The sequence below is a fragment of the Dendrobates tinctorius genome, unplaced genomic scaffold, assembly GCF_039654945.1.
Source record: "Dendrobates tinctorius isolate UK_male_01 unplaced genomic scaffold, ASM3965494v1 ptg000144l, whole genome shotgun sequence".
NCBI lineage: Eukaryota > Metazoa > Chordata > Amphibia > Anura > Dendrobatidae > Dendrobates > Dendrobates tinctorius.
The window spans coordinates 4,244,457-4,388,635 of NW_027361811.1; the positions used below are offsets into that span (position 1 = coordinate 4,244,457).

The 144,179-nt window shown below is 45.3% G+C and overlaps 2 protein-coding genes across 4 annotated transcripts in view; one reads left to right on the forward strand and one right to left on the reverse strand.

Annotated features, from left to right (window-relative positions):
* The first annotated feature begins 26,087 nt into the window (after positions 1-26,087).
* Positions 26,088-88,991, forward strand: LOC141049459 (fructose-1,6-bisphosphatase isozyme 2). The gene is made up of 7 exons (XM_073545935.1): positions 26,088-26,358; positions 40,997-41,159; positions 48,502-48,594; positions 52,147-52,287; positions 52,381-52,518; positions 72,557-72,676; positions 88,729-88,991. The coding sequence occupies exons 1-7, from the start codon at positions 26,189-26,191 to the stop codon at positions 88,921-88,923; spliced, it is 1,020 nt and encodes a 339-aa protein (XP_073402036.1). The 5' UTR covers positions 26,088-26,188; the 3' UTR covers positions 88,924-88,991.
* Positions 88,992-139,520: 50,529 nt separating this feature from the next.
* Positions 139,521-144,179, reverse strand: part of CTSL (cathepsin L) — an 8,511-nt gene continuing 3,852 nt past the window's right edge. For all 3 annotated transcript variants that reach the window (XM_073545983.1, XM_073545984.1, XM_073545985.1), the window contains exons 5-8: positions 143,924-144,148; positions 143,675-143,843; positions 140,872-140,989; positions 139,521-139,806 (exon numbers count right to left, since the gene is read on the reverse strand). In XM_073545983.1, coding sequence (XP_073402084.1) covers positions 139,707-139,806; positions 140,872-140,989; positions 143,675-143,843; positions 143,924-144,148 — 612 coding nt within the window. In that variant the 3' untranslated portion in view covers positions 139,521-139,706. The remainder of the gene's footprint in view (positions 139,807-140,871; positions 140,990-143,674; positions 143,844-143,923; positions 144,149-144,179) is intronic.

Genomic DNA, 144,179 nt, shown 5'->3' on the forward strand with positions numbered 1-144,179 from the left:
CCGATGGTGTTGGCTGGCCAGGACCACAAGCTCCACAGATTAATAAAGGAGACTTCTGTTCAAACATGGGGTCTCTACGGAGCTTGATAAGGGTTATGTGAAAAGGAATGGCTGGTACAGTCTTAAAGGGAACCTGTTGCTTCCCTCCCCAGGCGTTAAGTAAAAGAGCTACCTTGTGCAGCACTAATGCTGCATTCTGTCAAGGTGGCTCTTTTATTTGGCATCCCTTCCACCACATATATAAGCGTTATTTAAAATTCGTCTGACATACCAGAAGTTTAACCGGGGGGGCAGGTCTTTCCCCCTCGGACACAGACTCCTCACATCCAGCAGTCATGTCCTCCTATTGAATTTGGTGCCGCCTCCTCAGTGTTCATTTCAATTCCTTTGGCCTGTGCTGTAATATCTTTTCTTGGGCATGCGCAGTTAGCGCTGCCCGTCCTCTGACACCATATGATGTCTGAGCTATCGTGCCTGCGTGGCCAGAGATCCCGCCCCCGCAGTCGCTTCTGATTTATTCACACTGCGGGGCTGGGAATCTTGGACATGCGCAGTAGTTCTCTGCGGCTCGCCCTCAAATCCCTCCGCCTCTCTCCTACTGTGCAGCGTCATAGGAGGAATCGTCAGCTTATCCCTAATTCAAAAGGAGGCGCCAAATTCAAAAGGAGGACATGACTGATAGATGTGAGGCGTCTGTGTCCGAGGGGGAAAGACCTACCCCCCCGGTCAAACTTCTGGTATGTCAGACAAACTTTAAAAACGCTTATTTATGTGGTGGAAGGGACGCCAAATAAAAGAGCCACCTTGACAGAATGCAGGATTAGTGCTGCACAAGGTGGCTCTTTTACTTTAAAAACACCTCTTTAAGCATGTTTCCTTCACAGTAAGAAGCCTTTTCAGTTTCCTACTGTAACTTTTTCCTCTTTAGGCCACTCCAGGGCCCTGCAGCGTATCTTTTGTCCACAACCCAGCTTCTATGCCACAGTTCTAATCAGCGTGGCTCTGCATCCTATCGTTATGTATGCCCTGGCTCCACCACACAGGACTCCCACTAGTTCCACACTGTCCTGTTTAGGTCTGTTACCTTCAGCACTAGCAAGATTTCTTGTTTCTAGGGATTCTATGTCTTATCCGATAACTGCTCACGGAAGGTCACTCTGCCTAATCACTAATTCTCTCCAGGATCTCGTCATTCCTGTCCATATGTCTGTGCTGATCTGGTCATCAGCCAGTATCTGTCTAGCTACAGTTCACAAGTGTTATTGGGTGCAAGGATGATGTGGACACAGATGAATAGGAGGGCGCAGACTATGAGTAACATTTCTAAAGCATGAACAGAGGAAAGCAAGTGCAGGTTAGCGAAGCCTGTCTAAAGAGATGTTCGGTTTTTTTTGTTTGTGGTGTTTTTTTTCATTTTTTTTTTTTTTTAAGCATGCTTGGGGCTAGGTTTTAGTCAGATTTTCTTGGGTAGTTCATTCTGGAAAACTGATGCAGCACGAGAGTCTAGGATACAGAATTGGGCAGTTTTGATTATGGAGGATTTTTATCTTATCAGTTGCAGAACAGCAAGCACAGGTAGGGTGAAAAACAGATGAGGGAGAAGATGTAGGGTGGTGCAAAACTGTGGAGAGCTTTGTGGGTGAGAGATGTATTTATTGTGTTCTGTAGTGAATGGGCATCGGTGGAGTGGATGGACAAATTTGATTGCCTCAGTCAGGGTGGATTGGAGAGGAGAAAGTTTGACTAGAGGGACACTGATCAGTGGAGTTGCAGTACAAGGATCCAAGTAATAAGAAAGGTTCCCTAGTGTCTTGATGCTAGAAAAAAATGAATACTCCCCTACCAGCACCCACCTGGCTCCATCACAGGTAGTCTGCACTGGCACAATAAGGAGATGTCACTGTTCTACTAGGCACGGGACTGCTAAAAGGTACTGTCACACTTAGCGATGCACCAGCGATCCCGACCAGCGATATGACGCGGTCAGGGTTGCTGGTGCATCGCTAAGTGGTCGCTAGTGAGCTGCCAAACAGGCAGATCTCCCCAGCGACATCGCAGGGGTCGGGGGTTGCTACTTGCCTGTCAGACGAGGCGATCCTGACGTCCTCCCGCCTGTGTCCACGCGTCACTCGTCTCCACAGCAGGAAGCTGACGACGAGAAACGGTCCAGGACGTTCTCGCGCGATCAGCGATAACCAGCAGGGGAGCGGTCGGAGGTAAGTATCAGACATAGCGATATCACTAGCAATATCGCTATAACGTCACAAAAACCAGTGACGTTATAGCGATATTGCTAGCGATATCGCTTAGTGTGACAGGCCCTAAAGCCTGGTGACTTAAAGGAGATCTGTCACTCATTTTTAGTGATATCATGTAAAGATATTCAATTAGGACTTTTGATGCCTAGATACATTCCATACATCTCAACCAAGATAAAAAAGGTATTTGCATTCCCCCCCCCCCCTCGGCTTGCTGAACGTAATCTTCATCTGTGAATATCACAGATGGTGTAGTTTTACGCGCTTGCGTATTGAAAAGGCCTCTGGCGCTTGCACAGTATGCTTTGCCCAAGTGTGGGCAAAGCATATAATCGGTACTGCACATGCGCCAGTATTTTTCAGCGCGGTCTCTGCCCCAGAAGTCTTCACATGCATGACACACCTCCTGGATGCCGGATGCATACTGAAAAATACTGGCGCATGCGCCGTACCGATTATATACTTTGCCCACAGTTGGGCAAAGCATACTGCGCAAGTGCCGGAGGCCTTTTCAATGCGCAAGCGTGGAAAAACTGCAGCATCTGTGATATTAACAGATGAAGATTATGTTCAGCAAGCCGGGGGGGGGGCGAATAAGCCCCACCTACCGGACCGTGGCGATTTCCATACATCTCAACCAAGATGAAGGTATTTATGCATCAAAGGTGCAGGGTCAGGGGGAATCAAAAGTCCTAATAGAATCCTTATGTGTCACAATTGAATATCTTTACATGTTATCACTAAAAAATGGGTGACAGATTCCCTTTAAACTGGTCATCAACAGACAAACGAGACTGCTTAAGTCACTTGAACATTGCTGCAAGCCTGTAGGATGCAGGTGGATAAGTGACAATGTCAAAGCCTGTATTTAGTGTTAACATAGATTTACAGGGTGGGCCATTTATATGGATACACCTAAATAAAATTGGAGTAGTTGGTGACCCAGATCGGCGCACTGAATTTTCAGAATGGGCATAACAGAAATTTGAACAGGACCCTCAGTTTACAGAGAACATTATGTTCAGTGATGAGCCAAGCTTTTTTAGGTGGGCCATTGATATGGGTGCACCTAAATAAAATGGGAATGACAGTTTTCTTGCGTAGGGTGTCCTGCAATGACCTGGGTACTGCGGTCACCAGACATCAACACAATTTCTATCTGCTGCTCACGTGTTAACCTATGCGACATGTCAATGGCTGTAAACAAAGAGACACTTGTAAATAACTCATGAAAGAATAAAGTTATGTTAAAACCAAGCACACCATTGTTGTTCTTGTAAAATTCTCAAGTTTGTGTCACATGACCCTCTTCCCATTGGAAAAAATAAAGTTGGATTCAAAATGGCCGACTTCAAAATGGTCACCACCCATTATAAATTTTTCCCCCTCCCACATACTAATATGCCACAAAGAGGAAGTTGATATCACCAACCATTCCCATTTTATATAGATGTATCCATATAAATGGCCCGCCCTGTACTATTACCTGAGACCAAGGAAAATTCCCAAATTCTAAGGCAATATGAAAAATAGCAAATGTAAGTTAAAGGTCTCTTCAGCTGGATGTGTTCTGAACAGGGACAATGGTCTCACAATGTCAATAACTCAGTTTCTGAATACATGGTCGCAGAAGGTGGATCCCGGGGCTCCATGTCTTGCAGGTATGATTTCTGAGAGTGCCGCCCTCTTGTCCTGTACTGCAGCTTGCACATGTTCTCTTTGCTTGTACACAGTCTCACTTTATCTGGTCTGTGCTTAGCAGCCTTTTCCTATGAGCAGTCTGTCTCCAGCTTCTACTGCTCCCTGACAATGCTGGGGTGGCTTGCTGGGGCATACATAGAAATCACAGGGCCCCCATCAGAAAAAATACATATAGCAGAGTAGGTGGGATCGTTTCTCCCAACTTTCATAAATCTGTAGAGAACATCTACTGAAGCATGTACAGAGTAAATATGACCATATTAAAGCCTGTTACTGTTCTCACCCACAATACCCCTATCAAGGCCATTAGAAGAGTATGATGCTCCTAAAAATGCCTTCACCTCACCCACACACAAGTATAATATCCCTAAACATATAGTATTTCACCCCCACATCATGATGCCCATAACATGCCCCCTCCCCACAGTATATCCCTCATAGTTACCAAATGCACAGTATCTTGGCACCTACATTGTGTGATGCTGTTGTAAGGAGGTCGGCAAGATTGCGGGTACCTGCAAGCTGGGTCCAGAACCAAAAAGGCTGCATCATCTGTTCCCGGGGGAAGCCTGAGTGGGGTGGATTTTCCCCTGCTGTCTGGGGGAAGCCTGAGTGAAATGAAGCTTCCTGCTGTTTCAGGAGGGAGAGCTGGAAAAGGGTGTGCAGCGTCGGCGGCATAAGATGAAAACGCGCGAAGCACAGCAGTCTGGCGCCAGCACAGAGCTGTACAGAGGGCAGCGCGGTGAGCGGCACGCTCTGCTTCCCCATCCTGAGAGGACTGACTTGGCGACGGGTGGTATAGAAAGAGCCCTCATTGCCTGCTGAGAGAGCAGAGCCCTGCCAGCAGAGAGCCACGCCATGCACCCAGAGCGGATCCTAGCCGGGTATCACAGCAGTCAGAGAATAGTGCTCTGGCCGGGAGTACCAGCGCCAAGCAGACCAGTGTCGCCCACCGCCAGCAGCGGGGATCAGGGACAGCGGGATGTGCGTTGTGTGTCCAGTGACAGCCAGAGAGTACCAGGTGCCATACATGACGTGACTGTGAGTACCGCACATACGCTGCCCAAGAGAGACCACATATAGGATTGACACTCGCACCCTGACTGGACACACAATAGTTGTCCTAACCCTTGTGACGTCAGTTAATGCTGGTTTCACATTAGAGTTTTTTTGCGCAGCGCTTCGTGCACGTCCATGCGCATGCGTCATGCGCACCTATGTTTAACATGGCGTGCACATGGTCTTGCGTTTGCACGTGTTCGTATGCGTTTTCATGCTCATACGTTTTTTCACAGTGTGCGCCTAGGCACGCCAGACGCAATGTGTTGCATTTTTTGGTGCGCTGAAAGGCGTAAAAAAGCATGCGCACGGAATGCGACAAAATAACGCATTACAGTCTATGGGAACGCAGGCGTGCGCTTGGACATGCGTACACCTGCGTTTGCAAATGCATGCGTTTTAAGAGTTAACATGGAAAGAAAAGGGTTAAAATGCATGCGCCTAAAAAACAAACGCATGCAAAAAGCATAATGCGTTATTGCATGCGTTTTTATTGCACACAAAGTGCTGCGCAAAAAAAGCTAATGTGAAAGTAGCCTAAGACAGTTTAGGAGCCATGTTGGGCTCGTACAGGTCTGTGGCCCGTGCCTTTAATAGCCACATCAGTATATGGACAAGGGGCAGTGGAAGGTACCGGAGATCGACCACTGCCGCCGGAAGACAGACCAGCGACTACAGTACTATCCAGGAGGAGGCGCTGCACCCGCCCGTCGTTGCCGGCGCTCTTGAGTGCGCAGCAGGAGCTGCAGTGTTAGGACTTCTTGATACTCTTGCTACCTAATTGTCGTGATTTAAACCGTTGTATTGTACTGTGCCTTTAATACTGTTTAACTCTTTACCTCCCAGCGTGGAGTATTTCCCCTGTAAATAAACCTGTTAACCCTTGCTCTGCTTCCTGCGTGTTGCTGCATCCTGCGTTCCTGTGATTGCTACACTGTCAGCATGATGCCCCCATTCTGTATGATGGCCTCCAACACAGTATCATGGCCCCCACATAGTATGATGTTCATATAGCTTCTATTGAGTATGATGGCCCTCACAGCCCCCACAACCATCCACCCCATTTGATGACTTCCCACTACTCCCACTCAATATCATGGTTCCCACAGCCCCTTATTCAGATTGATGGCACCACATTCCCCCCGCTCAGGATGAATTCCTCCACAGTCCCCCATTCAGTATGATGGACCCCAATAACATGCCCCATAGCAGCCCAATTGTCTGCTGCTATTGGTACTATACCCTAGGTGCCCTGATGTCCCCTTCAGTGACTGTGATGCAGCCCACTACTATTGCTGTCTGTCCTTCTGGGTAGACAGTTTGACCTGTGCACCTTAAAAAATCTTCCCTTACTGTTTCCAAAATTAAAGTTCCTACAATCACTGTATAGAGGTTGGATTCAGCCAACAGTTTAAGGCTGGAGACACCATCGTTTAAAAAAAAAAAAAATTGTTCCGATGTTGTTTCTGAAAAGTCAGACGAGTGCCATGCGATTTGTATCGCCCAACGTCCAAATGACATGCGAATGCAATCCCTATGCAATGTGATTTTTAACATGAGTTTGTTACTAAGGTGAGTATATTTTATTATTTTTTTCGCTTAATTTAAAATAAAGGTGTCAATGTCTTTATTTATATTAAAGAACTTTAATCTGGGTGTTTATTTACAATAGGACTATGGGGTTAGTAATGGAGGCGTCTTATAGACACCTCTCCATTACTAACCCTTGGGCTTGATGTCAGCTGTGAATACTATAGCCCCACTTAGAATCAAAGAATCATAGAATCGTAGAGTTGGAAGGGACCTCCTGGGCCATCTGGTCCAACCCCCTGCTCAAAGCAGGATTCGCTAAATCATCCCAGTTAGATGTCTGTCCAGCCTCTGTCACCAAGACACCACGCACCAAGGCAAGTGGAAAAAGTAAGGCTAAGTGTCAGAATTGGCACATCTTCTGGATGCTCCTTTCCTGAGGTGACAGAGAACTGATGTTCTTTTGTGCGTTCCAACTATAGAATCTGTGGATATTGACTGAAATAATCTGTCTGGCAGTTGAGCAGGCACCATAGGAATAGAGGTGTGGGGGAGGAAAGCATGGCTATGGAAACAAATGTCCACTTCCTGTGCGTGTAACGCCTGCATTGCTAGCCCTGATATGCATGCACCGATCATCCATCAATACCATCAGTGGAATGCATACCGGAGCGCACGTCCATGTTACATCCTGTATCATCCCTTCTGGAAGCAGCATGGCACCTATTGGTAATGTGACTTGAGCCTAGTCCCGCCCACAGCTGTTATAAACATGAGAACGGTGTTATATCTCTTCTGGTGACTAGCGGTGGATACCGTGTTGCGGCGAGACCCAGCATCCCTCATCATACAGGTAGGCACTGTACCCTAAATTGACTAGTCTGATTTGTGTCCAGTCACTAACAAACTATACACCGGTTTATAGGAAAACTTATGAATCGGAACCACTGATGATATTGCACCCATAGGATCAGCAACGTTACCATCCATCCTACGGGCATGCAGTAAGTTATTGGATAACCATGAGTGCTCTACGACTCTCTACTTAAACATTCTGTATTTTTCTGTCAGGTCATTACCAGTTGGACACTGTGTCCTAAAATACTCCTGCATACTTTTAATCCACTATCCACATAGCAGTCGGGTAGGTCTCCATTCCCTTTTCATTTTCTACCCTCCTCCGAATTAGAATGGCTACATTCTTTACTATAATTGTTGCTCAAACTTGTTTAATGAAATTTGTTATACTGTGATGGATAATGTTGGATAAACCTCTGGCTAATTACAGGTGCATCTCACAAAATTAGAATATCTTCAAAAAGTTTATTTCAGTTCTTCAATACAAAAAGTGAAACTCATATTATGTAGAGTCATTACAAGCAGAGTATTTCAAGTGTTTATTTCTGTTAATGTTGATGATTATGGCTTACAGCCAATGAAAACCCAAAAGTCATTATCTCAGTAAATTGGAATACTTTATAACCCTAGCTTGAAAAAATTATTTTAAAATCCGAAATGTTGGCCTACTGAAATGTGCACTGCTCGAAAAAAATAAAGGGAACACTTAAAATTTAAGAAGGGTCTGGATGCCTTTCTTGAAAAGTATAAAATTACAGGTTATATACATTAGTTTCCTTGATATTGCGTTGATCCAGGGAGCTAGTCTGATTGCCTTATGTGGAGTCAGGAAGGAATTTTTTTCCCCAATGTGAAGCTTACTGTTTGCCACATGGGGTTTTTTGCCTTCCTCTGGATCAACATGTTAGGGCAAGTTAGGATAGGATATGGGTTGAACTAGGTGGACTTAAAGTCTGCCTTCAACCTTAATAACTATGTTACTATGTTAAACAACAGAATATAACTCCAAGTAAATCAAACTTCTGTGAAATCAAACTGTCAATTTAGGAAGCAACACTGATTGACAATCAATTTCACATGCTGTGTGCAAATGGAATAGACAACAGATGGAAAATTATTAGCAATTATCAAGACACCCTCAATAAAGGAGTGGTTCTGCAGGTGGGGACCACAGACCACATCTCAGTACCAATGCTTTCTGGCTGATGTTTTGGTGACTTTTGAATGTTGGTTGTGCTTTCACACTCGTGGTAGCATGAGACGGACTCCTCAACCCACACAAGTGGCTCAGGTAGTGCAGCTCATCCAGGATGGCACATCAATGCGAGCTGTTGCAAGAAGGTTTGCTATGTCTGTCAGCGTAGTGTCCAGAGGCTGGAGGCGCTACCAGGAGACAGGCCAGTACACCAGGAGACATGGAGGGGCCCGTAGAATGGCAACAACCCAGCAGCAGGACCGCTACCTCAGCCTTTTTGCAAGGAGGAACAGGAGGAGCACTGCCAGAGCCCTGCAAAATAACATCCAGCAGGCCACAAATGTGCATGTGTCTGCACATACGGTTAGAAACCGACTCCATGAGGATGGTCTGAGTGCCCGACGTCCACAGATAGGGGTTGTGCTCACAGCACCAAGCCCCAACATAAGGGTAGTCCCCAGCTTGTGAACCAGACCATTGATGACTTTGATCCCGTGGGGCATCATTCCCCACATTCCGATGCTCCACACGTCGCATCGACCTATAACTCAAGTGTTCTTCCCTATGCGGTTCATTGGACGAATTCTCTGACAAAGATGGGGAACGCCATCGTGACGACCTAGAGCGCCGACTATGACGGCTAGATCTATGAGAACAGCGTCGATTACGGCATCTCTCGTGACGCCTGCCGCCTCCTATAATACTCCTCTGAGGAGGAAGAAGGAATGCTGCGTGCGGAGTGGCTACCCACACCCTGTTCGGTAGCTTGAGCTGGGGTACCAGCACCCTGTAGAGGGAGACTAACACCGGCACCCAGCAATGATAGTACTGCCTGGGTATCCTGGTGCTCTCCTGTTGCTAGGTGTGTTGCCGCTATCTGTCCCCCAATCATTTGGAGTTGTGCTGTGTCAAATATGGCAGGATAAGGCGGAAAGGGGAGCCCCCCTCCCTCCCTAGTTGGCTTCTGGCAGTCGGGTTAACAGGCTGAATGGATTACGGTACAGCCCCCTAGATGCGGCTGTGCTGTCATGCCACCATGCAACTTTCTCCCCATGTTCCCAGATGCATCCCCTAACTGCTGGAGAGCCAAGGGGTGAACCCCTTGTAAACTCGGTTCCCCCAATACTGCAGCTCCTGCTACTTGTGAAGAAGAGGATGAGCCATGTGCCCCCGCATCCCGTATGGTCCTCTCTAACCAGCCCCTTGTGTCTTCTCAGGTGGTGGTTGCTGAACTACAGTGACTCTGGCGGCTGGGGCCGGAGAATGTGAAGAACTAAAGTGACACAAACCAGCGAAGCACTTCCCCCCCCCCTTTAGGCTGACTGTCTCCCACAGCCGAGGTAAGATGGCGGGTGGCTTCAGCCTGTCTAGGAGCGAACGCAGTTGATCTGCACATGCTCCGCTTTGAATTCATTTGGCGGGCTCAAACGCGCCGGAAGCCAGGTTGCTCTAGCAAGGTGCCGGGCGCTGATGTTTGAGTCTCAGCAGGGATGGAGCAACTTCCCGCTAAAGGCGCTGTTAGCCAAGCGCTAACTTCCCTGCTGATTCTGTCTCTCACCGCAGCTTGGAGTGGGTCCATGGAGCCGGCTACCCAACAGGTCTGGGTGTCTTGGAGATACCGGATGTGCCGCCAGTCACAGAGTTAAGCATCACAGCGGGACAGGGACAGCCCCTTGAGGTGGGATCATTCTTCCATCAGCGTCACTACATGGGAGATCCCATTACAGTACGAAAAGGGGCCCAGTAGTCAGGGGACAGCGGCCAAACGTGCCGCAATGTCACTCATCAAGCACAGTGATACTGTTTTTTTAAACCAGGTATTGGTACTTTTAGCAGTGTGGATAGGTGCTAAGTCCTGCTGGAGAAAGAAATTTCCATCTCAAAAAAGCTTGTCGGCAGAGGGACGCGTGCTCTAAAATTTCCTGGTAGATGGCTGCGCTGACTTTGGTCTTGATAAAACACAGTGGACCTACAACAGCTGATGACATAGCTCCCGAAGCCATCATTGATTGTGGATACTTCACACTTCTGAATTGCTCAGTATATGTACGGTGTATGTTGTGAAGGTGTTAATACTATTGGAGTTGGCTTTGGCATATTGGCTTCACCGCAAGCACTCTACACGAATGTGAATAAGCTCCTGGCCGCAACATAAAAAATGTACGAACTACAACTTCCAGCAGATATTTAAAGCACAACTCTATTGGGTTTCTTTTTTTTTTTTACTCTGGATTTGTATGACTACTGCATTTTATTTTGCCTGTATTAGAATACTTACCAGCTGATGTCTTCTGCTATTCTTGGCACCGCTCAGGTCATCTCCTAGTTTGCGACTAGTCCCATTGCTCCAGTCAGGGCCGGCTCCAGGTTTTCGTGGACCCTGGGTGAAAGAGTCTCAGTTGGCCCCTTTAACACAAACAACAATTCATGATGCACAGACATGGCAGAGAAATATAGGTATAGTACAATGCCAAATATTTCACTTCTTACTGTTAGGAGTCAGATTTCTGCCCCTACTATGCAGGAATCTAGACCCTCACATTCTGCAGTCTCCTGCTCATTTTCTACTACAGAAGAGACTGCAGAGGAGAGTGCTTTGCAGCAACACTCGCCGGAGGCTAAGTCCTTCTTTCTGTCTTCAAAGCATGCTCGTGGGACGATCTCACATTGATGTTCGGGAGTCAGATGCTCAGGTCCTGCTCCTAATTCCATTGGTCCAGCTCAGAGTTCTGGAGACTTCCAGAAGGTCCCGTTTGCTATAAAAAAGCGCGCATGGCGGTTCCGCTAGTATAGTCATACTTGCTGCTGTGTGTATGTTGATGGATGCATGTTCTGGTGAATGACTCATTTGAAACCCCATTCCTTTGATATTACGATTGTGTGAGGGTTTGAGTTTAACCAGAACCAGCGCCAGCGCTCTATTGCTCCACAGCACACCTGCTAGCGTCTAACATCGCGCCTGCGTTATTGCGGTGTTACTCTGCAGCACCCTACATGCCGCGCTGCTATAGCAGCTGTATTGTGCGTTCGCAGTTGCAACGCTATGTACAGACACAACTACGGTAGGTCTAGTCAGAAGTAGTGCCACCAGCTAGGGCACTCCTGTGACCTGTTACCGCTTGTCTGTCGCTGAGTCCCTGTGTCTGTAACAGGCTCAGCGTTATTGTATTTTCCTTTTGTGTTTTCAGCTCTGTGAGTTCAACAGAGATTGCTGGTGCACTTGGGTGACTTCTAACCCTGTGCACACTACCGCCAGATTGCTCTGCGACCATCTAGCAGCGGTTTTAACACCTACTGCATGGTGGACCCCGAGTGGCGAACGCACTTTATTTATATTTTTTATTTAGTGCATTCCGCCACTCCTAACATTATACTAGCGCCAAGGTCTGGCTAGTGATGACAGAACAGCAGCAACTCCTACAGTGCATTCGCCAGCTAGAGGGCAGCATGGCCACTCTTGAGAGAGCTCTCTCTGCTGCGCAGTCCACTGAAGCTGCTGTCAAGGCACTTACAGATGCGGTTGGTCGCATGTCCTCCGCCGCACCGACAGTTACCCGCCTCCCGTTGCCCGATAAATTTTCTGGTGATGGCACCTCCTGTAGGGGTTTCATCAGCCAGTGTTCTATCCAGTTGGAGCTGCTGGCTGAGCAGTTCCCTACGGAACGGGCCAAGGTGGCATTTATTGTTTCCCTACTCTCGGGCAAGGCGTTGGAATGGGCTACACCTTTATGGGAGCGTGGTGACCCCGAGATTCGGACCGCAGCTCACCTGCTAACAGCCTTCAAGCAGGTTTTCCTCGGTCCACTGGTCACTCACGACACCTCTCTGCAGCTGCTTGCTCTGACTCAGGGATCCCTCTCGGGTAGCCAGTACGCCGTCTGTTTTCAGACACTGGCGTCCGAGCTGGGGTGGTCCGATAGGGCACTTATCCCTGTTTTTTGGAGAGGTTTAGCCGAGCACGTAAAGGATGCTCTCTCTACTAGAGAGATTCCTACCAGTTTGGAAGAGTTAATTTCTATTTCCACCAGTATTGACCTCCGTTTTTCGGAGCGCAGTATGGAGCGTGCTCACTCCAAACGGAGAGTTACTCCGGCTCCCAATTTTTTCGAGCCTCTAGAGCTGCCCGAGCCAGAGGTTCCATCCCCTGAGCCTTCCCAGATGAAGTGTGGCGACGGCAGCCGAGACACGGCGGCGTTCCACTGTAACTCCCGCTCCCATTGTCTCCCGGGTGTCCCTTCTGAAACCTGGCGATCTTGCCTCCTCTGATGCCTTCCGTGTGTCCCGGTTTACTGTGTCACCTACCAGGACACCAGGCTCGCCTTCGGACGAGTCTGAGGCCTATACCACAGTTGGGCATAGGTTGGTGGGTCGGAAGGGTCAGGGAGGAAGGGGCCCTAGGAGGGGGGGTAATGTTAGGAGTCAGATTTCTGTCCCTACTATGCAGGAATCTAGACCCTCACATTCTGTAGTCTCCTGCTCATTTTCTACTACAGAAGAGACTGCAGAGGAGAGTGCTTTGCAGCAACTCTCTCCGGAGGCTAAGTCCTTCTTTCTGTCTTCTGAGCATGCTCGTGGGACGATCTCACATTGATGTTCGGGAGTCAGATGCTCAGGTCCTGCTCCTAATTCCATTGGTCCAGCTCAGAGTTCTGGAGACTTCCGGAACGTCCCGTTTGCTATAAAAAAACGCGCATGGCGGTTCCGCCATGCGCTAGTATAGTCATACTTGCTGCTGTGTGTATGTTGATGGATGCATGTTCTGGTGAATGACTCATTTGAAACCCCATTCCTTTGATATTACGATTGTGTGAGGGATTGAGTTTAACCAGTACCAGCGCCAGCGCTCTATTGCTCCACAGCACACCTGCTAGCGTCTAACATCGCGCCTGCGTTATTGCGGTGTTACTCTGCAGCACCCTACATGCCGCGCTGCTATAGCAGCTGTATTGTGCATTCGCAGTTGCAACGCTATGTACAGACACAACTACGGTAGGTCTAGTCAGAAGTAGTGCCACCAGCTAGGGCACTCCTGTGACCTGTTACCGCTTGTCTGTCGCTGAGTCCCTGTGTCTGTAACAGGCTCAGCGTTATTGTATTTTCCTTTTGTGTTTTCAGCTCTGTGAGTTCAACAGAGATTGCTGGTGCACTTGGGTGACTTCTAACCCTGTGCACACTACCGCCAGATTGCTCTGCGACCATCTAGCAGCGGTTTTAACACCTACTGCATGGTGGACCCCGAGTGGCGAACGCACTTTATTTATATTTTTTATTTAGTGCATTCTGCCACTCCTAACATTATACTAGCGCCAGGGTCTGGCTAGTGATGGCAGAACAGCAGCAACTCCTACAGTGCATTCGCCAGCTAGAGGGCAGCATGGCCACTCTTGAGAGAGCTCTCTCTGCTGCGCAGTCCACTGAAGCTGCTGTCAAGGCACTTACAGATGCGGTTGGTCGCATGTCCATGTCCTCCGCCGCACCGACAGTTACCCGCCTCCCATTGCCCGATAAATTTTCTGGTGATGGCACCTCCTGTAGGGGTTTCATCAGCCAGTGTTCTATCCAGTTGGAGCTGCAGGCTGAGCAGTTCCCTACGGAACGGGCCAAGGTGGCATTTATTGTTTCCCTACTGTCGGGCAAGGCGTTGGAATGTGCTACACCTTTATGGGAGCGTGGTGACCCCGAGATTCGGACCGCAGCTCACCTGCTAACAGACTTCAAGCAGGTTTTCCTCGGTCCACTGGTCACTCACGACACCTCTCTGCAGCTGCTTGCTCTGACTCAGGGATCCCTCTCGGGTAGCCAGTACGCCGTCTGTTTTCAGACATTGGCGTCCGAGCTGGGGTGGTCCGATAGGGCACTTATCCCTGTTTTTTGGAGAGGTTTAGCCGAGCACGTAAAGGATGCTCTCTCTACTAGAGAGATTCCTACCAGTTTGGAAGAGTTAATTTCTATTTCCACCAGTATTGACCTCCGTTTTTCGGAGCACGGTATGGAGCGTGCTCACTCCAAACGGAGAGTTACTCCGGCTCCCAATTTTTTCGAGCCTCTAGAGCTGCCCGAGCCAGAGGTTCCATCCCCTAAGCCTTCCCAGATGAAGTGTGGCGACGGCAGCCGAGACACGGCGGCGTTCCACTGTAACTCCCGCTCCCATTGTCTCCCGGGTGTCCCTTCTGAAACCTGGTGATCTTGCCTCCTCTGATGCCTTCCGTGTGTCCCGGTTTACTGTGTCACCTACCAGGACACCAGGCTCGCCTTCGGACGAGTCTGAGGCCTATGCCACAGTTGGGCATAGGTTGGTGGGTCGGAAGGGTCAGGGAGGAGGGGGCCCTAGGAGGGGGGTAATGTTAGGAGTCAGATTTCTGTCCCTACTATGCAGGAATCTAGACCCTCACATTCTGCAGTCTCCTGCTCATTTTCTGCTACAGAAGAGACTGCAGAGGAGAGTGCTTTGCAGCAACTCTCTCCGGAGGCTAAGTCCTTCTTTCTGTCTTCTGAGCATGCTCGTGGGACGATCTCACATTGGTGTTCGGGAGTCAGGTGCTCAGGTCCTGCTCCTAATTCCATTGGTCCAGCTCAGAGTTCTGGAGACTTCCGGAAGGTCCCGTTTGCTATAAAAAGCGCGCATGGCGGTTCCGCCATGCGCTAGTATAGTCATGCTTGCTGTTGTGTGTATGTTGATGGATGCATGTTCTGGTGAATGACTCATTTGAAACCCCATTCCTTTGATATTACGATTGTGTGAGGGATTGAGTTTAACCAGTACCAGCGCGCTATTGCTCCACAGGCACACCTGCTAGCGAATAACATCTCGCCTGCGTTATTGCGGTGTTACTCTGCAGCACCCTACATGCCGCGCTGCTATCTATAGCAGCTGTATTGTGTGTTCGCAGTTGCAACGCTATGTACAGACACAACTACGGTAGGTCTAGTCAGAAGTAGTGCCCCCAGCTAGGGCACTCCTGTGACCTGTTACCGCTTGTCTGTCGCTGAGTCCCTGTGTCTGTAACAGGCTCAGCGTTATTGTATTTTCCTTTTGCGTTTTCAGCTCTGTGCGTTCAACAGAGATTGCTAGTGCACTTAGGTGACTTCTAACCCTGTGCACACTACCGCCAGATTGCTCTGCCACCATCTAGCAGCGGTTTTAACACCTACTGCACGGTAGACCCCGAGTGGCGAACGCACTTTATTTATATTTTTTATTTAGTGCATTCTGCCACTCCTAACACTTACATTATATAAGCGATATCTATTGGACATTCTGCAATAGGTAAGAAACCAGATAGTATAGTCCTCCATACAGTATTATGGACACCACCTTGTCCTTCCTACAGTGTAATGGACCCATATATTGCTCCATACAGAATAGGCCCCATAAAATGCTCCATACAAAATAATGGGTCCCATATATTGCTCCATACGAAATAATGGGCCCCATATATTGCTCCATACAGAATAATGGGCCCCATATAATGCTCCATATACTCATAGAATGGGTCCCATATAATGCTCCATACATAAAAAATAATCAAATACTCGCATCTCTGACTGCAGTTGTGTTCTCAGCATCTTCTGACTCACTGCACTGCTCAGCGCAGAGGGCACACTGTTGTGACATCACCGCGCCCTGAGACATTACAGAGTCAAAAAACACTGAAGAGGGAGAGGTACAGGTGCTTCTCACAAAATTAGAAAATCATGAAAAGTTAATTTATTTCAGTTATTCAATACAAAAAGTGAAACTCATATAGTCATTACAAATAGAGTGATCTATTTCAAGTGTTTATTTATATTAATGTTGATGATTATGGCTTACAGCCAATGAAAATCCAAAAGTTATTATCTCAGTAAATTAGAATAATTTACAAAAAACACCTGCAAAGGCTTCTGTTTAAAAAGGTCCCTTAGTATGTTTCAGTAGGCTCCACAATCATGGGGAAGACTGCTGACTTTACAGATATCCAGAAGGCAGTCATTGACACTCTCTACAAGGAGGATAAGCCACAAAAGGTCATTGCTAAAGAAGCTGGCTGTTCAGAGTGCTGTATCCAAGCATATTAATGGAAAGTTCAGAGGAAGGAAAAAGTGTGGTAGAAAAAGGTGCTCAAGCAACTGGTATAACTTCAGCCTTGAAGGGATTGTTAAGAAAAGGCCATTCAAAATTTTGGGGGAGATTCACAAGGAGTGGTCATTGCTTCAGGAGCCACCACACACAGATGTATCCAGGACATGGGCTACAAGTGCGCCATTCCTTGTGTCAAGCCAATCATGACCTATAGACTACACCAGAAGCGTCTTACCTGGGTCAAGGTGTGGTACTCGCCGGTGCGCAAGATGCAGTGACGGGTCATGAGACAAGTAGGTGCTTTCTGTATTAACATTTATAGGGCCAGAGGAAACTTTCCTCAGTCCCGGCCTGATCACCAAAAACAGGGGTAACAAGGGTTGCCCTCGCAGGGGCTCTATACAGGCACACACAAAACGGTAGAACACGACTACTTCCGGCAACAGCCGGTCAATATAAGGCCGCGGTATGGCCGACTACGGGTCCTTAATTATATAGTCAACTTAGCCGTTCAGATGTCCCTCGCCTTTCGGGTTGGTGGTCTTTTGGCGTAGTAGTTGCTGGGCCCAGTTGCTGAGACAATGACGAAGTCTTCGAGCACTCCGGCGCGCTGATGACACTGGAGCCCCACAGGCTCCGGCGGGGCCCTTGGATGGTTGGGCCACAGCCCCTGGCCTGGGGCAAGCGGCAGCGATGTGTGGTGGCGAAGGGCAGGCCACCTGCGCAGCTAACGGCTGCGACGGGGGGTCCGCGGTCAGCGGAGGCCCGGCCTCTGCTGCGGACCGGAGCGGGACAGTGATGGCCGCCGGCGATGCTGTACTTGCCGCGGCCACTCGTGAGAACAGGGCGGCTGCTGGCGGCGGGGAACATGCCACTGCCGCGGGCTCGGGTGGGACAGCAGCGGCCGTGGGTGACCGTGAGCAGGCCGCAGCCGCGGGCTGAGGGGAAGCGCCAGCGGCCGCAGGTTGAACTGGGGCTGCAAGTCCCGGATAGTCGCCTCGGTACCGTCCTTCTGGAGTCCTCGGTGAGCGTCCTCCCTGGCACTGGTGAGTCGCTCTCCCTTGCAGCCGCTCCCACTGCTGCTCTCTGTGTTGGTCTGCTGACTCATCGCCCCGGGAATTCCCCGCCTTCTTTATATTGGTCCCTCCCCCAGCCCATCTGTCTGTCACAGAGGTCCGTCCCTGAACCCTGTCCCCCGGGGACAGTTTCCCCCGGAACCTAGATGACGGCTCCCATGGTTCCGGCCCGGGCACTCGACGGGGGCCGTTCCTCCCACAAAGGAGAAAAAGAACTGGACTGTTGCTCAGTTGTCCAAGGTCTTGTTTTCAGATGAAAGTAAATTTTGCATTTCATTTGGTAACAGAGTCTGGAGGAAGAGTGGAGAGGTACACAATCTGCTTGAGGTATAGTGTGAAGCTTCCACAATCAGTGATGGTTTGGGGAGCCATGTCATCTGCTGATGTAGGTCCACTGTGTTTTATCAAGACCAAAGTCAGTGCAGCCATCTAATTTTAGAGCACTTCATTCTTCCCTCTGCTGACAAGCTTTTGTAGATGGAAATTTCATTCTCCAGCAGGACTTGGCACCTGTCCACACTGCCAAAAGTACTAATACCTAGTTTAAAAACATCAGTATCACTGTGCTTGATTGGCCAGCAAACTAACCTTACCTTAACCCCATAGAGAATCTATGGAGTATTTGTCATGATTCAGGTTGGATATGACAAGTTTTGACTAAGTAACCTTTTTTTCCCTTTGAGCTGGTTGCTTAGAGTTAGTTTTGCCTCCGGTGGCCATTAGGGTTATTATACAGTGGTGTCTTTTGTTCTAGTTTGCCCCCGGTGGTGGTGAGCCTTATTGCACGGGAAACTCTAACAGGTGTGAGACTCTGGCTCCTAACTATAAAGGTGTGTCAGGTGTTCTCACTCACTGTTGGTGATATTGGTCTTTTCCAACCATCCTTGGTGAAGGAAGGAACTTGAGAAGTGTCCCGGGCAGCTCAGTCAGCGAGGAGTTCTTGCAAAGCTTGGAGGAGTGGCAGCTATGGTGTCAGTGAGGAGTTTTTGCAAAGCTTGGTGGAGTGGCAGCTATGGCGAAAGCTGCACTCAGATGCTGGACTCTGTTGCTGGAAGAGAGCTGCACTCGGATGTTGGACTCTGTTGCTGGAAAGCTGCACTCGAATGCTGGACTCTGTTGCTGTAAAGCTGCACTCAGATGCGGGACTCTGTTGCTGGAAAGCTGCACTCAGGTGTTGGATCCGGTTGGAGGAAAAGATGCACTCTGGTGTCGGACTCTGTTGCTTGGAGCATTAGCAGCAGAGCAAAGCTAAGTGGTGTTTCCCTGTTTGTTTGTCACTTTCCTCAATGTGTGTTTTAGTGCAGTGGTGGGATTAGTTTCTGCACCATCCACTTCACTAGTAAGGGTGTTATGATTGAGTCACCGTAGGAGGCAAAAATAGAAATGCTAGCTAAGTCCAGAAAACCAGAGAAGTTGGCAGCTATCAGATTGCAGACCCCTGAACCTATCAACACAACTAGCAGTAGCCGTGGGGGGCTCCTACGATGCCCTAGGCCCCTCGATCACAGCCGGAGGACTACATAGCCTAAAGACAGAAAGGGAAATCTAAACTGCCCCAGAGCAGACCCCAAAGCAAAAGGCAGCCCCCCACATATAATGACGGTGAAGCAAGAAGAAAGAACAAAACACAGACAGAAAGATAGACTGAGCAAAGATGGGGCCCAAGCTAGCTTAGATAGGAAAGGACAGGAAGGCTGCTGTCTGCAATCCGTGAAAAACCCTATGAAAATAAGAGCCAACAAACTGACAGTAAAAAAGGCCCTGAAAACGCTAGGCTTCAAAAAAGGCTATGTCAGTACTCAGGAATATTCTGAAGACAGAGCAACAGGCAAAAGGAGATTCAGCTCACCCCAGCAGGGAATGGCAGAATCCAGAAAAGCAAGGAAAACAAAACACTAATGCAAAAAGGCAAAGCAGAAATCTTAGCTTTAGATGAGCAGGAATCAGACTGGTTTCCTAGAAGTCCACAGAGAAATCACCCGCAGGCCAGAAGGGCGTCGGCAGCCTTATATCCAGTCATCAACTCCACTCAGCCAGTCATCATCATCAGCCTCAGGTGTTTGACAATCAGGCTCACTACCTTTCTTCACCAGAAGAGGGAGTTCCTCGGGCCTCAGTAGTGAAGGGGAAAATTAACTCACAACATAAGGGATTGGTTCAGGGCGAGCTAGGGATTTCAGGTATCCTGATCGGCGCCCGGTGCGGAACCGGCCTAGGGATCGTTAGGAGTGTAGAGACACTGACTCAGGGGAGTGCAGGAGGTCTCCACGTCCCCGTTCCCTATCGCAGGGCCACCATTGTAATTGTTTTCCTAGTTTTCCCATTTATTCTGAAATTCACCCTGCTGGAGGTGGTGTATCCAGACATACGTGTACTACTGAAATTCGCCTGCCGGAGGCGGTGTATCCGGCTGCATGTTCTATTATTTAAATTCGCCCTGCTGGAGGCGGTGTATCCAGGGTCACGTGTGTCAAATAAAGTCGCCCTGCTGGAGGCGGTGTGTCCAGTCACATGTGACCATGACAGTATTGTCAAGAGGAAGATGAGAGAAACCAGATCCAACAATGCAGACAAGCTGAAGGCTGCAATCAAAGCAACCTGGGCTTCCATAACACCTCAGCAGTGCCACAGGCTGATTGCCTCCATGCCACGCTACATTGATGCAGTAATTGATGCAAATGGAGCCCCAATGAAGTATTGAGTGCATTTACTGAACATACATTTTAGAAAGCCAACATTTCGGATTTTCAAATCATTTTTCAAGTTGGTGCTATAAACTATTCTAATTTACTGAGATAATGACTGTCATGCTCGCCATGTCTGTCATGCCCACCATGTCTGTTTTGCCTCATGACCCCTGGAGCGGTGTGCACGCGCATCTCATGTCTGCTATCCTGCATGTTCCCTAGAGCAGTGTGCACACTCACCTCATGACTGTTGGGCTGCAAGATGCCTGCGTTTCTGCTCTGCCTTCTGTGATCATCTCTGTGTTCCAAGAACCCCTGATCATGTGTCCTTCCTAGGTTCCAGCACTGTCTGGTTCTGCAATCTTCTCTGCATGTCTGGAACCCTTGATCATGTGACCTTTCCTAGGTTCCAGAACTGTCTGGTTCTGCAATCATCTCTGCATGTCTGGAATCCCTGGTCATGTGACTGCTCTCTGTGATCCTGGAGGATTTGAACTGGAAGTTCTCCCCTGGTCCTGACCTGGAAATGGAGGTGCTAATGCCCTATATCAGACCGCCCCTCCCTATGCTCAGGGCCTGAGTATTGTGTTGCTTTCCTGCATGGCTGCTTGGTCTGCTGGGTCATTCCCTCTATTCTGTGCCCCTGCACACTACCCTGTCGTGCGTCTCTGCACAGGCTCTGTGCTTGTACTCTGCCTCTTGTCTCGTGCCTGTTTCGCCATGTCTGGTCTTTGCCATTCTGAGCCTTGCAGTACTTCTCATGTTTCTTGTCTCTGCCTGGTTTTCGCACTCTGCCCTTTGGTGCTCTCTTGCACATTTCTATGTCTAGTCCCAAGGCCCTGCCTTGGCCCGGCTCTGGGCTTCGGCCTACGCTCCGCTGCTAGACTCTGTCCTATCGTGCTCTCTTACTGGAGTCTTGCCCGCCTGTTTGTGCTGCAGCCCGTCCAGCTAGCCCGTGCCCCAGCCGTGCTCTCTGTGCTTCCTTGCACTCACGATGTCTCTGCACTGTGCTCTCCGTGCTTCTCTTAGCACGTGCAGGCCCTCGCCTGCCCTGTGGCATACCTCCCCGTGCTTCTATAAAACTACGCGCAGGTCTTGCCATGCCCCCTGTCGTGCCCTCTCACACGCACAGGTCCTAGCCTGTACTCTGTCCTTGGTGGGTCCTCTGCACGTGCAGGACTCTGCTTTTAACCCTGACCCTGGCATGTCTCTCTGCACGCGCAGGTCTCTGCCTTGAACCTGACCCTGGTGTGTCTCTTTGCACACGCAGGACTCTCCATCTTGCATATCTTCCCTACCTGATCTATCTATCACAGTAAATGAAATCACACTTTCCCTTGTCCCAGAAATCCACCTCCTCTGAGTAACTTGACTCTACCCTGTGCTGCAAACCACACATCCAAGCTCTCACCACCTCCTGTCACCTCCAGCTCAAAAACATTTCCTGAATCCGTCCTTTCCTCATCCCTCACTCTACCAAAATGCTTGTGCATGCCCTATTCTTCTCCCACCTTGACTACTGCAACTGCTTCCCCACTTTGTAAATCCCTTCACCGGCTCCCAATTTCCCAGCGTATCCAGTTTAAACTACTAACACTGACCTACAAAGCTCTCCATAACCTTTCTCCTCTTCAAAAAAGCTTACAACCTGTAACAACCATGTGGCCACCTCAACATCATCGGAGCTACTGCAACCCCAACCTACTGTCTCCTTCTCCATAATTCTGTAGAATGTAAGACCGCAAGGGCAGGGTCCTCTTGCCTCTAAACCAGTCTGTCATTGTTAGTTTACTTACTGTAAGTGATATTTGTATTTTGAAGTAACCCCGTCTCAAGTACAGCACCATGGAATTAATGGTACTGTATAAATAAATAATAATAATAATAATGAGTTTCACTTTTTGTATTGAAGAACTGAAATAAATTAACTTTTTGATAATATTCTAATTTTGGGAGAAGCACCTGTAAGTATTTCAAACAGTTTAAAAGAACAATGTGGGAAGGGGCCCTGGTGGCAGCACCCACGCTGGCACTGAGCCTTCTGGACTCACAAGCCCCATAGCGTGCCGGTGTCCATGACGGCTCTAGTGTTTGCTGGATGGAAAAGAAGTTACTTCTCAATGTAAGTCTGTGAGAGCCAGGACAAAAATTTCATAGACTTAGACTGAAAACTTGTGACCGTTACCCCTGACTTCTGGTCAGTCAGAAGCTGTGGTCGCAAGATGACGGATTGGGACCAGAGCATCACCAGGAAGAACAAAAGACAGTAATTGATATTTTACTATGGGCAGGGAACAGACATTAGTGACACCACTCTTGGAGTATAAGAAAAAGAAACGCCTCAGTGGTGCTTTAACTTGCTTTATCTGCGTATGCATTATGCTCTCACAGTACAGTGTGTTCGCCTTACATTGGTCGTCTGAAAATGAATTAGCTTCAGAACTTGAGCGGTCACTGTACAGTGTCCAGCTGACTTCAGGAGTGGCGTCTCCTTCCAGTAAGACCTGATAATATTTTACACAAGGAGCTCCATAGACTGTAACCAATGACTGCCTTTGGGAGCTATAGTAAACTTTATTCACACAGTTTTGCACAAGGTGTAATTGGAGGCTGTTGCCCGACCTTTATCCAAATGTCACAGAGTATAAGTCCATAACACAGGGCTAAAAATATAACCGTGTCTTAAAAAAAGAAAAAGTGACAGAAGGTCAAGGCTGAGTTATATGTTCATCTTCAACATGCAGATACCTTCATATACTACTGCAGCTACATTAAATACTATAGTACTAAAGGCCAGAAAGACCATTCCATGCTTCTACATTAAAATCATCTTTCAAAAAATCTAACTTAGGCATTTTGCACATACATTTTTGAAGAGCCATACCAAACAAAAAGAGGGGTAGATTGGCTATAAACATCTGTGGAGTTAATGCTCATGAGGAGGGGAGAGAGATGAAATGTTCATGGTTTACAAAATTGGCTGTCGCCTCGATGCATTATTATAATGCAACACCATGTTGGAGAAGAATGTGGATCTGACGGAATAGTGGGTCTTATTCATGCATGGCAGAAATGATTGTTCGGTCATTTTGAACACTGTTTCTCAAACTGAATTCCACCATGCTATGCAAGGTTATTAAAGTGGGTAATAATGAATGTAAGGGAATCCAATGCTTTTATAGCTTGTGGCTTGACCGTAAACCAGGGTAAGAATGAAAGATGGTTTAAACCCCATTAGTTAGTTTTTAGATAAACCAATTGGACTTATTCTCAAAGGCCGGGGTCACACTTGCAAATGTAATGCGAGAAACTTGCGCGAGTCTCTCACCTCAATAACCGGTACTGCCGCCGGGACTGGGGCTCAGAGTGTGCAGCTGTATGTCTTTCTATGCAGCTGAACGCTCCGGTCCGAACCGCCGACGGCAGTGCCAGGTATTGAGACGAGAGACTCGCATTACACTCGCAAGTGTGACCGCAGCCAAAGGCTTGGTATCAGATCAGAGGCCTTTAGGGCTCATGAACACAACTGTATTTCAATACAAGTGCTATCCATTTAAAAATAAAAAAAAAAAAAAACAGACCGCACTCTGAGCAATGTTATTCTATGGGCTAGTGCAGATGAACGACTTTTTTCACTGACTGAATCTGCATGTGAAAAAGATCACAGCATTTACAATTCTCCTTCAGAATTCTCCTTCTGGATGCAACTCTGAACGACTTTTTATATTGTCATCTGATCCTAGCCTTACGCTGATTGCCTAATAAGTTCAGGTACCATATGTCTAATTTAAAGTGTTACTAGGAGCATTTTATACACCATAGATATCAGTTAGAAAAGCAATAATTAATTTAAAAAAAAAAGTTCCAAACCTAGAAATCATCTAAAGTGGCCTACATTTAGTGGGCTGATGGCTGAAACTTATTAGGCTAGCTGGAGACGTAGTTTTTTGAGCCGGTCAAAAACTGAGTTTTTCAAATGGAAATCACTTCAGGAAACTCCTACTTTGGGGAGATTTTCTTTTCCTAAAGCAGTTTTGAAGAGTTTGTATGCATTTGCGCCCTTTTGAGGTTTTTGCGCCCTTTGGATAGGACAGCACCTAGTTTGGAGCAGATTCCATGAGGAGCCTCTTCAAAGGAGTGACATGCAGTTTCTTTTTTTTTTTTCCACCAGGTGTTTTTAAAAACCTGAAGTAGAATAAACACTCAAAACACTGAACAAATGAGCAACAAAGTGGTTTTACACTAGAAATGAACATAAAGAATATTTCACGTGTTTTTTTTCTTTTTTTAAGGTACCATATTTTGCGGCTTATAAAATGCACCGGTTTATAAGACTACCCCAAGTGTTTTGGAGAGGAAAATTAGAAAAAAAAATGTTTTTTTTAAAAATAAAATGGTGCGTGTTATAATCTGCTTTTGCGGTGGTTGACCTGGGGGGCAGTGGTGGTGGAGTGGGGTCCCAGGTGGCAGGGTCGCTGCTGGCAGAGGCAGGAGATGCTGCAGGCTCGCAGGACGGGATGTTCGGTAGTGGCAAGAGTTGGGCCATGGATGCGTTCAGAGGTGCGGGGCTCCACCGTCATTTTGTGAAAGCCTGGAGCCTCACACCTTCCATGCTTTCTAATGCGGTGGACTCCAGGAAAATGGCTGTAGAAGGTGGCACATGTGCAATTGAGATCTTGAGAGATGAGATTTTGATGCCGACATACCAATTTGCGCATGCACTGCCACCGGCAGCCATTTTCCCAGAGTCCACCGCATAGAAGAGTATGGAAAGTGTGAGGCTCCAAGCTTTTACAAAATGTTGGCAGAGCTCCCGGACTGCCAAACATCTTATCACACCAGGTCTGGGGCCCGCAGCCATCGACCAACTCTTGTCTCTGCCAGCGCCAGAAGCTACTGGCGGCAGCGACCCTAAGACCCTGCTCCACCACAGCCGGAAAGCTCCATAGCAGCTACAATTTGGATTATAAGACCCACCCCCATTTCCCCCCCAAATTTTGGGGAAAAATGTGCATCTTATAATCCGAAAAATAGAGTCATTTTTCAGAGTTTTTTGACCGATTCAAGAAAAAAACTCTCTTCATCTAGACCAGCATTGGTCTTGATGAAGGGGGAGTGATGGAGTCCTGTTTCATGATAAGGTGCAAGCATCTTCATTAAACACGTCACCACTTCTGTATTTATCACCCACTCCTGATTTTGGCTTACAAATACTGATGTAAAATACTGACAAAATACTGAACATGTTCTTTGTCTAATTTCTTCAAGCTATAGATCACTTTTTACTCGCATAGTGTAGTAAATGTATAGAGTTGGTGTACTTCTAAGTAAAAATAGGATAATCATGCAACCAGACAAAGCAAAATAACTTAAGACTAAAAAATGCAATGATGTAAAGTTTCGTTTTCCACCAAATATACCCAAAAACGACCCACTTCTTATTTTTTGCTTACAAATAATGATGTAAAATAATGACCAAATACTGAACGTGGCCTTATATTGCTAATTTCTGATGAATATACACAATATATGATTTAGCTTATCCCTACCTAGCATGAATATTCCCTGTAGGCCATGCCTCGGCTCACAGACAGCCTGTGGGTGGCTGCTATGATATTTAATCCCACAGGGTCACATGTTCTTGAAGTCCAACTGGTGAAGTATTTCGAGTGCGGATAGTTGGAGCAGCTGCAGGAAGACAACAAGCACCATTCGAGTTTAGCAATTTATTTTGTGGACAAAGCACGCTAATTTTCAGCAAAATGTCGGACAGAAGCCCATTTGAAACAGACATGTTAACCCTTACTCGATTTGTCATGGAAAGGGGAAGACAAGCAAAGGGTACTGGAGAACTGACGCAACTTCTTAATTCCATGCTGACTGCTATAAAAGCCATTTCTTCTGCCGTGAGGAAAGCTGGCATTGCTCATATGTGAGTCTTTTCTAAATAGAAGTATGACCTTGTGTAACAACATGGGAATCTGTCTAAACTAAACTGCATTTTTTAATTGTGATGTCGGCTCTTGTTGTTTTGCTCCAAAGGACAGAATGCAACTAGAACATATATATATATATATATATATACACTCACTGGCCACTTTATTAGGTACACCTGTCCAACTGTGTGTTAAGACTTAATTTCTAATCAGCCAATCACATGGCGGCAACTCAGTGCATTTAGGCATGTAGACATGGTCAAGACAATCTCCTGCAGTTCAAACCGAGCATCAGTATGGGGAAGAAAGGTGATTTGAGTGCCTTTGAACGTGGCATGATTGTTGGTGCCAGAAGGGCTGGTCTGAGAATTTCAGAAACTGCTGATCTACTGGGATTTTCACGCACAACCATCTCTAGGGTTTACAGAGAATGGTCCGAAAAAGAAAAAAAATCCAGTGAGCGGCAGTTCTGTGGCCGGAAATGCCATGTTGATGCCAGAGGTCAGAGGAGAATGGGCAGACTGGTTCGAGCTGATAGAAAGGCAACAGTGACTCAAATTGCCACCCGTTACAACCAAGGTAGGCAGAAGAGCATCTCTGAACGCACAGTGCGTCGAACTTTGAGACAGATGGGCTACAGCAGCAGAAGACCACACTGGGTACCACTCCTCTCAGCTAAGAACAGGAAACTGAGGCTACGATTTGCACAAGCTCATCGAAATTGGACAGTAGAAGATTGGAAAAACGTTGCCTGGTCTGATGAGTCTCGATTTCTGCTGCGACATTCGGATGGTAGGGTCAGAATTTGGCGTAAACAACATGAAAGCATGGATCCATCCTGCCTTGTATCAACGGTTCAGGCTGGTGGTGGTGGTGTCATGGTGTGGGGAATTTTTTCTGGGCACTCTTTGGGCCCCTTGGTACCAATTGAGCATCGTTGCAACACCACAGCCTACCTGAGTATTGTTGCTGACCATGTCCATCCCTTTATGACCACAATGTACCCAACATCTGATGGCTACTTTCAGCAGGATAATGCGCCATGTCATAAAGCTCGAATCATCTCAGATTGATTTCTTGAACATGACAATGAGTTTACTGTACTCAAATGGCCTCCTCAGTCACCAGATCTCAATCCAATAGAGCATCTTTGGGATGTGGTGGAACGGGAGATTCGCATCAGGGATGTGCAGCCGACAAATCTGCGCCAACTGTGTGATGCCATCATGTCAATATGGTCCAAAATCTCTGAGGAATGCTTCCAGCACCTTGTTGAATCTCTGCCACGAAGAATTGAGGCAGTTCTGAAGGCAAAAGGGGGTCCAACCCCTTACTAGCATGGTGTACCTAATAAAGTGGCCAGTGAGTGTATATATATATATATGTTTATATCATCAAATGTAGATTTTTACAATGGAGAAGGTTTGTCTAAAGACTGAGCAGTCACTGCAGAAAGGCTGCTTCCAAAGAGCTGCCATTTCTTGATGATGTGCACATACCCTAAGGGTGTGTGCACACGGTGCGGATTCTGCTGCAGATCCGCAGCGGATTTGCCTCTGCGGATCCGCTGCAGTGCCGCAAGCATTGTACAGTACAATGCTAATCAATGGATTTTAAAAACCGCAGTGCACATGCTGCGGATTTTTCCGCGTGGATTTGCTGCGGTTTTAAATCCGCAGCATGTCCAGTCCATTCTTTCTGCGGATTCACCAGACACCTGTTCCATTGTACAAATCCGGGTGCAAATCCGAGCGGAAAAATCCGCAACTGAATCCGCACTGTGTGCACTTACCCTAAAATGACCCAGCAGATTCACTATAATTTACTGTATGCCAGAAAGTGACAAATTATAGTTGAAATTCATTCGAGCCCATGACTGGAGTGTATTTTCTGACTTTGGTGCATTTTTGGGAGCTGCCCCCTTGCCAAATTTATTAAGACGCATGTGTCTCTCTTTAATGAATAAGACACCTCTTAGGTCTCCATACACATTAGAACAGTGTTTCCCAAATTCCAGTCCTCCCAGCCCCAACACGTCATGATTTTAGGATTTCCTTAGTATTGCACAGGTAAGAGAATTATTATTGATGCATCAGAAACTGCCCAGGTTCTCTCACGTGATGTGTTGGGGGGAGCAGTGAGGATGAGCTGTAGGAAACATTGCATTAGGCCACATTCAGTATTTGGTCAGTATTTTTTATATCTGTACGTGTAAGCCAAAACCAGGAGTGGAACCATCAGGAGAAAAGTATAATAGAAATGTCACCACTTCTGTATTTATCACCCACTCCTCGTTTTGGATTTATATTGTCTACTTATTGTAATAGTTATAAAAATATTGAAAGAGGTGAAATATTGACTGTGGTCTGAGACTGTTGTGACACAAACATATATATAAAAAAAACTGCTCCATTCTCATCCAGGAAAGTGGGATTATTTTCTCCCTCTTGCCATCCATGTGCAGTAGGCGTGCAATCTTTTTTAATTTTTTTTTTTACTCAGCATCTATTAATCTCTTTACAGTTTCCCATCTTACAGAAATGTAATGTCATACTGGTGGTCCATGAGGCCTGCAATTTTTTTTTTTTAAATGTATTGATTTATTTTTCCCCCAGTAAAGCCAGTGCTCGTTTGTAAGAAAGAAGATAGAGAGAGTTGGATAGGTTGATTTGTTCCTTGTTACCCAATCGGCGATGAACAGATGAAATGAGGATGGTAGTATCTCCCTGTCTCATGTCTTCCTCCATCCCCACCTGATCCGCTTGTTTAATTATGAGCAGCAACTGTTTAAGTAGGCACAGAAGGATCGTTGCTCTGATTAAGGGGTCATCGCCCCTCACCATCTTTGTGGAGTCCTCAAAGTCTTAGAGAACTACGCAAATGCATCCACGCCCACTCTTCAGTTGTTATGTGCAAGGACTGACCAGAATACCAACAGGCGTGTTTAAGCTGGTAGTCAACAACTGACATTCAACTGGTCACAAAGCCTTGCCAGCCTGTACAGTGTGGAGGTCACGTTGCACACAAGTCGGGGAACTGACACTTGCATGCGCTGCTGCAGCACTGCCTGAGGAGCAGCAGCTGTAGCTGATTTGCGGAAATGGGCAGTGACGCAGCACATCTTTACCAGAAGCTCCGGCAAATCTGGGTAGGTTTTCAGAAACCACTGAACTACCATGAAGTACCAAGCAGCAGAACTTTGTTTGGACAGTCATTCTGTGCTGGCAGAGTCCCTTTAAATCCATTGTATTCATTACATTATCAGGCAAGCCTTTTGTTACGTGTCTGTTGGCAGCAGCAACATCATCAATAGCGGTGACTTTTACGAAGAACATCTTTAGTCCAAAAGACCTGCAGGGAAGCTGATCGATCAAGGGGTTTGCTCGAGAAAAATGATTAGTAGCAGGGAGTTCTTGCAACCAAACAACTGTTTTTAGAAAAATGCTCAGGCATATCTATGAACCCTCATCTACCTTGATTTATAAATGTGGATGCTGCTACAGTGAGAAAAATAAGTATTTGATACACTGCCAATTTTGCGCATTTTCCAATCTACAAAGAATGGAGAGGTCTGTAATTTCTAATTGTAGGTACACTTCAACTGTGAGAGACCAAATCTTAAAAAAAAGAAATAAAATACAGAAAATCACATTGTATAATTTTTACATGTTTAATTTGCATTTTATTGTATGAAATAAGTATTTGATACAATAGAAAAACACAACTTAATATTTGGTACAGAAACCTTTGTTTGCAAATACAGAGGTCAGACGTTTCCAGTAGTTCTTGACCAAGTTTGCACACACTGCAGCAGGGATTTTGACTCAGGCCGGGGTCACACTAACTGACGCAAAATACGGTCAGTATTTTACATGCGTAATACGGATGAATGGCCCCTAAACAGTGCGCCGTATGTCATCCGTAAGCAAGGTGTGGTCGCGTATTTTGTGCATGTCTGCATCCGTATGTAATCCGTATGGCATCCGTATGGTGAGATTTTCTCGCAGGCTTGCAAAATGGACATATAATGGAGCCCTATGACAGGTTTTATAACAACCAAAGAATAGATATAGACACATAGAATACATATATATATATATATATGTGTGTGTGTGTATATATGTATATGTGTATTCTATGTGTCTATATCTATTCTTTCGTTTCTTTATTAAAACTGTCAGTGTGAGTTTACTGTATAGTGCACTGAATTGCCTGCTTTGCTAAAAGACACCGGGTGCGTATTTCTCGAAAGTCACATGTGTGGTCCATGTGTAATCCGTATTTTTTGCGCACCCACAGACTTGCATTGGCGTACTACGACCGCGTACTACGACCGTAGTACGCTGACAATCGCAGCATGCTGCGATTGGCACGGAGCGTAGAATACGGATGAGCAATATACGGCTGGTGCGAGGGACCCATAGAGAATCATTGGTCCATGTCTAATGCGTGCTTTTAGCACCTCTCACTCGGCCATATTCCTCTCCAGTGTGACCCCGGCCTCACTCCTTCATACAGATCTTCTCCAGATCTTTCAGGTTTCGGGGCTGTCAATGGGCGACATTGAGTTTCAGCTCCCTCCAAAGATTTTCTATTGGGTTTAGGTCTGGAGACTGGCTAGGCCACTCCAGGGTGCAGAGTAGAAGGGCTTCTTAAGGAAAAACTAACATGTCTGTGAGAGACAGAATTCTTGCTTGTTGGTAGGTGATCAAATAACGTACAGTGGGGAAAAAAAGTATTTAGTCAGTCAGCAATAGTGCAAGTTCCACCACTTAAAAAGATGAGAGGCGTCTGTAATTTACATCATAGGTAGACCTCAACTATGGGAGACAAACTGAGAAAAAAAAATCCAGAAAATCACATTGTCTGTTTTTTTTTTTCATTTTATTTGCATATTATGGTGGAAAATAAGTATTTGGTCAGAAACAAGCAATCAAGATTTCTGGCTCTCACAGACCTGTAACTTCTTCTTTAAGAGTCTCCTCTTTCCTCCACTCATTACCTGTAGTAATGGCACCTGTTTAAACTTGTTATCAGTATAAAAAGACACCTGTGCACACCCTCAAACAGTCTGACTCCAAACTCCACTATGGTGAAGACCAAAGAGCTGTCAAAGGACACCAGAAACAAAATTGTAGCCCTGCAACAGGCTGGGAAGACTGAATCTGCAATAGCCAACCAGCTTGGAGTGAAGAAATCAACTGTGGGAGCAATAATTAGAAAATGGAAGACATACAAGACCACTGATAATCTCCCTCGATCTGGTGCTCCACGCAAAATCCCACCCCGTGGGGTCAGAATGATCACAAGAACGGTGAGCAAAAATCCCAGAACCACGCGGGGGGACCTAGTGAATGAACTGCAGAGAGCTGGGACCAATGTAACAAGGCCTACCATAAGTAACACACTACGCCACCATGGACTCAGATCCTGCAGTGCCAGACGTGTCCCACTGCTTAAGCCTGTACATGTCCCGGCCCGTCTGAAGTTTGCTAGAGAGCATTTGGATGATCCAGAGGAGTTTTGGGAGAATGTCCTATGGTCTGATGAAACCAAACTGGAACTGTTTGGTAGAAACACAACTTGTCATGTTTGGAGGAAAAAGAATACTGAGTTGCATCCATCAAACACCATACCTACTGTAAAGCATGGTGGTGGAAACATCATGCTTTGGGGCTGTTTCTCTGCAAAGGGGCCAGGACGACTGATCCGGGTACATGAAAGAATGAATGGGCCATGTATCGTGAGATTTTGAGTGCAAACCTCCTTCCATCAGCAAGGGCATTGAAGATGAAACGTGGCTGGGTCTTTCAACATGACAATGATACAAAGCACACCACCAGGGCAACGAAGGAGTGGCTTTGTAAGAAGCATTTCAAGGTCCTGGAGTGGCCTAGCCAGTCTCCAGATCTCAACCCTATAGAAAACCTTTGGAGGGAGTTGAAAGTCCGTGTTGCCAAGCAAAAAGCCAAAAACATCACTGCTCTAGAGGAGATCTGCATGGAGGAATGGGCCAACATACCAACAACAGTGTGTGGCAACCTTGTGAAGACTTACAGAAAACGTTTGACCTCTGTCATTGCCAACAAAGGATATATCACAAAGTATTGAGATGAAATTTTGTTTCTGACCAAATACTTATTTTCCACCATAATATGCAAATAAAATAAAAAAACAGACAATGTGATTTTCTGGATTTTTTTTCTCAGTTTGTCTCCCATAGTTGATGTCTACCTAAATTACAGACGCCTCTCATCTTTTTAAGTGGTGGAACTTGCACTATTGCTGACTGACTAAATACTTTTTTTCCCCACTGTACTTATTTCATGCAATAAAAAGCAAATCAACCCCTTCACCACCTTGGGTTTTTGAGTTTCCACTTTTTGCTCCCTTTCTTTGCAAAGCGATAACTTTATTATTCCGTCAATATGGCCATGTGCGGGCTTGCTTTTTTGCGGGACAAGTTGTACTTTTGAGGGACACCATTGCTTTTACCATATAGTGTACTGGAAAACAGGAAAACATTTCAAAGTGCAGTGAAATTGAAATAAAAAAGTGCAATTCCTCAATTGGTTTTTGTTTTCTTCTTGTTTTTTACTCTGTTCACTAAATGCTAAAACTGACATTCCATTATGGTTCTCCAGGTCATTACGAGTTCATAGATACCAAACATGTATAGGTTATTTTTTATTTAAGGGGTGAAAAATCCAAAGTTTCTCAAAAAAAAAAAATAAAGTCACCATTTTCCATGACCCGTAGCGTCTCCATTTTTCGTGATCTGGGGCTGGGTGAGGGCTTATTTTTTGCGCACCGAGTTGACTTTTCAATTGATAGCATTTTGGTGAAGATACAATATTTTCATCGCCCGGTATTGCATTTTAATGCAATGTTGCAGGGACCCAAAAAAGTACTGTATTTTTCGGACTATAAGACGCACCGGACCATAAGACGCACCTAGGTTTTAGAGGAGGAAATTAGGAAAGAAAATTGAAGCAAAAAATGTGGTCAATTCTGTACTTATCCCCTATTCTGGTATATATGGTCCCTTCATCCCCATCCTGATACACATGGACCCCTCATCCCTACCCTGGCATGCATGGCTCCCTCATCGCTATCCTGGCAGGAATGATCACCCTCATCTCTATCCTGGTATGCATGGCCCCATCCATATCCTGGCATGCAGGGCCCCCATCTTGTCCTAGTATGCATGGTCCCATCCCTATCCTGGTATGCAGGGCACCCGTCTCGTCCTAGTATGCATGGCCCCATCCCTATCCTGGTATGCAGGGCACTCGTCTCGTCCTAGTATGCATGGCCCCATCCCTATTCTGGTATCATTGGCCCCATCTCCATCCTGGTATGCATGGCCCCATTATTATATTTGGACCCCATCCTGGTATGAATGGTCCCATCAGAAAACTTAAAAAAAAAGTTACACTTACACTTACCTACCAGTCGCTCCCTCACAGCATCCTGCTCTGGTGCCAGCAATTGCTTTATGCTTGTAAGCATCGCATGGCAGGGACGTCATGCATTGCTCACAAGCAGAGCACAGCTGCCAGTATACTCGCCGGAACTGTGTGCGCACAGAGCAGTGAGTATTCATTGCTCTTCAGTAGTGCACAGTGTCAGCCACCGGCTTCCTGCTGCTGCCGGTGGTCACGTGTGCTGATACTTAAGAGAAATTCTCTTAAGTATCGGCACACGCTGCGGAAAAGTTGCGGGCTCAGTGCCAGAGTACGCAGGAAACGGGAAGGTGACCTTATACATACCTATACTTCTAAGGTTGGAAAGGGGTTAATTATGTAAAAATCATGCAATGTGATTTTTCCGTTTTTTTATTTTTAGATTTTGTCTCTCACAGTTGAAGTGTACCTACAATAAAAATTACAGACTAGAGTTGAGCGACTTTGTCGGATTGGGTTTCGTGAAACCCGAATGAAACAAAATTTGAGTCGGATGAAACTGGTCCGACTAGGGCAAAAAAAAAGTCGAACTTTTGCCCGAAACCCGACCCCAATGCAAGTCAATGGGAAATAAAAGTCGGCATTGAGCGGATGACATTCATCCACTCAATGCCGACTTTTATTCCCCATTGACTTGCATTGGGGTCGGGTTTCGGACGAAACTCCAACTTTTTTTGCCCTAATCGGACCAGTTTCATCCGACTCAAATTTTGTTTCATTCGGGTTTCACAAAACCAGATCCGACTAAAGTCGCTCAACTCTATTACAGACCTCTCCATTCTTTGTAGGTGGGAAAACTTGCAAAATCATCAGTGTATCAAATAATTATTATGCATACTGTATGTTACATACACATATGTATACACACATACACACGTACAGTATATACTGAGCACATACATACAGATAGAGCACCTTCCTACAGACACTTACCTATAGATTTGTGTATACACAGAGCATATATATACAGTTGTGGCCAAAAGTATTGACACCCCTGCAATTCTGTCAGATAATACTCAGTTTCTTCCTGAAAATGATTGCAAACACAAATTCTTTGGTATTATTATCTTCATTTAATTTGTCTTAAATGAAAAAACACAAAAAGAATTGTCCTAAAACCAAATTGGATATAATTCCCCACCAAACATAAAAAAGAGGGTGAACAAAAGTATTGGCACTGTTCGAAAAATCATGTGATGCTTCTCTAATTTGTGTAATTAACAGCACCTGTAACTTACCTGTGGCACCTAACAGGTGTTGGCAATAACTAAATCACACTTGCAGCCAGTTGACATGGATTAAAGTTGACTCTACCTCTGTCCTGTGTCCTTGTGTGTACCACATTGAGCATGGAGAAAAGAAAGAAGACCAAAGAACTGTCTGAGGACTTGAGAAACCAAATCGTGAGGAAGCATGAGCAATCTCAAGGCTACAAGTCCATCTCCAAAGACCTGAATGTTCCTGTGTCTACCATGCGCAGTGTCATCAAGAAGTTTAAAGCCCATGGCACTGTGGCTAACCTCCCTAGATGTGGACGGAAAAGAAAAATTGACAAGAGATTTCAACGCAAGATTGTGCGGATGTTGGATAAAGAACCTTGACTAACATCCAAACAAGTGCAAGCTGCCCTGCAGTCCGAGGGTACAACAGTGTCAACCCGTACTATCCATCGGCATCTGAATGAAAAGGGACTGTATGGTAGGAGACCCAGGAAGACCCCACTTCTTACCCCGAGACATAAAAAAGCCAGGCTGGAGTTTGCCAAAACTTACCTGAAAAAGCCTAAAACGTTTTGGAAGAATGTTCTCTGGTCAGATGAGACAAAAGTAGAGCTTTTTGGGCAAAGGCATCAACATAGAGTTTACAGGAGAAAAAAAGAGGCATTCAAAGAAAAGAACACGGTCCCTACAGTCAAACATGGTGGAGGTTCCCTGATGTTTTGGGGTTGCTTTGCTGCCTCTGGAACTGGACTGCTTGACCGTGTGCATGGCATTATGAAGTCTGAAGACTACCAACAAATTTTGCAGCATAATGTAGAGCCCAGTGTGAGAAAGCTGGGTCTCCCTCAGAGGTCATGGGTCTTCCAACAGGACAATGACCCAAAACGCACTTCAAAAAGCACTAGAAAATGGTTTGAGAGAAAGCACTGGAGACTTCTAAGGTGGCCAGCAATGAGTCCAGACCTGAATCCCATAGAACACCTGTGGAGAGATCTAAAAATGGCAGTTTGGAGAAGGCACCCTTCAAATATGAGGGACATGGAGCAGTTTGCCAAAGAAGAATGGTCTAAAATTCCAGCAGAGCATTGTAAGAAACTCATTTATGGTTACCGGAAGTGGTTGGTAGCAGTTATTTTGGCTAAAGGTTGTGCAACCAAGTATTAGGCTGAGGGTGCCAATACTTTTGTCTGGCCCATTTTTGGAGTTTTGTGTGAAATGATCAATGTTTTGCTTTTTGCTTCATTCTCTTTTTGTGTTTTTTCATTTAAGACAAATTAAATGAAGATAATAATACCAAAGAATTTGTGTTTGCAATCATTTTCAGGAAGAAACTGAGTATTAGGCCGGTTTCACATTAGCGCTTTTTCAGCGCACGCACGGCCGGGGGTAGCTCCGCCCCCGAGCCGGCTCTCTGCCCGGCGTGCCCGCCCCTTGCTTGTAGCGCCGCCTACTAGCGGACAGCGGCGCCTGCGATCGGCGCACCCTATCTTTAGCAAACTTTTCGGATTTTGGCGCGCACGGCGCACCGTCAAAAGTGCGCAGTGCAGGTCAAAGCGCAACTAGCGCACGGCCTGCGCACGATCTGCGCACCCTATGCTAAAGATAGGGTGCGCCGATCGCAGGCGCCGCTGTCCGCTAGTAGGCGGCGCTACAAGCAAGGGGCGGGCACGCCGGGCAGAGAGCCGGCTCGGGGGCGGAGCTACCCCCGGCCGTGCGCGCGCTGAAAAAGCGCTAATGTGAAACCGGCCTTATCTGACAGAATTGCAGGGGTGTCAATACTTTTTGCCACAACTGTACAGACACATTTATACAGGGTGGGCCTTTTATATGGATACTCCTAAATAAAATGGTAATGGTTGGTGATATCAACTTCCTGTGTATTGCACATTAGTACATGGGAGGGGGGAAACTTTTCAAAATGGGTGGTGGCCATGGCGGCCTTTTTGAAGACGGCCATTTTGGATCCAACTTCATTTTTTTCAATGGGAAGAGGGTCATGTGACACATCAAACTGATTGAGAATTTCACAAGAAAAACAATAGTGTGCTTGGTTTTAATGTAACTTTATTCTTTCATGAGTTATTTACAAGTTTATGACCACTTATAAAATGTGTTCAAAGTGCTGCCCATTGTGTTGGATTGTCAATGCAACCCTCTTATCCCACTCTTGACACACTGATAGCAACACCACAGAAGAAATGCTAGTCTAAGGGGGTCAGATTCCTTGTATGAATGCTCAGACCTGACACCCATAATGTGGTGGTGCATCATCTTGCTGAAAAAACTCAGGGAATGTGCCATCTTCAGTGCATAAAGAGGGCAACACATCATCATGTAGCAATTTCAGATATCCAGTAGCATTGAGGTTTCGATTGATGAAGAATAGCCCCATTATCTTTGTACCCCATATACCACACCATACCATCAATTATGGGTTTCAGGTCCGAGCATTCCTACATGAACAGTTTCCTGGAAAGTTGATTGGTTGTTGTGGGCCAGTTGAATGGCCACAAAGGTCTCCCGATCTGACCCCCTTAGACTTTTATCTTTGGGGTCATCTGAAGGCAATTGTCTATGCTGTGAAGATACGAGATGTGCAGCATTTCTTCTTCCCCTCCTATATACTAATGTGCCACAAACAGGATGTTACTATCACCGACCATTCCCATTTTATTTAGGTTTATCCATATAAATGGCCCACCCTGTACATAGAGCACATAAATCCAGGCACATGTATACACAGAGCACATACATACAGATAGAGCACTTTCTTACAAACACATACCTATAGATTTGTGTTTACACAGAGCGTATACATAGAGCACATACTTACAGATAGAGCACCTTCCTACAGACACATACACATAGATTTGTACAGTATACACAGAGCACATGCATACAGACACGTATGCACAGAGTACAGACGGTACATACAGACCCAATGTATGAACCCCAAACTCGGGTCTGATACATCCATAGTCTCTTCACACAAGTACTGTGATGGACAAAACTTTAGATACTTTAGATACTGTAAGTACAACAAACTCAGCTCTTCTACAACCATATAATCTCATCATACAAGTAATATGATGAGACATACCAACTGTGCTTTGCTCCATCTGTATGTATGTTCCATACGTTTTGCAACATCATCATGATCATACAAGTAACTGAAAGGAGACTTGGCTGTGCTACATCCATTCAGTCTAGCAATACAGGAAATATAGCAAAAATACTCAGCTCTGCTACTTCTGTATATCTTCTGTAGCTAACATTTACAGATGTAGCATAGCTGAGCAGTGATTCTGTCACTTCATCAGCAAGCAGATGGCAAAGTCCACTGTTACATCTGTGTAGTCTGAACACACACATGTCATCATTCTATCTTCTCTTCAGTTCTTCTGACTCCTGCAGAGTGCAGGACCTGTGGTGACATCACTGTCACATGATCGTCATGACACCAAAGGTCTTGGAGCAGTCTCCACAAGAGAAGCTTCACTGATAATGCTATTATCAGTGTAGCTCTTGCTGTAGACACTAAGGGCCCCTATGGGAGTAGGGGCCCTGGGTAATTGTCCAGTTGTCACTCCCCTAACGCTGGCCCTGCATAAAGTGTAGGATAAATTGAACCGAACCTTAGAAGTGATTAAAAAAAAGTTATGTACACCAAAATGGTACCAATGAAAACCTCAATGCATCCCACAAAAAACAGGCTCACACTCCAGGCTATCATTTTGTAAAAAAAAAAAAAGTGAGTTTCCACATTAACGGTAGTACAAATGTTCTAGTAAAGCGACATGTCTTCCACCCCTCTCAAGAAAACTCTTGCAAAATATGTCCCCAATCTTAAATATCCCCCTCTAATGAGCCTTATAGTGTGCCTAAGCCACAGTTAGGGGCCCACTTGTTTGCGATTATTGTAGATGAGAGAGCTTATTCTCTTATTTCCTGAAGCACAAGCCGGGCAGAATATATGCTTTTTATTTTTTCACAGGAATAAATGCAAAATTCCGGATTAAAGTCACTTGCAAAGTTTCATAACTTTCCATGCTTGCCAAAATTATTTAAAAAAAAGTTTAGTTAGGCTTTTATAGGGGTTTTACCATGAACAAAAGTTCATTTTAATCAATAGATTTTGGAATAATAATAATTTCCAGCATTGGATGTGTTTAAATATAATGTTCCTGTGCTGAGATAATCTTGTATGAACAGGTATGAACATGGTCTGATCCTACCAAAATCTCCTGGGCAGAGGAGGAAGGAAAAGTGAGTATACAGACATTACAGCACAGGATCACAGCTGGTTCTTATTGTGAGGTAAAACATTTCCCTGCCTGTTTTTAACCTCTCTAAGGTGGGCTCCCCCTGTTTGCTGCAGGCTCCAGTGGTGAGTTTCAATTTAGCTGACATGTGCCCCTAACAGCTGCGGGTAGATTCGCAATCTACCTGCGGCTGTTAACATGTTAAATGCCGCTGTCAATCTCTGACAGCGGCATTTAACATGCTCACGCCGGAAGCATGTCACTAATCCTTCCCATCGGCACCTGTGTCACATGACCGTGGGTCACTGATGGGTTGTCATGACAACCCGAGGTCTTCAGCAGAACCCTGTGGTTGTCATTGCTGGATAGCTATGTGCACCACCCAGCGGTGAGCATTTTAGCTACATAGAACAGGTCTGAGGCCCTGTTCTCTGTAGCACAAGGGATCAGAACATTGCAGCTTTTAGTCTCCCATGGAGACTACTGAAGCAAGTAAAAAGTAAAAAAATATTTTAAAAAATATTTATTAGAAAAAGGTAAAAAAAAAAAGTTAAAATCACCTCCCATTCAAAATAAAACAAGAAAGGAAAAAAAATACACATATTTGGTATCGCTGTGTTCAGAATCGCCCGATCTATCAAAATAATTAATCCAATCGCTAAACTGTGTAACAAGAAAAGAGTCAAAACGCCAGAATTACTTTTTTTTAGTTGTCGCAATATTGCATTACAATGTAATAATGGGCAATCAATCAAAAGATCGTATCTACACCACAATGGTATCAATAAAAACGTCAGACCTGCACGCAAAAAATAAGCCCTCTTACCCAACCCAAGATCATGAAAAATGGAGACGCATTGCATTTTTTTCACTACTTAAATAAAAAAGTAGCTAAACATGTTTGGTATCTACAAACTCGTAATGACCGGGGGAATTATAATGACAGGTCGATTTTAGCATTTGGTCAACATGGTACAATAGCTAAATAAAAAACAATTGTTGAATTGCACTTTTTTTGCAATTTCACTGCACTTGGAATTTTTTTTCCTTTTTCCCAGTACACTATATGGTAAAATCAATGATGTCGTTCAAAAGTACAACTTGTCCCGCAGAAAACAAGCCCTCACACAGCCATACTGATGGAAAAATAAAAAAGTTATGGCTCTGGGAAGAAGGGGAGGAAAAAAAATAAACTCAAAACTGGAAAAACCCAATGTGGTAAAGGGGTTAAACAATGTTTTACTTTAAAGAAAGAATCCGCTGTGATCCCCTGCTGTAATGTCTGCATACTTTTTCTTACTTTCTGTCCAGTAGCTGTGGCACGATCAGACCATGTTCCTGTATGGTCAGACGCGACCATTACACAGTACATAGCAGGGGCACATTTATAAGATTATCTCCGCACAGGAACATTTTATTTAATCATATCCAATTGTGGAAATTATTATTATTCCAAGATCTATTGATTAAAATAAAATTTTGTTCGTGGGAAAAACCCCTTTAAGATTTAACTTAGTGTTAACCTTTGTCATATCCTCATGATACATAGATGGGGGAATCACATCACAGATTTTCTACCTAATCCCTGAAAATTCAAGTTCTGTTTCTGCCTTTTTTCTATAAATGTATTTTTAAGACCAGGTTTTAATATCTTCTCTGACTTGCTTGATCTTATGTCACTTTCAGGTTTGGGATTGCTGGAAGCGTAAATGTAACTGGCGATGAAGTGAAGAAATTGGATGTTCTGTCTAATGACCTTGTGATTAACATGCTGAAATCCTCATATTCCACATGTGCTATGGTTTCTGAGGAAAACAAGGAAATCATCATTACACCAAAGGATATGAGGGTCCGTAATCATGGTATTGTGACTCCTTCCAGCATAAGATGTGTGTGGATGTATAAATATACAGTACATGTATGTATGTAGAGGTGTTGGCTGTAGACAACTTAAATTTTCTAAAGCTATATTCTCATAGCGATTGATCCTACACTCAGTGGCTATTTTGGGCACTTATGTCCAAATCCACAAGAACAGGATTTGGCTGTATGTGCTGATGGGGTGATTAACAGTAATGCTGCAGACAGTCACTGTTTGCTCTGTTGTACATCAATTCTGGCCATATACGCCAATTGGAGGCGGGCAACAAGACTCAAACTGTGAATAATGGCTCCACATTTCTGTTCTGTGATATATCTTCAGTGCTGCACACTCTGTCTGGCAGGACATGTGGACTCAGGTGGTGTGACTCTGATGACATCTTCACAGATTCTTCTGCACTTCTATGTTGCTGCCTGCTTATGATTGGTCAGCGTCATGCAGGAGGTATAAGTGTAGGGCGCCAGTGACCACTAACTAACACCATTTTACCTTAACAAATAGTAACTCATTAGGTGCCAGATATTTAAAAAAAAACTAAAAACTTTATAACGCTCTGCAGCCACTTTTACATCCTGTATCCAGTTCAACATGAGAAATTCGGTGAAAGATTCTTAAGTTCTCTTTAATTGTTTGTGAATCTCCTGGGAAGTACATAACTGTTTTTCTTATTTACTTTACCCTTTAATTTGCACTTTAAAATAGTATAGTGTCAAGGATGAATAGAATGACAGGATAATACATACTACACACATATACAGTATATAACATATGTGTGCTATGTTTTTTGTCATGCTGCTTTTATTCATTTTTTTTTAAAGTGGTGGTTTGAAGTCCAAATTTATTTTCCTCCTAAATCCTAGGCTAAAATCTAAACTATTTTTATAACTTACTTGAATTCAAAACTCCCTATCCTTCCCTAACTGCTCTTGTGGCGCCCCTCAGGAGTATGGTCGCCACAGTGGCATTGCCTTCCTCCAGGGAGGGTGATGTCAGGCTTGGAGGCAATGAAGGGTCTCTCTAACAGTTAACCATGTCATGCAACACAGTTCCCACTCCAGGCCAGCAGAGGGAGCTCTGAACCAGGATTTGGGGAGGAGTGCTCTCTGAGGGCCAGGAAGGGAAATCAAGAGTTAGTGTGAGGAGGGCAAAGAGTGTAGACGTGTGGAGAGAAGCTGGAGGTTGAGCTGAGGATAGAGAGCTCCCTCCCAGTGATAGCGTATGATCCTGGTCTCCACGGTTGTACGGATACTGAAGGTCCTGCAACAGAAACCAGAGGAATAGGAAGCTGTAAATGCTCGATTCCCAACTAAGACTCGGAGGCACAACAGCGACGGGTGTGCCAGGAGAGATAGAGGGCTACAGCTGTGTGCCATACGAGGTAGTTCTAAGAGAAGATAAGAAGGAGGAACTTCAGTGTAACACAGTACTGGATGTACCTCAAGTCAGCGCTAGGAAGGAGACTACACAACCCATCTGATAGAGAGATCCCTGAGTTGCTTCCAGGCTATCCTGCTCCTGTGCCATCTGTAACCAGGACCCTGGACTGCGTTTGCCAAGTAAAGGTAAAGAAACTGTACCCTGTTGTGTCCTTGCCTCCTTCCTGCAACATCCTCAGCACTGCTACATCTCTGTGCCAAACACTGCACCCTCTTCCTAAACATTCCGCTACACTGCCCTGGGACCAACAGCCCTTCCTGTGGAGGGCTACAACATCATTGCTGCACTACACCATCTGTCCCAGAGGATCTGTCTGCAGCGTCGGCTTAACACCTCCCTTGCAGAACACCACAGGTGGCGTCACAAATCACCCATAAACTTTATTTCCAACTCAACCCCTTTTACATGGGTGCTCAGGGCCACGGACCTGGTCACAGCTGCTGTGACAATCCGCTCTGAGAGACCGGCCCGGTACCGAGTACCCCACAGCCCTGGGAGGGTGACCCACTCTATCACTGTGCTGCCGTGGTGCTGGGATACTGAAATAAAGTGTCATCAGGGGGCAGAGGCTGTGGTCACTGTCACAGCCTCAGCTCCCTCTCTGAAATGAAGTCATGAGTGATGACAGTGCCCTCTCTGTTGCCAGCTCAGATCAGCAGTTACAAGTCAGCAACAGAGTGCGGAGACCAGCGCCGCCTCGCATGTGACGTCACTGGTCTCTGCATGCTGGATATTTTGACAATGCGCTCTTCTGCTGGCTCGTCACTGCTGATCTGAGCCAGCAACAGAGAGTGCTCTGTCTTGGTACACATTTCATGAAAGAAAAACGTATGTATACCAAGGTGATCACCAAAATATATATTTTTTTAAACACGACTACAGGAAAAAACACAAACAAAGATTTAAAAACCTTTAAAAAGCCCAAACATGTCCATAATACAAAAACACGGACCCAGTCTATTGCGAAACAAGGGTTCAAGCATAAACGTCCAAAATTGGGTATCTCTCTGTACGCTGAACTGTAGCTATACACATGTGAAATAAGAATGTCAAAATACAGATCAATATTTCAGTCTGGAACAATAACCCATTATCTACTCCTTTAATATACACAAATAACCACAATGCTCTTGTATAATGCACAAAGTGCATTTTATAGTGCAAAGATGAATTTGTGTAAAGTGCAAACAGATATACATATGGTTGTAGGAGACCGGCATAATAGTCAGTGAAAACAAGTAAATGTTTCCCCTAGTGAAGTTACAAGTGCTTCTCACAAAATTAGAATATCATCAAAAAGTTAATTTATTTCAGTTCTTCAACACAAAAAGTGAAACTCATATATTATATAATTACAAACAGAGTGATCTATTTCAGGTGTTTATTTCAGTTAATGTTGATGATTATGGCTTACGGCCAATGAAAACCCAAAAGTCATTATCTCAGTAAATTAGAATACTTTATAACACCAGCTTGAAAAATGATATTAAAATCCAAAATGTTGGCCTACAGAAATGTATGTTCAGGAAATGCAGTCAATACTTGGTCGGGGCTCCTTCTGCATCAATGCAGCGTGACATGGAGGCGATCAGCCTGTGGCTATATGAGGTGTTATGGAAGCCCAGGTTGCTTTGATAGCAGCCTGTGGCTAGTCTGCATTGTTGGTTCTGGTGTCTCATATCTTCCTCTTGACAATACCCCATAGATTCTCTATGGGGTTAAGGTCAGGCGAGTTTGCTGGCCAATCAAGCACAGTGATACTGTTGGCAGTGTGAATAGATGCCAAATCCTGCAGGAGAATGAAACTTCCATCTCCAAAACACTTGTCGGCAGAAGGAAGCATGATGTGCTCTAAAATTTCCAAGTAGACGGCTGCGCTGACTTTGGTCTTGATAAAACACCAGCAGATGACATGGCTCCCAAAATGACCACTGATTGTGGAAACTTCACACTAGACCTCAAGCAGCTTGGATTGTGTTCCTCTCCACTCTTCCTCCAGGCTCTGGGACCTTGATTTCCAAATAAAATACAAAATTTACTTTCATCTGAAAACAGCACCTTGGACCACTGAGCAACAGTCCAGTTCTTTTTCTCCTTGGCACAGGTAAGACGGTTCTGGCGTTGTCTATTGGTCATGAGTGGCTTGACACAAGGAATGCGACACTTGTAGCCCATGTCCTGGATAGGTCTGTGTGTGGTGGCTTTTGAAGCAATGACTCCAGCAGCAGTCCATTCCTTGTGAATCTCTCACAAAATTTTTGAATGGCCTTTTCTTAACAATCCTTTCAAGGCTGCTCTTATCCCGGGTGCTTGTGCACCTTTTTGTACCACACTTTTTCCTTCCACTCCATTAATATGCTTGGATACAGAACTCTGTGAACAGCCAGCTTCTTTAGCAATGACCTTTTGTGGCTTGCCCTCCTTGTGGAGTGTGTCAATGACTGCCTTCTGGACATCTGTCAAGTCAGCAGTCTTCCTCATGATTGTGGAGCCTACTGAAACAGACTAAGGGACCTTTTTAAGCGGTTAGGAAGCCTTGGAGCTGTTTTTTGTTAATCAATCTAATTTACTGAGATAATGACTTTTGGGTGTTCATTGGCTGTAAGCCATAATCATCAACATTAACAGAAATAAACACTTGAAATAGATTATTCTGTTTGTTATGACTCTATATAATTTATGAGTTTCACTTTTTGTATTGAAGTACTGAAATAAATTATTATTATTATTTATTTATATAGTGCCATTGCTTCCATGGTGCTGTACATGAGAAGGGGGGTTACATACAATTTACAGATATCACTTACAGTAAACAAACTAACAATCACAGACTGATACAGAGGAGAGAGGACTATGTTTTTGCGGGTTTACATTCTACAAGATGGTGGGGAAGGAGACAGTAGGTTGGAGGGTTGCATCAGCTCTGGTGGTGGTGAGGCAGTAACTCCTGTAGTGGTGAGGAGGCAGCGGGGTCATTGCAGGCTGTAGGCTTTCCTGAAGAGGTGGGTTTTCATGTTCTGTCTGAAGAATCCAAATGTGGTTGATAGCCGAATGTGTTGGGGAACAGAATTCCAGAGGATAGAGGATATTCGGGAGAAATCTTGAAGGCGATTAGGTGAGGAGCGAATAAGTGTGGAGGAGAGAAGGAGGTCTTGGGAGGACCGGAGATCACGTGAGGGAAGGTATCGGGAGATTAGTTCAGAGATATATGGAGGAGACGGGTTATAGATGGCCTTGTAGGTCAGTATTAGTAATTTGAACTGGATACGCTGAGGGAATGGGAGCCAGTGAAGAGATTTGCAGAGGGGAGAAGCAGAGGAGTAGCGAGGAGAGAGATGAATTAGTCGGGCAGCAGAGTTAAGGATGGACTGGAGAGATGCGAGGGTGTTAGCAGGGAGGCCACAGAAAAGGATGTTGCAGTAGTCGAGACGGGAGATGATGAGGGCATGCACAAGCATTTTTGTAGATTGAGGGTTGAGGAAAGGACAAATTCTGGAAATATTTTTGAGCTGGAGGCGACAGGAGGTGGAAAGAGCTTGGATGTGCGGTTTGAAGGAACTTCTTGATGAATTAACTTCTAGTTAATATTCTAAATTAGTGAGAAGCAGTTGTGCGTGTGTGTGTGTATATATATATATATATATATATATATATAAAATTTTTTTTACACTGACGCACAAATCTTACTGTGAGATATGTATTTCTAACTGTTGATTTAAAAGAAGTTGAATTGTTTTCAAATGCACCTAGCTCCGTAGTCCCTTTTGTTCTGTAATTTCTGAGCAAATAACACAGGACATTGGATGAAGAAGCCGGATTGTTATGAATCATTTACCTGTCATGTGATGGTAACATTGACATCATTGCAGTTACACACTGCATAAAGAGCAAGCACAATACTTTCTGCAAATAAAGCAAAGTACACCTTTCCAGGTTTAATTCATTACTCGACATTTTGGTTAATGATTTGTGTTTGTACGAAAAATTAAATGGCTTTGAGTAATTATCTACAAGAACATTGTTGGCTTATCATGATGATGGTCAGAAAGTCATGTTTATTGGCATGTAAATACACTATAAAATCATAAGGTTTAAATGTATGGGCATTTATTTTATAGCCATTTATATAAATTAGATAAAATTGTAAAATCTAGTAATAAAAAAAAGAGATCGACAGCACTTTATAAAATTATATATTTCTGTGTCTGGCGTTGAAAGTTAAAGGGAATCTGTCCTCAGGCTTTTGTGTATGATGTAGTGATAGAGACCCTAATTCCAGCAATGTGTCACTTACTGGGCTGCTTGCTGTAGTTTTTTTTTTTAATAAAATCACTGCTTTATCATCACTCGAGGACTAGTAAACATGTTTCAATATAGTTCACAATATTCATGAGCTCTGTATAATCCTGACCCCACCACTGATTGGCAGCTTTCTGCCAATTTACAGTTTACACTTATAGCTACCAATCAGTGGTGTGTGCGGGGTTATTCAGAGAACTGGTAGATCTGCAGCAGAGAAAACAGGGATTTTATTAAAACTACAGCATCCAGTAAAGTTAGTGATACATCGCTGGATTCAGGGTCTCTGCCTCTACATTATGCTGCTCTCAGATGGGTTAGCAAAAACCTTGTTACAGATTCCCTTTAAAGGGAACCTGTCACCTCGTTTTGCGGCTATAAGATGTGGCCACTGACTTTTGAGGCTTATCTACAGCATTCTGTAATGCTGTAGATAAGCCCCCGATCTGACCTGAAAGATAAAAAAAATAAGTTATTTTTATACTTATCCAGGGGCGGTCCGGTCCGATGGGTGTCACAGGTCTGGGTCCGGTGCCTCCCATCTTCATACGATGTTGTCATCTTCCTTGCTTCGTGCCGCGCACCTGCGCAGGCATACTCATCTGCCCTGTTGAGGGCAGAACTGCGCACTGGGAAAGGTCGGAGAGGGCGAGGCCCAGCCCCTGCGAACTGCAGTACTTAGCTCTTCTCTCAACAGGGCAGATCAGTACACCTGTGCAGGTGCGCGGCACGAAGCAAGGAAGATGACATCGCATGAAGATGGGAGGCGCCGGGACCTGCGACACCCATTGGACCAGACCCACCCCCAGGTGAGTATAATAAAACTTATTTTTCTCTTTCAGGTCAGACCGGGGACTTATCTACAGCATTCTAGAATGCTGTAGATAAGCCCTGAAGGGCAGTGGCCGCACCTTATAGCGGCAAAATGAGGTGACAGATTCCCTTTAATTTAAATGTACCAGTACGTCATATTATCAGTTACCAACATGTGGCACTGCTGCCTAAGATGACTAATATACTCTAAAGGCTTTTTCTTTCAACTACAATCCTCAGCATTGAAATTGCAGCACCAAGAAGCCGTGGAATTATTGTGATCACGGGATCGATGTTTAGGATATGATGAAAAATGTAAACAACATTTTCAAAACATTTTTTACTTACTCAGTAGTGAAACCAAAATAAATGAACTGAAGTATAATATGGAATACATGCATTGCGTAGGAGCATGTTCACACTGGCCATTAAACTGGCAAAACCTAGGCTAGAAAAAAAATGAACATGCAAGAGTTGGGCCTCCCTTTCTTTGAGCTGGGTATTACATTTATTTACCTCCCATAGCTAGTCGGGCACCGGTCCTACTTGTCCCATATTCACATTGCAGTCATTTTTGACACATGGCAAGGTTTTATACTAGAGATTAGGACTGTCCTGATTGAGTACACCTTGGCACTGGCATGGGATGGCTTTCACACTGTTTGAAAAAAAAAATCAAAAACAGTGTTTCCGAAGTATAACACTGTACCTATATTTTGCCCAAAAAACGACAATCTATTAATATAATTGTTTCTTTCAGGGTAAATATGTTGTGTGTTTTGATCCTCTTGATGGTTCTTCCAACATAGACTGCTTAGCTTCAATTGGAACAATATTCGCTATTTACCGAAAGGTGAGCTTATGTACTAGCTTAAGGTCATTGGACTTTGGCTATCATTCTGTTTTCCTTGCATTGTGGGAAAGAGGACAATGTCTAGCTTAATAGCATAAGATACACTGAAAGGTCATAAGTATGAGTGCTCGCATGGAATAGTTCATGTCCCTAGATGCCATGCTTTGAAGACCTTACTTTTTGCAGCAGCGAATATAGATTTTCCTGCACCTGATGCAAAAATTCCATTTGGCGCCTCCTCCTATACATAGCTTAAGCGATTTAAGTAGTCTTTTGTGACGGCTCATACGCGTTTTGCATACTAAGGTCACGTTCACACGTTCAGTATTTGGTCAGTGTTTTACATCAGTGTTTGTATAGGGCTGCACAGCATTATTGGCATCCCTTCATTTCTTTCATATACTGTACAATATGTTCAGAAATTGAATGGAAATGTACCAAAGATATATCCTCAGGATTTTGTTTATTGGTGGTCCAAAGTAATACAACAATAAAACATTGTCTTTCAACGAAGAAACAGAATAAACAGCATGTGTAGCAATAAAGGAACACCTGATTAATATTTGGTTGCACACCATTTGGCATTGATGAAAGCCTCCAAACGTTTCTTGTAGCCGTCTATAAGCTTCTTGCACTTCTCAGCTGGTATTTTCTCCCACTCTTCCTTTGCAGTTTGTTCAAGCTCTTGAATGTTTGCAGGGTTCTTTTTCCCAGTGGCAGATTTCAGCTCACCCCAAAGATTTTCAATGGGATTGAGGTCAGTACATTGCTGGCCATTTTAAAATGGTCCATTTTTTATTTTTCAACCATTCCTGTGTACTTTGGGTCATTATCTTGGTGGAGGACACATGATCTTCGACTCAAACCAAGTTTTCTTACACTGGTAAGGACACTTTGCTTTAAAATCTTTTGATAATTCTCTGATTTCATGATTCTTGTGATATTGTCAAGGCCTCCAGTGCTAGACACAGCAAAGCAACCCCACAGCATTATGGATCCTCCACCATGCTTAACTATTGATAGGATATTATTTTCCTTATAAGCTTCATTGTGACATGTGTAAACAAACTGTTGTTTTGCATTGCCAAAAAGCTCTATTTTTGTTTCCTCTGTCCAAAGAACATTTTCCCAGAAGAAATGTGGTTTGTCAAGGTAATCTTTTGGCAAAGATCAATTGTTCCTTTTCATGTCTTTTTTTATTTATTTTACTCATTTATATAGCGCCATTAATTCCACAGTGCTTTACACACATTATTGGCACTGTCCCCGATGGGGTTCACAATCTAAATTCTCTATCAGTATGTCTTTTGAATGTGGGAGGAAACCAGAGTATCTGAAGGAAACCCACACAAACACGGGGAGAACAAACTCCTTGCAGACATTGTCCTTGGTGGGATTTGAACCCAGGACCCCAGCGCTGCAAGGCTGCAGCGCTAACCACTGAGCCACCGTGCCACCCTTTTCTTCAGCAATGGTTTCTTTCTTGGCCTTCACACATAAAGCTCTGCTTGGTTTAGTGTGCGGGGTATGGTACTTGTTGAAACATGACCAAAGACAGTTCCAGGTTGGCCTTCAAGTCTTTGGATGTTTGACATGGTGTTTTTTCCACGATTCAAACCAACCTTCGAAGACATCTCTTGTCAATTTTCCTCTTTCCCCAACATCCAGGGCGGTTCTTGACAGTACCATGCTTGGCAGACTTCTTAATAACATTGCACACTGTTAAAACTGGGATACCAAGATCTTTGGAGATGGCCTTATACCATTGAAAGTTTTGTGTTTGCTAATACAGTTCTGATGTTCTCATACAGCTCCTTTTGTCTTCACCATTGTGACAAATGAACAGGGCCTACTATGTGGATTTTAAAAAACTGAAGTCATCATTCATTGGCAATTCATGTCACATGGGCACTGACAATTAATCACAGGTGATTCTCATTTGTGATTTACAACAGGTGAGTCATAATGTGTTTCCATACTAATTTAATGTAAAGGGTGCCAATACCAGTGGAACAGCAAGCTTTAGGTTTTTGTATTTTTCCCTCCCATTGTTTTTTCTTTTAAGTTATTGTTCATCATTTGCTCTTTCGTATCTAACACGAATATCCTATACAAAAAAAACTGTACCACTTGATTCTTTTTTTCAGGAGATATTGCACATCATGTACTTAAACGTTATGAGTGCCAATAACAATTAGCAGGACTGTAAGCCAAAACAAGGAGTGGGTGAAAAATGCAGAAGTGGTGCACATGTTTCTATTACATTTTTCCTATGATTGCTCAACTCCAGATTTTGCCTTGCAATTACTGACCAAACAATGAACGTGTGAACGTGTCCTTAGCTACATGCCAATTAGCTGTTCTTCCTTATGCTCTCAATGTTCAGTAAAAAACTACTGCAAAATCCTTTTTTATTGCTTTTGGTCTCCCTTGCAAGTCTCACTTCATTACTGGCTTTAGCTCTTCTAACGCTTTCCCTGCATTTCCTGCAGACGACATTATATTCTTTTTTTTTTTATACATGCTCCCCTCTTTCCATTTAATATACAATTCTTTTCCTTTTTAACAAGTGTTTATCTTTTGTGTTCATCCATCCTGGACTCTTTAAATGCTTCCAACTCTTCTTTCTTTTCTGGATTGTTACTGATTTTGCAGTGAGAATTTAATTTAGCAAAATTTCCCAACCTACGTGGACATTTCTGTCCTTTAGAATATCCAGCCATTGGACCTTTCCTACCCTATTTCTAAGTCCACTAAAATTTGCCTGTCTTGGCTCATCTTCTTCCACTTGTAATCCAAAATTTGAGGATGACATGATCGCCGCCTCCTGAATTCCCAGCCACGTTTACTTCCTCAACCATTTCCTCCCTGTTGGTAAAAATTGGGTCCAAGATTGCAGTTCTCAGCAACTTTTAAACACCAACCAACCATTTATGACTATGTATGTCTTTAAAAGATAAGACAGCTGAGCTCTTTATGACCCCAATGTGCTACTCAATAGAGAAAAATAATATTTTGAAGCTCAATTTGAAGTGCATTGGGGATTGATGCACCTACAACTTTCATACTCCACACTGTTTGCCGAACAAGCAGCACCCTCCCCTGACTGATTGACAGCTCAGCGGCCAGTGTACCAGAGCCAATGACTAGTCATTCAGCCAAGGGAGGATGATGCTAGTCCTGAGAATACAGTGGAAACTGAAAAGTTGTAAGTGGATCGTCACACCCTTCTGCACTTCCAGACACGACTCCGAAAATTGCAATTTCTGCCTTCTCGCGAAGCACTTTGGGGTCATAAAGGAATTGACTGGTTTATCTTTTAAAGGACTACACAATCATATAAAGAGCTTGTGGGTAAAAGTTACTGTCAGGTTCCCTTTTACATATCTTCAGACGTATTCTGTATTTCTCAATGTTTTTACTTCGGTAAAGACTCAAATTGACAGTGGTTATCATATAAATTTCAAATGTTCTACATAAACTAGTATTACTGTGGGGGTTTACATGAAGATAGGACTCATACTTTGCTTATATGTCTGGCTTATTTCTCAGACAACAGACACAGAACCTTGTGATGAGGATGCTCTACAGCCTGGCCGAAACATTGTAGCAGCTGGCTATGCTTTGTATGGAAGTGCAACCCTTGTAGCGCTCTCTACAGGCCAGGGAGTGGACTGCTTCATGCTAGATCCTGTAAGTATGGCAAAATGTTGGTATGGACATAGCACATAAAGTAAGTGATGATGATTAAATTGGGTTTGATTGTTCATTGCTTTTTTATTGCAGGCACTGGGAGAATTTGTTCTGGTTGACAGGAATGTTAAACTAAAGAAGAAAGGAAAAATTTACAGTCTCAATGAGGGATATGCAAAATACTTTGATCCTGCCGTTACAGAGTACATACAGAACAAGAAGTTTCCTCCAGTAAGAAAGTTACTACTTCATATCCATATTATAATTTATAAAAGTCTGCACTATCTAAGTAATCCAATACTGATAAATAAGCCGTGATGTCATAAATAAGTCTCTCGCATTTTTGCATACAGTTCACTTGAACTGGCAAGTGTATGTATGTATTTATTTATTTTACTCGCTTATATCGCGCCATTAATTTCCATCGTGTTTACAGCCCTCATCACTTTCCCCTATCCCTCTCCCTATCAGTATGTCTTTGGAGTGTAGAAGGAAACCAAAGTACCAGGGGAGTCCAAAGCAAACACGGGGAGAACATACAAATTCACTAATATTCTTGGATCTGTGGATTGTGCGCCTTTCCTCAAATTCCATCCAAGAGATTCTATGGGGCTTAATTCAGGTAACTGTGACAATCAGTCTTGGATCTTGTAGGACTTCTTCTGAAAACAACCCTTGGAGGACTTTGGGGTATGCTTTGAGATCATTGTCCTGTTGGAAGGTTCAATGGCATCCAAACTTCAGCTTCCTCACAGAAGGCATGAAATTTTCTGCTAAGATTTCCTGATGGAATCCATCTTGCCCTTAACACACTGCAGCTTTCCAGTGCCAGAGAAAGCAAAGCAGTACCACAGCATCACCGAGCCACCGTGATGCTTCACTGGAGGCAGAGTGTTCATTTCAGTCATTCTTGTTTCTACAGATTTACTAATGATCCATGAGACCAAATAGTTACAGAAAACAGAATCCTCAAACTTCTGTAGCTAATTTATATGATTTTGATCATAATGGAGCTGACTTTTCTTGTGTCTTTGGGTCTGTAGAGGTGTACGTTTTGGTGTCTGGGCATGAAAACCTCCAGTGCTTAGTATACGTCTTAATGTGCAAGTTCAAACCTCAGTGTTCTATCACCAAATCTTGCTGCATGTTATTTTTACAGTGACTTGAACGTTTTTGATTATCTGGCTCCTCGGGAAAGATAAGGCAGAATGGGTGCAGCTAGGAGAAGCCCGGACATGACAGGAGTTTGAAATTAGGAGGTAGAGAAAGGGTTAATGATAGTTATAGCACATAGTCATGAAGAGGGGGGGAGGGGGTGTGGGTTAAAAGAACAGTTCACACAAGGGACATTAGGTTTTCACTGGGCAAAAGTTATAGGGGGAGGAGTAGTGCAGGTTACCTTTATAAAGAAGAGGAGGACTCAGGAACAACGCTTCTTCCAAGGATTCAAGACCAATGAACCTTCCTCCCCCTCTTAATTTTGGTGACGTAATTGATCAAATTTGGTAATGTGGCAAGTCAGGGATGGCCTTGGCTAATTGGGGTTTGAGCACGTCAGAGGGATAGTGACCCTTAATCAGTGTGGTTAGTTCTCACTGGAACGGTTTCCGGGGAACAGAGAAACTGTTATGTGGGCAGTACTATGACAGTTTGTCAACCCTGAGTTGGAGAGGTGCGACTGGGGAGTGTTTCAGTTTGTTCTGCCCAGTGTTTTTTCTGGTTGGCCTGTGATGGCTATTTTTTTTGCCACATACAGACATTGTGGCCTGTGTACCTTTTTAACTTTGAACTTGCAAACTATGCTTCCAACTGTATTTCTAGGAACGTTCAATTCCTAATTCCTAATCTTTTTATATCCTTTTTCTTGTTTGTGTAAGACAATGATCTCTTCTTTTAATATCAAGAGAGTGATCGACAAAGTTAACAGGTAATTAGTCAAACATCACAATCAACAAACCCTCACCAATCCAGATATTTCCTGTGTTTTATGTCCAGCAGACCTTTTGCAACTAATGAAGCTTCTCGATAAGTTGCCTGTGGCTTGCTTCCTGAGATAATACCTGATGTGCATATACAGGGGCTGAGTTACTCTGCAAACTGCAGTAGTCATTAAAAGTAGCACTTTTTGCTGAATTTGGAGAAACCACTTGTTTTATCTGTTTTGAGCTTTTTAAATTGTTTTTGTTTGTAATAAACTTATACTGCAATGGGGTTGAATAATTTTGATTGCAGTTGTGTAGAGATGGGCGAACCCAAACAGTAGAGTTCAAGGACCGTGCCAAACACGTATTGGCCGTGCACGTACCCCTAACACGGACTTCTCCAGTGATCTGTGTGACAGCGCGAGAAACACCAGCGGCTCTGAACGGCGGTAAGTTAGTTACCACCGGTCAGAGCACTACCGTTCCCACGCTATGGGGTTAGTAATGGGGGAGTCTTAAGAACACCTCTTCATTACTATCCTATGGGCTTGATGTCAGCAGAGATAAAACAGCTGACATCAACCCCAAACCTGTTACCCCACTTGCCACTGCACCAGGACAAGTGTGAAGAGCCAGGCAAAACAACTAATTGATGTGACATTTCTGGAGCGGCTGCAGGCTGCTATTTTTAGGCTGGGGGGAGGGCAATATCAGTGACCACTTACCAGACAGAATACCAACCTCCAGCTGTCTGCTTTAGCTTGGCTGATTGTCAAAAAAATGACAGGGAACCCACAATGTTTTTTTTTAATTATTTATTTAAATAATTAAAAAAAAATGCTGTGGGACCCCTCTATTCTTGATAACCAGCCATGATATAGCTGTCAGCTGAGGGTTAAAGCCCCCAGCTGTCAGTTTTGCCTGCGCTGATTATCAAAATTAGAAAGGTCCCCAGTTTTTTTTCTTTTTTAATTTTATTTGTTTATTGCACAAGCACTGTTACCAGCAACAGCAGGCGTACACCGATGAGAGTAGTACGGATGTTCGGGAGCCCCATTCATCTGAATGGGGCCCAGGTTTGGGTTTGTGTACCGTTCTGGTACCCGAACGAAACTTTTTTTTTAAGACGTTTGGCTGGACTCAAACATCCACGGGTTCACCCATCACTACAGCTGTATATTCTGTGCTTTCTAACACTAGTATCAAAGGGAAATTCCAGCTAGTTTATCTCTATTATGTCATAGAGGGAACCCTAGGCTGTCTGCCAGGCTCGTGCCGACTTCTCATTTCACAAAGTGAAAGTTATGAGACTATGTAAATTAATGTTCTTAAGGATTAAAGTTAGAAATCGAAAGCATGGGGTTTTCCAGATCCTTTATTATAAAAGTGTATTTTTTTCAATTACAAAATTTATTATTTGATTAATTACTCTTATTATAAACAAGGTCCAAATTAATTGTCTTGTTCTATTCTGAGCAGCTGAAAAACTAATATAACTTCATTCTAACCTGATCGTCTACAGTTTTACAGCGCACAGGCTACAAACTGTTGTAAAACCGTCTATATTCTGTTGATGGACTGATTTCTTATTTTAAGTGCCTGGACTCTTTAATGAAATACAGTAATCTATTAAAAAGTTACAAAAAAAATCCGATACTCTATTGTGTAGAGAGAAATTTTAGAGGGAACCTGTCATTAGTTTCTTCCTGCACAAACCAAGGGCAGCATGAATCAGATGTTAGCTGCACAATTGTAGTCATGTATGTTTTCCTCGAAAACACTATGGTATTTCAATAAAAATATGATTTAATTAAAAAGCCGGCTGCGTACAATGGGGAGACACCTGACTATGGCATGGCATCAGGGCTCATCAGGTCTCTCCATATGATCCCTGGCCGGCATTTCAAGCTATGCTTTCTCTGAAATGCCACGGCATTTCATACTAATATCTACTTGGCTTCAACCGCATTGCCAAGCTGTTATTCATGCTCCCTGTGGTTCAAACAGCATGAATCTAAGTAAAGATTTCCTTTAAAGAGACTGCCAGCACAGAACGACTGTTCAAACCAAGCACAGGTGCTCTGTGCTCCATGGCGGGGCCAATGCTTTAACTTAGGGGCAGACACAGGCAACTTGGGACCTCTGTGCTAGAAATGTGTGTGGGTCCCCCTCCTTTTATGGATAAAAAGATATATATATATATATATATATATATATATATATATATATACAGTGTGTATATTGTAAGGTAGCGCTGTCATTCGGGTAGGGGATACTCGCTTGGCAGCCAAATAAACACATCTGGCACAGGTTTTCCATAAAACAATCACAGTCCATGCGGTTTATTTAGGCATCATAAACCATGACCAGCAACATAAAGTTCATATTAACAGCATAGTGTCCATGACAGAGCTTCACTCTGTTATCCCTGTGGTCACACAGGTTGTGCCATGTCCAGCACACAGGCTCTCTTAGCCTCACAGTTATATCCCCTTTCTGGGTTTACCTCATGGCTGCTTCACCATGCTGCAGACGTCCATTCCCTCCAGGGAACTATCAGGCACGTGCAGCCATTAACACAGCGTTCACTTGCTGTCAGGAAGACAGCCCCATCTCTCTCAAATGGGACCTTCCAAAACGGACCAACCGGGTCCCTGCATTCACTCCATGTGACCTACCCTGGCCACCTTATATGGTCTGTAGCCAAGCCCACCGGGTCACATGGCTATGACCTCATCACAGGTCCTTCAACCACTCATACACACTTTACAGTAGCGTTCTTAAACACACCCCCTGGGTGGGTTTGTAGGTAACTGGTCCTGCCCATCTCACCAGCTACCTGGAGACTTCCCAAAACACATTGAAACAGCACCTCAGCAGTATCACTGCTGATCAACTCACACATAAGTCTCCATCCCAAGGACACCCACCTTGAGATACATAACGGTCATTCAGTATTCTGCCACTCATCCTCTCTCCTGGGACATCAACACAGCGCCCCCTAGCGGACACAGTGGTCACTACACCACATACCTCCCCAGTCTGTTCAAACTTGTGGTGTTGAACACACAACATTACACCAGGATCTCGAGACCGGGCACTCATTGCACCTTGCCCCACAGGTCGAGAGAGCCGTCTCCATCTGTCATACGGCCTCATCCCTACGTTAGGCCTCCCCCGCCCCCAGCGGTCAGAATATCGGTTGTTGTCTTTGACCCTCCAGTCACGGTCTGTCTGCATTGTAAGACACTGTTTAGTCACCATCCTTTCTCTATCTAAGCGTCTTGTAACAAATGGTACCCCACCACGTCTAAGTTTGCTTTTCAGTGCATTAACCTCACAGTTCGTTGCACCTGCTGCCTCTGTAACATCTTCCAGTTCACACTGTAATCTACGGTGCCACGTATTGGCACGTTGAGCCTCTTTCTCTGCTTCTTCCACCTGGCGTTTCAGCTGTTTCAAACGCACATTATTTCCCTCCACCAGGTCTTTGTACTGCTCAGAACTACGTCTTTCCTCATCCATTTGCCTTAGTACAACCTTCAGTTTTTTCTCCGTACGACGTACTTGTTTGCTTGCAGATTGTCGCACTTTAATTTCCGCATCAAGCTGTTCCTCTAGTAGTGCAACCTTTGCTTCTAACTCCTTATTCTGGCGAACTAATTGCTGACGGGCACTCTCATTCTTCTGAGCATTGCTACATTCTGTCTTCAGATAAGCATTCATCTGGTCAACCTGAAGTGTGGCCTTTCTCAGCCTGTCATTGGCTAATTCAACGTTGCCGTGTTCTTCCACAACTTCTTCTTCAAGCTGAGCAATGCGAGACTCTAACCGCCTCTTTTCTTCCAAAGCCAGAGCATCTTTACCACTGTTGTTGGCAATCACATCAGCCAGTTCATCTCTTTCCTGCTGTGCTTGCCTTTTAGCATGCTCCACAGCAGCAAGCTTCTCTTTCATATGGATCATCTCTGCTTCCATACTCTCCAGTTTCTTCTTGTCTTCACTCTGTTTATCAGTCGGGCCTGGCCGCTGTAAGTCTTCGTCCCATTTCTTCTCTCGCAGAAGGCCTCTTACAGTTTCTGTTAAAACTCCTACTTCTTCTCTGAGGGACTTATTCAGACCTTGCCACGATGCCAGGTGACCTTTTGAGCTCAAAGACTTCTTTCTCTAGCTCATCTAGTCTGTGCTCCCTCTCTCTCTCAGAGCCACAGTCACCCCTAGAGTCTGAGTCACGTCGATCATCCAAGAGAACCCTCCAGTTACCCTCTGACCGTGTGTCCACTCCAGTCGTCTCATCTCCCAGCCCACCATCCGTCATGTCGCGAGACAACAGGTCCGTAAGTTGGGCAGATGTACCCCTTCTTCCGGTCACTTCTACAACTGACCTGTCCAGCTTAGCAGGCGTCACCGTCACAATGTCTGCTAACCCAACAGTAGGAACGTCTCCATCCTCCTGCCATACATCATTAAACAAGACAAAGTCCCAACCCCTCTCAAAGGTATGCACTAAGTTTGGTGGCATACTACCTCCTTGACACTTAACCCCCTTTGTCATTTCCATCATGACTCTGTCCACCGTATAGTTCACAATGACCCCATGGTCGCAGCGAACTCTGACGTTTTTCTCAGTCAGCGATAAAATGAGCGGAGTTCCTGTCAGAGTCACCTGACTCTTTGAGTCCAGCCTACCAGAGACTCCTTCCCAGTGCAGCATCACGGTACACACCAGTGGCCTGTTGTTGTCTGGAAAATACATGCCGCACTCCTCAAAAGACATATACACACACTGCGGTTCCCCAGACATGTCCACTGAGGTACCCAGTGCTGCTGTCACGGGGGCTTAGTTCAACTAAGGCTGAAATACCCGGGGCCCCTGTGGTGTCCCTTTTACTAGGGGAAACCCTGTCTGACCCTCAACCCAGGGTTTTTGCTGAAGGTGCAAATGCCTGAGCCTCCGACCTTTCCTTATCTCCTGCTCAGCCCTGCACTTAACCCTCCACCCTCCACCCAGTGAGGAGTCACACCACCAAAGCTCCCACACATATAATGACAGACAGGGAGAACTTAAACTGCACTGCGCCACACACACACACAGGAATAAACAGTAATGTGAACAGGGCACAACTAAACACAAATATGGGAAGGAGAAAGGATAACGACGGATCATACGACACCAGATATGAATCTCTCTCTCTTGAACACCTCCACTCCAGACCGGAACCACTTGGTATGAAACACAAGCTATAATCGGCGACGCCCATATGCCAGTAAGACTATTTAAAGACCGTGGGCGTGACTAACCTTCCAACCTGGTCTCCAGCAGGATTAACCCCCGAGAGCCTGAAGATCAAGCCGGCGCCACTGAGGCTATAGTGGCTGGAGGTGGAACTACCTCTGCCTGCCGGACGCTGTGGTGTGAACAGCGTCCGACATGACAGCTGCCCCTTTTGCAAACTCAGCCCTTTCTGGACCACCATCTCAATTTGGGTCACCGCCCCCCTCGGGGACTCCACCCCCTTTTGGGCTACCACCCCAATTTGGGTCACCGCCCCCTTCTGGGACTCAACCCCCTTTTGGGCTACCACCCTGATTTGGGCCACCGCCCCCTTTCGGGATCTCCCCATGTCCGTTCTACCGGTCTCCTTAGACAGCAGTTCACACAACACAGTTTATGTCTCTTACGATACCACACAAGTCCTTGCTGGCACCACCACAGCTCCTGCTGTCACCGATCACCGACACCACCGGCTGCCGTTCACACACAGCTGCTGGTGTCACCTTCGTAACCGTGCCGAGTTACAGGAAGCCGCTTGTCCCCTTCGTAACCCCGCCGAGTTACAGAAACCTGCTTGTCACCTTCTTGACTCCCACTGGGCCACCGCAGGCTGAGTTGAGAAAAGAGAAAAAAAAACACACCACACAAAACTCACGTGTCCTGTCTGTGTGCTATTCAGGACATTTTGTCTCTGCCTGAGAACGTCCAACACACAGGGTGCACCGGGTGCTATTCAGGGAGCCGACCCTCCTCCCAGGGTTTCCCAACACACCGGCCTCACCAGGTCCAGGGGCTCAGCGGGTGCTCTTCAGGACATCCGTCTCCGCCTGAGACTGCCCAACACTCATGCCTCACCAGGTTCAAGGTCATACCACGTGCTCCAGGGATCCGATTCTTCTCCCAGAAACTCCCAACACTGACCCACCAGGACCTTGCTCACTGAGCCCTCCAGGTACACAGTCTTTCTCACTGACCCAGGTCAGTACAACATGAACACCTGTCCGTTACCTGTGTCGGCCACACAGGTCCTCGGGTACCTCATATCCGCAGAGGCACCCTAGCAATCACCAGTCTCTTTCTCTGACCCCGGTCAGTACAACACGGCTTTCACGACCGTCACCTGCTGGCCGCGCAGGTTCTCGGACCCCTCTACCGCAGAGGTGTCCTATAAGTCTTTTCCACTGACCTGCTGTCAGTATATCACAAGGCTTTCACAACCGTCAGCCCTCCTGGCTCAGCGTTGCCAGCACTGCACCATGTGCTTTTGGAAACCGTTGCCCTTAGCAACCGAATTTTGCAGTCCTCTTCCGTTGCTCCTAGCAACAAGGCTACAACATTGCCCATAGCATTCTCCACCAGTTGTAAGATAGCGCTGTCATTCGGGTAGGGGATACTCACTTGGCAGCCAAATAAACACATCCGGCACGGGTTTTCCATAAAACAATCACAGTCCATGAGGTTTATTTAGGCATCATAAACCATGACCAGCAACATAAAGTTCATATTAACAGCATAGCGTCCATGACAGAGCTTCACTCTGTTATCCCTGTGGTCAATAAAAAAGGGGGAGACAGAAGCGCACAATAGGGTCTTATCCAGTGATATAAACGTTTCACAGATATGGATCCACTCACCTGGTTCAGTTGTGTGAAACACAACAACCATAAGCACAAATGGGTAGGATCCGATGAACTGCAGCAATCAGCCGGTCACTAGAATTACATATATAAGAAGGAAAGAAATCCGGCTTTCAGGATCGCGCTGTTCCAGTCCAAAGTTCACAAGGAGTTAATCCAAGGACCAAGCAGTGATTATAACTTCCTTTTTATTCCATAAACTCTACGCGTTTCGTGTACACACTGTACACTTCCTCAGGAGCAAAAGTTACTCTGGCATCACATTCCATTCTCCTTATATACTAGCTTCCCCAGGAAGTGAGGTAGATGCTCATTGCACTCAAAAAATTCACACATAACTATCAACATAATATAAAATCACAAAAATCACTAAAATGTATCTATAAAAAACACACTTCTATGGAAACACACAAATGTAACTGTAACTCAGATGAGATTTTGGCCACCACTACTCCTGGCTGAAGAATGGAGGAGGGAGGTTCTGGAGGGTACACCGAATCAAAGCTTCGGGATAAGGCATCAGCCTTGATGTTTTTAGATCCCGGGCGGAATGTGATGGGAAACTGAAATCGAGAAAAAAAAAAAAGCGCCCATCGAGCCTGTCTGGGGGTCAATCTCTTGGCAGGCTCAATATAGGCCAAATTTTTGTGATCAGTGATGACTGTAATGGGATGAACAGCCCCCTCCAGGAAATGCCTCCATTCTTCAAAAGTCAACTTTACCGCCAACAATTCTCTATTGCCGACATCGTAATTTCTCTCGGCAGAGGAAAATTTTTTAGAGAAGAAGGCGCAAGGCCTCAGATTAGTAAGGGTAGGAGGGCCCTGAGACAAAACTGCCCCCACCCCTACTTCCGAGGCGTCAACCTCCACGACAAAAGGTCTTGACGGGTCAGGTTGTACCAATACAGGGGCTGAAGAAAAGCACTTTTTTAATGTCATGAAAGAATTTTTTGCAGCTACAGACCAATTTTTGACATCAGCTCCCTTGAGAGTGAGGTCCGTTAGAGGCTTTACCACCTGCGAGAAGCCCTTAATAAATTTCCTATAAAAGTTGGCAAAGCCCAAAAATCGCTGCAACCCTTTCAAGTCATGAGGCTGCACTCACTCCGTAACAGCCTGGACCTTCTTAGGATCCATGCAGAACCCCTCCCCCCTGACACAATCAACCCCAGAAAGGATACTTCTTGCATGAAAAATGAGCATTTTTCCAACTTGGCATACAAATTATTCTCCCTCAGTCTCATGAGAACCATCCGCAAATGGTGCAAGTGAGATTGACTGTCCACCGAGTACACCAGAATGTCATCCAGATAGATAACCACAAAACGACCAATTAAATCAGAGAAAATTGCATTAATAAAATTCTGAAAAACAGCAGGAGCGTTGGTGAGACCAAAGGGCATAACCAAGTTTTCAAACAGCCCTTCAGTCGTCAGGAATGCTGTTTTCCATTCGTCCCCTTCCCGGACTCTTATAAGGTTATACGCCCCACGTAAAACCAGTTTAGAGAACCACTTGGCCCCGGTGAGTTGGTTACATAGATCAGGAATTAGGGGGAGAGGGTATGTATTTTTCACAGTAATTTTGTTTAATTCCCGAAAGTCGAGGCACAGCCGCAAACCACCATCTTTTTTCTTAACATAAAAGAAGCCCGCTGCCACAGGTGAAACAGAAGGCCTAATATGCCCTTTGCGGAGACTCGGTAATGTACTCCTTCATGGCTAGACGTTCGGGCCTGGACAAATTGAACAGGCGAGCCTTGGGTAACTTGGCTCCTGGGACTATATTAATGGCACAATCAAAGGGTCTATGTGGTGGTAGCGCCTCAGCCTCACTTTCAGAAAATACGTCTTCAAAATCTTTCAGGTACTCCGGAATACCTTCCAGATCGACAGACGACACTGACACAGATTTTACTGGGGTGAGAAGAGTTGTCAAGTTACAACATAGACCGTTAGCCATACAACCCCACTGAATGATCTCCCCCGTGACCCAGTCAATAGTAGGATTGTGACGTTGAAGCCAAGGCATAACCAGTACCAGTCCAGCCGGCAGATTATTTATAACAAAACACCTTAATTTTTCCACGTGAGTGGAACCCACTTTCAGAGAAAAGGTATCAGTCATGAAACAAATTCCCTCCTGGGTGATAGGAGAAGAATCAATTGCCACGATTTTAAGAGGATCTTTTAACCTGACTGTCCCTATCTTATGAAAAGTCACAACTTTGGCATCGATCAGATTAATAGAAGAACCACAGTCAACAAAGGCGGTAGTCCCAACTGGACCGCCTGTAAGTTCCAGTTCCACCGGAAGCAGAATTTTAGTAAGTGAGGAAAAGGGTACCTGGGAGTCTGGGCAACCTCCTCGATTGTTACCCACACTCAGTCGTTTTCCTGATGGCGTCACTGAAGAAGGGCAAGAAGGACAGTTTCTTCTCCAATGTCCAGCGAATCCACAGTAAAAGCACAATTGGTTGTTTCTTCGGCGTCTCCTCTTTTTCCTCCAATGACGTGGCACCAACCTCCATGGGCTCAGGACTAGATGCAGAGTCTCTCAGATTGGAGAATAAGGCCAGGGTCACACTGGCGAGGAATACGGACGAGTGAGAGGCGTTAAAAGCACGCATTACACACGGACAAATTATTCTCTATGGGTTTGCTCCCAACAGCTGTATATTTCTCGGGCGTATTCTTTGGTCCGTGCCAATCGCAGCATGCTGCGATTGTCAGCGTACTACGCCCGTAATACGCCAATGCAAGTCTATGGGTGCGCAAAAAGTACGGATTACACACGGACCACACATGTGACTTGCGAGAAATATGCACCCGGTGTCTTTTAGAAAAGCCGGCAATTCAGTGCGCTATACAGTAAACTCACACTGACAGGTTTAATAAAGAAAGAAAGAATAGATATATACACATAGAATACATATATACTGTATATACATACATGTCATTGTGACAAACATATATATATATTTATATGTCACAGAGTTCTTCATAGCAGAATAGCCGCTAATTAAATTGCCGGCTTCTATCAAATAATTCCCCAACCCGACATGAAATGACACATGGTTTACATTCAGTAAAACATTTCATTTCATGTTTTTTAATATGTCCCTGACTAATAATTAGATGAGGGTTTGTGTGCAAAATTTGGGAGTTGTAGTTGTTATTTTAAGGGGTTAATTCTTTGTTAAAAAATGTGTGGGCTTCCCATTGCCCTATAGTGGTGGCGAGTGGGTTAATCTAACAAAGGGTTAATGTCACCATTCGATTGTAAGGTGACATTAACCCTTTGTTAGATTAACCCATTCACCACCACTATAGGGCAATGGGAAGCCCAGGCATTTTTTAACAACGAATTAACCCCTTAAAATAACAACTACAACTCCCAAATTTTGCACACAAACCCTCATCTATTTATTAGTCAGGGCCATATAAAAAAAGATGAAATGAAATGGTTTACTGAATGTAAACCATGTGTCATTTCACGTCGGGTCGGGGAATGATTTAATAGAAGCCGGCAATTTAATTAGCGGCTATTCTGCTATGAAGAACTCTGTGAAATATAAATATATATGTTTATCTCAATGACTTGTGTGTGTGTGTGTGTGTATATATATATATATATATATATGTGTGTGTATGTATGTGTGTGTGTGTGTATATATATATTTTACATTATATTCTGTGGGGGAGGCTGTGTTATATAATATGGGGGGTTACATTATATTCTATGGGGAGGTGGGCTGTATTGTATTCTATTTGGGGCTACATTATATTCTATGGGGGGCTGTATTATATTTATTATATTCTATGGGGGTGATTGCATCATACTCTATGAGGAGGCTACATTGTATTCTATGGAAGGGCTACATTATACTATATAAGGGGCTGCATTATACTCTATGAGGGGGTTGCCATATATTCTATGGAGGGGCTGCATTATATTCTATGGGGGTTACATTATATTCTGTGGAGTGGCTTCATTATACTCTGTGGGGTAGCTGCATAATGCTCTAAGGGGTGGCTGCATTATACTATAAGAGGGGGGCTGCATTATATTCTATGGGGGTTACATTATATTGTATGGCGGGGCTGCATTATACTCTGTGGGGTGGCTGCATTATGCTCTATGGGGTGGCTGCATTATACTATATGTGGGCTGCATTATACTGTATTGAGGACTATGGGGAATACATTATATGAAGAACTATGGGGTGCATTATATTATGGGAAGTGAATTGTGCTACATGGATGACTATAGCAGTGCATTATACTATATTGGGCACTATGAGGAGTGTACTATACTATATGGAGGACTGAGCAGTGTATTTTAATATGTGGAGGGCTATGAGGAGTGTATTATACTATATGGAGGACTAAGGGGAGTGTATTATACTATATGGAGGACTGAGGAGTGTATTATACTATATGGAAGACTATGGGGAACATTATATTATATGGAGGACTATAGGGAGTGTATTATACAATATGGAGGACTATGGGGACATTATATTATATGGAGGACTTTGGGGTGTAAACTGTAGATGTGCTGCTGATAACATGATACTGCATGGTGATCTGTTAGTGATCCATTAGTGACTGTTCTGTTCCCATCATTCTTTCTCAGATGGTGGAACGAGGCCGGGAAGCAAGTGTTGAACGACTTCAATATTGTCGATCACACTCATTTAGTGTCCTGAACTCAGCGCATGTAAATACAACTGAAATGCTTCTGTGTGATGTGCAATATGTTAGCATTTGGGGCCCCATTTTAAACTTTGCCTAGGGCCCCACTTTGCCTAAAACCGGCTCTGGTGATGAGTGAATATACTCGTTGCTCGGGTTTTCCCGAGCATGTTCGGGTGTCCTCCGAGTATTTTGGCGTGCTCGGAGATTTAGTTTTTGTCAACGCAGCTGCATGATTTGTGGCTGCTAGACAACCTGAATACATGTGGGGATTCCCTAACAAATAGGCATTCCTCACATGTATTCAGGCTATCATGCAGCTGCATTGACAAAACTAAATCTCTGAGCACGCAAAAATACTCAGAGAACAGCCGAGCATGCTCGGGGAAAACCCAAGCAACGAGTATAGTCGCTCTTCACTAGTGTATATGTAAGGAGGAAGACCAAGCTGCAGGTGCCTGCATCATGCTGGGTCTGGAACTGCTGAGGCTGCATCCCATGTTGCCTGGGGGAAAGAATCGGGGACAGGACAGGCCCCATGACCTAGGAAGGGGGTGTGTGGCTAAGCCAGGCAGTGAGGAGAAAGCACGCGAAGAAAGAGTCAGTTCCCCGCCGGCAGTGAGAGCAGAGGCAGGTGTGCGGCAGAGGGAGAGAGGCAGCACGGAGCCGTGCTCCAGCAGAACCTAAGCAGGCGCTCCCGTGACACAGTGTGTGTGCAGAGCGCCGAGTTCCCAGCTGTGCAGAGTGTGGTGCTCGCACAGAGGAGCAGGGGGCCCGGTGCAGAATCCTGAGGTGTGTTCCCCAAGACTAGTAGACGCGCAGCAGCACCCGTGTTGGTCAGAGTACTCTGAGCGAGAGTTGGTTGGGAAAATCTCCCGGCCGCAGAGCACAGATCTGGGACAGCTGTGTGAGAGACTTACTGTGTAAGAGATTTACTGGTATCGGTGGACGCTCAGAGCAGCGCAAACTGAGCAGGGCCATGCAGAGCAGCCATTTAGGTGACGGCAGCTGCTCAGAGAGAGACACATGCGCTCCGTGACTGGGAGTACAGTACAGCACATGTGCGGCATAGAGAAAGCCGAGTACTGGACAGACATTTGCGGTCTACAATTGCCAGTTGACACTTGCCAGTCCACGTTGGACTCTGTCAGTGCTGCGACCCTGTTTGCTTTGGCCGCACCAACTTATGGAGTAGGGGCTCAGCGGAAGGTGCCGGAGACAGACCGCTGCCACCAGAAGATGGACTGTTGTTTGCAGGACCCCACTGGAACAGCACCGCACCAGCCGTTGTTGGTGCCTTTGCCTTCAAAGCTTCAGTTGTGGACTGGGAAGCCTCTGACACAATAAGTGATTTAAAGAACTGCCGTTATCTTGTTTATTAACTTTGCCTGTTACTTACCACTGAACTGTTTAACCCTCATTTAACCATTTATTTCCCTGCGAGGAGTTAACCCCTGTTAAATTAAAACTGTTACATTTGTTAACCCTTGCTCTGCCTTCTGTCGGTCACTGCATCCCGCAACCTGCTTACATGTACAGTTTATAAATGACTGGCCCCGCTGTTATGATTGAGTCACCGTAGGAGGCAAAAACAAAAATGCTAGCTAAGTCCTGAAAACCAGAGAAGTTGGCAACTATCAGATTGCAGACCCCTGAACCTATCAACACAACTAGCAGTAGCCGTGGGGGGTGCCTACGATGACCTAGACCCCTCGATCACAGCCGGAGAGATACATAGGCCTAAAGAAGGAAAGGGGAAATCTAACTGCCCCAGAGCAGACCCCAAAGCAATAGGCAGCCCCCCACATATAATGACGGTGAAGCAAGATGAAAACACTTACACAGACAGAAAGACAGGCTGAGCAAAGACGGGGCCCAAAAACTACCTAGATAGGAACGGATAGGAAGGCTGCTGTCTGCAATCTGCCAAAACCCTATCAGAGACAAAAGCCAACAAGCTGATATTAAAATGGCCCTGAAGCAACTAAGCTTCAAAACTAAATCAGCACTCAGGTACTTTCAGAAGACAGAGCTCAAGGAACACTGCACACTCCAGCAGGGAGTGGCAGAATCCAAAAAGCAAGAAAAACAAAAACAAATCTTAGATGCAAAAAGGCAAAACAGAAAACTTAGCTTTAGGAGAGCAGGAATCAGACTGGTGTCCAAGAGTCCACAGAGAAATCACCCGCAGGGCAGAAAGGGCGTAGGCTGCCTTAAATCCAGTCAGTGACTCCACTCAGCCAATCGTCTTCATTAGTCCCAGGTGCCTGATAATCAGGCTCACTACCTTCCTTCACTAGAATAGGGAGTTCACCAGGCCTCAGTGACGGAGGGGAAAATGAACTCACAACACCCCGCAGTGAAGCACCGAGCATCTGTACTTGGTTTCAACAGTCATTCTGTGCTGAAAGAGTCCCTTTAACCTCTTCCCGACCGCCCACAGTAGATAAACGTTGGCGCTTGCTGGGCTTTGTGCAGCGCCGATGTTTATCTACTGTCGGTGGTTTTGTGCCCCCCGGGACCCCCACATACCTTACAACGCGGGGATCCAGTGCACAATGCATGCTGGGACCCCCGACGTCATCGAGATCTGATTGGCTCAGGTCCCGATGACGTCAGCGTCACAGCAGCCAATGGGAGCGATCGCTGGGAAAGCTGCTTGTTTCCCGGCGATCTCACTCATTGTAACGCGGCTTCTCCTCTGATCTAACACTGACAGATGATCAGAGGTGAAGCAGCGTTACTGTGTGACTAGAACGCTGCCTGGCACAGCTGATCGCTGCCTGGCACAGCTGTGCCAGGCAGCGATCTTGTCACACAGTAACGCTGCTTCACCTCTGATCATCTGTCATTGTGAGATCAAAGGAGAAGTCGCGTTATTATGTGCCAGGCAGCGATCTTGTCACATAGTAACGCTGCTTCACCTCTGATCATCTGTCAGTGTGAGATCAGAGGATAAGTGGCGTTACTATGAGTCAGATCGCAGGGCAGCGATCTTGTCACAAAAATAAAAAAAAAGGTACACGGGCTAGGGCTAGGGTTAGGGCTAGGGCTGGGATTAAGGTTATGGGTGTGTTGGTGTTAGGTTTGTGGTTAGGGTTATGGTTTGGGCTGAGATTAGGGTTAGGGGTGTGTTGGGGTTAGGGTTGGAATTAGAATTGGGGGTTTCCACTGTTTAGGTACATCAGGGGCTCTGTAAATGCAATATGACGCCCGCAGACTATTCCATCAAAGTCTGCATTTCAGAACGTCACTACTTCCCTTCCGAGCCCCACCGTGTGCCCAAACAGTAGTTTTCTCCAACATATGGCGTACCTGCGTACTCAGGACAAATTGGACAACAACTCTTAGGGTCCAATTTCTCCTGTTACCCTTGTGAAAATAAAAATTGGGGGCTAAAAGATCATTTTTGTGGAAAAAAAATGATTTTTTTATTTTCACGCCTCTACATTATAAACTTTACTGAAACACTTGGGGGTTCAAAGTGCTCACCACACATCTAGATAAGTTCCTTGGGGGGTCTAGTTTCCAAAATGGGGTCACTTGTGGGGGGTTTCCACTGTTTAGGTACATCAGGGGCTCTGCAAACGCGACATGACACCCGCAGACCATTCCATCAAAGTCTGCATTTCAGAACGTCACTACTTCCCTTCCGAGCCCCACCGTGTGCCCAAACAGTAGTTTTCTCCCACATATGGGGTACCAACGTACTCAGGACAAATTGGACAACAACTTTTGGGGTCCAATTTCTCCTGTTACCCTTAGGAAAATAAAAATTGGAGGCTAAAAGATCATTTTTGTGGAAAAAAAATGATTTTTTTTATTTTCACGGCTCTACATTATAAACTTTAGTGAAACACTTGGGGGTTCAAAGTGCTCACCACACATCTAGATAAGTCCCTTGGGGGGTCTAATTTCCAAAATGGGGTCACTTGTGGGGGGTTTCCACTGTTTAGGTACATCAGGGGCTCTCCAAATGCGACATGGCATCCGATCTCAATTCCAGCCAATTCTGCATTGAAAAAGTCAAACAGCACTCCTTCAGTTCTGAGCTCTGCCGTGTGCTCAAACAGTGGTTTAGCCCCATATACAGGGTATTGGCGTATTCGGGAGAAATTGCACAAAAAATTTTGTGGTTCATTTTCTCTTTTTACACTTGTGAAAATAAAAAAAAATTGTTTTGAAGTAAAATGTTTGTGAAAAAAAGTTAAATGTTTATTTTTTCCTTCCATATTCCATTCATTCATGTGAAGCACCTGAAGGGTTAATAAACTTCTTGAATGTGGTTTTGAGTACATTGAGAGGTGCAGTTTTTAGAATGGTGTCAATTTTGGGTATTTTCTGTCATATTGACCCCCCAAACTCACTTCAAATGTGAGGTGGTCCCTAAAAAAAATGGTGTTGCAAATTTTGCTGTAAAAATGAGAAATCGCTGGTCAACTTTTAACCCTTATAACTTCCTAAAAAAAAAAATTATGTTTCCAAAATTGTGCAGATGTAAAGTAGACATGTGGGAAATGTTATTTATTAACTATTTTGTGTGATATCACTCTCTGATTTAAGGGCATAAAAATTAAAAGTTTGAAAATTGCAAAATTTTCTAAATTTTCGCCAAATTTTGATTTTTTTAACAAATAAGTGCAGATCATATCTAAAAAAATTTACCACCATCATGAAGTGCAATATGTCATGAGAAAACAATGTCAGAATCAGTAGTATCCGTTGAAGCGTTCTAGAGTTATGACCTCATAAAGTGACACTGGTCAGAATTGAAAAAATTGGCCCGGTCACGAAGGCAAAAACAGGCTCGGGTGCGAAGGGGTTAAGGTAATGTTCACACTTGGCAGTTGTGAAGCAAAGTTTTCCCCACAATTAAATCCAACTGTCAACCCTATGAAACTGTACAGTAACACAGGCCATATTTATAGAGCTTTACTTTTAATGATATATATTAAAAAGAGCACCTGTTCCCGTGAAAAAAATGGAACAAAATCCACACTAATTAACAATAATAGAAGACCATAGAAAAAAGCCCTACAAAAGGACTACGATAACCTGTTAAGACACCTTCCTTGCTGTGGAGGTTGGAACCCTAGAAGAAACAATTTTTTGGTGCCCCCACTCAACGTGGACTTACCCTATCTCCCCTATCTCACCTTAGATATAAAGGTGGGAAAACAATTATTAGATAGGAAGGGGATGAAGGAAGGGGAAGGAAGGTAGACACAAAAAAAACTTATTTGTAGAGAAAGATAATGAGAAAATCTAAAATATATGCACGTAGAGAACTAGCATACAAAAGGCTAAATGGCCTATTGATGTTAAATAGCAAATAACGCCCCAACATACATGGACCACATTGCACAATGAAAAAACGTGATCATAATAGGAAAATACTAAATGTACATAGCCGAAAAAAATGATAAACTAACATCTCCAAGTGGCCCACAAAAGAGGTACAAAAGAGGTACACAATAGAGATAGCTAAGTAATCCTTACGACCCCATGCAGTAATTAACATATGCCTAAACCAGTGCTAATAATAAATAGCAATGCCCTATAAATTAGGGACCAATACATGTAAACATATTAAGCATCCAGTAAAGACACCACATGGTGTTTACTTACTTTTGATAGGCATATCTTAATGACTGCATGGGGTCGTAAGGATTACTTAGCTATCTCTATTTGCTATTTAGCATCTATAGGCCATTTAGCCTTTTGAATGCCAGTTCTCTACGTGCATATATTTTAGATTTTCTCATTATCTTTCTCTACAAATAAGATTTTTTTTGTGTCTACCTTCCTTCCTCTTCCTTCATCCCCTTCCTATCTAATACGGTAATTGTTTTCCCACCTTTTTATCTAGGGTGAGATAGGGGAGGTAGGGTAAGGGTACCGTTACACTTAGCGATGCACCAGCGATCCCGACAACGATATGGATCGCTGGTGCATCACTAAGTGGTCGCTAGTCAGCTGCCACACAGGCAGGTCTCACCAGCGACATAGCAGCGGTCGGGGGTCGCTACTTACCTGTCAGACGAGGCGATCCTGACGTCCTCCCGTCCGCGTCCACGCGTCGCTCGTCGGCGCCACAGGAATCCCAGCAGGAAGCGCCCGACGAGAAATGATCCAGGACCTTCTCGAGCGATCAGCGATAATCAGCGGGGGAGCGGTCGGAGGTAAATATCAGACATAGCGATATCGCTAGCAATATCGCTATAACGTGACAAAAACCAGTGACGTTACAGCTATGTGTAACGGGGGCTTAAGTCCACGTTGAGTGGGGGCGCCAAAAAATCGTTTCTTCTAGGGTGTCAACCTCCACGGCAAGGAAGGTGTTAAGACAGGTTATCGTAGTCCTTTTGTAGGGCTTTCTTCTATGGTCCTCTGTTATTGTTAATTAGTGTGGATTTTGTTCCATTTTTTTCACGGGAACAGGTGCTCTTTTTAATATATATCATTAAAAGTAAAGTTTTAAGGGAATACATGTTCACAAAATTATGTCTTTATATTCCTTTCAATATTTAATAGTTCCATATTTATAGAGCCATCAAAATAAATGCTACACAGAAAGTATCACAATTGTGTATTATCTTTATTAATGAACAAAACCATAACAAATAATATATAAAATACATGAATATGAGTCCACACATGGAGCCCGAAATGCTGAATATAGCTAGAATTAACAGTCAATGAGTGAGTGGATAAACTGTCCTTCTCTGTTGTTCAGGATGGCAGCGCTCCGTACAGCTCCAGATATGTTGGCTCAATGGTTGCTGATGTTCACAGAACTCTCGTATATGGTGGAATTTTCATGTATCCAGCAAATGAGAAGAGCCCAAAAGGAAAGGTAATTCACTAAATGTAATCCAAAATTTAGATTATTGAAGTTTCTGGTTATAGGTGGCACGAGGGTGATGTAGAGTGTCGTAACTAGATGTTTCTGCGTTTACTCTGCAGGGATCCAGACCCGCACATTCTGCAGTCTCCTGCTGTTTATCTACCTCAGAGGAGATTGCCGAGGAGATTGCCTTGCAGAGAATCTCTCCTGAGGCTAAGTCCTTCTGCCCTCCTACTGAGCATGCTCATGGGACGATCTCCCATTGGAGATCGGGAGTCATGTGCTCAGGTCCTGCTCCAGATCTCATTTGTCCATCTCAGAGATTTGGAGGCTTGCAGAAGGTCCCGGCTGCTATAAAAGGCGCGCATGGCTGTTCCGCCATGCGCTAGTATAGACTTACTTGCTGTGTGTATGAGGACGGATGTATGATTCTAGTGACTGACTCATTATAAAACCCCTTCCCTCTGATATTACGTATGTGGTTAGGGACTGAGTTAGAATCAGCGCCAACGCTCCTCTGCTGCAACATCCACAGCTGCTAGCGTCCGACATTGCGCTTGCATCATAGCTTTGTCGTTTAGAGGCAGTGTCCACGCCGCGCTGCAGTAGCAGCTCTCCTTAGCGTCCACAGCTGTGATGCCGCACACACGGTAGGTCTAGACGGACGTAGTGCTGCCGTCTTGGGCTTCTCCTGTGACCTGATACCGTGTTTGTATTTTTACTGAGTACTGTGACCTCAACAGGCTCAGTCTGTTTATTTGTGTTTATTTGGCATCTCTGTGACTTAACAAATATTGCTCTGCACACCTGGGTGACGTTTAACCCTGTTGCGCATTACCGCCATATTGCTCCTGTCACCACTTAGCAGCGGTTATATCACCTACTGCACGGTGGACCCCGAGTGGCGAACGCACTATATTATTATTTTTATTTAGTGCGTTCCGCTGTTCCTAACATAATACTAGCGCCAGGGTCTGGCTAGTGATGTCAGAACAGCAGCAACTGGTACAGTGTATTCGGCAGCTTGAGGGCCGGTTGGCCACTCTTGAGAGGGCTCTCTCAGCTGCACAATCCACCGAAGCTGCTGTAAAGGCAATCACAGATGCGGTTTCCCGTATGTCCACGTCCTCCCTTGCGCCGACAGTTACCCGCCTCCCGTTGCCCGATAAATTTTCTGGCGATGGCGCCTCCTGTAGGGGTTTCATCAGCCAGTGCTCTATTCAGCTGGAGCTACTGGCTGCGCGATTCCCTACGGAACGGGCCAAGGTGGGGTTTATTGTTTCCCTTCTGTCGGGCAAGGCGTTGGAGTGGGCTACGCCACTATGGGAGCGTGGTGACCCAGAGGTTCGGACTGCTGCTCACTTTCTAACAGCTATTAAGCAGGTCTTCCTCGGTCCACGGGTCACGCACGACACCTCTCTTCAGCTTCTTGCTTTGTCTCAGGGTTCCCTCTCGGTTAGTCAGTATGCCGTCCGTTTTCAGACACTGGCTTCCAAGCTGGAGTGGTCCGATAAAGCCCTCATCCCTGTGTTTTGGAGAGGTTTGGCGGAGCATGTTAAAGATGCTCTCTACCAGAGAGGTTCCTGCAAGTTTGGAAGAGCTGATTGCCATTTCCACCCACATTGACCTCCGTTTTTCGGTGCGCGATATGGAGCGTGCTCAATCCAAACGGAAGGTTACCTTGGCTCCCAATTTTTTTGAGCCTCTGGAACTACCCGAGCCAGAGGTTCCACCCCCAGAGCCCATGGAGGTGTCTTGCGCTGTTCTCCAGGCGCGTCCGGCACAAGACTCCAGTTGCGGTTATCATTGTCAACACGCAAGGACAACAGTGCCCCACAACGGCCAAACTCTGTGTCGCCGGGCAAGACCTTTGTTCTTCCTCGCCTTCGGCCGAAGGTTCTCGCATGGGCACACGTGTCCAGGAGTGGTGGTCACTGTGGCTATATGCAGACCAAAAAACTCCTGGCAGGGTCTTACTGGTGGCCGCACAGGGCTCAGGATGTTAAAAAATATATTCGGGCCTGCGCCTTTTGTGCTCGGAATAGCCTCTCTAAATGAAGGGTGGAGACGCCTGCCGACACACGGTGGCGTTCCACTTTAACTTCCGCTCCCGTCGTCTCCCACGGGTCCCTTCTCAAGCCTGGCGATCTTGTCGCCCCTGACGCCTTCCACTTGTCCCGGGTCTCTCTGTCACCTACCGGGACATCAGACTTGCCTTCAGACGAGTCTGAGGCCTATACCTCTGATGGGCACAAGTTGCTGGATCAGAAGGCTCAGGGGGGAGGGGGCCCTAGAAGGGGGGGTAATGTTAGTCATCGGATTTCTGCGTTTACTCAGCAGGGATCCAGACCCTCACATTCTGCAGTCTCCTGCTGTTTATCTACTGCAGAGGAGATTGCACAGGAGATTGCCTTGCAGCAAATCTCTCCTGAGGCTAAAGGGCCCGTTACACATAGCGATATTGAATATCGCTGTAACGTCACTGGTTTTGTGACGTAGCAGCGATATTGCTAGCGATATTGCTACATGTGATACCTCCGACCAGCTCCCTCGCTCTCTGTCGCTGATCGCGCAAGAACGTCCTAGACCATTTCTCGTCGGGCGCTTCCTGCTGGGCTTCCTATGGCGCCGACGAGCGACGCGTGGACGCGGGCGGACGAAGTCAGGATCGCTGCGTCTGACAGGTAAGTAACGACCCCCGACCGCTGCTATGTCGCTGGTGAGATCTGCCTGTGTGGCAGCTCACTAGAGACCACTTAGCGATGCACCAGCGATCCATATCATTGTCGGGATCGCTGGTGCATCGCTTAGTGTAGCGGTACCCTAAGTCCTTCTGCCCTCCTACTGAGCATGCTCATGGGACGATCTCCCATTGGAGATCGGGAGTCATGTGCTCAGGTCCTGCTTCAGATCTCATTGGTCCATCTCAGAGATCTGGAGGCTTGCAGAAGGTCCCGGCTGCTATATAAGGCGCGCATGGCTGTTCCGCCATGTGCTAGCACAGACTTACTTGCTGTTGTGTGTATGAGGACGGATGTATGATTCTGGTGACTGACTCATTATAAAACCCCTTCCCTCTGATATTAAGCATGTGGCTAGGGACTGAGTTAGAATCAGCGCCAGCGCTCCTCTGCTGCAACATCCACAGCTGCTAGCGTCCGACATTGCGCTTGCATCATAGCTTTGCCGTTTAGAGGCAGTGTCCACGCCGCGCTGCAGTAGCAGCTCTCCTTAGCGTCCGCAGCTGTGATGCCGCACACACGGTAGGTCTAGACGGACGTAGTGCCGCCGTCTTGGGCTACTCCTGTGACCTGATACCGTGTTTGTATTTTTACTGAGTACTGTGGCCTCAAAAGGCTCAGTCTGTTTATTTGTGTTTATTTGGCATCTCTGTGACTTAACAGAGATTGCTCTGTGCACCTGGGTGACGTTTAACCCTGTGCACATTACCACCATATTGCTCCTGCCACCAGTTTGCAGTGGTTATATCACCTACTGCACGGTGGACCCCGAGCGGCGAACGCACTTTATTATTATTTTTATTTAGTGCATTCCGCCGTTCCTAACACTAGAGTCTGATGGACTTCGGTAAAACATATGGATTGAGGCCCCTCCCCATCCTGAATAGATATGTAAATACATATATATGCGCCCCCCTTCCTGGTATATATGTCCCTTATCCTGGCCCCATCCTAGTGTACGTCCTCCGTTTTTGCTGGTGTTCTTTAATATGTAAAAAAAAATAAACCATTATACTCACCAGGGATGTACATAGAAGTCATGGGGCCCCATAGCAGAAGCATAATGCACTCTCCATAGTCCTCCATATAGTATAACGCACAACCCATAATCCTACCTATAGTATAATGCAGCCCATAGTCCTCCATATAATATACTGCACCGATGCGCCCCTCATAGTCCTCCATAAGTATGCTATAATTGCTTATGTGAGCCTTTCATAATTTCCATAATTCATTACTTTCTATATTTCCATGTTTTCTAATTCTACAATTACACGCTGCTGGTTAAATGTGGATTATTTTGGTAATTGCTTAATAAAAGGGCAGATGAAGATGACCATGTTTTCATACGATCTAACAAAACATCAGATCGCACTCTGACCAATGTTAGTCTATGGGGCCGTGCACATGTCAGATTTTTTCCCACAGACTGAGCCAGTCCAAGGGAAAATAAAACCTGTATGCCTAAGTTCGATCTGATATTTGGAACGTACGTGACCATGCAAGTCGATGAGTCTGTAGAAAACATCAGACTGCACTCGGATGACATCTGAGAGCAGTCGTATTTCCATGGACTGATAGAATGTAAAATATGGAGAAATGTTTTTTATTCCTCCAACTTCTCCCCATTCGAAAGAATCATATCATACTATGCTGACACACGTATCGGAGTGTGATTTCCATAATCAACCCAATTCTCTCGGATGAGAGAATATACGGTCGTCTGCACCTGCACAATTCAACCCTTACCCACCTACTAGCATACCAAGGGAAGTGGTACTGCTTGAACTAATATATATACTGTTCTGTGATGATTTCTGACATGAGCTCACCCTTTCAGTATTAATGGAAGCAATGATCAAGTTGGGGATTAAATTTATGTTGGTGACCAGCAGCTCCAGCAATCAACAGTGCAGATATCAATATGTCACTATGACTAAGTTAGTAATCTTAGCGAAAAAAAAATACAAAAAGAAGTTAACGACGAAAACTAAAACTATGACCTCATCACTTTGATTGTCGTGCACCGCCATTCTACTGAGTTTTCCATGGTTCTGTACAGTTATCTGTGATATTTCTCCAAGTATTCCAATTGGAATTCTATAAAATTCATTGAGTAATAGGAAAAGTTCCTTTACTTGTGCAAATGTCATGAGTCAGTGATTGTAGTCATCCACCCCAGGACAGCTGACAACAACTGATAAGTGTAAGTTCTAGGGAACAGAGTTACGACAAAGCTGCATAAAATAGTACATCCCTCGCTTGTGGTCAGACACATGTTCTCAAAATTCTCTGTGCTCATCATCATTTGACCAAGCAGGGTGCCTATTCTGACAGACTATGAATTGGTATCATTTCCTTCTTGAATCGTGACTTACAGGAAGTTGCACCTGTTGCCTAAATGTATGAAGTAATATTAAAGGGGACGTCCAGGACTTACACAGTTAGGATAGTTACACGTTCTTGGGGATTGCAGCTCAGCTTCCATTCACTCCAATAGGAAGTGATCTTATCTGTGCTCGCACAGTGTGTGCATCCGATTTGGAGGGAGCTGATAACAGCTGGTTGGTGGCGGCGCCAAGTGTCGGACCTCCACCAATCTGATATTAATAACCTGTCCTAAGATAAGGTCATCATTCTGTAAGCCTGGCCTGGATGTAAGTATTAATAAAGGGGAACTTGTGACATTACATAGAGGAGCCCTTTCCTCCCGTGTAGAGGGAATCCCCGACACATACACACTAATCCCTGCTAGGCTTGTGCAGACGACTGTATTTTCGGTTCGAGCGCGATCAAACAAAACATTGGATCACACTCGGACCAATGTTATTCTATGGGGCCGTGCAAATGTCCGATTTTTATTCTCCTCGGACCAAGTATCTAATCGCACTCTGCCATGAAAGTCAATTGGTCCGTCACAGAAATCGGATCGCACTCACTTAACATCTGAGCGTGGTCTGATTTTCACTTACTTCCAGAATGGAGATCTTCTCCACACACGGGAAAAATCGGATCACGCTATGCTCCTAGTCTGATCAGAGTGTGATTAGCATAATCGGTCCGATTTTCTCTGATGACTGAAAATACGGTGGTGTGACCCTGGCCTAAGGGTAGGCCATCAATGTAACAGTCCAAGACAACCCCTTTTTATGTTCCTTATGAGGCTACCGTAGTTAGACTGGTAGGTAGAACCAGAGCACATTTTATTCGAAGCTGGATGAACCAAAACCACGTGAATTAACTATTAACTTGTAAAGCTGGTAACCCATGTATGACCTCGTGTTGTGAAAGGCTGGTGGAGTGGACCGCCATACACCACAGTGTTGACAGACCTTGCCGGCGTAGATGAGATGGACACAAGAACACATAGGGGGATATATTAAGGCTTTTTTGTCCGTTTTTTGGCATATATTGGGCAGCACTGTGGCTCAGTGGTTAGCTCTGCAGCCTTGCAGCACTGGAGTCCTGGGTTCAAATCCCATCAAGGAGTTTGTATGTTCTCCCCGTGTTTGCGTGGGTTTCCTCCGGGTACTCCAGTTTCCTCCCACATTCGAGACATACTGTCCATGGGGGGCAGTGATGATAATGTGTGCAAACTGTAAAGCGCTGCGGAATATGTTAGCGCTATATAAAGATTATTATTATGTATTCCTCAGTCCATGATGCACCTGAATCTGAGATATGACTCGTGGCCTGACCTTTGTCACTCTCTCAAGTTCCATACATTATTATTATTTCAGGCTACTTCTAAGAAGACGTGGTTGTTTTCTTCATCCAGCCCTCTCCTTGACTTCACAGCATTATCACACAATGTTCCTGTTTACTGAACTCAGGCAATGCTGTGCACCTGAAATACAAGGGACTTGGCACCCAGTCAGCTCTTTGCTTCTGCAGCATGTCCTTATTCTGGGCCCTCCCAACATGTCATATGACAGTGTTTTTGTGTGCGATTTGTAATGTAGGCTTTTCCACAGAGGAAGGCTCTGACGTTTAGTTTCAGGCTGATTTATGAGAAGTTTTCGAAATCTAAACTCTGCCGATATGAGAAAGCTAGTTAGACAGGAAGAAATGGCATACATCCCATCAGCCAGGAAGAAATGATCCTATGATAAGACATGGGTAAACACATGGTATACTGCTAATTGAGTGCCCAGTATGAATGAATGTTGGCATAATTCAAAGTTATAGGGCATTTCTGCTGCTGTGGACTTAATGGAGATACAAACAAAATGTAAATCGTACTTTTTCCACTACATGTCAATTATATGGGTTGTGCATGTCCAATCGGTAGAAGGAAATTAAATTAAAGAAATGTTAACATTTTACGGTTTGTCTATAGATAGTTCTGTAATGTAAAGGATAAATATTGTACTACTGTGCTTACTTACAAGCCTACATCATGATGGATATATTCCTCACCACTGAAATTGCAACATCAAGAAGGAAAAGTCATGGAATTATGGAAATCACAGGATGGATAGACATGCTGCTGATTTGCAAACAATGAAAAAAATGGAAATAAAATTTTCAAACCTTCTCGATTAATTCAGTATCAAGTATGAGCGCCACACGTAGAAATACATGTACTTACACCCTTCAAATGCAGTCTATAATGGTTGTCTGAGGTCTGCATTTCCCAACTACTGACGTCCCAGAAGTGTTCAATAGAAGACAAGTCTGGAGATGCTGAAGGCCATGAGAGCACGTTTTAGGCTAGTGGGACGCCCTTACACCCAGGGCTGTGGGGTACTTGGTACCGGGCCCAATGAGCTTCAATGGGAGATGTCACGGCAGCTGGGACCCGGCCCGTGACCCTGGGCGCCCATTGTAAAAGGAGAATGTTCAGTGTGCTTAGGATAAGTGATTCGTGACGCCACCTGTGGTGTTCGGCAATAGAGATGTAAGCCGACGCTGCTGACAGATCCTCTGGGACAGATGGTGTGGTGCAGCAGTGATGTTATAGCCCTCCACAGGCAGGGATGTAGTCCCAGGGCAGTGTAGCTGAAGTGACACTTAGATGGTGTAGTGTCAGGCGCGAGGGATGTAGCAGTGCTGGGCAGGATGGCGCAGGAATAAGTGGAGGACACCAGGGCATGCAGTTCCAAAACTTTACTCACAGTCTGTTGTACAAACAGGTGCCTGCCTCCGTGCCGTGTCCTCCGGGTTAGGGACTCGGTCAACTTACAGGCCAGATGGAATACTCCCTTCCAACACTCCACCAACATGTGCCTTTCTGAACGTCTCCTCTTATAGCGCCTTTAAATGAAGTACTCCTAGTACTGAGTTACACTGGAGTTCCTCCTGTCCGATGTTCTTATGAACTCTACTTGTACGGCAGACAGCTGTAGCCTGCTTCGGGGACTCCTTGCTACTAAGTCCCGGCTCACTATCCAGTTGCTGTTGTGCCCCCAAGTCTTGTGTGGGAATAAAGCGGACACTACTTCTATTCTTCCGGTGTCTGCTGCAGGACCATTAGTATCCATACAACCTCGGGGACCGGGCCCCGGCCTTGCGCTTAGAACTTCCAGGAAGGATTCTCTTCTAACCCAAGTCCTCTGTTTTCTTTTACTCCTCACGTTCCGTACTAATCTTTCTTTCTATGGAAAATCAGGCTTTCAGTCTATGTCGCTCTCTTTCTCTTCCTTTCCTGTGCCAGCAGACCTAGGTCACTGGGATCTGCTGCAGCACTTCCATCCATCTATCCCTCTCTCTGGGGATCTTCTCTCTCCAACTCAACAACAACTCTGACCCCGTCAGGCTGACTGACCAAATCCTAAACTCTTCACGCTCTCTTTAATGTAACTAAGCTCCACCCACCACCCAGCACGTTTCGTGTTCCAAGCAGGGAGCCACCAATGGGTGCTTTTCTACACTACTTTGTGGTTTGGGGTGCAGGTGTTGGAGTGTGGTCAGGTGTCTCCACCTTACCTGGATAGTGGGGTACCACACCTCAGGAGGAGGTGCAGTACCTCTGTGGCGACTGAACCCTCAGGGGTGCCACACTAGCAGGCTGCTCAATGGCTCATGCGACATTATGGAGAAAACGCTGTATCATTACTTCTGCCACCAAATACTGTAAATGTAACCCCAACCTACTAGTGAACCTGCAATAAAGACTAGAGAGGTCTGGCTATCACTTCCCTGGTGCCATTGCCTACGTGGTCTGCAAATGGAGATCGGAGGCTGCAATGGAGGTTTATCCTCTTCAGCGATGAGTCCCATTTTTGTCTTGGATGCACTAATAGCCAGAGATTGGTCTGGAGACCACATAGGGAATGTCAAGAAGAGGCCTTCATGAGTCCCAGGATTAAGGTGTGGGGTGGTATAATGTATTGTAGCCAGACCTTTCTAATCGTCATTCAAAGTAAGCTAACAGCTCAGCATTACATTGATTTGGTCATTGATATAGTGGTACAGACAGGGCCGGATTATAGGAGGGGCAGGCGGGGCTTCAGCCCCGGGGCCCCCACCACAAGAGCTTCTAAGGGGGCCCGGGCCCCCACCACTGGACAGCGACCGCCATTTTATTAACGCAGCGCGAGGATAAATATTAGACGCCGTCACGCTGAGATGAACTAGGCATACCGGTACCGCCTCATCCTCTCCTGTCACGCCTCCTCTTCTGTCACGCCTCCTGTCCTGTGGATCTGCTCTGCCTGCTCGCCGCGTTCACGAGCATCGTGCGCCCGCCGCCTGCTGTGTACGGTCCCACCAATCAACTCTGCAGCGCCACGGTGATTAACCCCCTTGCCTCCAGGCTCCAGCTAGCTATATATTTATATATAGCTCCTGTCTGTGCCGGCCGCGGCTGTGTGTGGAGACTATTGGTGCGCACAGAGATGACGTCATCGCTGTGCTCACGTGTCCAGACACAGCCGCGGCCGGCACAGACAGGAGGACGAGCGATGCTGCAGGGATCGTGGCCGGCTCCACACAGGTCAGCGGCGATCCTTGGCTGTCTTAACATTGGGTTCAATAAAAAAAAATGTGAGTAACTCTTTCTGTCTATAATTGGACTGCTTTGAGTTATCCTGGACTGTATCTCTATTGTAGTACTGTAAATCTGAATGTGGCAGAACAAGAGGATAAGATTAGATTGTACATCTAAGTGCTACAATTCGCGCTCTACTGTTATGGCTAAAATGTTAATGATATGGGGGCCCCCACCAGATTTTCTGCCCAGGGGCCCACACCAACCTTACTCCGGCCCTGGGTACAGACAATCCTCCAAATGTCCCAGGAGCCTCATGTTCCTTGCCCTACTGTGAACAGCCTGTATGTCCTAAATTTGCTATCATGGACTTTGGATTTGTCTCCCATTGCGCACACCTGGGACGTCATTGGTCAGCAATTGCAAAAGGAGCAGTCAGCAGCAGATCTTGATGACTTGCCCAAGTGCATTGAGCATGGCAGAACGTTCCTCAACCACTAATAACCTCATTAATAGCACACCAAGGTATGTAAGTATGTGTGTATTTCAGAGCTTGGTACTCATATTGAATACTGAGTAAATTGAGATTTTTTGAAAAATTTTGTTTCCATTTAACCATTTGCATATCGTCAACATTTCTATCCATCTTGTGGTTTCCATAATTCCAAAACTTTTTCTTCTTGGTGTAGCAATATCAATTCTGAGGAGTGTATATAATATTTATATTAAAAAGAAGAAAACATTGCATAACAATACTCAAAAGTAGTTTCCAGCAAAAATATTTATGCTTCCATGGTCCAGCATCCAGTCCTCACTGGCAGCTGGCCTAGGGCAATCCTCATTTCGGCACCTGGCATCCTCAGATCAGAATCCTGAGCTCCTCCTGCAAATACTTTTCCTCAACTCTACTAGAAGTAATAGTAAACTATTGGACATTGTTTGCTATACCATTTGCCTTCCACCGAATCAACTGAAGTTTCTTACAAGGGGCTGTTCAGTGGTGGCCAACCCCTTTTAAATTTAGCTATCCTTTTTAGTAACTTAAGTCATCAGCATAAAATTAAAAAAAAGTGCATTCTTACCTCCCCAGACAAGCGCCACTCTTCCCATCTCCCTACTGAGTCCCTCGTCAGTCACATGACCGCTACAGCGTTCTCTGTTCTGTCTGAGTGAAAGTCCACGCTGATGGAAAAACCACCATGGTTACTTACCGGTAGCCGGTTTTTCCAGAACCCATGACAGCACACCTGCCACCTGAGAGAGGGATCCGCCCCGCCAGGACAGGAACCTACTGAGACATAAGGGGCGGCACCTCACCGACAATCTCCTGACACCGATGGAAATCTGATGCTACCTTTAGGCAGATAAGCGGGGTCTGTTCTTAACACCACCCTATCCTGAAAAACTTGTGTATAAGGTGGATTTACCAAGAGAGCCTGTAAGTCGCTTATTCTGCGGGCTGACTTAAGGGCCACTAAAATGATCATCTTTAGGGTCAGAAACTTTAGGGGTAGCTGGTGTAACGGCTCATACGGTTCCTTTGTAAGGGCCTCTAGCACTAGGTTTAAATCCCAGGGGGCTATTCTGGGTATTGGGATAGGCCTAGCTCTATGGCAAGATTTAATGAATCTGGCTACCCATCTATTTCATGCCAATTTGCAGTTGTAGAGCGCCCCTAGTGCAGACACCTGAACTTTAAGTGTGTTCACCGCTAACCCCATCTGCAACCCCGATTGTAAGAACTCCAGGATGGCACTAATCGGGGGTTCTTTTTCTAATGGCTTACCTAGGAACTGTAGGAACTTATTCCATGTTCTGCCGTAGATGTTAGTCGTCACTGGTTTCCTACTCTTTAGCAGGGTGGCCACCAACCCGGGGGAGAACCCTCTATCCATTAAAAGTGACCTTTCAAATTCCACACCGTCAGATGGAATCCCTTGTCCTGAGCGTGGAATATTGGGCCTTGAGCTAGTAGGTCCGGGATTTCTGGCAGAACCCATGGATCGGAGAGGGAAATTCTTTGTAATAGAGAAAACCAGGGCCTTTTCGGCCAAAACATGGCCATTAGAATCACCCTGGCTTGATCGTTTCTGATCTTCCTGACAACTGCTGGTATCAGAGCCACTGGGGGGAGCGCATAAGCTAGCCTGAAGTTCCACTGGATGTGCAATGAGTCCACTGCCCATGGCTTTTCCCTCGGGTTTAGAGAGCAAAACCTTTCTGTTTGCCTGTTGTGCTTGTTGGCAAAGAGGTCTATTACTGGTTTCCCCCAAAGCTGCGTTATTTTTTGAAAAATGGACCGATTTAGCACCCATTCTCCTTGCCTCAGGGTATTGCGTCTCAGAAAATCTGCTTCTATATTTTCTGCCCCTTTTATGTGTAAGGTTGTCAAGGAGTGTAGGTGTTCCTCTGCTCTGCTCAGAATGTCGCTCGCCGCTTTCATTAGGGAGTGTGATCTTGTCCCTCCTTGGTGGTTGATGTATGCCACTGTTACTTTGTTGTCTGACATGATGCGTACATTGCGACCCTGGAGTAGCGGAATGAAGTGACTTAGGGCCTTGTTCACTGCCCACAGTTCTCTTAGGTTGGAAGATGCCTCTCTTTCTTGAGGTGTCCAGGAGCCCTGGCCTATGAGGCCCCTTAGGTGTGCCCCCCACCCCAAGGAGCTTGCATTTGTTAAAATCACATCTGTCGTCTGTCTGTCCCACAGTATTCCTGAGGTCCGATTTGTACCGTTCAGCCACCAGTTGAGAGAGTCTCTGGTTTTTATGGAAAGCTCCAGCTTCCCTTCTAAATGCCCTCTTAGCGATCTTTGTGCTGATAATATCTCGCCCTGGAGTTGTCGGGTGTAAAATTGAGCCCACCTGACCACCGGAATACAGGACGTTAGGGTACCTAGTAGGGACATTGCCCTTCTCAATGTCATACATGGTTGGTTTCGGGCCGCCTTGTAGATTGTAAGCTTGCGGGCAGGGACCTCACTCCTAATGTCACTGTTTAAATTGTCTTAACTTGTATTGAATTTATTGTCTGTACATGTCCCCGCTTAATTGTAAAGTGCTGCGGAATATGTTGGCGCTATATAAATAAAAATTATTATAATTATTATTATTATTCTGTACCTTCTCTATTTTGGACTCTGGGAGCAGACACGCCTGCCTTTCTGAATCCAGTATAAATCCCAGGAAGGTCTGTTTTGTTAGGGGTTGTAATTTTGATTTTTTGAAATTGATTATCCACCATAATTCTTGCAAGGTGTCGGTCACCCGGCTCAACTGTGCCGTGCAGTGGTCCTCTGAGCTGCCCACTATAAGGAAATCATCCAAGTATGGTATTATGACCGTATCGTGAATCCGGAGAAAGGCTGTCACCTCCGCTATGACCTTGGTGAAAACTCTCGGGGCTATGGATATGCCAAATGGAAGAGCTCAGAACTGGAAATGCCTCAGTACGCCTTGGATATAAAGCGCTACCCTCAAGTATTTTTGGTAATCTGGATGGATAGGGATGTGATAATATGCATCCTTTAAATCGACTACGGCCATAAAACAATCTTGATGTAGTAGCTTCACGGCCGTAGCCACTGACTCCATCTTGAAGGACTGGTTTCTTTTCCATCGATTGAGCCGTCTGAGATTTATAATCGTCCTGAATGATTGATCCGTTTTTTTTTATCAGAAAAAGGGGTGAATAGAACCCCCTTCCTTCCTGTGTGTGTGGGACCTCGTAAAGTACCCGCTTGTCTATCAGGCTCAGGATCTCCCGTTCTAAGGCCAACTGTTCTTCGGTCACCTTTCTGATGGGTGTAATGACAATCACGGGTTTTGGCTGGCGAGTGGCGAATAAAGGGGATTCTCAGGCCTTCTCTTAAGATGCCCAGGATCCAGGTATTGGAGGAGATCTTTTCCCAGGCCTGGAAAAAGAGTGCCAATCTCCCCCCCACTGGGATACTGGCGTCATTGTGGTGATTTCTTTGAGGTGGAGGTGCTTCCACCGAACATAAATCCCGACTCTTTTTTTCCTTTTATCCTCCCATCTTCTTCTGTCGGCCGGAGGACACCCTCTATTGAATCTTCCCCTCCGAAAGGGCTGTCTCCTCTGTTCCGTCGGGAACCTGGGGAAGCATTTTTTCCTATCGCTTGCTTTCTCCAGAATATCGTCCAAGTTCTTGCCGAATAAGAACCGACCATTGCAGGGGAGAGAGCACAATTTAGCTTTAGACTGTAGGTCACCCGGGCAGCCCTTAAGCCATAACGCGCGTCTGGCAGCATTTGATAGTCCCGCTGCCCTAGCTGTCAACCTCATAGAGTCCGCCGAGGTATCTGCCAAAAAAGCTGTTGCCCCGTGCAAGAGATACATATCTGCTAATATTTTCTCTCTTGATGCCAGCTTCTCTTGACCTTTGATGCCAGCTTCTCTTCTAACTGCTGCAGCCAGATCATGAGGGAGCGTGCCGTGTAGGTGCCTGCTATCGCCGGCTTTAGTCCTCCTGCTGTCGCTTCCCACGCGTGCCTCCAAATATGAGTCCACCTTTTTGTCCAGCGGGTCCCTAAGAACCCCTGAGTCTTCCAAGGGCAGGGCCAACTTTTTGGAAGACCTGGATACTGCTGCATCTATTTTTGGGACTTTGTCCCATATCTTCGCATCCTTGTGCTCAAAGGGGTATCGTCTCTTAGAGGTGGACGGAAGGGCACCAGATTTTTCGGGTTTCCTCCACTCTCTCTCAATAAGCGCCTGGATCTTCTCGTTCACTGGAAAGGTCCGTGTTTTCCTCTCTTGAAGCCCCCCAAACATGACATCCTCTAGGGTTTTAGCCGCCCTTTCTTCCTGTAGGCCCATTGTGGTTCTAATGGCCTTTAGGAGAGCATCTGTGTCTTCTACAGGGAAACATGGCTTACCCCCCGTGTCACTGTCTGAGGAAGATGCCTGTTCCGCCTGAGACGAGGCTGATGAGGAATCTGAGGGAGAACTAGGGGGATTATTCCTACTTTTCTTCCCTTTTTTCAATAGGGTCTTAATTGAACCCTCCATTTCTGACCTGAGGGCGGATATCAAATTGGCTGCGAAACTAGGCGCTTCCTCTGCCATGGTCCGCTGAATGCAAGAGGCACAGAGATCTTTCTGCCAGTCTCTTGCTAAGGGAGTTTCACATATAGCACAGTCCCTATTGTTCTTCTTGCTTCCTGCTTTTTTGGGCCTTTCCTACAGGGTAAAGCATACAACAGAGAATCCCTATTAACATAAATGCTAGCATTCACGAAGATCACTCACCACCCGTAATCAAGGGTACCAGACTCGGAGGCTGCGTCGGAGCACGTGACCTGTGCTCTCTGGACCTTGAGGATTCTCCCAATCTGCGGCTGGGGCGGCTGCTACTTGAGCGGCTTCCATGTTTGCCTGAGGGTTGTGAAGGAGGCAGAAACAGCAATCTCTCCTGCTCTGACTCCATTTTCCACCGTCTCCCCCGCCGCTGGTCCTTGATTATATGCAGCCTCTGCCGGTGATGTCTCCTCCCCTCCCCCCTGCGACCACCGGCCGACCGCTTCAGAAAAGCCGGTGTCGCACCCGGTGCCATGACACCGTCGCCCTGTGTTGACGCCAGCCGGCGCACCCACAATCCATAGCGCCGCTGACGTCAGCGGCCGGAAGGAGCCAGCGTCTCTCCCCTGCCACGGGGATCGAGATGCGGCGCGTGCGAGGGGAGGGCGGCACGGTGGGGGCTCCCCGGAGCCACCGGGATCCCACCCGTGCCCACACGAACCCGGAGCCCAGAGGAAAACCGGGGACTGTGCTTCCAGGACCCGACGGCCGGCGCTACAGGTAAGTTACCTGTTCTTCCCGCGCCGGGACGGGCCTGGGTCCCTTTCTTTTGCTTTTTTTTTTTCCCCTTCTTTCTTCGCCCATGACAGGCACCGCCACAGTGGAATTCCTTCCAGGACAGGAACCCAACTGAAGCGGGGGAGAGGTGCCGCCCCTTATGTCTCAGTAGGTTCCTGTCCTGGCGGGGCGGATCCCTCTCTCAGGTGGCAGGTGTTCTGTCATGGGTGAAGGGAAAAAGCAAACTGCAGGCAATCAGTGGCCATTGATTGGCTGCAGTGGTCACCATTGTAGGAGATAAATATTCACTTTTTAATTTTGTGCTGCAGACTGAAGCTATTAAGAAAGGATTGTTCAGTAGTTGACATTCCCTTTTAATAGTCATGGAAGTTAATTGTAACTGCAATATTATATTAACATCAATAAAAGGTATAAAAGACCAATAAGTTCTCATATTTGAGCATCTTTGGAAAAAAAGATATTCAGTAGTTTAATCCACAACAGTACAGTTCCTGTCCGTAACATTATGCTGACTTTACACTTTTTGACTGCTGCTTTTCTGTGTCCCGCAGTTACGCCTGTTGTACGAGTGTAATCCAATGGCCTTCATTATTGAGCAAGCAGGTGGAATGGCAACGACTGGAATGCAGCCAGTGCTGGATGTGAAGCCAGAATCTATCCATCAGAGGGTGCCACTGATTCTCGGCTCTCCAGATGACGTTCAAGAGTACTTGGCCTGTGTGAAAAAACACCAGAAGAGCAGCTAATCATATTTACCTTCATTTTTCATTCATGTATTTGTATTTCTTCTACATAAAGGAAGTTCTGAACAATCTCTTGGAGTGCATCATTAATGAACGTAAGAGGACTGAATCATGTAAAACCCCTGAAGGCTGGGTGTGGGGACTTACGGGTGCCTAGTGCCACAGATGTATGGCCAAGTTTTGGAAATTTCAGGAGGAGCAGAGGTCCTAATGGATTGATTACATTCACTGCTGTCCGTTTTCATTTCATGATCAGCCCTTCCCAATACAATTATTTTTATGAATGAGGCTTACAAATCCGTAGGCAGTCTGCCTATCCCTGCAGATGAAGATGCTTTTATAATGCTCCTATTGCTATTAGATCTTACTTATAGTCTTCCAAGTTATTCCTATCCATACAATAAAGACTTATCCTGACCATTAGTGTCACTGAACTGAATATTCAAAGCCAATGTAAGTATCTACTGAAAGAGAAAACCATGGGATACATGGATATAACAAAGGGGGTGGGTCTTCCACTGCGGACCAACCTTCTGTGGGCCACAACGAAGGACCACTCTGTACGAGCATTCTAGCGCACTCAATCCGTCCTTGTATCACATAGAATGCAATTCTATGGAGGGCCACCATGTAATATTCCATTTTTAGAAAGGTAAATGTCTGGCTGACCACAGCTGATCGTTCTAGTGGAAACATTTTGGCAAACTATACTTATAAGGAACTGTCAAAATGTTCTTACATATGGTTGTAGTATCGTTGTTTAGCTGTGTATCCTCCAATAAATGCAAAATCTAGAGTAGAAACCATATGTAAATCAGACTGGAAGTGCTGTGTGGGTGTGTCCATGCGCTTGGACTGCTTCTACCAGGGCACTTCCAGCTTGATTTGCATACTGCTTCAAGGATCGATATCTCAAGACTGGCGCACCTGATCTCTACAAAAAAGATATCATTTTTATTGAAGGACAAGCACCTATACAGCCATACCATTTCCATATTTGAAGGGAACCTGTCATGTGAAAAATGCTATTAATTTGCAGTTGTGGGGTTAATCTGTAAGCTAATAGCATTTTGAAGTTGTATGGTCACTGCACTGAAAGCCCAACCAGTGGCTGCCAAGAGGAATAAAGTTTATTTCCTCCAGTACCTGGGCTTTCAATGCGGCGGACGCATGGCTTCAGAACGCTATTAACCTGCAGATTAACCCTACTGTATATCTGCAGGTTAATTAGAGGTTTGGGGGTTTTTTTTACCTGACAGGTTCCCTTAAAAAAAAAAAAAAAAAAATGCTCACATGATCCCTTTTAAAGAGAACCTCACACCAGATACATACAACCAGTGCCTGATGCATGGTGCCCAGTATGTGTCGTTGTGTTTCGGAGTCACACATACCAGGTTGCATTCATACAGCCGGTGCCTGATACATGCTGCCCAGTTCGTGCCATAGCGTGTCCGAATTACACATACCAGGCTGTGTTCATACAACCAGTTACTGATGCATGCTGCCCAGTCAATACCATAGCGTGTCCAGGTCACACATAACAGGCTGTATTCATACAACCAGTGCAGTGCCTGATGCATGCTGCCCAGTCTGTGCCGTAGTGTTTGAGTCACACATGCAAGGTTGTGTCCATACAGCCAGTGCCTGATTCATGCTACCCAGTCTGTGCCATAGCGTTTCCGAGTCCCACATACAAGGTTGTGTCCATACAGCCAGTGCCTGATGCTCGGTGCCCAGTCCATGCCGTAGCGTTTCCGAGTCCCACATACAAGGTTGTGTCCATACAGCCAGTGCCTGATGCTCGGTGCCCAGTCCATGCCGTAGCGTTTCCGAGTCACACATACAAGGTTGTGTTCATACAGCCAGTGCCTGATGCTCGGTGCCCAGTCCATGCCGTAGCGTTTCCGAGTCCCACATACAAGGTTGTGTCCATACAGCCAGTGCCTGATGCTCGGTGCCCAGTCCATGCCGTAGCGTTTCCGAGTCACACATACAAGGTTGTGTTCATACAGCCAGTGCCTGATGCTCGGTGCCCAGTCCATGCCGTAGCGTTTCCGAGTCCCACATACAAGGTTGTGTCCATACAGCCAGTGCCTGATGCTCGGTGCCCAGTCCATGCCGTAGCGTTTCCGAGTCCCACATACAAGGTTGTGTCCATACAGCCAGTGCCTGATGCTCGGTGCCCAGTCCATGCCGTAGCGTTTCCGAGTCACACATACAAGGTTGTGTTCATACAGCCAGTGCCTGATGCATGGTGCCCACGGATTGGGTAGCATGTATCAGGTGTAAGGTTCTCTTTAAGTCTTGAGTCTGCCAATCTACTCTGACCACTTGATGTGGTTTTCAATAATAGATAGCTTGAAAGAATATACTGTAAATATTACCAGTATATCCAAAGAGCCTTCTGTTGTTTTGCGATAAGCACATGCAACACTTCTGACATCAGGAGTAACAAGGTGCACTTATCAGAAATAGGAGAAATCTAAACTTTAGGACACATCAGATTAACGAGGTTGCCCACTATGAGCAGTGTCGTAACAATCACAGCCACAGAAGATGAGGCCGGGCTCGTGGCTATTTGCAATTGGAGCTGCGTCCTTGGAAGTGCCTCGCCAAAACTGTATTACCGTATTTAGAAATATTATTTAGGAAATTATCTTGTAGCCATGCTTTTCTGTCACATTTATTGTTGTATTTTTTTTTTTTATGAACAGCAAACACAAACACAATCAACTCCATTGGGGTCCACGCATTTGATCTACATGCTAGTGTGTGTGATTTTGCAGGGCCGGTCTAAATTTTGCCCTGGAGCCCATAAGACCCTAATTATACCACTGACTTTGGCCCATTGCATTTATTAGAGGGCCCTGGCAATAATAAGCTGATAAGATATTTCACTCCTGGGACCTCTGACAACCACCCCTCATATATGGCTGCACCCCCAGCCACCACACAAAATACAAAGCATTGCCCAGTACTTACATCCATTACATAGATGATCCAGGCATTTATGTTTGTGCTATTATTTGCTCTTGCCAAAAATGAGGGTCCTGAATTGGTCATCCAAATGTGACAATCCCTTTTTCTAACCCTTTGGTTGATTTCAATGTATCTGTATGTTTGAGATGATGACTCAGTTATTTCCAAGTGATATTTTATCAATTTTATTATATATGCCAACACTCAGCAGTGAAATGTCATCTTGGTCACGCAAGATTTTAATAGTCAAGAAAACTGATGCTACAGTGAAAATGAGCAGAATCCTGAACACTACGTCCTACAGAAACCAGACAGAAGAAGCTGTGCTCTGAGGATTGCTTCATGCCTGACCTCCCTGTCAGCTGCTGTTACCATTATCAGTACCAGTGGCAGTGCAAGCATGAAATGATGCATTCCTCGTGTGCAGCAATGTGCAAGGATCACATGAGAAGTGCTTGTGGGAAAGGGTTAATCATTTGGCTTGCTGCACACACTAGCAAGAGAATCGCTGACTCAGGGAGAGTATGAAGCAATGTTCTCCTACATGCTAATGTTTAGAACACTTGGCATTGTTAGTGGAGAATGAACCCAATGACCTGAGTATTTCCAGTATAGTTACAGTATGTGCAGATCTTTACACTGGGGAAAGGAATTGGTGCTCATACAAAGGGCCTAGAGTCCTTTAGTGATCATCTCCGGCTGATAAAATACTGATTTTAATGCAACGGTAAAGTCTCATTCACACTTCCGTGTTAAAACATGAAGAAATAGTATTGGGGTCATTACTATGGGGAAACAGTGTGGCATCCTTGTATCCATTTTTTACCATCAGTGTGTCATCAGTATTTCTGTTTTTACCATCAGTGTGTCATCTGTGTGTCCGTTTTTACCATCAGTGTGTCATCCGTGTGCATGGGCGTACCCACCGAGGGGCAGGGGGGGCAGTTGCCCCCCTTAGGAGCAGGGGCGCACAATGAAAGAACATTTCCTGGCCGCGGCCAGGGTTGGTCTGGCCTGACGGGGTACCAGGGATTCCCCCAGTGGGCCCTTGGCTGAGGGAAGGAGAAAAGGAGGAGAAGAAGGAAAAAAGGCTGCGGTTTTAAGGGGCGCGGGCCCTTTAAATACACAGGCCGCGTATGTGCAGGGGTGCGCACGCAGCGTTCATTACCTGAACCGCCGCGTGTGTCAATGTATTCTAGCAAGTGTGCACCCGGCGTACGATGTCAGTGTCATGCGACGGGCGCACACATTCACTGCCGACCTCTGCTATGCCGGTGGCCATTTTACCTTTGGCGCGCTGGACTGGAGACGTGGGGGCGGACGATGCTGGAGACACATGAGGGGACCAGGCTGGAGACATATGGGGGGTACCAGGCTGAAGACACATGGGGGCGGACAAGGCTAGAGACATGTGGGGGTGACCAGGCTGAAGACACACGAGGGGACCAGGCTGGAGACACATGGGGGGACCAGGCTGAAGACACATGGGGCGGACGAGGATGGAGACACCTGGGTGGAGACGCGGCTGGAGACACTTGGTGGGGGGGGGACCAGGCTGGAGACACTTGGTGGGGGGGACCAGGTTGGAGACACATTGGGTGGGGACGATGCTGGAGACACTTTGGGGGGGACCAGGCTGGAGACACATGGGGGGACGAGGCTGGAGACACATGGGGGCGGATGAGACTGAAGACACATGGGGGCGGACAAGGCTGGAGACACATGGGGCGGACGATGCTGGAGACACATGGGGGGCCAACTGAAGACACATGAGGGGACCAGGCTGGAGACACATGGGGGGGGACCAGGCTGAAGACACATGGGGCGGATGAGGCTGGAGACACATGGGAGGGACGAGGCTGGAGACACCTGGGTGGAGCCAAGGCTGGAGACACTTGGTGGGGGGGACCAGGCTGGTGACACTTGGTGGGGGGGACCAGGCTGGAGACACTTGGTGGGGTGGACCAGGCTAGAGACACTTGGTGGGGGGGACCAGGCAGGAGACACATGGGGGGAATCAGGCTGGAGACACATGGGGGGACTATGCTGAAGACACATGGGGGCTGACGAGGCTGGAGACACATGGGAGGGATGAGGCTGGAGATACCTGGCTGGGGACGAGGCTGGAGACACTTGGTGGGGGGGACCAGGCTGGAGACACTTGGTGGGGGGGGCCAGGCTGGAGACACTTGGGGGGGACAATGCAGGAGACACATGGGGGGAAACCACCCTGGAGACACATGGGGGCAGCAGGACAAGGTGCCAGGATGGATACATATGGGGGGGCAGGACAAGGGACCAGGATTGATATATGGGGCCAAGATGGATGTATGGGGGAGCCAGGATGCGCATATATATATATATATATATATATATATGGGATTTATGGGGGGAGCAGCACATGGCACCAGAATGGATAAATGGGGTGGAGCAGCACAAAAGGCTAGGATGGATATATGGTGGTGGCAGCACAAGGGACCAGGATGGATATATGGAGGGGAACAGCACAAGGGGCCAGAATGATATATGGAGGGATCAGCACAAGGGGCCAGGATGAATATATGGGAGGAGCAGCACAAGGGGCCAGGATGGATATATGTGGGGGACGACAGCACAAAGGACCAGGATGGATATATGGGGGGAACAGCACATGGGCACATGATTGATATATGGGGTGGAACAGCACAAGGGACCTGGATGATAATAATAATCTTTATTTTTATATAGCGCTAACATATTCCGCAGCGCTTTACAGTTTGCACACATTTTCATCACTGTCCCCGATACGTGGGGGACGACAGCACAAAGGACCAGGATGGATATATGGGGGGAACAGCACATGATTGATATATGGGGTGGAACAGCACAAGGGACCTGGATAATAATAATAATCTTTATTTTTATATAGCGCTAACATATTCCGCAGCACTTTACAATTTGCACACATTTTCATCACTGTCCCCGATGGGGCTCACAATCTTAATTCCCTATCAGTATGTCTTTGGAGTGTGGGAGGAATCTGGAGTGCCCGGAGGAAACCCACGCAAACACGGGGAGAACATACAAACTCCTTGCAGATGTTGTCCTTGGTGGGATTCGAACCCAGGACCCCAGCGCTGCAGCCTTGCTAACCACTGAGCCACCGTGCTGCCCTGCCTGGATGGATATATGGGGGGTGGCAGCACAAAGGACTAGGATGGATATATGGGGGGGGAGCAGCACATGGGCCCATGATTGTTACACGGGGGGAGCACCACAAAGGACCAGGATGGATATATAAGGGGAGCAGCACATGGGCCCATGATTGATATATGGGGGGGAGCAGCACAAGGGATGGATATATGGGGGGTACAATGGACATATATGGGGACCTGCATGGATAGCTGAGGGGGTAGGATGGATATCTGGGGCCCAGGCTGCAGATATTGGGGCCAGGCTAGACAAGGGACATGGGGGGCCAGGATGGGGCATATTATAAAATTAAGGGTGCCAGGCTGGGCAAGATTATTAAATAAAGAAGGAATTAATTACGTTTTGGGGGCCAGAATGAGGAACATGCTGTATTAGTTTATGATGACAAGTGGGGAGCATAATTTCAATGTTCAATGCAGTGTTAAATACGGACAGGACATACCGTATATACAGAAGCCATCTGTGTGCTATACATGGTTTTCACGGACCCTTAGACTTGCATTTGCCCTTTTTATCCATGCTGTCATAAAAAATAACTCTGAAGTGTCTCCCTGTGTTTTGCACAGACAGATGGTCTGTGAAAAGTACGGACATGTGAACAGCGCTATAGATTATAATGGGTACATGTTGTATCTGTGAAAAATAACTAATACAATACGTACGTACATCACGGACATCTGAATGAGGCCTAGTGAGTGATATATCACTGGGATTCAGGTCTCAGCCACTACAACATTTTGCTCTCTGATTATATAGCAAAAACTTAATTCTCTTTAAGTTCTATAGAAAAAGTTTTCCAGAGAAACACCCCAAAAAGTATCATATCTGGGGCATGCTGCATTTTGATAAGATTATTAAATAAAGAGGGACTTAATTACTTTTTGGGGGCCAGAATGAGGAACATGCGGTATTAGTTTATGGTGACAAGTGGGGAACATAATTTCTTTAGAATCCAATTAGTGATATTATTACTACTGTCATATTATTTACTTTTTAGGAAACTGTTTTCCATGGAGGGAGCAAAATGGGGGTCCTGTTACTATACAGTGTAGCACTATGAGGCTTTTTTTCCTTCTGACATAGTGTTGAAGTCGGGGAAAAAAGAGGGGAAAGTGCTCTGGAAGCGATCAGTTATTGACGACTATGTTATATTTTGCAGAGACGAGCCCTGGCTGCAAGAAGTGATGGTCTGTGCTGGATGAAGAAAAGCGAAGACAAAGGACTTCAACTACAGACGTCACTGGTGAGTTCAGTGTATTACATGTACACGCACACTATACACTATATACAGAGCTCCTGTGTAGAATGTCACTGGTGATCCCTGTATTACCTGTACATAGTGGTTCGGCCATGTGTGGTGGTATTTGTTCCTTGTATGTGTTAATAGTGGTCACTATGTGGTGGTAATATGTGGTCTAGTAATGGTGTGACGGTATTTGTCCCTTGTATGTGATATTATTGGTCATTTTAAAAATTGAAAAATAAATAAATATATACCTAAAAAGAGTATTGGATATTTTAACAAATGTTTAATAGGTTAGAGTAGAGTAGGGCCTGGCCAAAAGAGTCTACCTTGTTATGGTTGCAGGCTTAAAACTCTTTTGGCCAAAATAAAAGCTGATAGTTATGTGTGTGATTTGGTGTTCATTGAGAATTGTTAAAGTGTGATTAGTGAGGTGGTGAGGATGTGGTGCAGAAGTCGATCTTTTCCAAAAGTTGCTGGTGGGACTGTGGAAGGTTTGAGGGGGGGAGGTGGAATTGGGGGTGGAGCCTTGGCGGAATCTCAAAGCGGCCCGAACATTTTGCCAGTATGGGGCCCTGAAATTCCTGCTGGCGGCCCTGCATAGCCTACAAGGACAGGACATAAGGAGCCATGCATACAAGGACAGGGTCAGGGGAGCCATGCATACCAGGATAGGGATGAGGAGATAATGCATACCTGACTTATACTGGAGTCAATAACTTTACCTAGTTTTTCGTGGCAAAATTAGGTGCCTCAGCTTATACTCTCGTCGACTTAGTATATACGGTATATTTTGCCGGTGACACGAGAACCATCACGCCTTTGTGAGGCTATTATTCTGTACGGAGGACATTGTTGGACCCATTATACTGTACAGAGGACTATGCTGGGCCCATTATACTGTATTGAAAGCTATGTTGAGCAATTTTACTGTTTGAAGGACTATGTGGTGCCCATTATTCTGTTTGAAGGACTGTGTGGGGCCCATTATACTGTATACTGGTTGGCCCACAATTTTGTCCAAGTTTTTCATTTTGGCCCTCTGTGTGTTTGAATTTGACATCCCTGGTCTAGTGGCTGATTCAGTGGTCTGAGGATTCCAGACTATATTGTTAGGATCCTCCTCTTACCTGCCAGAATAACCCAGAGCCTCTTTTGATTAGTAGGCCTGGCGGGATATTGGATCGCCCGCCAGGGCGGTGGGGTACTCGGTACCGGGTCGGTATCTCAGAGGGAAGTGTCACAGTAGCGGTGACCCGGTCAGTGGCCCTGGGCATCCATGTGAAAGGGGTTGAGCGTGGCTGATTAAAGTTTATAAGTGGATGATACGTGACGACAAATGTGGTGCTCGGCAATAAAGGGGTTAAGCCGACGCTGCAAACAGATCCTCTGAGACAGATGGTGTGGTGCAGCAATGATGTTGTAGCCCTCCACAGGTAGGGCTGCAGTCCCAGGGCAGAGTAGATGAAGAAGATAGGTGTTGAGGAAGAGGGTGTAGTGTCTAGCACAGAGATGTAGCAGCGCTGGAGAGTTTGCAGGAAGAAGGCAAGGACACAATAGGGTGCAGTTTCTTTTACCTTTACTTTGCTTGGTAAATGCAGTCCAGAATTCCAGATTACAGATGGAACAGAGGCTGGCTGGCCTGGAAGCAACTTAGGAATCTCTTAGGTACTTGCAGTACTGTGTTACACTGAAGTTCCACTTGCTTGTTCTCATTTAGAACTCCCTCGTATGGCAGACAGCTGTAGCCTTCTTCTTCTTCTGGCTCACCCATTGCTGTTGTGCCTCCGAGTCTTATATGGGAACAGAGCATTTACAGCTTCCTATTCCTCCGGTTTCTGCTGCAGGAACATCAGTATCCATACAACCTTGGAGACCGGGCTCCAGATCATGCGCTATAGCTAGAAGTGAGCACTCAATTCTGCTCAATCTTCCAGCTCCTCTCCTCCACGTCCACACACGTTGCCCTCCTCACACGAACTCCTAATTTCCCCTGCCCGGCCCCCAGAGAGTAGCTCTTCCCCCAGTTTTGGTTCAGAGCTCCCTCTGCTGGCCTGGAATGAGAACTGTGTTGTGTGTTGTGATTAACTGACAGAGAGACCCTTCATTGCTTCCAAGCATGACATCACACTCCCTAGGAGGAAGGTAATGCCACTGTGGCGACAATACTCCTGGGGGCGCCACAATATCATGTATATGTTGAGCCCAAATGATGATGTTGTGCTGGACTTAAATGAGTTTTGGATGCCAGCAAGTTGGAGGAGGTTTGCTGGCTCTACCAAAGTGGCCATTGTACCAGAGTCCTGGGAACCATTTTGTTTAACTCCTAATTGTGAGCGGTTATGAACAGGAAACTCTTTCCCTTGTCTATTCACTTTTTTGCGGGGCTGCACTGACACTTTGCTGACACTGGCACTGTCAAAAGTCAGAGATTTATATGGGAGTTAGTTGGTATAAATATACCACCTTGTTGAACCTAAAAAGGGAAGTATACGGACCATAATGATTTTTTTCTACAATTGTAGCTGTTTCCATGCAAATTTACCAAAACAAATTGTATCAAAGTTAAATTAGAGCTGTAATACTTTCACGTGCTAGAAAAATTAGTGAGCAATAGAGATGATTAAAGATTGTGTGAGTGCAAATTCGGGATGTGGTTATGAAATCATGTCACCCAGCCTGTCCCACTTTTGTGGTACTGCATTGTGACAGAAGGTTATTTATTTTCCTTTTCTTTGCAATATATAATGCACAGTTAGCAAGTTTTATCAAAGTATCAGCTTCGAAACACCCACTCAACACACTTGTCATATTATTTAAAGAAACTAGAGAGCTAGTATTATATATTCAAATTTTGGTGCGTTATCCATTTACAGTCAGCCCCTGTGAAAATCTTCATACTCAATGTCATCATACTTTCAAAATTATGGCAAAAAAGCCATAGAGGCCAGAAGTACACAAGGTTGAGAGTATATAGTCATTAACACAAAACCTATAAGAATTATTACAAAAAAACTATGATAAAAGGTCAATCTTCTTTAAAGTATACACGGTTACAAAATAGTTTAAAAATTGTTAAAGCATTTAAAAAGCAGCTCTATCATTCTTAATAGGCACACGTCTCACCATAATATTAATAAAGTATATAAGAACCACACAGTAGAATTATATGGTTAAAAAATAATCACAATCTTGCTATGCAAGTGACAGTATATACACAACCGAAGAACCAAAAAAAAATACTATATCTTTATTAAATAGTATATTAAAAATGGATTCCAGCAAGAAATTCAAATACAAAAATACATAGTACAGATTGGGTCAAAAGGGAAAAAATGTGGGATTTCTTCACCCTAGACAAATCCCTTCCTATCTGCGGAGGTTGGCACCCTAGTAATGCGACGGTAGGGGGCTGTGCTTGCAATCATTATCTTCTTTTAAACATGGCTACTTTCAAGGAAAGTTATGAAGCCATCATTGCTTTGCATCAAAAGGGCTTTACAAGAAAGGACCTTGCTGCGTGTAAGCTTGCCCTTAAATCAACCATTTATCAAATCATCAAGAATGGCAAAGAGAGATGTTAATTTGCTTTGAAGAATACTTCAGGGTCCTCAATGTAAAACAAGTGCCAGGACCATTTCCTAAAGATGATTCAGCTACACCAACAGAGCATGTTCAGTAATGAGAAAGGAAACACCAATCTTAATCAATCGTAAATCATAAATTCTCTTGCCATAATGGTCTATAGGACTGAATTAGAGGTGTATTTTTCATTTACGTGTTTATCATGGATAAAACAGGTATATGTTATAACCTATGCTACTGTTCACATACAGTATCTGTGCTTCTTTGCTGTGTGTCTACAAAAAAAAAATCCCAGAGACATTTCATGGATCAAAATCACACATAAAAGTCTATGGAAATCTCAGACGTCACACGGATGCCACATTTGTGCCAGCTGTGTGCTCTCATTTGTAACATTGCAGTGGGTAGGATAAGCTTTGTAATTATTTCTTATTTCTTTATTTTGGATTACTAGAAAATCAGTGATGAAACGCTGATGGTAAAAATACACTGACCGAACACTGGGGAAAATCTGATCCAAAATACTGATGGAAAATAGGTCTGTTTTTTTTCACAGATGTGAAAAACCCGGACATAGAATGAGGCATTCATCCACTGTGATGAGCTGTTCTTCAGACATGAACATCACAGGGCATTCCGCCAATGTCACAAAGACTTCCTTTCCGCTTGGTCATGAAAAAGGAAACAAAATCTTCCTACGGCCAAAGGTCTCAGGTGCGATCCAGTAGTTTCCTACTTGTCAGCAATGCGGCAGAAATTACTGGGTGAAAAGCAGTAAAAACATCGTACAGTATGCCTTTGCATGTATGAACATTTTGTATCTTATTTGCTTAGATATACCAGTATATTATTCTGTATACAGCCAGATGTGCATGTCTAGGTCACATCAGAGCTGTGTGCAGGAGGCTGTATGGAGGAACATAGTTACCGTATCTGTGGTTAAAGGGGTTGTCCGGCTTTAGGATACAAGTCACTATGTGACTGCAGACTTGTGAATTCTCACAGTGTGCGCTTCATGCAATGAGGAGTCTCTAATGCTGGGAAGTGACGGTCATGTGACCATAAATATGTGATTTACATACTGCAGGCCACATTCCGACTAGTCTGTATCTGACCTCGCTTAATAGACTTGCAGCGCCCATCTAGTTGGAATGTGGCTGGGAATATACAAATGTCATACTTGCGATCACATGGCCATCTGCTCCCGGCACCGGAGAATCCTCATAGCGTGTTGTGCACATTGTGATAATTCACAAGTCTGCAGTCACACAGAGTGACTGCAGACTTGTAGCTCAACATCGGACAACTTCTTCTTTAAGTAAGTGCCTTTTAGACTGGGTTCAAGCAAAAATATGAAAAATTGTCGGTATATTCATACAGAAAACCACATCATTACTAGCAGACACAGCCGCACAGTGCTCTGCCCGCCGCCATGTCTGTTGAAGTGACGGCTCAAACAGCGCTGGCGACCCTGCACAGCCACATGCCGTAGGAGCAGGACAGGAGACAAGCCGGGGGGGGCAGGTCAGTGAAGCTTATTGCCAGCTCCAACATATTAAAAAAATATTTCAAATGTGTCTGTATGTGTGTGTGCATGTGCGATGTGTATATCTATGTATGTCAGTGTGTATGATTTTGTATATATTTATGTCTGCTTATATGTGTTTTTGTGAATTTTTCTCCAAATATGTATATGTCTGTATATGGCCGGGATCACACACAGCGAGATACAGCCGAGTCTCGCAGGTTAAAACAAAGCTCTGGCGCCGACACTCCGGAGCGGAGCGTGCAGCCGCACAGCAATACATGGAACTGCACGCTCCGCTCCGGAGTGCCGGTGCCAGAGCTTGGTTTTAACCTGCGAGACTCGGCCGTATCTCGCTGTGTGTGACTTCGGCCTTTGTGTAAATGTTTGTTTATGTGCGTGTCTGCATATTGTATATGTGCATGTCTGAGTGTGTGCGCATTAATATCTGTATTCATAGGTTTCTTCAGTATTTAGATCAGTATTAGGGCGTAGTCAGATGGCTGTATAAACTGAACTGAGATCGGATCACAAAACACAGAGTGGCTAGCAGCTCTCCTGACCCGAGTGTGACAACGTCATATATTTCTATGCGGTTATCACAATTGGGTCGGGAGAGCCGCCAGACAATGTGAGCATTGTGGTTCGATCTTGGTTCACTTTATACTGCTGTCTGACTACGCTCTTAGCAAATAGTATTGTGGTATATTAGTAGTATATGTCATAACATTAGGATCAGTGGTGGTCTGACCTCTTGAACCCTTGCCAACCCTGAGAATTTTCCTACATCTTCTTTGCTGGTAAAGTGATTTCAGCACATGGCAAGGAGCACTGCTCTGCAGGAAACTACATATGGGAAAACCCATTTAAGGGTAAGTGTTGCATCAAGGAGGAAAAATACATAAATAAAAACAGAAAAGAAAAAGTCCCAGAAATCTGATTTGGTAACAAATATGACAGCTATGCGATATGGTTTATTTGTGAGGCAGAATAGAGGAAGGTCAGGTAATATTACCATTCTCTGTACAAAGGTGCATCACACTGGTCACATGCATGTTACTTGTGTAATTCATGCTGCTATTCTGAGGACATATGTATTTAGCATTTCCAGTAGGGAACAGTTTTCTGCATTGTTCTCAACTTATCATCCACTTTTAGTGACTTCCACAGATATGAAGTTAACATACAATGGGGGTGAAATCCAGTCAGAAATCATGTTGGTTTCCCACCAGCATGTGATAAAATACTAGGTGGTTGTGGAGGCAAAAGGTAACATCCATGGCCCAATTCTTTAACCCCTTCACCCCAAAGTTTGTTTTCACCTTTCAGACCAAAGTTTTCAATTCTGACCAGTGTCATTGTATGTGGCAGAGGCGTATCTGGGGGGGGGGGCAGCCGGGGCATGTGCCTTGGGCGCAGCCGGCAGGGGTGCACAGTCAGGCCACCTAATGCAGCGGTCCGCAGTATCTCCCCTGGCAGCTGCATTCTGCATCCCCCCGGACTGTGAGTCAGCTATTCTCTGTGTCTGCTCTCAAGCCGACAGCCGACATAGAGAACCTGCAGAGCGCCGGCTCCCAGGGATCAATTGTACTTGCGTCTGTCTCGTGAGTACAATTGAAGCTCTGATCGCCGGGTCAGAATGACGCCAGCAGCGTGATCAGATCATGTGCCCTGAAGAGACGCACATTGGTGGTAAGTGCTCCGGTGGAGCTGAAAATACCAAAGATTAAGTACACGGGGGGAGGGGGAGGGATTTAGCTTGGGGATGGGGGGATTTAATGTGTGGGGGATATTTGGAGTGGGGATGGGGGGATTTAATATGTGTTAGAAAATTTGGAGTGGGGATGGGGGGATTTAATGTGTGTGGGGAGATTTGGAGTGGGGATGGGGAGATTTAATGTGTGTGGGGGGAGATTTGGAGTGGGGATGGGGGATTTAATATGTGGGGGGGGAGATTTGGAGTGGGGATGGGGGATTTAATGTGTGGAGGAGATTTGGGTGGGGATGGGGATTTAATGTGTGGGGTAGATTTGGCGTGTGAATGGGGGATTTAATGTGTGCGGAGAGTTCGAGTGGGGATGGGGGATTTAATGTGTGGGGGGAGATTTGGAATGGCGATGGGGGGATTTAATGTGTGTGGGGATATTTAGAGTAGGGATAGGGTGGATTTAATGTGTGTGGAGAGATCTGGAGTTAGGATAGGGGGATTTAATATGTGTGTGGAGATTTGGAGTGGGGATGTTGAGATTTAATGTGTGTGGGGAGATTTGGAGTGGGGATGGAGGTTTTAATGTGTGGGGGGAATTTAAGACACAGACTGAGGAGTAAAGGGGGAGATGCAGGGCATGTATGAGGAAACAGTATGGGGGACATGTATGAGGAGTACGAGGGAATGGGGCATGTATGATTAAACAGTGTGGGGGATGGGTGCAGACACAGTATGGTGAATGGGGAGCGAACGGGGGAATGTATGCAGACACAGTATGAGTAGCGATGGGAGAAATGTATGTGGACACAGTATGGGGAGTGAGGGTGATGGGATGTGTGCAGACACTGTATGGGGAGTCAGGGGTACATGTGAGCAGGTAGTATCGGGGGTAAATATATGAGGAGACAGTATGGTGAACGGGGGATGTGAGAGAAGACAGTATTAGAAGGGAGGGGAATAGTGTGAGGAGACAGTATGGGGGAGAAAAGTGAGTGGGCACAGGATAGAGACTGAGTAGTGTGGGCGTAGCATGGGGGGACAGTGTAAGGGTACAGCCAGGAGGGGAGAGTATACCAAGGAGGGGGAGTGTGATGAAAGGGTACAGTATAGAAACTGAGCAATACATGGAGGACACAGTGTGAGAGGACAGTGTGAAGGGGGGTCCCAGTATGGAAAGGAGAGGTCAGTGTGAAGAGCATGTACCATAAGAGGGACAGCATGGGGTCATATTTTGTGCAGACAATATAGTGAGGGGCAATTATTTATTCAGGGGCTCAGCATGGGGCAAATATTTTTATTTAGGAGCATTATAATGACTCTGCTATCTTTAAGGGCATCATGTGGAGATTTGCTGCAGAAGACTGGAGAAGATGGGAAGTCTGCAGAGATGAGCTGTAGATGAGAAAAGTCATCATGGGATCTGGACAAGATGAAGAAAAGAAGGAGAACGACTCCAGAGATGATGTCATCTGTAAGGTACCTGGATGTAAATATTATTTGTGATGATGACTAATTCTCATGTTCTTATTTATGTTAGGAGCATTAAAGGGGCTGTTCAGGTTTGTGATGAGTCTGCAGTTATTCTATGTGACTGCAGACTTCTGAATTCTCACAGTGCTCACTGCACTCTGTTAGGATTCTCTCATACTGGCGATTTACATACATGCGGTCACATGCTGACTAGACGTGTGGCCTCACTCAATGAAAATGAACGGAGCGAGGTCGGGCACGTCTAGTCGGAATGTGGCCAGAAGTATACAAATCACATGCTTGTGCTGACATGACTGTCCATTCTTGCCACCAGCAAGGGAGAATCCTAAAAGTGTGCAGTGCATTCATTGTAAGAATTAAGAAGCCTGCAATGTCAGGATTCAGCTCTGGAGGGTCCAGTAGTCATCACATGGACACTTTACTCATGGCAACGAGCTTCTCTTCCTGCTTCTCTCAGTTTTTCACTGAACATTGAGAGCATTAGGGAGAGCAGCTCGTCAGTACATGACTCAGTGTGCAAATCACATATGTACTTGGGGGGGGGGGCGAACTGAATTCTTGCCCCGGGTGCTAGAAAGCCTAGATCCACCTCTGGAATGTGGCTTTAACTCTGGAACACTTCAACAAATCCCATCAATTCTGAGACTGTCTTCTCGTGACATATTGTACTTCATGCAGCTGTGGACTTACCACATGCGTAGCTGGTGCAGCTGCATCGGGGCCCGGAGGTGGAGGGGGGCCCCTGCAGGGTGGCTAATAATGAGGACAATCTGGCCTGTTTCTCCGAGGCTCCGGGTGGTCCCTGGCCAGATTGCCTTCATGTGCGGCAGGCAGGGAGCGACCCCTGCCTACAGGAGAAAATGGTAGCGGAGCGGAGCTGCAAAGGTCCGTCCTCTGCTCCTTGCCCGCACTTTTTGTCTGACATAGCCGCGCGGCTGTATAACGTCAACATTCAGTGCAAGCCTGTGTCAGATAGAGGAAGCTGCCGGTGACGGCAGAGAGGTGAGTGATGCTGTTTGTGTGTATGTGATCTGCGGAGAGGTGAGTGGTGGTGTGTGTGTGTAGGTGGTGGAGAGGGCAATGATGGTGGTGGTGGAGTAGATAATGATTAGGTGAAGGTAATGTTGGAGGTGTAGGGGGAGACCAATGATGGAGGTGGAAGAGAGGGTAATGATGGAGGTGGTGGAGAGGGCAATGATGGGGGTGGTGGAGAAGGCAGTGATGGAGGTGGTGGATGGGGAAATGATGGGGATGGTGGGGGAGAAGGCAATGATGGAGGTGGTGGAAAGGGCAATGATGGGGTGGTGGAGGGGAGGGCAATGATGGATGGGGATGGTGGGGGAGAAGGCAATGATGGAGTTGATGGAGAGGACCATGATGGCGGTGGTGGGAGAGAACAATGATGGAGGTGGGGGAGAGGACAATGATGGGAGTGGTAGGGGACAATAATGATTGGGGTGGTGGAGAGGGCAATGATGGAGATAGTGGGGGAGAACAAGATTGGGGTGGTGGAGAGAACAATGATGGAGTTTGTGGAGAGGGCAATAATGTGGATGGTTGAGAGGACAAATATGGATGTTCGAGATTGGTGTGGGAGTAAGGGGGACTTATAATGGACTTAAAAACAGGAGGAGGGGGAGGAGGACATTAGATATGAATGTAAAATGAATTTGGTGGGGGAGGAGGGTGCTAAGCCCCTGATAGTGTCCTCCTCCATCTCACAATTCATTGTGATGCTATCGGGGACTTAAAATGTATTGGGGATTGGGAGAGGAGGCAATGAGGTTACCAATGACTTTCTGACAGCAAAATGTAACGGTGAACACTCTCTGCTCATTTTTCTCGACCTTTCTGCAGCTTTCGACACTGTTGACCACTGTCTCCTACTCTCTAGGCTCCAGTCACTAGTCATTAAGGACACTGCTCTCTCCTGGTTCTCTTCCTATCTTTCTGATCACTCCTTCAGTGTTTTGTTCGCTGGCTCCACTTCATCTCTTCATCCTCTCACTGTTGGGGTACTTCAGAGCTCAGTCTTTGGCCCCCTTCTCTTCTCACTCTACACGGCCCCAATTGGACAGACCATCAGCAGATTCGGCTTTCAGTACCATCTTTATGCTGATGACACACAACTATATACGTCATTCCCCAACCTTACCCCCACTGTACTACAGAATACCAGTGACTGTCTGTCCACAGTCTCCAACATCATGTCCGCCCTCTATCAGAAACTCAACCTCCCCAAAACTGAATTTCTTCTGCTCCCGCCATCTACTAACTTCCCTAAACCTGACATTTCCCTTTCCGTGGCTAGCACCATAATAACACCCTGGCAGCAGGTGCACTGTCTGGGTATTATGTTTGAGACCAATCTCTCCTTCACATCCCATATACAATCTCTTCTCCTCTCTTTTCACTTACACCTAAAGAACATATCTAGAATCCGCCCTCTTCTCACCATGGAAACAACAAAAACCCTTACTGTCGCCTTGATCCACTCCCGCTTGGACTACTGCAACGCTCTATTACAGTAATTGGACTCCCTGTTACTCGACTTTCCCCTCTCCAGTCCATACTTAATGCAGCAGCCAGGGTCATCCATCTGGCTAATCGGTACTCGGACGCATCCGCTCTTCGCAAATCGTTACATTGGCTGCCCATTCATTACAGGATCCAATTCAAAGTACTTGTTCTCATCCACAAAGCTCTCCACAGTGCGGCACCCCCCTACATCTCCTCCCTCATTTGTCTATTGGCCTAACAGACCGCTGTGCTCTGCAAATGACTTTCAACTAACCTTCGCACTAATCCGCACCTCCCACTCCTGACTCCAAGACTTCTCCCACGCTGCGCCAATCCTCTGGAGTGCTCTACCCCAAGAAATTAGGACTATCCACAATTTGCATAGTTTTAGGCGCACCGTCAAAACATATTTATTCAGAGTGGCCTATCACGTTCACTAATCAAAGTCATTTTATGTGAAAGTGTGCATGTGTAGCCCATTCACTATCTCCATCTATCCCCCACTCCCTCAAGATGACTGGACCACCACTGTAAATACATCACTGTAAATACACACCTGTACTTTGTATCTCCCTCACCTCATTGTAGATTGTAAGCTCTCACGAGCAGGGTTGTCTAATCTTGCTTTAATTATTGTATTGGTAACGTTGTTACTTATGACTTGTGTTTTGAAACTGTTAAACTGTAAAGCGCTGCGGAATATGTTGGCGCTATATAAATAAAGATTATTATTATTATTTATAATGAATTGAAAGGTTGGAGAAGAAGCTGTAAGGGACTTGCAATGAATTGGGAGGTGGCGGAGGATGCTCAGTACCTGGTAGTAACTTGGCACACACTATATTGTATATGATGATTTCCAATGCAAAAAGTGCTTTTATTTTTACAGTACATACAGTGTAGACGTTTCGATCACATTGACCTTCATCACAGTACTATGACGCGGTGGAAGCCGTGTCATTGCCTGTCCTGCTCTGCTGCTTTCTAACCAGACCGATTTTGCATAAATCTGTACTTATGTCTCTGCACCTGGAGTGGATCACTCACTTTTGAGCTTTTTGCATCTTTGACAGCAGTACAACTAATAGTACTGTGATGAAGGTCAATGTGACCGAAACGTCTACACTGTATGTACTGTAAAAATAAAAGCACTTTTTTTGCATTGGAAATCATCATATATAGTGTGTGCCAAGTTTCTATATTGCCATAGTATCACGGACTAGGATCCTACTTGCTGCACCACCACTTTAAGCTGTGCTAAACGGTTTTTGTGTGAAACCAGTACCTGGTGGTGTCCTCTCCCACTCCAAAATTCATTATGATACTTTCATGGACTTATAATGCATGGAGGGGACACACTACAGGGACTAAGGCTATGTGCATATGCTCTGGATTTGCAGGAGAAAATTCTGCTGCATGTTCTAATGTGTTGGAACGAAGAACGCTGTGTAAAAACACATTTATTTTTTGGCAATGTTTTTGACATGCTTTTGTAACGTATTTTCCCCATTAGTATGGCAGACGCTGCACTGGTTAAAGAGGGTGCCTCTGACTGTGGCGCCTTCCCCCTTCCCCTTACACCCCTGTTCACCACGTGGTTGTGGCATGCTTCTGCCTGCCCACCTGCTTATGGTTAATGGGGAGGTAGCTTCTCGTTGTGGGGCCAATAAGATTATGTGTGGGCTAGTACAGCCCCTTCCTGTTGGTATAAGACTTTGCCTCACATCCCATAGCCCCCTCTTCCCCCCGGGTGCTCAGGGTCCTGGAAGTGCTTGCACGGCATTTGGTGGCGAGCGCAGTTTAATAAATTTAAGTGCCTTTCCAATGTTTGAATAAAAGCCTTTAATAAAGCTGTGACCGACCTTCACCCATCACTTGGTGTTTGAGTATTAATTGTTGGTACTTGTGGGTTGGGAAGAGAGCCAGGTCGGGGGTGGAGTTGGGTCGCCGTAGTCTGGGTGAAACACGCTACAAGAATTGACATTATGCAGATTTGAATTTGCTGCAAATCTGCAAGGAAAAAATAAGCAACCTTGTATATTTTCTGTGAGCACATAGTCTTAGTTATTTGGGGAGAGTCACAGACTGAATAATTTATATTATTGGACGCCGGAGATCATAGTTAATGGGGGCACAATGCTGCTTATCACTTTATATTTTTAATGTTGCGGTACATATCTGTATTCAGGGGAGAGACACATGTATGTATACAATGTATGTGACCTTGTTATTTTCAGGGTTGCGATGATCATCGTGACAAGACGACTCGTGGCTGGGAGATGTTGACATGAACATCTAACCAGATGGAGAAGAAACAGCAGAAAACTGCTCTAATTAGACGAGATGTCAGCGGTAAGTGCCTTTATGTAGATATTATTCTGTATCTTTACTGTAAGACTTGGAGTGATAACGTTATCTGTAAAATCCCTTATTCTCCATTCTCACATTTGTGTGATATGCCTGTGTGCTTCCAGATTTTTTTATCAGATGGCACATGGACTCGTAGAGTTTTATAGGTCCATTCACATATACATGAAAATCATGGATCTGAGAATGTTTTGCTCTGATCCGATTTTGAAAAAGCGGGCAGCACACTGACACTTACACACGGATACAGGAATGTAACCTTATTATGTACGCACAGTCTTTTAGTATATAGTGTGCTCAATATTTATGTATAGCATATCTGAGCAGGTAGCAAGATGCAGTAACGGGTCAGAGGCAGTGCAAGGGTTAATGTTGGGTTTAATTTAACAGGTATACTCCTCAGCAGGAAGAAAACAAGGAAAACAGTTTAAAGGAACACAGGGTACGTAACTCACGGGAAATGGGTGTGAAGAATAGAGTAGGAAGTTCAAGAATAGCAAACTTATCAGTCCGACGACTTCAGAATGCAGTTTTTTCAGGATTTGGATAATGGCGCCAAAGCTATAGCGCATAAGGGGTCAGTATAGTCCTGGAAAAGATGACGTCCTGGATCCTGGCGACGGCAGTGATTCCTGATGGTCCGGTGTAGTCCTGGAAAAGATGACGTCTTGGCCCCTGGCGGCGACGGTGATTCCTCGTGGTCCGGTCGGTGATCAGTGTGTCAGGAAACGACAAGCCGGGCAGAGCACAGTCTATCCCCCTGTCAGTGTACAGGGACAACGAGCGACTCGATTCAGGTACAAAAGGAAACCCCTCACAGCGGGTGTCCCAATTCTCCCGTCGGTGCGTGCGCGTGAAGAGAAGGTGGACTGACGTACGGACCTGTCTGCAGTAGGAAGGCAAAGGTATAGTGTACTGTAGGTGGACTGTTATAGTGAAAGATGGGAAACAGCTGGAGATAAAGAGGAAGAGTGTAATATTGTAGTTTGACCATTAGAGGGCAGTAGACAGCTGTGAGGATAGGACTAAACATCAGCCATTGGCTAAAGAAACTGTCAAGTCATGGTGGGCGGGGTTACCAGAACGGGAAGCATATAAAAGGTTGAGAGAAGGTTCTGGAAGGGTCAGTCAGCGAGCGGAGCACTGGAGACAGGAAGATCTGCTGAGGGGAAAGAGACAGGAAAGAAGCTCCGGAGGGGACTGATAGTTGAGACGGTCACAGGGGGTGGCCCAAACGACAGAAGCCGCAGACGGAGACAGCCTGGGGGTACCAAACGGATGACGTACTCAGACTGGTGAAGCGCTGTGGTAGATAGGCCTTAGGCAGCCACAGCGAAAAGAGCCACGAGAGACACCACGACTACAGGAAAGGAAAGTGAAGGTACCCGGGCCTGTGTACGAAGAAGTGTGAAGCTGCTGTGGTGTATTGCTGTGGTCGTCAGGAGGACGGCCAATAAAAACGGACCTGTTGAACACAAATTCTGTCTCCGTCTCGTGTCTGTCTGCGGCAAGAAGCGGACCACCTCCCAGTCGGTTACCCTACCTACATTTGGCTTAGTCGGCAGGATCATTGCAGCAAATACATCATCTTCCTCGGCAAGCCTGCCTCAAAGAACCCCAAGCTGTACGGGTTAAAGACTTCTCTCTGTGAATTGCCAGGTGTTATGATTGAGTCACCGTAGGAGGCAAAAACAGAAATGCTAGCTAAGTCCTGAAAACCAGAGAAGTTGGCAACTATCAGATTGCAGACCCCTAAACCTATCAACACAACTAGCAGTAGCCATGGGGGGGGTTCCTACGATGACCTAAACCCCTCGATCACAGCCGGAGAGATACATAGGCCTAAAGAAGGAAAGGGGAAATCTAACTGCCCCAGAGCAGACCCCAAAGCAATAGGCAGCCCCCCACATATAATGACGGTGAAGCAAGATGAAAACACTTACACAGACAGAAAGACAGGCTGAGCAAAGACGGGGCCCAAAAACTACCTAGATAGGAACGGATAGAAAGGCTGCTGTCTGCAATCTGCCAAAACCCTATCAGAGACAAAAGCCAACAAGCTGATATAAAAATGGTCCTGAAGCAACTAAGCTTCAAAAACTAAATCAGCACTCAGGTACTTTCAGAAGACAGAGCTCACGGAACACTGCACACTCCAGCAGGGAGTGGCAGAATCCAAAAAGCAAGAAAAACAAAAACAAATCTTAAATGCAAAAAGGCAAAACAGAAAACTTAGCTTTAAGAGAGCAGGAATCAGACTGGTGTCCAAGAGTCCACAGAGAAATCACCCGCAGGGCAGAAAGGGCGTAGGCTGCCTTAAATTCAGTCAGAGACTCCACTCAGCCAATCATCTTCATTAGTCCCAGGTGCCTGATAATCAGGCTCACTACCTTCCTTCACTAGAATAGGGAGTTCACCAGGCCTCAGTGACGGAGGGGAAAATGAACTCACAACAGCCAGGATTTGACTGTGTCCAGGATTGCTGGTTTCCATCGGGCGGAACCGGAGCAGAAAAGGCCTTGTTAAAAATGGCTGTGGTGATTTGGTGCCAAAAAGAAACACAGGAGTTTGCAGCCACCTTGGACTACCAGGAACAGCCGCTAGAGGAGCTGTGGCCGACCATCTGTGCAGAGTCCTTGGGCCTGGAGGCTGGTCCTGCCGGACGGCAGGATGAAGAACTGCAGCGGACCTCAGATGACGGGACCGGGAGCTGCAGAGGAGCAGCAGAGACCAGCGAATCCCTGGACCGACCCCTGGAAGAGTGGTGGAGCGGCCTGAAGGGAGCTGCGGTGCCGGGGAAGGTGAGCGTTACCCCAGTTCAGCCGGCGGCGCCGCAAGCAGTTCCCGCCCCCATGCCCTATGCACGAGACAGGCCCCAGGGCCTAGGCACCGGCCCTCGGCCTCCCCGCTCAGCCTCTCGCTCTCCAGCGCCCCCAGCTCCTGATGACTTTGCGGCTCCTGCAGGGCCGACCAACGCCCCCACCAGCAACCCCGAGCTGCCCCGTCCGGCGGCTCCCCATTCCACGTCGCTGGGGTGGAACAGACTTGCGGCCACCCCTGCCGCGCTCCATCTTCTGGCAGCGGCCTATCCACCGGGGCCTGCCGCCATTCCAGCCCTGCTCCAGATCGCCGCGGCGGTCGAGCCGCCAGCCTCCGCGGCCTACTCACCAACATCCGAGCCCGCCGCTGCTCCCTTCCTTGCTGCGGTCTACTTGCCGGTACCTGCGGCCACCTCAGTCCCAGCTGCGGCCTACTCCGCGGCCGCTGCTGCATCATCCTCGGCCCTTGCTGCGGCCTACTTGGCGGTGACCGCAGCCGCCTCTGCCCCGTTCGAGACTCTGGTTCCCAATGCCTGCTGCCGCCTCTACTCTGCTCCAGGCTCCGGTTGCGGCCTACTCTCCGGGCCCTGCGGAGGAGGTGCCAGTCCATGCGCAGGGGTGACTGAGACCTTCCCTGCCCCTGAGACTTGTCCGCTGTACAAAGACACTGCGGTGGCGGAGCTCTCTTCAGCCCGTGCCAGTGCCTGGTTCCCAAGCAAAGATATGGCGCAGGACGCGCGGCGCGGAACTATCCTTGGCCCCTTCTTCTCCTTCTGATGCATCTCTCAGGAGGGAGATGTACTCCTAGGCCCTGGGCAATATGAACACTCGGGGCCCAGGACAGTCAAGACATCCCGAGGACTTCACGGCTGTGGAGTTCCCTTGCTGTTGGCGAAACATTGGCCATCAGGAGATGGTCCAGAGTATCCTTAAAAATTGGACTACCGGGACTGCTGTGCGCTGTTGCGCAGCCTGGAGACTGTTCCGCGTCCCCTCGGGGTAAAATACCCTACGCTTGATGCAGCAGGGATGTGTGGAGATGCTGTCCGCAAAGGAAGGGGGTTCACCGCTATACACTGTGTTCCAAATTATTATGCAAAAAATATTTCCTCATATTTTCTCTAAATTACCTATATAAATTGCAGTCATTGTTATTTTCCAGTCATCTAATATTCTAGTATAATTGCAATGTTTTTGAACAAACTGCCTATGAAAACAGTATATTTTTAAAAATAAGAAACACTCAAAATGCATGTTCCAAATTATTATGCACAGCAGAGTTTTCAACCTTTTTTTTTTATTTTGAACAAAAAATGGTCAGTTGTGAAATTATAAGCATTATCAGCTTATTACAAAATGAAATCAAACAGTTTTCAAGTCAAAACTTTATTCTAGGTGATGTTACATTTGCACATAGGACCCCTTGTTCGAAAGAAGCTTCTGAACTCTCTCGTCCATTGAATTTGTCAGTTTTTGGATGGTTTGTGCTTCAATTGTTTTGCATGTGGACAGAATACTCTCCCAGAGCTGTTGCTTAGATGTGAACTGCCTCCCGCCATCATAGACACTCCTTTTGATGATGCTCCAGAGGTTCTCAATGGGGTTGAGGTCAGGGGAAGATGGTGGCCACACCATAAGTTTGTCCTCTTTTATGCCCAGAGCAGCCAGAGATGCAGATGTGTTATTTGCAGCATGAGACGGTGCATTATCATGCATGAAAATGATCTTGCTGTGGAAAGCACGGTTCTTCCTCTTGAACCACGGCAGTAAGTGCTGTTTTAGAAACTCCACATAGATTATGGAGTTCATCTTCACCCCTTCAGTGATCCTAAAGGGGCCGACAATCTCTCTCCCCATGATTCCAGCCCAAAACATTACTCCACCTCCTCCTTGTTGGCGCCTTAGCCGTGTTTTCATGGGGTGTCCATCAACCAGCCATCCCCCACTCCATCCATCTGGACCATCGAGCGTTGCACGGCACTCATCGGTGAACAAAACCGTTTGGAAGTCAGTCTTCATGTATCGTTTGGCCCACTGGAGCCGTTTCTGCTTGTGTGCAGTGGATAGAGGTGGTCGACAGGATGGCTTACGCACAGCTGCAAACCTCTGAAGAATCCTGCATCTTGATGTTCGGGGGACATTGGAGGCACCAGCAGCTTCAAAAACTTGTCTGCTGATATGACACGGCATTTTTGCAGCTGCTCTTTTAACCTGACGCAATTGCCTGTTGGAAAGAGTCCTCAATTTTTCCTTATCAGCACGCACACGTGTGGTCTGGGAATCAGCTACATACTTCTTGATTATGCTATGATCACGATGAAGTGTCTTGGCAATGTTGATTGTAGTCATGCCTTGACCTAAATACTCCACAATTTGTTGCTTCTCAGCAGCTGACACATCCTTTTTCTTTCCCATTTTGTCAAAAAATGTAGGCTGCTTAATAATGTGAAACAGCCTACTTAAGTAGTCTTGCCTTTATTTGGACACACCAGCCAAACTAATTTGCACAGGTATCTGCAATTGCTTTCAGTGATATAAAGAGCCCTGACACACATCACCATCAGTGAGTTTAAATGACAAACAAAAAAATTCTAACCTTATCACTCCTAAACTCTTTTTGCATGATAATTTGGAACACGGTTTATATATATAAAAAGAAACAAAATGTTTTTGACAATGGTTGTAGTATTGCATAATGGTGCTGATAAATAGAGACATAGATATAGTGAGAAAGGTAGAGTGAATAGTTTTATACCAAGAGTAGTTCTTTAGTAACTAGGTTACGGAGCTGATGAATAGTTTAGGAGTAGGAAGTTAATTAATGTAGAATGTTGTCAGAAACAGGGTTAATGTTATACCCATCCAAAGTAGTGTATGTTGACACTGTGTATAATATGCATAATTGTTTTGAAATGTTATTTGAAAAATGAAAATGTTCAACAGGCCCCGGGTACTAGGTGTGAAGAGAAACGCCGACCATGACTTATTTACTTTGAAAGGACAAAGAGACGAGTGAGTAGAAACAGACAGTGGTCCCTAAGTCAGGTCCCCGGTACCACGTACATCCCAGAAGGATAGGAGGACGCTGACGATGACCTGGTAGGTTAGGGCCTCGGTCATGGCGTTCCGAATAGAAGAGGGTGACAGAAGGGGAGAGCAGTGGGAGGTACGCACCTGTAAAGTAGTCCGGCTGGACCTAGCCCAACCAGAAAGGAGTTGTCATGTGGCGTGCGTGCCGGCGGGCAGCCGTAGGTTGCTCGGAGCATGGAGCTCCCGGTTTTGTTCGGCCCCCCGCGTATGGTGGGTTTGGCTCAACAACCGGTCCGACAACAGACGGAGGAAAAGCTTCAGAACGGAAAAGAGGGAGACAAGATTGTCAAGGACGACAATGGATAAAGGAAGGGAGAGTGTAGGGAAGGTGGACTGACGTACGGACCTGTCTGTAGTAGGAAGACAAAGGTATAGTGTACTGTAGGTGAACTGTTATAGTGAAAGATGGGAAACAGCTGGAGATAAAGAGGAAGAGTGTAATATTGTAGTTTGACCATTAGAGGGCAGTGAACAGCTGTGAGGATAGGACTAAACATCAGCCATTGGCTAAAGAAACTGTCAAGTCATGGTGGGCAGGGTTACCAGAACGGGAAGCATATAAAAGGTTGAGGGAAGGTTCTGGAAGGGTCAGTCAGTGAGGGGAGCACTGGAGACAGGAAGATCTGCTGAGGGGAAGAGACAGGAAAGAAGCTCTGGAGGTGACTGACAGTTAAGACGGTCACGGGGGGTGGCCCAAACGATAGAAGCCGCAGACGGAGACAGCCTGGGGGTACCAACGGACGACGTACTCAGACTGGTGAAGCGCTGTGGTAGATAGGCCTAAAGCAGCCACAGCGAAAAGAGCCACGAGGGATGCCACGACTGCAGGAAAGGAAAGTGAAGGTACCCGGGCCTGTGTACGAAGAAGTGTGAAGCTGCTGTGGTGCATTGCTGTGGTCCTCAGGAGGACGGCTAATAAAAACGGACCTGTTGAACACAAATTCTGTCTACGTCTCGTGTCTGTCTGTGGCAAGAAGTGGACCACCTCCCGGTCGGTTACCCTACCTACACGTGCGCTTATGTCCTGACTAGGTGTCCTGCTACTCACGGTCAGTGATATCGGCGGGAACCAGGTACGTTGTTGTTGGCAGTCTCTAATAGCGGCTTTTCGTCTCTGCTGGTTTAGGCTTGTTCTGGCAGTTGGCTTTTCCACAGGAGCCCTGACACTGCCCTCCTGCGCGCTTCAAATTCCCGCGTCGACTAATTGATTTCCCACGTGCTGTGCCCCTTTTATCTTAGCCACGCTCCCTATTCCTAGGTGCAGAGGTCGGTCCAGGGCCTCAAGCTTTCCCTGTGAAACCTGGGTGACAGCCCCGACATTTCCGGATCCAGGTCCAGGTCTTCTCCTTACACATAGTCCCTTGGTTTATAGTGTACTCACTTATTATGTATAGCGCCATCCTTAGTAACATCGTTTCCTCTTTTATTATACATAACACCTTCCCTTATTGCATACCATCCTCTCTAGTTATATATAATTCCGTCCCTTATTATACTGTATAGCTTCCACTGCTGTTATGTACAGCGCTGTCTCTTACATAGTGTATTTTTGTTATTCACATCACTCTCTTTTATTACATAGTACCCTAATTTTGTTAGAATATAAAATGACTGCTGATGGAGCAGCCGGTGACCAGAAGACCAGTCCATCAGCTCTTCTATTAGAAAAGAAGCTTAGCTTTCCCATGATCCATCAGCCGTCATTGCTTTTCAAAAGAGGACGGTATGTAATAAAGACAGGGCTCTATATAATCCGATATGTAAGGGATGATGCAGTATATAACAAGAGAGGGCACTGTGTAATAAGACACAGCCATACACAAAATAAAGGGGACCATAAAAGGAGGGGGACCCAGAAACATTTCCTGAACAGGGACCCCAAGCTTTCAGTGTCCGTCCCTGACTTCATGACAGTGGTAAATTTTGTGCTATATGACTTGCATTTATTTGTGAAAATATCGGAAATTTGGAAAAATGTTTGCAATTTTCAAACCTTTAATTTTTTGCTCTTAAAACAGAAAATTATATCACACAAAATAGTTAATAAATAACATTTCCCACTTGTCTAATTAACATCAGAACAATTTTTGAAACATATTGTTTTGTTACGAAGTTATAAGAGTTAAAAGTTGACCAGCGATTTTTGTAATTAAAATTAATTAATGTAATGTGGAAGGAAAAAATGAACATTTAACTTCTTTTCACAAAATTTTTTATTTTAGACACAATTTTTTTCTTTTCGCAAGGGTATCAGGAAAAATCGGACCACAAAATTTGTTGTGCAATTTCTCCTGAGTACACCCATACCCCATATATGAGGGAAAATCACTGTTTGGGCACATGGCAGAGGTTGGAAGTGAAGGAGCGCCATTTGACTTTTTGAATGTAAAATTTGCTGGAATAATTAGAGGATGCCATGTCGCTCCTGATATGCCTAAGCAGTGGAAACCCCCCCCCATAAGTGAGACCATTTTAGAAACTAGACCCCTTAGGGAACTTATTTAGATGTATGCTGAGCACCATAAACCCCTGAGTGCTTCACAGAAGTTTATAATGTTTATCTGTGAAAATAAAAAAAATCACATTTTTCACACAAAAATGTTTTTTAGCCCCTCATTTTGTATTTTCACAAGGGCAACAGGAGAAATTGCATCATACAATTTGTTGTGCAATTTCTCCTGAGTACGCCATATGTGGGAGGAAACTACTCTTTTGGCACACAGCAGGGCTCAGAAGGGAAGGCGTGCCATTTGACTTTTTGAATGAGTTTGCTGGAATAATTAGCAGACGCCATGTCGCGTTTGGAAAGACCCTGATGTGCCTAAACAGTGAAAACCTCTCACAAGTGACACCATTTTGGAAACTAGACCTCTCAGGGAACTTATCTAGATGTGTGGTGAGCACCTTGAACCCTTAGGTGCTTCACAGAAGTTTATAACATTGATCTGTGAAAATAAAAAAAATCACATTTTTCATACAAAGATGTTTTTTAGCCCCTAATTTTGCATTTTCACAAGGTTAACAGGAGAAAATGCACTATAAAATTGCGCTGCGCATGCCGATACAGTTACAGTAGCGTAGCTCCGGGTGGGCCCCTTCAGAGCGCGGGGCCCGGGGCCACTGCCCCCTGGTAGCTACGCTACAGCTTTGTACGTTAACTCTGAATATCCTTTGCAAATTGTACTGCTTAATCCCTCATCTAACTGTTGCGTCCCTACGTGGAGTAATCCACTGTTAATTAAAATTGTTAACCCTTGCTCTGCCTCCTGTCTGTCACTGCATCCCACAACCTGCTTACAAATACACACACATACATACACAGATGTACAGATATATACACACACACACAGATACACACATATACATACTGTAGATACACACACAGATACACAAATACAGGTACTTCTCACAAAATTAGAATATCATCAGAAAGTTAATTTATTTCAGTTCTTCACTACAAAAAGTTAATCTCATATGTTATATAGAGTCATTACAAACAGAGTGATCTACAGGGTGGTCCATTTATATAGATACACCTAAATAAAATGGGAATGGTTGGTGATATCAAGTTCCCGTTTGTGGCACATTAGTATATGGGAGGGGGAAAACTTTTCAAGATGAGTAGTGACCATGGTGGCCATTTTGAATTTGGCCATTTTGGATCCAACTTTATACATAGTCCACCCAGGTCTATCTATATAAATGGCCCACCCTGTATTTCAAGTGTTTATTTCTGTTAATGTTGATGATTATGGCTTACAGACAATGAAAACCCAAAAGTCATTATCTCAGTAAATTAGAATACTTTATAACACCAGCTTGAAAAATGATTTTAAAATCCTAAATGTCGGCCTACTGAAATGTATGTTCAGTAAATGCACTCAATAACTGGTCAGGGCTCTTTTTTCATCAATTACTTGCATCAGCCTGTGGCTGCCACACACATGGCATTGCTGAGGTGTTATGGAAACCCAGGTTGCTTTGATAGCAGCCTTCAGGTCGTCTGCATTGTTGGGTCTGGTGTCTCTCATCTTGACTCGAAGTTTGCTGGCCAATCAAGCACAGTGATACTGTTGTTTTTAAAAATGGTATTGGTACTTTTGACAGTGTTGACAGGTGGGGAGTCCTGCTGGAGAATTAAACTTCCACCTCCAAAAAGCTTGTCGGCAGAGGGAAGCGTGAAGTGCTCTAAAATTTCCTGATAGACGGCTGCGCTGACCTTGGTCTTGATAAAACACAGTGGACCTACACCAGCAGATGACATGGCTCCCCAAACCATCACTGATTGTGGAAACCTCACACTAGACCTCAAGCAGCTTGCATTGTGTGCCTCTCCACTCTTCCTCCAGACTCTGGGACCTTGATTTCCAAATGAAATGCAAAATTTACTTTCATCTGAAAACAACACCTTGGACCACTGAGCAACAGTCCAGTTCTTTTTCTCCTTGGTCCAGGTAAGACGCTTCTGGCATTGTCTATTGGTCATAAGTAGCTTGACCCAGGAAAGCGACACTTGTAGCCAATGTCCTGGATACATCTGTTTGTGGTGGCTCGTATCAAAGAATTGACTCCCCCAAATTTTTGAATGGCCTTTTCTTAACAATCCTTTCAAGGCTGCAGTTATCCCGGTTGCTTGTGCACTTTTCCTTCCACTCAACTTTCCATTAATATGCTTGGATACAGCACTCTGTGAACAGCCAGCTTCTTCAGCAATACAAAGAGAAGCAACAGCCACACTCAAGAGAGTCTTTGTTTTTTCAAAACAGTGCTTAAATTTATTGAAAGTTCACCACAGGGAAAAAAAAGTGACAAGATAACGAGATAACGTTTCGATCCTGCTCCGGGTCTTTATCAAACCTCACTGCAAAGCATACAGAAATTAATTGCACTAATTAATTGCACTCTGCGTGCCACCCTTTGCTGGCTCTGGGTAGTTGCATGATTATTGTAGGGAGTTAGAGGGGTCCAATGCTGCATGACAGGGGCCCTCTCACTCCCGCTCTTGACTCAGTAGCCCCATAGTGGCTGCATAGGGCAGTACGCCCCTGCCTGCAGTGGCCTCCCTCCACCTTCGGGCCCCAGTGCAGTTGCACTGGCAGGATGTCCGCCACTGCCTCAAGGAACTTGTCTAGTTTGTGCCATGAAAATAAAAAAAATGTATTTTTTCCCACAAAAATGTTGTTTTAGCCCAATATTTTTATTTTCAAAAGGTTAACAGGGTAAAATTTACCTCAAAATGTGTTGTGCAATTTCTCTTGAGTACGCCAATAGTCCATATGTGGCCAAAAACTACTTGTGAGGCACAGTGCAAAGCTCAGAAGGGAAGAAGCACCATATTGGAGTTCCATTAGGCATTGAAGAAAAAATAATTACATTCTTACCACCAAAGTTTTGTTTAAGCCCCAGATTTTACATTTTCACACTGGGAAATGTGTAAAAATTACACCAAAATTTTAACTACCCCATATGTGGCTGCACAGTTTTGCTTACACATATGGAAAGACTCAGGAGAGACGGAGCACTAATTTTCCTCTTGTAGCGCATATTTTGCTAGAATAGTTTGCGGACTCCATATACAGAGCCCCTAAGTACTAGTAGAGAATAATCCCCCCTAAAGTGACCCCATTTTGGAAATTCTACCCCTTTGGGAATTTATCTACAGGTGTAGTGATGATTTCAACTCCATGGTTAGAAGCAAGCAGCAGCTTGCTAGAAGCAAGCAGCAGTGAATGTTGCTGAGTGAAAACTGCAAACTGCCATTGCAGTGCCCAGTACGTTGTAGTCACCAGTACGTTATGGTCAACTCATGCTTCAGGAGACATGCACCCGTAAATTAGGTGGACTCTCATCGCTACAGAAATACCAATCATGTGGATGTTATATGTGATTTAGGCACACTATGGTGATTAGAAGGGAGGGGGTGTATTTCGATTTCGAGTGCAGAATTTGCTGAAATTCTTTTTGGGGGCGAGGAGTCATTTAGCTTTTCCAGAGCCTATGTACTCCCAGTAACGTGGAATCCCACTATATTTCTGTTAACAGATGACCAACCTGAGTGGGGACTTGCTTTTTTGTGGACTGATTTGAAGCATTTTTCAAAACATTTGGGATCACATTTATCCGGCACTCTATGGTGAGCACTTACATCGGGGTTTACATCTAAATCTCTGAGTGACATGATTCAGATGAAACCCCTGAGGGATCCATTCACTATAATGAGGCAGCAGAGTTACTCTGGACTATGTCTGGCCTCTGTTCAGCGATGTCCTTCTTTTCAGAGATGCACAAAAATGTGGTCGACTGTGCTTTCATGCACGCCTAAAAGACGGACACCGCCGAATCCTAGGCTGACAGACGTCATCCACAGTGCCTCCATCTGCCTCATTATAGGGAATCTTCTGCTGAGGGTTCCATCTGAATCACATTTTTCAGAGTTTTACATGGAAAACCTGATGTGAGCGCAGGATAAATGTGCGCTGAGCCTTACTGCGATCTTTGGGAGACAGAATGAAAAAAATCAACAGCAGGTGAAGAGTTGGCTTTATTTATTTTTTATGCCATTCCTCGTGCAGTGTAATAAAGGTGCCTTTATTCTTCGGGTCGGTGCGATTACAGCGATACCAGATTTATAGAGGTGGTATTTTGAGAGCTATAATTTTTCCATATTTTGGCCAACGGAGTCATGCGATGGCTTGTTTTTTGTGGGACCAGTTGACGTTTTTCTTGGTACCATTTTTGGGCACATGAAATTTTTGATCGCTTTCCGATTTTTGGGAGGCAGAATGAACAAAAACAAGCAATTCAGGTTTTTTTTATGCCATTTTGCATGTAGTAAAATTGATAAGGCAGCTTTAATCTTTGGGTCAGTACAAATACAGTGATATCTCATTTATTTTATTCATTTTTTTATGTTTTGGCTCTTTTACACTATAAAAACTTTTATGGAAAGAAATTATTTTGCATCGCTTTGTTATGACAGCTCTAACTTTTTTATTTTTCTGCTAACGGAGATGTATGGTGGCTTTTCTTTTGCGGGACAAGATGACATTTTCAGTGGTACCATTTTTATGTAGATTTGTTTTATTCCACTTTTTGTTCAGTGGCATAGTTTTTTTTTTTTTACTGTGCAATGAAGGGGTTATCTGGTGGGACAGTTTTATAGGTTGGGTCGTAACGGACCTGGCGATACCACATATGTGTACTTTTTTTTATTTTATTTTTTACATAAATATATTTATTGGATTAATTTTTTTTGCTCTTTTATTTTGTGATTTTGTTTATTTTCACAATTTGTATTAATTTTTTTTTTTAACTTTTTTACATTGTCCCAGGGTGGGACATTGTGGGGAGGAGGGCCCCTGCAGAGTGTCCGGGCCGGAACCAAGGGGACCGCCTTCTAGGTTCCTAAGGGAACTGTACCCGGGGAGCGAAAGAGGGAGGTGGACGGCTGAGAGTGACAGAACAGCAATGGGAGGGGCGAGTATAAAAGGGACAGGAAACGCGCAGGGGAGTCAGTTGACAGCACGGCAGAGACAGAGCAGGAGACTGTGCGAGTTTGAGAAAGCCGGAGCAACGGACACTGAAGGGAGAGGAGGCCAGCAGCTTAGGGGACATTTACAGTGGCCTGTCGTTAGGAGACGCCGAGATTACCGACCAGAGTCTACCGCTTCTCTCCAGTCCGGAGTTGCGGCCTACCCACAGACATCTGCGGCCGTTGCCGCTGTACTCCAGCCTGTCACGCACTGTCAGCTGCCTCTCGCGGTCACTACAGCTTGACTTCAGCCCGCAGTTGCGGCCTACCGCAGCCTCCCATGGACGCTGCCGCCCAGGTGCAGCCCGCGGCTGCGGCCTGTTCATCACTGCCCACAGCTGCCATTCCCCCGCTGCAGTCAGCAGTTGGGGCCTGCTCCTCGCTAGCAGGGAGACTCAGTGCATAGCCCCAGGCCGTGCACGTGGCCTGTAAACCGCCACCCCTGGAAACTGCGACACAACCCTGCTTGGGGGAACTGGAGTCTCCTTAAAACCCGTGACTAAGCGTCACCCCGCTGTCTTCATAGGGGGTTGCCACCTCAAAGGACCCCTTCAGGGCCTGTTGTGCCCCTACTCCCCTGGGTGCCAGAGCACCCGAAGACGAGGCCAGATCCTCAACAACTGGGCCCAGCAACTACGACACCAAAGTATCTTCTTCAGAGATGCCGAGGGACGACAGAACGGATAAGTGGCAATATAGACTCTAAGGACCCATAGTCGGCCATACCGCTGCCTTATAGTAGCCGGCCTCTGCAGGGGTAGTCGTACTCCCTTTAATAGTGTTTGGTTGTTTTGAGTCCCTGCATGGACATTTATTGTTATCTTTTCTGGTTGCTTAGTATAGCCCTAGTGGCATTCATTTATAAAAGTTATTTTCAAAAGTATACTCAGTCTTGCGACTCGTCACTGCATCCTGTGTACCTGCTTTACCACAACATCAAGTGTACAATGACAGAGCATTAGAGCAGAGTTTGACATGCAGGGAGGAGACGTGTCAGCTGCTGCTCTCAACATGAGCTGACATGCTACCATGCCTGAGTGACCCTGCTGCCATCTTGGGACCCTGGGTCATCATTTAGGCCATCCACACAACATAATCAATTCGCATTGTGCCAATGGGAGCACAGAGGGAGCTCACTCCCTCTGCGATGCCCCGCGATGTTGCCGTCAATATTGACAGAGGCATCACAGGGGTTAAACGACCGCGACCAGTGCTAGCACCAATTGTGGGTGTCGCTACATGGTGTCAGCTCTCACATAGAGCTGACACCTGCGCTCGATCGTGGCGGCACTCAGCGTGAGCCCGCACAATCACGGCGCCGTATATACACAACGGTTTGCAGCAATGCAATTCCCACAGCACCATATGGTGCATGCCGAGAAGGGATCAGAGTCTGTGACTGCAGACTTCTGAACAGGCTCGGACTGGCCCATAGGGGAATAGGGGAATTCCTCGGTGGGCCCCTGTGCAGTTCTGGGCCCCCAAAACCCCACTGTATGGGCAGTACTTGTCATAATTCACTTGATGCACTCTGTACAGAAAAAAAGCAGCATATCATCATTCATTAACTAAACTACCCAGTTTATTATTACAGTTAGGTACATATATATTTGGACAGAAACATCATTTTTCTAATTTTTGTTCTAGACATTACCACAATGAATTTTAAACAAAACAATTCAGATGCAGTTGAAGTTCAGACTTTCAGTTTTCATTTGAGGGTATCCACATTAAAATTGGATGAAGGGTTTAGGAGTTTCAGCTCCTTCACATGTGCCACCCTGTTTTTAAAGGCACAAAAATTAATTGGACAATTGACTCTAAGGGTGCCGTTACACTTAGCTATGCACCAGCGATCCCGACAACGATATGGATCGCTGGTGCATCACTAAGTGGTCGCTAGTGAGCTGCCACACAGGCAGATCTCACCAGCGACATAGCAGGGGTCGGGGGTCGCTACTTACCTGTCACACTAGGCGATCCTGACGTCCTCCCGCCCGCGTCCACGCGTCGCTCGTCGGCGCCACAGGAAGCCCAGCAGGAAGCGCCCGACGAGAAATGGTCCAGGACCTTCTCGCACGATCAGCGATAACCAGCGGGGGAGCAGTCGGAGGTAAGTATCAGACATAGATATATATATATATATATATATATAGACATCGCTATAACGTTACAAAAACCAGTGACGTTACAGCGATATTGCTAACGATATCGCTATGTGTAACGGGGGCTTTGGGTTATTTCATGGAAAGGTGTGGGCAATTCCTTCGTTTTGTCATTCTCAATTAAGCAAATAAAAGGCCTGGAGTTAATTTGAGGTGTGATGCTTGCATTTGGAAGCTTTTGCTGTGAAGGAAACAGCGGTCAAAGGAGCTCTCCATGCAGGTGAAACAAGCCATCCTTAAGGTGCAAAAACAGAAAAAACCCATCCGAGAAATTGCTACAACATTAGGAATGGCAAAATCTACAGTTTGGTGCATCCTGAGAAAGAAAGAAGGCACTGGTGAACTCATCAATGCAAAGGACCTGGGCGCCCACGGAAGACAACAGTGGTGGATGATCGCAGATTAGTCTCCATGTTGAAGAGAAACCCCTTCACAACAGCCAACCAAGTGAACAACACTCTCCAGGAGGTAGGCGTATCAATATCCATATCTACCATAAAGAGAAGACTGCATGAAAGTAAATACAGAGGGTTGACTGCACGGTGCAAGCCACTCATAAGCATCAAGAATCAAAAGGCTAGACTGAACTTTGCTAAAAAACATCTAAAAACAGCCAGCTCAGTTCTGGAAGAACATTGTTTGGACAGATGAAACCAAGATCAACCTCTACCAGAATGATGGAAAGAGAAAAGTAGGGTGAAGGCGTGGTAGCTCATGATCAAAAGTATACCACATCAGCTGTAAAACACGGCAGAGGCAGTGTGATGGCTTGGGCATGCATGGCTGCCAGTGGCACTGGGTCACTAGTGTTTATTGATGATGTGACACAGGACAGAAGAAGCCGAATGAATTCTGAGGTATTCAGAGCCATACTGTGTGCTCAGATCCAGCCAAATGCAGCCAAACTGATTGGTCGTCATTTCATACTACAGATGGCTAATGACCCAAAACATAAAGCCAAAGCAACCCAGGAGTTTATTAAAGCAAATAAGTGGAATATTCTTGAATGGCCAAGTCAGTCACCTGATCTCAACCCAATTGAGCATGCATTTCACTTGTTAAAGACTAAACTTCAGACAGAACGACCCACAAACAAACAGCAACTGAAAACCACCGCAGTGAAGGCCTGGCAGAGCATCAAAAAGGAGGAAACACAGCGTCTTGTGACGTCCATGAGTTCAAGACTTCAGGCAGTCATTGCCAACAAAGGGTTTTCAACCAAGTACTAGAAATGAACATTTTATTTACATTTATTTAATCTGTCCAATTACTTTTTGTCCCTTTAAAAACTGGGTGGCACATGTTAAGGAGCTGAAACTCCTAAACCCTTCATCCAATTTTAATGTGGATACTCTCAAATGAAAGCTGAAAGACTGAACTTCAACTGCATCTGAATTGTTTTGTTTAAAATTCATTGTGGTAATGTCTAGAACCAAAATTAGAAAAATATTGTCTCTGTCCAAATATATATGGACCTAACTGTATATAGAGATAGAGGTAAATTTGTGAATGATGATAGTGTAATATTTGTAAGCAGGTGAAAGGTGGAACCCCAAAGTCAATATTACTGGTGGACCCTTGGCACCCCAATTCGACACTGCTTGTGAATCCTTGTGACATTAAACATGTGATTATGCTGCAGTGCAGGTGACACGGCTAGCACCTGCATGCAGAATTTTTTTTCCTTCAGTATGTACAGGTATTCATTATGCAAACTAGGGGGCAGGTCAGTGAGGGATCAGTGACCTGTCAGCAGTCTTCATTATGAATATCTAATCAGAGCACCACATGAAACCCCCCACAGACCGCCCTGGAGCACAAGCATATCATTAACACAAAACTGAAAAAAAAGATTAAACAACAACCACAAGACGGATTTTATCAACCAAGGTATCATTTTAATCAGTATAAGTGCACTGATACTGATACTGTGTGTAGGATACTGTGCACAATCCTGCTGACAGGTTACCTTTAAGAGTAAAGGAAAAACACTGTATGCACAACTTGAGAAGGTGCTCAAGTAGGGCCCCACACCATACATGAATAGTAAAGAAAACTTGGCACTCAACTTCTAGAATATTTTTGGTATTTTTTAATGCAGCCAGAAAATAACAGACGTTTCGGCCTCACTGGCCTTCATCAGCAACTATAAGTGAAAAAAATGTATACAGAATATAATTGACAATGAAAATATATCAATGAAAATGACAACAAAAACATAAATAAAATGGAGTATATACAGGATTAGGCAATCTAAAATGACAAAGTAATATCTGGACATAAGGTCATGTCAGAATTGAACAGTTAGATTCACTTAATGTGGCATGAAACTACCATTACATTGCACAAAAAAAAAATCTGTACTTTCATTGCTTTGGACCAATTTTTATGGCTAGTTATTTCCTTCACCAGGCACTATTTGATTCAGGCTCCATGCCCAGTGCCTAGTGCATGACCAGTCACATTTAAAGTGGTAGGCCTCCTTTTTCATCTTTTTCACTACACCCTCCAATTTATGTACATTTAGTCTGGTGTCCTTACCTACGCTTATTTACCTTTTTAGACTATGGTGTCACTTCTACTAACACACTGAATGCGATTAACTGCTATACTGCAGGTTTTTTATTGGGGGGGGGGGGAGTCTGTGCAATGTAATGGTAGTTTCATGCCACATTAAGCGAATCCGACTGTTCAATTCTGACATGACCTTATGTTTAGATATTACTTTGTCATTCTAGATTGCCCAATCCTGTATATACTTCATTTTTTTATGTTTTTGTTGTAATTTTCATTGATATATTTTCATTATCAATTATATTCTGCATACATTTTTTTCATTTATAGTTACTGATGAAGGCCAGTGAGGCCGAAACGTCTATTAGGCTCCCTTTAAGAGACACACCTCTCTTAGTGGATTAGGCAGATAATTCAAGTGCCCTTCCTACTCCTTGTCATGGCCTGGAATACCTTTCTTTAGGACTTTTTCAGACTGAAGTGGTGTCAATTTTGATGAATTTCCCAGGTGGCCCAAGCCCCACTAAGTTCGGCATATTTTGGCGTAGCTGCCTAAGAATGACAAATTTTGAAAATAATAAAAGCACAACTTCAAGTTGAGCAAACAATTTGCGGCATTTGAAGGTTTTTCCACAGCATAAATATGGAGAAAACACCTTCATGAATCGGGCATAATGTATTTTTCTGTTACAAAAGATTCTGGAAATGTATTTACAATCATTGGCCACCTGCAATTATCCAGTAGGCAGTCACAATACCCCACAAACTTGTATACCCCCAATTTTGCTCGAATGGCCATCGGTATGGCTCCAGATGAAGTGATGTTAGTACATGTTGACAAGTTGTTCTTCCAACATGTGCCTGCTGGGACACTTTTCGATTCAATTGACATCATAGTTTTCTCCTGGATGTCTCCAACAATGACCGGGGTCCATTATAATACGTGGTGGTCTTTTTTTTTTTTTGTTTTGCATCAGCCATGGATCTTGAGTTACACCACTTCTACACCAAACCATGTACATTATGCGTCCAAAAAAACTGACCAGATTTAAAATAGTCTTGTGTTTCAGTGAATGAACCTATGTACACATAGCTCGCCACTATAACAATTCTTTGTGGAATCGAGTACAGCATGTTGGACACGCACAATGTTACTGCCCTCCGCAAAGATGCGCTTGGACACAATGGGCATCATTCATTTCTTACATTCCTCCATTATTTGTTACATTGACAGTATCTCAAGAGTTGCAGAACATCAATTGTTCATCATGTCTTCCAGTAAGTATTCATTGCTTCCTCCTCCTGACTTGTGTACTTTCCATTATTATTACTACAGGAAATAAAACTTTTTGCTGAATATCAATTTCTGAAACCTACTAATTTCTCTATGGTTTTTGTTCTTCTTTGACACCTGCCGCTATAGACTTCCCCTATGGAAGGTTTGAATGCACAAACATGTAAAGTAATTACGTGTAGGAAGAGTTCAATGTGAAGAAATCATAGAATAAATAAGGAGTTTGCAAAATATATTCATAGAATTTCCTGTGGTTACATCGTCAGAATTGCATACAGACAAGTATTCACTTGTATCTTCATTACGATGTTAGACAATGCTGCGGCTGTATGGAATAACAGGTTGAGGACTGATAGCTATCGGATCATAATTAAAGGGGTTTTCCAACAACCAAAGTTGATTTTAATCAATAGATCTTGGAATAATAATAATTTCCACAATTGGACGTGATTAAATAAAATGTTACTGTGCTGATATAATCTTATAAGTGTGCCCCTGCTGTGTAATGGCTGCGTCTGATCGTACAGGGACATGGGCTGATCATACCACAGTTTATGGGCAGGGGATGAAGGTAAAAGAGTATACAGACAGGATAGTAGGGGATCACAAATAATTCTTTCTTTGGGGTAAAGGAGTAAAGGCCCCGTTACATTTAGCGATGCACCAGCGATCCCGACCACAATATGACCCGGTCAGGATCGCTGGCGCATCGCTAAATGGTCACTAGTGAGCTGCCAAACAGGCAGATCTCACCAGCGATGCAGCAGCGGTCGGCAGTCGTACTCACCTGTCAGACGCGGCAAAGGTGACCGTCTTCCGCCCACGTCCATGGCTCGCTCATCAGCACCAGCAGGAAGCCGACGACGAGAAATGGACCAGGCCGATCTCGCGCAATAACCAGCAGGGGAGCCGGTCGGAGGTATCACATGTAGCGAGATCGCTAGTGATATCGCTGCTGCATCACAAAATCGGTGACGCTTTAGCGATATTGCTAGCGATATCACTATGTGTAACAGGCCCTTAAGGTTTCTCATTGTGGTCAGTGACATGCCAGGTCTGGCATGCCAGTATGAGGAGACTTAAACTGCTTGCATGCTCCTCTGGGAAATTAAATATGCAAACTGTCTCTTCAGAGAGGAAGAGGACTTGAACTTTAGTGCCATCTATTGGAAGCGGCAATCCTGCAAGTCAATATAGACCATTTAACAAGCCTTGCAATATGATTTAGGATAAAATCCAAATCAGAAACTCAAGTTGCAGGCATGGTGTTTCAGGATATTGCCCCTCATCAGTGCAAGTATAAGATCTGATTTGGTTAGGTGAGAGGTTAAGAACAGGAGGAAACGAGAAAACCTACCCCTAACCACTTAGATCCCCGTGAGACACCTCTCACCTAGCCAATGAGATCTCATACTTTGCACTGATGAGGAGCAATACCTCGAAACACTTTGTCTGCAAATTGAGATTCTGATTTGTCTGTTATCCTAAGTCATATTGCAAGCCTCGTTAAAGGGTCGATATTGACTAGTAAGATTGCGAATTCCAACAGATGGCACTAGAGTTCAAGTCCTCTTCCTCTCTGAAAAGACAATTTGCATATTCATTGAGGTAAAACATTGCTTAAAAACAGGCAGGTGTTTTATCTCACAAAAAAAATCAGCTGTGATCCCCTGCTGTAATGTCTGTATACTCTTTTCTCCCCCTCCTGCCCAGGAGCTGTGGTATGATCAGACCATGTCCCTGTACGGTCAGACACAGCCATTACACAGTACACAGCAGGGGCACATGTTTAAGATTATCTCAGCACAGGAACATTTTTTTTTTTAAAACACATCCAATTGCGGAATTTATTATTCCAAGATCTATTGATTAAAATAAACTTTAAAATTAACGTAAAATTAAACTTTAACCCCTTCCTGACATCAGACGTACTATCCCGTCCATGGGACCCGGGCCCCTATACCCATGGACGGGATAGTACATCTACCACGATCAGCGGCGCCCACGTGGTGAGCGCCGCTGATCGCGGCCGGGTGTCAGCTGATTATCACAGCTGACACCCGGCACAATGTGTCAGGGGCGGTCACGGACCGCTCCCGACACGTTAACCCCTTGCACACCGCGCTCAAACATGATCGCGGTGTACCAGGGGTTAAAGGGAAGCATCGGCAGGGAGGGGGCTCCCTCCGTGCTTCCCTGAGCCCCCCATGGCAGCGCAATGTGCAGCGCTGCTGGGGGGGCTCCTTTCCTGCAGGCCCCCGTATCCAAGATGGCGACGGGGGCCTTCGGGGGCCTTCGGGGGCCTGCAGGAAGCTGGCTTCCTCAGTGCCTGCAAAGCGCAGGCATGAGGAAGCCTTCTGCACTGCCTGTGAAAGATCGCTGATCTGTCACAGTGATCTGTGATGTGACAGATCAGCGATCTGTCACAGGACAGTGAAGTCCCACCTGGGACTATTTAATAAAGTAAAAAAAAAAAAAAAAAAAAAGTGTTAAAATAATTCCGAAAAAATCACCAAATAAATTAGAAAAAAAAAAAAAATATTCCCCCAAATAAATCCATTTATTGGAAAAAAACAAAAAAAACAATAAAAGTATACATATTAGGTATCGCCGCGTCCGTAACGACCCGCCCTATAAAACTGTCCCATTAGTTAACCCCTTTAGCGAACCCCTTAAAAAATAAAAATAAAAAACGAAGCAAAAAATGATTTGTTATCAAACCGCCAAACAAAAAGTGTAATAACACGCGATCAAAAAGACGCATATAAATATCCATGATACCGATGAAAACATCATCTTGTCCCGCAAAAAACGAGCTGCCACACAGCATCATCAGTGAAAAAATAAAAAAGTTATAGCTCGCAGAATAAAGCGATGCAAAAATAATTATTTTTATATAAAATAGTTTTCATTGCATAAAACCGACAAAACATAAAAAAACGACCTAAATGAGGTATCGCTGTAACCGTACTGATCCGAAGAATAAAACCGCTTTATCAATTTTACCGCACGCGGAACGGTGTAAACGCACCCCCCCAAAAGAAATTCATGAAACGCTGGTTTTTGTTCATTCTGCGTCCCAAAAATCGGAATAAAAAGCAATCAAAAAATGTCACGTGCCCGAAAATGGTACCAATAAAAACGTCAACTCGTCTCGCAAAAAATAAGACCTCACATGACTCAGTGGGTTAAAATACGGACAAATTATAGCTCTCAATATGTGGTGATGCAAAAACTATTATTACAATAAAAAGCGTCTTTTAGCGTGCGACAGCTGCCAAATATAAAAACCGCCATAAATAGTAAATCAAACCCTCCGTTATCACCCCCTTAGTTAGGGAAAAATAATAAAATAAAAAAAATGTATTTATTTCCATTTTTCCATTAGGGTTAGGGTTAGGGCTAGGGTTAGGGTTAGGGCTAGGGTTAGCGTTAGGGTTGAGATTAGGGTTAGGGGCGTGTTGGGGTTCGGGTTGGAGTTAGAATTGGGGGTTTCCACTGTTTGGGCACATCAGGGGCTCTCCAAATGCAACATGGCGTCTGATCTCAATTCCAGCCAATTCTGAGTTGAAAAAGTCAAATGGTGCTCCTTCCCTTCCAAGCTCTGCCATGCGCCCAAACAGTGTTTTACCCCCACATGTAGGGTATCAGCCTACTCAGGACAAATTGCAAAACAATTTTTGGGGTCCAATTTCTCCTGTTACCCTTAGGAAAATAAAAAATTGGGGGCAAAAATATCATTTTTGTGGAAAAAAATGATTTTTTTATTTTCACGTCCGAGCGTTATAAACTTCTGTGATGCAATTGGGGGTTCAAAGTGCTCACGACACATCTAGATAAGTTCCGTGGGGGTCTAGTGTCCAAAATGCGGTCACTTGTGGGGAGTTTCAATAGTTTAGGTACATCAGGGGCTCTCCAAACGCACATGACACCCGCAGACCATTCCATCAAAGTCTGCATTCCAAAACGTCACTGCTTCCCTTCCGAGCCCCGACGTGTGTCCATACAGTAGTTTTCTCCCACATATGGGGTGTCAGCGTACTCAGGACAAATTGGACAACAACTTTTGGGGTCCAATTTCTGCTGTTACCCTTGGGAAAATGAAAAAATTGGGGACTAATTGATCATGTTTGTGGGAAACTACAATTTTTATATTTTCACACCCGGGCATTATAAACTTGTGTGAAGCCCTTGGGGGTTCAACGTGCTCACCACACATCTAGATAAGTTCCTTAGGGGGTCTCGTTTCCAAAATGGGGTTGTTTGTGGGGGGTTTCCACTGTTTAGGTACATTAGGGGCTCTCCAAAGGCAACATGACACCCGCAGAACATTCCCTCAAAGTCTGCATTTCAAAACGTGACTACTTCCCTTCCGAGCCTCGACGTGTGTCCATACAGTAGTTTTCTCCCACACATGGGGCGTCAGCACACTCAGGACAAATTGGACAACAACTTTTGGGGTTCAATTTCTCCTGTTACCCTTGGGAAAATAAAAAAATTTGGGGACTAATTGATCATGTTTGTGGAAAAAATACAATTTTTTTATTTTCATGCCCTGGCATTATAAACTTCTGTGAAGCCCTTGGGGGTTCAAAGTGCTCACCTCACATCTAGATAAGTTCCTTAGGGGGTCTAGTTTTCAAAATGGGGTCATTTGTGGGGGGTTTCCACTGTTTAGGTACATTAGGGGCTCTCCAAAGGCAACATGACACCCGCAGACCATTCCATCAAAGTCTGCATTCCAAAACGTCACTACTTCTCTTCCGAGCCCCGACGTGTGCCCATACAGTAGTTTTCTCCCACATATGGGGTATCAGCATACTCAGGACAAATTGGACAACAACTTTTGGGGTCCAATTTCTCCTGGTACCCTTGGGAAAATAAAAAACGGGACTAAAAGATCATGTTTGTGGAAAAAATACGAATTTTTTATTTTCACGCCCGGGCGTTATAAACTTCTGTGAAGCACTGGGGGGTTCAAAGTGCTCACCACACATCTAGATAAGTTCCTTGGGGGGTCTAGTTTACAAAATGGTGTCATTTGTGGGGGGTTTCCACTGTTTAGGTACAGCAGGGGTTTTCCAATCGCGACAAGGTGTCCGATCTCAATTCCAGCCAAAAACGTCAAATGGCGCTGCTTCCCTTCTGAGCTCTGCCATGCGCCCAAATAGTGGTTTACCCCCACATGTGGGGTATCAGCGTACTCAGGACAAATTGCACAATAACTTTTAGGGTCCTGGTACCCTTGGAAAAATAAGAATTGAGGGTGAAAAGATCATTTTTGTGGGAAAAAATATGATTTTTTAATTGTACGGCTTTATGTTATAAACTTCTGTGAAGCCCTTGGGGGTTCAAAGTTCTCACCACACATCTAGATAAGTTCCTTAGGGGGTCTAGTTTCCAAAATGGTGTCATTTGTGGGGGGTTTCCACTGTTTTGATACATCTGGGGTTTTCCAATCGCGACATGATGTCCGATCTCAATTCCAGCCAAAAACGTCAAATGGCGCTGCTTCCCTTCCGAGCTCTGCCATGCGCCCAAATAGTGGTTTACCCCCACATGTGGGGTATCGGCGTACTCAGGACAAATTACACAATAACTTTTAGGGTCCTGTTACCCTTGGGAAAATAAAAATTGGGGTGAAAAGATTTTTGTGGAAAAAATATGATTTTTTTTAATTGTACCGCTGTACGTTATAAACTTCTGTAAAGCCCTTGTGGGTTCAAAGTTCTCACCACATATCTAGATCAGTTCCTTGGGGGGTCTAGTTTCCAAAATGGGGTCACTTGTAGGGGGTTTCCACTGTTTAGGTACATCAGGGACTCTCCAAACGTGACATGGCGTCCGATCTGAATTCCAGCCAATTTTGCATTGAAAAAGTCAAACGGCGCTCCTTCCATTCTGAGCTCTGCCATGCGCCGAAACAGTCGTTCCCCCCCACATATCAGGTATCAGCGTACTCAGGACAAATTGCACAATAACTTTTGCAGTCCAATTTCTCCTGTTACCCTTGGTAAAATAAAAAAAATTGAACCTGAATTATTTTTTTTGTGAAAAAAAGTTAGATGTTCATTTTTTTTTAAATATTCAAAAAAATTCCTGTTACGCACCTAAAGGGTTACTAAACTTCTTGAATGTGGTTTTGAGCACCTTAAGGGGTGCAGTTTTTAGAATGGTGTCACTTTTGGGTATTTTCTATCATATAGACCCCTCAAAGTGGCTTCAAATGTGATGTAGTCCTAAAAACAAAATGGTATTGTAAAAATGAGAAATCGCTGGTCAAATTTTAACCCTTATAACTTCCTAACAAATAAAAATTTTGGTTCCAAAATTGTGCTGATGTAAAGTAAACATGTGGGAAATGTTAGTTATCAAGTTTTTTGTGTGCATATCTCTGTGATTTAAGGGCATAAAAATTCAAAGTTGGAAAATTGCGAAATTTTCAAAATTTTCGCCAAATTTCCGTTTTTCTCACAAATAAACGCAAGTTATTTGAATGAAATTTTACCACTAACATGAAGTACAATATGTCACGAGAAAATGTCAGAATCACTGGGATCCATGGAAGCGTTCCAGAGTTATGACCTCATAAAGGGACAGTGGTCAGAATTGTAAAAATTGGCCCGGTCATGAACGTGCAAACCACCCTTGGGGGTGAAGGGGTTAAAAGTATTTAAAGGGAATGAGGTTTCTGCACCTGTCCACAGATATTTTAGCCTACTTATAGTGAGGAAACTGCTCCAGCTGTCTCAGGTGTGAAGGATGCCTTCTCCAGACAGCATGTTTCAGCTCCTTCCACCGATGTTCAATAGGCTCTAGATCAGGACTCCGAGAAGGCCACTTCAGAATAGTCAAATGCTTTAGTCTTAGCAATTCTTTAGTGATTTTAGATATAGGTTTTGTGTCATTATCCTGTTGGAGACCCCATAACCTGCAACTAACTTAGCAGCATATTTTTGCTACAGAATGCCTTGATAGTCTAGAGTGTACAAAGGGGACCTAGAGGTTATGTGATGTGCCAAAATGTTCGTTTGGTCTCTTCTGTCCTAAATGACATTGCCAATAATTATGAATTTTACAGCTGAAAGGCTGGGGGTATTGGATCACATTCTGCACTCCCCTCTGTGACCAAGAAATTGAAGCTGGTTATCTGATGAACAGCCGACATGGTGTATACTGAGGAATTAACAGGTAGTTGTCAATGTTGTCTAACCATTTGGACTAGCAGATGTGTCACTGAACAACTCCACAGGTATATAATTGTTAAACACAGGGGCAGCAATACTCTCACCTTGTGCTGCCAGTCTGTCTTTACTGCATAGTCAGGACAAGCTTAAACAATATTTTATGCTTTATGAATAATAATTCTAGCTTTACAGAATCCATGGATATATGTATGGTCAGGGAGCCTACTTACATCTGTGGGTAAAATTGCAAAAGTAAGCGTAACAACTCTCAGGAGCACAATATCTCAAATTATGGATTTAAGCTCATGTGTAGAATGTAAAGAATGCTTGAAGGATGTTCAGTAAGATGACTGACATTGATGTCTGGGGAAGATATGATTTACAGCAGAAATGAGGACTGGATTAGGATCGTATCAGCTGTCCCCTTCTTACCTCAGCAAAGGGAGGAGTGAGACCCTTTATGACATGTCAGCTAATGAATAGCCATGTCAGACCCCAGGAGAAGCAATGAGTATTACTGATCTGTCAATATTTTCCTCGGTGTTGTGCCAGAAGCGCTCACAAATCCAGACATATCGTATTTTATCCTTTTTAGTTTATACTAGTTTTGCCCTTTTATTACTCCATTTTTTGTAGCCTTTTTAAGCACCATGTTTTTAGATCTTAAATCTAATGAATTTGTCCCTCTTTGCTCATACTCACGATTGAGGCGAGAAACCAGCCTGGTTGTGTTACCTTGTAGTTGAGTGTAAAGCCCCCGTTACACATAACGATGTCCCAGCGATCCCACCAACATTCCGACATGATTGGATCGCTGGGACATAGTTAGGCTGATCACTGGTGAGCTGTCACAAGACAGCCCCAGCGATCAGGACCAGCGACGCTGGTTTCTAATTGTAAACATCGGGTATCCAGGATCCGTGGCTCCTGGATACACACTATTTACCTTGGAAACTGGCGTACACGCTGGTTTCCAAGGTAAACATTGGGTATCTAAGCTGTGTGACTCCTGGATACCTGCTGTTTACCTTGGAAACGCGTGTACGCCGGTTTCCAAGGTAAATAGCAGATATCCAGGAGCCGCAGCTCCTGGATACCCAATGTTTACATTAGAAACCAGTGTCGCCGATCTCTCGCTGCCACACAGCGATGTGCGCTGACCAGCGATCGAAAAACGGCCCAGGCCGATCCAGCACGATCAGCAATACCTGGCAGGGGGGCCGGTTGCTGATCCCCATCACAGTGATCTCGCTAGCGAGATCTGTAGGGGTTGGCCTAGTGCGATAGAAGTGAGGGAAGCACAGCCTACCTCCTACTGTCACATCTGTGGCATGCATGTTGAGAGCAAGTGGTATTTGTGACAGACATTCTCCCAGATGTTGCAGCTTGTCAAGATGTAATTTTGGAAAATTCCAGTCTTGCTTTTCTTTATTAATGGCTTTCAATGGTGGCTCAGTGGCCAGCACTGTAGTGCTGGAGACCTGGGATTAAATCCAACCAAAGACAACTTTCTGCAAGGAGGAGTTTGTATGGGTTTCCTCCCACACTCCAAAGACATACTGATGTATGGTCTATGTTGTAAGCCCCAATGAGTGCAATGCTGTTAATTAATGGTGCTATTAGAGTGTAAAATTAACAGTGGTTTCCTTCTAATTCTTTTTCCATGAAGTACACTTTTCTCAAGACAGTGACATGACATGATCTGACACTCATGTACCTTAACCTTGGAATTCAACTCCTATCTCTTTGAAAGGAGTTCTGGATTGTTTGGTTACCATGTTGTGAACATTGACATGCGCCACTAACAGCCATGGGTGGAATCACGATCCATCTGTGGCTGTTAACCTGTTAAATGCCACCGCAGAGCAACAGTGGCATTAAGTGTGCTTCCAGTAAGTAAGCTGGAAATCCCACCCATGGTGACAGTAAGATGATATGGGTCACCAATGGGTAGGCATGACCAGATGTCTCCAGCAGACCTCTATGGTTGGCATAGCCAGATTGCTACAAGCACCACCTGGGAGACTATTGAAGCATGTAAAAATTTATAAACAAAAGTCATATCATAAATATATTTTCTCAAATCAACCCACAAAAATAAAACACATTTGGCATTTCCACATTCAGAATCGCCCGATCAGAGAAAATGAATTAACTTGATCAGTAAACTGATGAGAAATTCCAGAATTACATTTTTTGGTCACCGCTACATTGCAATTATGGGTGATCAAAAGATTGTATCTACAACAAAATGGTATCAATAAAAACCATCAGCTCAGTGCACAAAAAAAATAAGCCCCGAATCATGAAAAATTGATATGCTACAGGTCTTGGAAAATGGTGCCTTTTACCACAAAAAAAAAAAAAAAAAAAAAATATATATTGTAAACTCAGGTCAGTTTTAGCATTTTGTGAACATGGTAAACCCAAGAGACCTGTTTCTTGGTGTTAGAGGACGCTTGTGTGCCAGAGCATTTTTGGCGTGCTCCAATACCATGTTTGAATCTCTGCAGCTGCATGTCTAGCATCTGAAAGCTGAAACATGCAGCCATGGTGTCTCAACCATAGTATTAAAGCATCTTTGGCAGCATCCATTAGCCTGCTCACAACACCTTATCCGAGTGTGCTCGCTGATCACTAAAGCCCCCATCACACAGCGATCTCGCTAGAGAGATTGCTACCAAGTCATAAGTTTTGTGACAACAGCGATCTCACCAGCGAGATCGCTGTGTGTGACACTGACCAGCGACTGGCCCCCCTGCTGGTTATTGCTGATCGTCCTGGAATAGCCAGGACATTTTTGATCGCTGGTCTCCCGCTGGCCAGCACGCATCGCTGTGTGACAGGCAGGAGACCAGCGATCAGCACGCTGGTAACTAAGGTAAATACAGGGTTTCCAAGCTTGGTGCAGTGCTTAGAAACCCGATGTGTACCTTAGTTACCAGCACACTGGTGCAGGGAGCTGGTAACCAAGGTACACATTGGGTTTCTAAGTGATGCGTGCTGCTTAGAAACCTGATGTGTACCTTAGTTACCAGCTCCCTGCATCAGTGCACTGGTAACTAACGTACACAGTGACGTGCCTGCTCGGCATCGCTGGTGAAGCTGCCTGTTTGACAGCTCACCAGCGATCATGTAGCAACACCAGCGATCCTGATAAGTTGATATCGTTGTCGGGATCACTGGTGCGTCGCTATGTGTGACTTCCACTGCTTACAAGGGTCCTAGAGTTTACTTTGTGATGAGAGTGAGGCATTAGACTGATGTATAGCATTCTGCTAGGAGGGGGACACGTGTGGAAGGAGCATACGTCACAGGACTACTACATTCCCAAGCATTACTTCCAATTCTGTGCCACGACTATTGCAGTATGACAAGCCTTGTGGTGTTAGAATAAACAAGTTTATTTTACAATATAAAAACATCAAAATAAAAACATTTAGACAGTACTAAGACAACGCAGTGGTGAGGTTTCCCAGCATATAGTTGTGATCCGGCAGCATATCCACAACTTTTAAAACTCAAATTAAAAAAATATTAGAACATATGTCCATTGTCTGAAGAGTCTTTGTATAACTACATTAGAGGATAGCTAGCAGATGTCGCAACTCCGCAGTGATTTCCTCTGTCTTTGGCAATGTAGACGTAACCATTGTCACCCCACTTCTCACTCCAGCTATGAGGGAAAAAAAAAAAAAAAAAAAAAAAAGAGAACACAAACAAGGTTATACATGTCCAGGCAGAGCAACGCATTTGTGTAATCTGCTACCACTGTAGACTATTCTGCCGAGTGATCATTCACTACATCCCACAAGTTTCTTGCAACTACTGTGTTATAGTCAAGTGGAGGGGGTCGTCTGGTCTAAATTGACAAGTCAGCAGAATCATTTAGACTGGACAACATCTTTAAACACATGCCAGAAATCATTTACCAATGCGGATTCTTTACAGCAAAAGGTTTTTGCCCCAAACAGAAAATCCATGCTGTATACTAGTGAGCACAAGGAGACCCATCAGCCAGTGCATACCTGGATAAGTGTTGTCAGAGGAGCCCATGTCAATAAAATTGTTACATTCTGGATTTTCACCAGGGCTGTGGAGTCGGAGTCGGTGCTCATTTTGGTGGAGTCGGAGTTGGAGTCGGTATAAAATGGACCGACTCCGAAAATATATAATAAATTGGGTACAGTAATTCAATGCAGGATGTGCTGAATATTTTTTCATAGGAGTTTGGGAAAGTTATGAAATGTCCTATAAATGGCTGTTATATTCCTGATCTAAGGCTACATTCACACAGTGTTTTTCCTGTGTTTTTTGAGGATACGTTTTTCAGCTGCAAAAGCTGATCTTTTTAAAAAAACTGCATCACCTGAAAGGTTTGAGCTCATAGATAATGTTTTCAATAGCAAAAGCAGATTAGAAATCTGCTCTATCCATTTATCCATATCTGTCTATCCATATCGCATCTGTACCAAAAAGAATGAAAACCGGGTAGTACACCAATATATATTCTGTTCTATCTAAAATATCTTGATTATTGGATCATAAAAATGATTAAATGTCTGAGGTTCACATTGTACTACAATAAATTTTTCACTCAAATATAAGCAATATATGTGGGAGTCGGAGTCGTGGAGTCGGAGTTGGAGTCGGTGTAAGGGAAATTGAGGAGTCGGAGTTGGAGTCGCAGGTTTGGCTTACCGACTCCACAGCCCTGATTTTCACACTTATTCCCACTTACCTGTTTTTAATTATCCAGTATTTCTTGCCATCAACATCTTCTCCTTCAAATCCATAACCAACGGCAAGGACACCATGATCAAGATCTGTGCTGCTGCAGGCTGGGTCGTAGTATATACCTAGATGTATTGGCAGTAAAGAGACATTGTATCAAGACTCCATTAAAGTTATAAATTAAACATGCAGATAAAACAGCGAGAATCCTGACTCCTCAGACAAGCCTTTCTTAATCAAACCTTACAAAAACTATAATTTTATTTCTATAGCGCCGACATATTCTGCAGCACTTTACATTTCAGAGGGGACTTGTACAGATGATGGACATTACAGCATAACAATAATCACATAGATCATAACAGATACCAAGAGGAATGAGGGCCCTGCTCGTAAGCTTACAATCTATGAGGAAAGAGGTAGACACGAAAGGTGGGTGGTAACAGTTGCCCTGATTGTATGGACCAGCCATAATGTTAAGTGTGTAACAGTACAGACACAGAGGGCTAATAGATGCATAAAGTATGTGGAACATGATGCAGGGAACCTGGTTATGGTAAAACTTTTGACTGTACCACACAGGGATAGTTAGGTTAATGCATTGAGGCGCTAGGCCAGTCTGAATAAATGCGTTTTCAGGGCACGCTTAAAATTGTAGCGATTGGGGACTAATCGTATTGACCTGGGTAGTGCATTCCAAAGAATTGCCACAGCACGTGAATAGTCTTGGAGACAGGAGTGGGAGGTTCTGATTATCGAGGATGCTAACCTTAGGTCATCAGCAGACCGGAGGGCACGGGTAGGGTGGTAGACTAAGACAAGGGAGGAGATATAGGGTGCTGCTGAGCTGTGGAGTGCTTTGTTGGTGAGGGTAATAAGTTTGTACTGGAGTGGATGGGTAACCAGTGTAAAGACTGGTACAAGGTAGAGGCATCGGTGTAACGACTGGCGAGGAATATGATCCTGGCTGCAGCATTCAAGACAGATTGGAGGGGGGGGGGGGGGTTTGGTAAGAGGGAGACCGATTAGAAGAGTTACAATAGTCCAGACGAGAATGAATAAGAGAAACAGTAAGTTTTTGTGGAGTCAAAAGAAAGAAAAGGTTGAATTCTAGAAATGTTTGAGGTTCAGATAAGAGCAAGCCAGTGATTGGATGTGAGGGGCAAATGAAAGCTCTAAGTTAAGTATGACCCCAAGACAGCGGGCATGTTGCTGGGGAGGAATAGTGAAACCACACACAAATGGCAATGTCGGGTATAGGTACATTAGTTGAGGGAGGAAACACAAGGAGTTCAGTCTTTGACAGGTTTAGTTTCAGATATAGTGAAGACATGTTAGACAGCATTTACACCAGTGGTTCCCAAACTCCAGTCCTCGGACCCCAACAGGTCATGTTTTCAGGATTTCCATAGTGTTACACATGTGAGAGTTCCTGATGATACATCCATCACCTGTGAAATACTAAGGAAATCCTGAAAACTTGACCTGTTGGGGTCCACAAGGACTGGAGTTTGAACAACTGGTTTAGACAATCGCTGGTGTTTTCTAAAAAGGCAGGCGTGATGTCAGGAGAAGCATATAATTGGGTGTCATCAGCATAGAGATGGTACTGGAAACCAAATATGATTGTTTGACCAATAGGGGCAGTGTACAAGGAGAAGAGGGGGCCTAGGACTGATCCTTGAGGAACCCCAACAGTAAGTGGAAGATGTGGGGAGGAGGAGCCAGCAAAAGATACAGTATAGGAGTGGTCAGAGATAGGAGGAAAACCAGGAGAGACTGGTATTCTTGATGCCAATGGAGCAGAGCATAGTGAGGAGGAGCTGGTGAAAGACAGTGTTGAATGCTGCAGAGAGTTCCAAGAGAATCAGCATGGAATAATGACCATTAGATTTAGCTGTTAGTAGATTAGAGACTTTAGCGAGGGCAGTTACAGTAGAGTGGAAATCGGATTGGAGAGGGTCAAGAAGAGAGTTATCAAAGAGATAGCGGATAAGACGGAGTGGACCAGGCGTTCCAGGAGTTTAGAGATGAAGGGAAGATTAGAGACAGGTCTATAGTTAGCGGCACAGTTTTGGTCGAGGGATGGTTTAAGTAGTGGATGTATGATGGCATGCTTAAATGAGGGAAAGATACCAGAAGAGAGGTTAAATATTTTTGTCAGGTGGGTGGCAACAGCAGGGGAAAGACTGGAGGATTTGTGACAGAATTGGGTCACTGGTGCAAGTGGTTGGGCGAGATGCAAGGAGCCTGCTTACTTCTGTGACTGGTTCAAAATCAGAGAGTGAGCTAGCTGCACTGGGGGAGGGAGGAAAATGCATGGTATGAGGTGATTGGGAGATAATTTCCTGTCGGATCTGGTCAATTTTTTTTTCTTTGAAGTAATTCGCCAGATTGTCAGCTCGAAGTTCTGTGGTTGGGGTCTGCACTCTTGGGTTGAGTAGGGAATGAAAAGTGTCAAAGAGATGTTTAGGGTTATTGGACAGTGAGGTGATGAGGGTGTTGAAATAGGTTTGGAGAAGTGAAGGGCAGTGTTGTATGTTCTGAGCATAAACTTATAACAGATGAAATCTTCATGTAGATTTTCTCCACAGATGTTCGGCACACCTGGAGCACCGCTGCAGGAAACGTGTTTGCAGGATGTGCCAGGGTTGTTGCTGTCTGTCGTATTGTTCTATGTATAGGAGGTGAAGTTTTATCCAGGGCACTTTGGAGTGTTTCATTGTAATGCTATATATTGCACTCTGTACCAGAATTATGGCAGACTGGCAAGTCCCATCCCAGTGTATAACAAACCTGGTATAACTTACCGCTCTGATAGAACTGAAATGATTGGTGTCCAGCATCAATTGCAACAGACACAGGACCAACTGAAGCGATGGCTTTCATTAAATCCTTCTCACTGCCAGATGTGATATCTGTGAAGCCAGTATCATTTGCAGCACTGTTATCAGGATTGTATTGACAGTCTTGGTCATCCTGCGGTGATCAGAAATAGTCAGATCATGCAAGTTGTAAAGAAAGTCACATTGAGCATGGAAGCTTGAGACGAGGCTTACCTTGCCAATGTAGGGGTATGACTCTTCAGAATCAATGCCCTTATTGTCCAAGACATATTGGAAAGCTTGATCCATAAGCCCTCCATTGCAGCCCTGATTGCCTTCTGGTCTAGAGCAGTCAACGAGGTTTTGCTCACTTAGGGACACCAGCTTCTTAGTCTTTCTAAAGAGTTGTCCTTCCAGAGCTCCTGTGGCACTGAAGGCCCAGCATGACCCACACTGACCCTAAAATAAAAAATAAAACTATGTATTTATC

Bases quoted from the DNA above. Each gene is read 5' to 3' on its own strand.
- LOC141049459 (XM_073545935.1), top strand. From the start codon at position 26,189: ATGTCGGACAGAAGCCCATTTGAAACAGACATGTTAACCCTTACTCGA. The intron at 52,288-52,380 runs GTAAGTATGGCA...TTTTTATTGCAG, and splicing joins ACTGCTTCATGCTAGATCCT to GCACTGGGAGAATTTGTTCT. The intron at 72,677-88,728 runs GTAATTCACTAA...TGTGTCCCGCAG, and splicing joins AGAAGAGCCCAAAAGGAAAG to TTACGCCTGTTGTACGAGTG.